A 144,179-nucleotide genomic window follows, 5' to 3' on the forward strand; every position below is an offset into this window, starting at 1 on the left:
GAGTAATGCAAGACTGCATCATCTGTAGAACAGCCTCTCTATTACCTCTTTGTTCCTTTCAGTTCTACGAAGGTTATTTTAATGGCTGCTGAAATCCAAGATGTGCATCTATTGTGGCTGTAGGGCAAATATTTGAAGCTATTTTTCTTTCTGTAAAATGCAGGAAAGTCGTGGAGAATATTCTGAGCTGGACTATATCCACTGGTAAGAAATAGTTCTGCAGCACGTAAACCTTCCAAGGCACACAAGTTCTTAGGAATAATGACATTAAAATCTGAAAGCTTTTCAAACTACAAAAAGCCTTTACTCTGGCTAAAAGACATTAGGCTTGTAAACCATAATTTGTAAGATGATCCTTTCTTGATCAGAGATTACTATTCACAATACCTTTTATTTTTGTTTTGCTAAAATCAAATCTGAATCCTGAATTAGACAGCATTTTGCCTCTAAAGGTGGATATTTCTAATTGAGTAAGAAGAATTTGCAAGAAATCTCCTGGAGGATATTTTCACGATAAAATTGCAGGAAGGTTTTATCTGTCCTTGCAAAGAAATGAAGTGACTTTTACTAGTTTATCTGTGGACAGCCAACTTATTCTACCCAGCAATGTTTGCTGCAAAATCTCTAAAGGTACAATGGTAACATACGACAAAAATAACTGCCCTGGCCGACTTACCACTTTCTGAGCTTTACTAAGAAACCAGTCTTACACTGGAATACTGGACAGTTAACCAGCCACACTATTAGACATGTAAGATTCAAAAACATGTTGTGATTTACTTTGAGTAAATTTTGTTCTTAAATGTACGTTTTGATAATTCTGAACTTTTTACACTTCAGCAAAGCTGTTTACAGTCCAGAAAGACTCCAGCTGCAGCTAGGGCAATACTCAACGACGGAGGCTGATAATTTAACTTTGAGACTTTTATAATGCCTTCGTATGTGGTCAGTGGCCTTGCAAACCAAGAGACCACACACATGCAAACAGAGGCTCTCATAATTGCCTAACATTTTCACCACCTGTTCTTGAGCTATGTTATCAGATGTGAAGGAACCAGTAAAAAACAGTTTATAAGCTATAAATGGAAGCAGCTATGTCAGAGAGCTGATAAACATTTCAGTGCAAATTATTTGTGTAGCAGACTCTGTAATTTACATGACACTAAACTGCTTTAAAGTATTGGTTTCCAGTTACAGGATATCACAGTTGCTCTTTTGGGGTGGCAGATGTGTGCGTTGGGGGGATAAAGGAGAAGCAGGCAGGTGATATTTCTTGTTTTACAGATCATGTCAAAGATAATACTATCTTTTCCTTGCTTTTTCTGCTTCATTTTTACCCCAGTCTGCTGCCTATGTGTAAAAGATTGGTTTAGTTTAGAAAAAAATCCCTAAGGGTGCCTACCACATACAGTGATTTCATAGTCCTCAGAGATGTTCACTTAGTGTGGACATGCTGATGTATCTCGATCTCCAGTGATGTCACTAAAATAAATCTTAAAAAAAACCAATAAACTAACCTTACCCACACTATTACTTTAAATTGACTAAAACTGACTGGAAAACATCTTTTGTGTGTGACTCAGCTGAATGTGAAAAAGAGGAAAGTGTCTCCAGAATCAATTACATTTATACATTTCATACATTATTTCTTAAAGGCATTAACTTTAGAACCTATTTTAGTAGTAACTCCTCTGTCACTGCTGATCTGAATGAAAATTATTTGTGATCAGCCTCTTGTGGTACTGAATACTTGGTATGATATGTGATGTAAATAAAGAGTTAATTAGGAATATGTTGAATACGTTGTGGATATCAGCCTTATTTCCCCCTGACTTAAATCCCTTTCTATTTGTTACTTAAGCCCAAAGATCAGAACCGATTGATTTCTGAGAGAAGAAAAAGTGAAGTAGTTGCATACATGCAGTTAGCTCTGTTAGCTTTGCATATCTCATTCAAGAAAAATTCAACAGAATTTTAGGTTTTGTTTTCAGTGAACTTATCCTTGAAATTTTGTATTTGTATGTACTGGCCTCTCCTTGGTTTTGGTGTAAATTGTCAGAAGTATGAATTCTTGCCTGTAAGAGTCTTTTATTAGCAAGATTATATTTTTTAAAATATAGAAAGGCTGATATTATAAATATACTAGTCAAAAGCCTGTTTCTGATATAGAGGCATCTACTATAAACCCTTGACAATTACAACTGGTAAAAATTATGTTGAAGAATTTTCCATAAATTGCTTACTGCATCAGTTTTGGAATTTCAGCCCCTCCAAAATCATCTTTCTATATGTGATAAAATTATTCTTACCTGGAAATCTTGCGAAAGCAATAGTTGCAGTTACACAACTCTGGAGATATCCAGTGACAAACTGTCAAGGTTAGTACAAGCTAGCACTCAAAATATTCTTTACTGTTCCATGTTATCAGCTATGATAATTTGTTTTTCATTCCTTAGGCAGGGCATCAGCACAGGTATTACTATGTAACAAACAGCCCCTCACTGGTGGAGCACTGCACAGGGATTGAACACTGCATTCGTGATGACTGCTTGAGAATTTAATTAGAGATTAAATTCTAAAGGTTTACTCTCTGTTCATCATCCAAATGACATAAGAAGTGTTTCACTATAGAAATCCTTTATGTATCCAGATTTGACAATTTTGGGTAGTTTTGGTATTGTTATCTCAAAACGAGTATTGCAGAAAAGAAAACACCAGCGTAAGGTAACAAGAATGAAGAGTGGTGTGAGATAGTGGTCATACAGGAAAAGATGAGTAAAAATGATTCTTCGGTTTGGGAAGTGAGGATTGAGGCAGGGTAAAGAATGGGGAAAGAGATCACAGGAAAATATTGTAGTAAAGAGGCATAAAGAAGGATCTGAAGAAATTAACAACAGGGACGTGCAGTGAAATTATCATACACAGACTTAATACTAACAGAATAAGCACTGGCTTTCTCCACACCTCCAAATTGCAGAACTTGGAGGCTTGAGATACAAATGTCTCAAAACAGTGGCTACTGAAGGATGGGTAAGGTGTGGTAGCAACAGTCACACCATCCTCATCACAGATACAAGACACTTTTCAAGACTGTGGGGGCTAGATTTGGGTCCAATCTATTCCAGCAATTCTGTAAGTTAAATTGTTTTTCAGTGGTGGTAATATTGCCTTTCAGTGTGGAAAATGTCTGTTTTGCACTAATTAGCTGAGGCATGAAAGTTTGAAACTTTGTGCCTGCAGAGATCACGGGAGGCTCTTACTAATTCTCCTGTCTAAAGCTCTTGTGCTATGCTAGCCTTTCTAATTCCAGCAGTACTTTCTATTAAGATTAACTTCAGTTTTCCTGGAAAGGAGATATTTTTCCATTAGCAAAGTCCCTTTGTAAAACATCCACAAAATAAAACAATGTTTTGGCAAGATAGCTCACCTACAGGCTAGAAATGAAGTGTGAAAATTGCTGAAAAATGTTACTTTTATTGCAAATATTTCATTTCTAACAGAACACATTCAGTTGTACCAAGTAATATATCTTGAGGAAACAACCTGAACATTTCAAACCTTTAAAAAGAGAACTTTAAAAACAATTGTTTGGCAAGCTTTTTTGTTGGGTTTTTTTTTTAAAGATGGTTCTTACCTGAAGTTTGAGCAATGTTCTGCTTCTTCCTTCTTGCTGCTTCTTCCACTAGCTTCAGCACCATGACTTTCACTAAGAAGGGTATCTTCTACTTTCTCTGGTGACTGACTGTGTTAATCTAATTGGGTATGAATCTCATATCCTTCAGAAGGCATTGCATCATTATGTCACTTGTAAAGAAGCAACAAATTTGACATTTTTTCTTCTTTTACTAAACAAAGGGCTTTTTCCCTCAGGCTACCCTAGCTATCTGTTTGCCTGCTAATCTCCAGCAAAGGAGCTTCTACTTGTTCCTGTCCTTGATTTATTGCAATAACTTCAAATATCCACTATCAAACATTTACGGTGAGTATATCCTCTGTGACTTTGGTGAAGCTCTGGAATTTACTTCAAAAGCATTCAGGCAGCAAGTGTTGGATCCACACAGATTTCATTATGACCTGGTAAGAGTCAGGTGGTAGGGAGCATGGAAACGGATTAAAGTTTCTGGAACCCAAGCAAAGTTTTGCACTTTGTTAAATGATCAGGCAGATTCTTGCTTCTCAAGCAATTTCTCTTAGCATGTGCAACAACAGCTAAAGCAAGGTCAAAAAAAGCAAAGCCCCACTCCAAACCAGAATAAATATCCCTTGGATGTCCAGAATTTTTCATATGCAAACGTGGATGCAAGTCTGTGTCCTTGAGTATGCAGTTGCCAAAAAGAATTGGTAACAAAAATTTCATACCTGTGAACTGGGAATAGACAGATGCAGACCATCAGCTTGAATCCAGGCCGGGATAGCAGTTGCTGAAGCTCACTATGTCATGGAAACAACTCTGTAGTTTGTTAAAGATGGGTTAAGGGGCACAGAGAACTTTTCATTACCCAAAATTATGTGGACATTATTGTGGAGGAGGAATACTATGACTTAATTTCTTTTTAAGTCCTTCCTAGGATTCAGCTCAGCAAAGTGAGAGCTAGGTGGAAAGACTATCTTTGCTGTTACCTGTACTATATCACTTCTAAACAAAAAGGGGAACATCAACCCTTACTAGTTTAAAAGAAACATATCGTTATATTGGCAGTGTATCCAACCCCTACCTATATCCCACTCTAATCTTTAATTGTTATATGGTTTCCATTCAAGGAGAGACTCCACTCGATTTAGACAGAAAGGATATCAAATAATGGAGTAGTGCCTTATGTACTCTTGGGGCATGAATTACCTGCGGAAAGAATACAGACATCATGAACTTAAAGAAAAGTGAAGAAGGAAGTAAATCTAGCCTTTGATATCTTCAAGATAGCTGAGAAGTGATCATGAAGAGTTTTAGAGTTCCGTGTTGTTCAATTTTTTGTTTCTTTAGCTTGTACAGAAGTAGTTTCCTACCTGCTTATTGCAACCAGCTACCTAAACCACAGTCTTCCTTGTTTTTTTTTTAACAGATGACACTCAGACCTGCAGATTTTTCCAGAATTTGACCATTTTCCCAAACAGTTACAGTAGTATAATGACTTTTCTGCTTTACTAAGCTCTGTTTTATCTTTTGATCACCTTTCAGCTATCAGAGAGGTCTATAACCTCTGGGAGCAGGAAACAGCGCTAACCCCTAGCTGGCTGGGGGCATGGGAGCCAGGCAGTGAACCCTCACTTGCAGACCACCTTGCCACACAGTCTTTGAATCATTCTGCAGCAGCAGCAACAATAAATCATTGCAAGGCAAAGGTAACATCCTTAAATTGCTTACTTTGGCAAAATTTCCAGTCAAATTTTGTTTAAAGAGTGATATAGGTTTGATATAAATTAAATAATGACAAAGGGGAGAAGTATCACAAGACCTCATCCTCAGAAGCTGTGGCATTGAACGGAGGTATGGGAACAAGTAAAGTCCTTGTGTTACTAATACCCTGTCCTTATTAATTGCAACAGCCCCACCTTGACTAAACAATGGCTTTTCCCCTCACTTAGGAGATGGAAAAACTGGCTGATCCTCCTGTGCCAAGTGCTTTTCCACCTGGTCTTCAGCGAGGCTGTGGGCATCTCTGGGTCAGAAAGAGCTTTTTGCTTCAGCCACCAAATCCCATGTGGGCTCTCATGAAGAACATTCTGGAAAGGAAAAAGATGCATTTTATTGACAAATTCCTTACTGGTTTTCTCTAAGTGCTGACTACAGGGCATGCGGCCATAGGTTCAAAACTATGACAGAGCAGAGGGACAGTAGGTAGGGAGGTACATGCAGAAGACACACAAAACTTGTGCTCCACTTCACCCACAGTTACTGATTTCAAGATTGCATGAGAAGAGTAATACAGGCTAATACTTTCTTGTGTCTCCTATTTCAGGTAACTGGTAAAGCATTTGGTCACAAGAGCCAAAAAGAAAATACCAACAAATAACAGTGATTGAGGTCTCACATAAAACCTTGAAATGTGTGACTTTCCTTCTTGCAGTTGGTTTTACTTGCCTCACATGCAATTGACATAGCAGTGGGCTATTCAGCTTCAGCTTAACTTAATTTTTTATTTACAGCACACACAGAGGCATGCCTAGCTTAAGGCCTGCAGCATAGAGTTCATGATGACACACTTACATCTGCATGGAAAAACTGAAACAGGCAGAGGTATATCCCCCGTTGTCTTGAAGTACATGGAAGACCATTTTGCATACACAGCAAGCATATTCTGTGTTTATTTCTAATGTAAAATCTGTTCTTTACATTTTGTTTGATCTCTTTCTCTGTTTTACATACTGTGTTTCTTGACATCTGCAGTGCTGCCTGAACAACAATCATAAAGGTCCTAAAGCATCCTCTGGCACTGTGGGTGAAGTACAGATTTTTAAGATGTTTGCTGAGACAGCCTGATCAAAGGATTTGTTTTTGCAAGTGTTTGTTTGCATATGTGTGCATGATCCCTGTGTGTGGCCTGTGTGAATACCACCGCCATTACCCTGAAGGATCTCTAAACCACCCTCTCTGCCTGCAGAAAGCATCTCTCTACTGAAACTAAGCAGAATTAAAATAGTTACTTGCTCATTCATTCTTTTAAATACAACCCACTGTGGCCCCCAGTGAACCTCCTCTGCAGTTTTGCTGCATGTTCTTAGCAGCAGCTGGAGGTTCCCTCTTGTTCCTGCACAGGCACAGTGGAGCTGAGAAGCACAAGGCACTGGAAGCACGCTCTGCTCTTTGTCTCGTACAGCAGCTGCTTCAGACTCCTTCCCCACTACACCAAGGCTCGCTAAAGCTGCTCTTCCACCCATGTTCCTCCCTCCTACACTCTGCTGCTACTCTGTTTACTACTTCTCCCTCACTTGTGCTACTCTTTTCCAGCAGTTTTCACTGATTTAAGTCCCTCATTCCTTGGAGGCTGCATGGCTTCATGGCCCATAAAAACACTGTATTTCCCTATCCCTTCCCTAAACAATAAAACCCTCACAAATTAAGAGCTCACAGAACCACCCTCTTGACATGATTACTATAAATATTAGGAAGCAATTTGTTAAATTTCTTTCTTTCTGATGCATGCTTGCTGCTAGCAATCTACAGAGTTCATTTAACAATCAGTGCGAGTGGTTTTATATGTCACTGTAAAGCCTCAGGTCAATATTCTAATAGTCACATAGCTGCTTTTAGAATTTAGAATATTTTTTAAAATTTTAGTCAAAATGTTGCTGGCATATAAAATTCACTGGCAAAAATAGTGCTTTCACTTCACTGTTAGTATACTAAAAAATTTTCATCTTGGAAACTGAGATCATTGTTATCCACTTTACTGTGAGTAGTCCAAAAATCCAATTCCTGTTCCAGAGCACAATACATAGTATCTGAACAGTGCATTTCTTTTAATGTCATTATCACAAAAAGTGGAAAGTGTTTTAGCCCCATTTTTCTGTTAGAGAAACTGTGGTAGAGGGAAGATAAATATCTTTCACAAGGATTTGAGAGTCTTGCTGGTCTAATGACTTTCTGTTAGCCTATATTGCTTCCAGTTTGGGAAGGCAGAGTGCTCAGATTCTTTTAATGTATTTATGTTATCCACCTCAAAGCTGCTTTGAAATGTTAAACCACATGGCCAGGAACCACAAGTTCTTCCTCCTTCCAAAGCCGAGTGCTCATCATATTTTACTACTGTGTCAAACTCTGCACATAGCACTTACTTTTGTGAACGAGGAAAAAAGGAGGCAGAAAGCGTGAAGGATGCACAGTTGTCTAGGAAACTGGTACCAGTATTTCCACTTCCTGATATCATATAGATATGCAGTGAACTACAATACCTGCTGGGGAAATTGCATCAATGTTCTTGGTAGAAACATAGGTCCTTTCACCATTTACCTCAATGTATCCCAAACTTCCCCTTTTCTATCAATTTTTTGTAACACAGGATGTACTTATCCATCTACATTTAAAGTGGTCTGTGTCTGTGTACCTTCAGACTGACGACACTTAGCACCTTTATTTCAGACATTTCTTTTCTGCTTACAAAGATGAAGAAAATTTTGCTATAGAGAATCAAGGAAGCATGCCTGTGAGAAGTGAGCTGATGCATGAAGAAGCAGACTGGGACTGATTTTTTTTATCTTACCTTTGGCAAGTCAAATATCCCTTGTGGTTTGGGATATTGTGAAAGGCAGGCACTACTCTGGTAATTACTTCCCTGTCGCTGATGTAAACAATTTAATAACAAAACATAAAACTAACATAGTGGGGTCATCATCTGAAACTTGACTGCACTTAATTTCAGTTCTAAATCCTTTTATATTTGGAAGTACACCAAAGAACTAACTCAGCATTTCTAACAGTCAGAGGTAAATAAATCTCTCAGAACCCCATTTGTGTACTTCAATGGAAAAATGTAATCTCGTGGAAAGGAAATAAAAATACAGAGCAGTCTGTCAGAGTAACCTATAGCCTTTTCTGGACACTGTACCATCAAAGCTTTGTTCCTTTAGATTTTAAATTTTTTCATTATAATCTTATACAAGCTTAACTACCATGTTTCAAAATAACTCTTTTTATATTTAATGTAAGTAAATGTGATATGAACCTATTGATTCACAGTGACATCAGAACCTTAAAATGCCCATGTTAGATTTTTTTCACCCCATTTAAATTCTTAAAAATATTTTTGTTACATTTACAGTACTAGTCCTGCAAAATAGTTTTGCTTCCTGACCAACAAAGGTAAAATAAGACATAAATGATGGCATAGTTTATGGTTACAGAAAACAGCACAAGGAGCCATGGACAAAATCTTGGTGTTACATGCACCACAGTTTAGTTTACACACACAAAGCTTGCCTGCAGCTGTATTTCATGACAAAATACAATCCCTCTGGAGAATAAGGCTACATGTTTTATATTGTCCCTCGATGTCAAAAATATCGGACCAAAGTGATGTTGATGATTGAGCAGTTAGCACCCACTTCTGTTTATGCTACAGGTTTGTAATCTGTTGTACTACACCACTACTGCTGATGAGTAGTAGCTGCAGCTGTCAATAAAGGGTCATTTTTGCTATTTAATTGAAGTGATATGCTGCACCTGCCAATGTAGCTTGGGCAGCAGATTTCTCCCTACAGTACAGCTTCCATTTGTACTGTCACCAGTCTGGAACTGAAATGGCAGGCAATTCATTGCTCCTCCATTTGCAAACACCGAGTAAGTACTGAGCTACTGCCTCAATGTTATACTGCTCAGCTTTTCACTCTCAGGACAAAAACAAATAATAAAATGCTTTAGTTAAGGATCCTTACTGCTTTGTGCAAGAGGTGGGGCACTAGCCCCATTTTACTGCTTACAGTGAGTAGTTATAGTCTGTAATTTCCTCTGTGCTTTCAAATTGTTACTGCATTCTTCCCACCCTGACCAAAAGGTTGTGAAGCATTTCATGCACTGTTAAATAGCAGCTTCTCTCCACCCTATGAACACCTGTATTTCATTGTTGGAGAGTGAACTGACCTGCCCATTTCCCCTCACTGCGGAATGTGCTTTAAGAATTTTTTGAACAGCATTAAGTGTGTACAAAGGGTCACACCTTGTAGGCAAGAGCTGACATCAGAAGCATATCTATAGTAATTCTTGTCTTTAAGCTTTTTCACTTCTCTCATCTTGTCATGCTCCTTCAATACATCCACATTGCTTCAGCTGAGAGGTAAGTGCCACTTTCTTACTGCACCACCACCGTAGCACCAGGAGCCAGGTACCCAGCAGGCACACCAGTAGCTCTAAATTCCTTAGCTAGTGCTAAGCGGTAGACCTCTGGCTGTTCTTGGGCTTATTTTTATTAAAATGAATTGAAACAAATTCTCACATTCTTTTGCTTTTTTCCCCTTCATAGATGCACAAAACCCACAGAGGTGGGCAAAAATAGAGGATGGTTATATGAACTATGAAACTACTCTCAGTCTACTTTGTTTTCAGTATGGATATAAGGAGACATTTCTTGGGCTAGCAGTCTTGATTGATTGTTTATCCAATGGTAGTTATATGGCACAAGCAAGGACGAAGAAATCAGTATGTGTTCTTCACTGAAAACAACAATTCACAAGGAAGCGGGGCATAAATGTCATCCAATACTGTTTTCTGACAGGCAGCACTCTGTTATGTGGAGGTTGCAACTGCAGTGGCTTTTGCTGTAAGAAGTGGCAAGCAAGTTATTTGCTTCTATGACTGTTATGCTTGTGATGGGATCATTGTGTGTGATGTTACCTGCACTGTACTGCTTTTTCAGCTTGAGCTGGCAATTTCAAGAGCTTGCTTCTACAAAGCTCCCTGTGTGGTGCTGAGCTGCATTATGTTGATCCACCAGATAGCTCCAAGGTAGCTCAGGAATCCACACTGAATTATGCACTATTTCACACTGCAGGAAGCCTAGGAGAGTTTATTTTTTAAAATGGAGCCAAGGAACTTCAACACAATTCTTGAAAAGTAGTTGCATGAAATGTTCAGCAATGCCTATAGCTAGGGATTTAGTGAAATGACTGAGTTCCCACTAAGGGAATGTGGACCTGGTTCAGGCAAGCACATAACAAAATTAAATACAAGTTAGAGCCTCACTCTTCTTTGTGTGCTGTCACTTTCCCTACCTATCATTATCTTTACTGCACTTATTCAGCACAGGTAAGCTTCTGTGGCTAGGAGTGTGTACTGGGTCTGGCCAGGATGGACTTCACTTTCTTCATAGCTGCCATGTTTGGATTTGTGGTTAAAACTGTTGATAAGACACCAGTGTTTTAGTTGTTGCTGAGCAGTGCTTGCACAGCACCAAGGCCTTCTCTATTCCCTCTCTGCTCTCCCAGCAAATAGTCCAGGTGTGGGCAAGAAGCTGGGAGAGGACAGAGTCTGGATAGCTGACCCAAACTAACCAAAGCTTGGCTTAGCTGTTGGCCGGGGTCAACCCACCCCAGAATCCAATTATTTAAATGAACAATTTAACTCTTCAAGCTAGCACAGGTTTAGAATAGAAGGTTCTCATTTTCATGAATCTGGAATTGGTCACTGCTGAAAGCACAGCTGTGCCTACTTCATAGAAGAAATTCATGTGCCATTTAATCTAGCAGATACCAGAAATTAGAGTACACTGAATAAAAAAAATCCATGCTAATTTGTCTTGAATCAGTCCATTATACATGTATTTTGTGGTTTTCTCCATGCTTTTTGGGGAATGATTCCAAGGGATCTTTACTCCAGGTGTTAATACCAGATCTGATTTGTGACTGAGAGTTGCCCTCCCTCTTGGACTCTATCAGCTCATTTAATTATTATTGCTACTAATACTCCATACTTCTCTAGCTTTTTCTCTATTTTCAACTGAACAGCTCAGAAGTGCTTTTTTGTTCTCCCTATATACTTACCCACAGGCATGGGCACAAACATAGGTCATCTGATGTGCGTTCTTCAAAGTGGCCACATAAAAGCATGGAAAAAGGCGTAAGATCTGTAGTTTTTATAGATAATTAAAGTACTCGCCAATACTTTAAAGTAATTTTTAGTAAGTGTTTTGAGTTTTATTCCTTATTTCTAATGTTTTATAAATTTTAGCCTGTGTCAACAACTATTACACATTATTTAGAAAACAAAAATGGTGACAAGTTTTAATACCAGAAAACTGGCATTCAGCAAAGTATTTCAAACAGATGTTGTAACTTCAAAAATATCAAGTCATTTTTAACAGAAACACTAAACCAAGTAACTGGTAGTGTGGTAATTTAGAAGCCAAGTATTACTTGTAGCTCAATTATTAATGAATGGTACAAAGCTTAAAAAATTGTGTTGCCTCTGGTATTCCAGTTGGGAGTCTGAAGAGGGAGAGGTGTGGAATGAGACAGATATGTAAAGATAACTTGATTCCTCTGATTGCTTATCAAAATCTTAATATTTTTACTTCCCAGGGTAAAAAGGCAGTGCCAATACCAGGGGCAGCACGTTCAGAAAGGAAAACCTGTATTCATTTGTAGCCTTCTTTGCCTTCCCTGAGAACAGACAGACATTCGTGGTTTATAATTATGCTCTCCTTTCTTCATAAATCTTATGCCTATAAAACAGTTTATTAAAGCCCACAATATGTTCTGTTGAAGTATGCTTCTAATGGCACTAGTGGCAAAAATGATGAAGTAATTGTCTCATTTAGTAAGATCCAACTTCTACTGCAGTTAATTTCTAACAAGTCAGGAGCAAATTCAGCAAAAGGTTATATTTCTTGCTATAATTTCTGCATAAATGACAGAGGAAATGGGCTTATTTTATTTAAATGGATGTCAGATGTTGCTAAAAGACAAGAAAACTCAGTCACGGGAAATGACTCCTTAGTACAGCAGGGTGCTCAGGAGGCTTATCATAACTGCTGGCTAAATGTGTAGGTAGTGAATTCTCCAGCCAGGGAACAGAAAAAAGTTCCAGCTTCCAGCCTTTCAAAAGACCCTTTCTGGAAGCACATCTTACACCTCTAGGTGATTTGTGTAATTTCTGCATAGTGAAGGTCAGTGCTCCAGTACTAATGACCTGGTTTGACGCCCCTTAGCAGTTAGATAGATGGTGTCAGTAAAAAAACCGAAAATAAAATCAGCATTTATCAATAGTTCTATATGCACATTATACTTCAGATAACTTATGGCAGGCAAAAATGTTTTCTATTGCAAAGAACTCTACAAAAAAATTTTAAAACTTGATTAATACTGGAAATTACTCATGTATCCTTCTGGAACACATTTCTTTAGGGAAAAGCTGGAAATATTGCTATGTCAGAAATGCCTGTTTTTCAGTAGGAAAGAGCATTATTTTCTTTTACAGATAGCAAGTTTAGCTCTATACAGACTTCAGTTATGTTAATTTATGGAAGCAGAACCTAGTGGGGGCTTAGGATGTGTACAGGTGAGCTAAGTTAATCAAACAGGTAGGAATTCTAATTGAAAGCAAACATTCTGGTTCAGCTTTTAGGGGCAGGTGATGGGAGAGGGGCTAAGCATCCTGTTCACCTTACTATGCACCAAAATCAGGATTTTAAATGCCTAGAGAGTTTGAGCCAAACTCAGTTCTAATGCCTTAGAATTATTTTATAAGCCTCTTCTTTTCTCATTTGTACTTTACAGTGATCCATTTCTAGGTGTTTTTTGTTTGTGTTTTTTTTTTTTTTTTTTTTTTTTGTCAGGATCAATGGCTACATCTTGAAGTTTCAACCACACAGTGTTGGTCCTGACACTGGCAAGGATTTACACACTTACCTAACTTTCACCAAGAGTATTCCCACATAAGCAATCCTGTCATCTGTGAGACCACTTTTGCAGTTAAATCTATATGTAACCACTTGCAGAATGAGGGACTTTGAAAACTTGCCGTTTTAAATGAATGAGGGACTTTGAAAACAGAGCCAGTTGTTTGCATTTAGAACTGCTAGCTTAACTAGCATATACTAGCTTAACTAGTTTACACTTAAGGAGGCTTTAGGCCATGCCACATTAACTCAGTATTTATCTTTTAATGAGAAAACCATTTTTTCTGAAGTAAGAAAGGTGGTAAATATGATTCATCCATATTCAGTACGATGACGTGATAGTATATCAGATTTCAAGTGGTGAAAAACACTAACTAAATAGCAGAACATAATGAGTTACACTGAGAGGGAAAGTACTTGGCTAAAATAAAACCATTCAGTGGAAAAGAATTCTTTCTGGAAATGTGTTTCAAGGATAAATTCAGTATTTTTAAAAATGTATTACAAGATGGCTAGGTGTAAAGGTAAAAGCATTTGCTGTTGCCCAGTTGGGGAATGCCAACCATCCAGAGGAGAACATGAAGTAAGAACTGGGCAAGTTTGAGGATGGGAGCCATGGGAAGATCAACAGTACAAAAATGTAAAGTCATGCATTTAGCATCAGTTAATAAGAATTTCCTTTCTCCCAGAAGGTCACCTTTTGGAAGGTGAACATAAGGAAGATCTGCTATCTATCCTGTAGTAAGACATGGAAAATAACCGATCTTTAAAGAAGTGTTCCTGTGTTTGTGAATGGAACCCAGTTACCATACTCACTGCAGTTTCTCTCCCTTGTGCTTCCCACTAGCCAATGCCAAAAAATCAGGATGGGGGAGGAGAAAAGAAGAGAAAGGACAAGATGGAAGAGGCATTTTGAAATAAGCATTTCACGAGCAGTTTTATGTGAGCATGACCTCAGGAATAAACTGAGCATAGCATGTCTGAGTCTAGCAGACTCTTGTGTGGGATTTCAGATGTGACTGTATCTCAGCTGTAGCCAAAGGAGACTCAATAGCCTTTCATGCACAGCCAGAAGAAGCAGGCAGTTATACTCCCTGGCTGGCATGCTCACTTTGTCTCTGCTGCTAAACAAAAGGTCTCTGCACAAGGTCACTGTATAATGAGCCACAGTTCAGTTGTAAATACATTTTCAATGTTTCCGTCCCAGTGCAGAACAAAGAGGAGTGCCCCAATTCAGGTCAACACTTTGCAACATCATCATTTGAAGAGAAAAATAATTTTTGTCATCAGTTGTCTTGGCATTGCTGTTTCATGGAAAGCAGGCTTCCTGATACATTTGACACTGGCTGTGATGTCAAATGCCTGTCATTGCCCTCTTTAATCTTAATTGGTGATTTCTGCTTTGAGCTTTGTTGCATTTCTGCACATTCAATATCATGTGAATGAATCCTCTTTTCTTTGCCCTTCAAAATTGCACTCTTTTGGTTTTCAAAGATTTTCTTTGCTGGAGTGCTTGCAAGTGCATCAGATCTGAGGTGCAAAATTCCAACAAAAGACATGCTGTGCTAGGAACAGGAAGGGTTTTTTTTGCTTTTCCATAAAAAGGCAAATTGTGAAATTGTTCTACATAGTTCAGTTCTTCTCCAGGATGCCAGCTCAACTTCCAGGTCTGCAGGCTTATAACCTAGAGTGTTTTCACCAAAAATTTCTGCACGGACTTATATTATGATTTTGAAAATGGCTCTTTAAAATACTATATTTCTTTCAGTTTATGGGTTGAAGTTTAGAATTTGAACTACTGCATGCTACCTGTTAGGATGTTAATGCAATATGTTCAGACAGTACGCTTAAGCATAAGAGTACAGAATATTTTAGGATTCCAAATTATGATTTGCTTGCACAGACACCCCCAAAGCATTTTTTTCTGAACTGAAGATTATAGGATACTTCCTACTAATCATCTAATTAAAGCTGTGAATTTGCATAAACAAAGTTTTCAGCTCGAGATGTCTACGTCCATCTGACTGCAACTTACAGGCAAAGCAAAATTAAAAGCTAATTTTAAATTATTCAGTCTTATTTCAATATTTCTTCAGCACAATGGGATTTAAAGAAGACTTGCATTAAAAAAATCTTAACTCAAAATCTTTGGCAGTCTTTTCTTAAATAATCTCAGATATATGGCACATCTCGGTACTGCTTTTGCTCTCCTGTGTTCTTGTCAAGGTATATACATTGCTCCTCAAGTTTACAGGTAGATGCACAGAAAGAAGTGATTATAGATTGCAGTAAGTATACTAAAGACCTTAGTAGTATCTTTTTTTTTCTCCTGGAAGTGCTTATTGAATGTTTTATATGAGCTTGCAGTAAAAATGAAAAATATTTTCAGGTGCCACATTTCCAGTATCAGATAAGTCTTTACAACTACATTGCTAAAATAAAACACTTGGAAAATGTACCCTATTGGGTTCCTAAGTAAGGAAGCATACAGACAGATTTTCTTGGCAAATTCTAACACTAACATAACAGCACATTAACAAGGTACTTTATAGCAGTATGTGGCCAGGTTACTGTGCAAAATACTTCATTTTGGAAACACCAGTACCTTTCAGCATAACCGTCATGCTTCCTCTGTTGTGAGTGTTTTGCATGCTTTCACTTATTCTCTTCCTGGCCTTCTAAAACACGTCTGCATCTTTGCATGGCTTTGATAATCCAACCCCCTTTTTCACCTCTGGTGGGAAATTCTTAGTGCCTGAGGACTACAGTTTCTTTGGGATTAGTTAGATTTTTCTTCCTTTATACACAGGCATGCACTTGTATTGCACTGTCTAGACCCATGTATAACGGGAGGGTTTCAAAACTCTCACAAAGGGCTGCCTCAAGATTATGTCCCCAAATAAGGCAGAACATGAAATATTCCTTCAGTAAATAACTCACAAACTTCCAGCCCTGCTCGCTCCTCACAAATCAATCAAGTCTAGGTGTTCCCCATCTCTGCTTCTTCCAAAGTGGTGGTTTCTGACCCACCAAATCTTCTTCTAATTATGCCATAGCTGATCAAGCGGCATCATGCCAAAGAAAAAGAAGCTGCATGCAAAAGCTGCAGCCTGGCGCTTCTATAGCTGTGCTTGTATTAGAAAACAGACGTGTGGAGCTTGGGAGAATGGGTGTCTTTTCGTCCCTTCCCTCCTCTGGATGGTCAAAGCAGGGAAGGTTCTGACTTCTGTTTTCAATTGAGTTTTTATTTTCTTTGACTATTGTTAAAAACAAAAAGATTCTGTGAGAGGAAAAAAAGCTTTTAAAAGAAATGCGTGTGGCTTTTGCTTCTCCTTTGTAGCTGGTGACACAGCCTACACGATTGTACTTTGAAAATGTTTTTCCTGGGGGTGGGGGGGTGGTGCAGAAGGTGGGGGTGGGGTGCCTGGATGTCTCCTGCAGTATGACTCTCTCTATATAATCATAGCAATGATGACAAGGTCAAATTTAAGAATTTCAGAGATTTGTCAGGATGATTCATCATGATTCATCATGATCATCATGCAGAATTTGAAAGGCGTGTTAGATGTATAGCTGATCCCACACTACTGCAAAGAAAACTCCAGCAAGCATCTCTTTTCTATTTATGAATCTACAACCCTTCATTATCCCTGCCAAAGAAAGCAGAAGAGCTTTAACATTTAACCATAACTGAAAAAAAGTTAAAGGAAAACTTCAGTTTATCCAGTCAAAAGGGCCTATTTACAAGGGGGTCAGGAACTTCAGCCTTTTCATTTGGTGAATGAAAAAAAATCTTTATGGAACAAGATGTAGAAATCGACCTCTCTCTTCAGGACACAGTAATACCACAGTTGTAAAAGCCTACACCTTTTCTATTTCTTTTGAGTATTGTTTCTTTCATAACAGAGAGCTTCAGAATCTTTAAATGGGGCTGGAATAGAGAAAAGAGAGTAACTGGAGTAAAAAAAAGCCCTTTACTTCTATATTTCAGTATTTCAAGCATGATGCTGGACTGCAAGCCGATCAGATCAATGTCTGTCTGATACCTGGTTTTCACAGACCGTTATATTTACTATTCTACTTTACCCAAAGCCTGTTTTCAAGACACTTCTTATTTTACAAACAAGAAATATAGATGGGCAAAACTAATTATTTGAAGCACAATCAAAAAATTATACTGGTGCCAAAGCAAATAAACAAACACAATACCAAAAGCTTTGGTTTTGTTCTGCTAAATCATAACCTTATTTTGAAAGTTGGTATGTGTTTTGTAATTTTTTTTTGTTTTCTTGTTATGACAAAGAACAGTATTTATTGGATATTTAATGCACTTTAACATGCTCTTTGGGGATTTTTTTTGAAAGCTGATAGTAAAAAAATAGTCTCTGCCTTTTATCAGAATTTAGATTTTTCTTTTAATTCTATGCATTTTTATAACATTTTATTTATTAAGCTTCCATTTGGAAGAAAAAGAAAGGGATGATACACAAACTTATATGGCCTCCAATACAGATGACAGTATTTTAATTTTTTTCCTTGAAAAATACATTGAGCCAAATCCTACTTCCGTTCTAAGATACATTAGCAAGAAAGTCTAGTGAAGTCAGTGGACCTCCTCTGGTTTTGCAGGTATAACAGGCTAGGCTTTACCCATGCGTGTTTGTTTTGTAACAAGTAGTATACACTTGAAGTATTAATGTATATAAACCCTATAAACAGCTTTATCTAGATATAACCAGTACAGTACATCTTAATTTATGAGTAACAAAGAATTACAATAGAAACATTTCACTCTTCAAAGGAATGCTGGTTTTCCCTCAAACTTTAGTACTGATTTTATACTAAGTCCTTATTTTATATTTAGTGTTTTGACGGGATTATGATTCTGCCAAAATTATTTAAAAGACTTTTCATATATTTACAAAATTTTCTAGGCAGTCCTTCATTCCTCAAGGTACTGTTTTCCTCCTCAACAAAAATCTCACTTCTAAAAGCCATCATATATCAAATACTACTCCGATTTTTGGATTACTAATTGATTCCTGCCTAATATTGTGTAAAGTTAGTAGCAGGCATTAATTTCTTAACCGAAGGCTTAACACATAAAATTGCTTACTATATTATGCTATGCTTTTATTTAGAATCATAAAATCACAGAATAGTTTGGGCTGGAAGGGACCTTCAAAGATCGCCCAGTCCAACAATCCTGCCACAGGCAGGGGCATCTTCCACTAGACCAGGTTGCTCAAAGCCCCATCCAGCCCGGCCTTGAACACTTCCAGGGATGGGGCAGCCACAGCTTCTCTGAGCAACCAATTCCAGTGTCTCACCACCTCATTGTAAAAAATGTTTTCCTCATATTCAGTCTAAACCAGGGGTCCTCAAACTTTTTAACCAGGGGGCCGGCGCGCAGATGCAGTGGCAGGCAGCCATCTGCGGCTGCTTGGTTTCCCCCCCAGCCCCCAGCGGGGCGGGGGCAGGGGGGTCTGTAAATACCGGGGGCCGGATTGAGGAGCCTGGGGGGGCGTATCCAGTCTGCAGGCTGTAGTTTGAGGGCCCCTGATCTAAACCTACCCTGTTTGGGTGTAAAACCATTTCCCTTTGTCCTGTACTACAGACCCTGGCAAAAAGTCTTTCTCAGTCTTTCTTTTAAGCCCCTATTATGCATCACAAGGCCACAATACAGTCTCCCTGGAGCCTTCTCTTCTCCAGGTTGAATGCCAACTCTCTCAGCCCTTCTTTACAGGAGAGATATTCCAGTCCTCTGACTGTTTTCCTCTGGACCCACCCTAACAGGTCCATGTCTTTCTTGTGCTGGAGACCCCATGGCTGAAGACCCCAGTACTGGCTGAAATACTTCATGTGTGGTCTCTCCACAGTGGAGCAGAGAGGGAGAATCTCCTCCCTCGACCTGCTGGCCATGTTCCTTTTGATGTGGCCCAAGATATGGTTGGCTTTCTGGGCTGCAAGAGTGCATCCCCAGCTCGTACGTAATCTTTCATCTACCAACATTCCTAAGTCCTACTGCACAGGGCTGCTCTCAATCCACTTGTCTCCCAGTCTGTATCAACACTAGGGATCGCCCTGACCCAGGTACAGGACCTTGTACTTGGCCTTGTTGAACTTCATGATGTTTACTTTAGCCCACCCCTCAAGACTGTCAAGGTCTCTTGGGAGAGCATCTGTTCCCACAAGCATACCAACTGCAGCGCTCAGCTTGGTGTCATCCACAGACTTGCTGAGGTGCACTCAGTCTCACTGTCTATGTCATTAACAAAGACATTGAGACCAAAGCAGACCCCTGGGGGACACCACTTGCTACTGCTCTCCATTTGGACATTGAGCCATTGGCTGCAGGTCTTCGGATGTGGCTAGCCAATTCCTTAGCCATCAAATAGTCCACCCATCAAACCCATATCTCTCCAATTTATTGCTAAGGATGTTGTATGGGACTGTGTCAAAGGCCCAAGACAGATTACATCAGTTGCTCTTCACTTATCCACCAATGCAGCCACTCTATCTTAGAAGGCCACCAGGCCAGTCAGGCATGATTTTCCCTTTGTGAAGCCATGTTGCCCGTCTCTAGTCACTTCCCTGTTATCCAGAGGGATCTGCTCAATTATCTTACAGATACAGGGTATAGAGGTAAGAAAGACTGGTTGATAGTTCCCAGGGTCCTCCTTTCTATCCTTTTTAAAAATAGGTATGATGTTTCACTTCTCCAGTCATTGGGGACTTTGCCTGACTGCCGTGACTTTTTGCTTTGCACAAGCTATAAATGTGGTATGGTTGGTAAGACAGTATTCTAAAGTCTCTATGCTATCCACACCTTACACAGAATTCTAAAGAAATCTTGCAGTCCTCTTCTATTTATAAGAAAAACATAAATCAAAAGTTATCAATTTCAGAGAAGAACAACATTTATCCTCTATCTCCATTTAGAGTACAAATGCCTTTATTTTTGCATAAAATATTGCATCTTCTTATTTAAATAATTTTCTCTCTCTTACTACAATAGTTTTTTTGGCTTTGACTTTAACCAAAAAATACTATTTTTACAATTAGATGGAGAATCGGTTCATATTGTAGCTTTAACATTTTTTATTATCTCCCTTATTTTCTTTCCCCATAGTTTTTCTTATTTAAAAAATAAAATGTAGTAGGCAAGATTATCCTTTCCCAAAGATGGGGACTCCCATTGCAAACTCATTTATCACACCTTTCAGGAGAAATTCAGGGAATGTATGATTTGTATGTCATATACCTAAAATCAGTGGGCTTGGGATAACTTTGTGAACAAAAGGATGAAGAATAAGCACGTCATCAAGTTATGGGTTAGAAAAAAGAACAATTTTAGAAACTTAGAAATGCTCAGACATTACAGAATTTCTAACCTCCATACAGTACCTTAACATGGACATGAACAGTTTCATCTACAGTAACTTTACTTTTCAAAGCAGACTGCACATCATAGAAAAGTTTTTGTATTTTGAGCTATCCATATCTTTAAAGCGAATGTCATCATTTAGTCCTAGTTAAGATGACAGTACTAATCCAAACAGGAGACATTAGGACCAGGAGTTCCTATCACAGCAAAATAATAATGAACTACCAAAAACATTAAGGAGATCTTGATCACTGAGCCCATGCCAGGGAACTTTGGGCCACAGATGTTTTAATTTAGTTAATGAAAGTAGTATGTCATACTTCCTCCTGTGTAATGGGATTATGTATTAATTTAGGAACACTAAATATTCTAAATTATCAGAAGATGTTCACTTTATAAACAGGAAAGCTGTGTGCAGGACAGACCTGCGGCAGGGTGAGAAGTTATGGAAAACCCAGTATTAGCAAGAATTTTTTCGGGAGCTAGAGAGACACCTGCAAATGCCAACTACTTGCACCAGATATTTATGACATGATTACTGTTGAAGACTGATCAACAGCTCATGGCAATAGTGACAAGAGCTTGGAATTATTTTTTTTCTGAAAAGAACTTTTTCGGCTATCACAAAACCCTAATTTCAGTGAAAAGTACAAATTCCCAGATTTGAAACAAGTAAGACTGCCACACTTGTTTTAAACAAGGTTGGAAAGAGGGAAGAAACTAGTTCAGAGTAATTGTTTGGACTCACTTATGTTAATCTAGCAGATATAGCAACCTAAACAGGAAGGCTGAGGACACAAAGGTATTCTGAATCAAAGATGCAGAGTGATAAATCACTGATGTGTCAATAGAATTATGCAAGAACAGAGTGGGATATTTATTAGTAAAGGGATTTCTGACGGTTAGTGCTAGCCTGATGGGCTAATTCTCAATAAAAGATATCACTAAAGTAATACTTTTGTTGCATAGAAGTGAGAAAGGAAAGAGTTCATAGCAGTGGCTGCACAAAGTTTGGCAGTTAAGACTGACATTGTAGACAAATGTAAGGTAAGGCAAAAACAGGGGCTCAGTTCTCTGCACTCTTTTGATACAAGACTTGGGGTGGCAGATGATGCAAGCTAGTTTTGTTGGAGAGTATTTTGTCAAAGTCAAGTGTGATAGGGCCTTTGGTCTTGCCTCTAGATAACCCATCTCTATCCTTGTGTCCGTCATTGCTTCCACAGTGCATCATGGTCCAAAACCCACAACCATATAATAACATATTTAATAATAGAATATAAATCTAATGGCTCATCTAGATGAAATAATTCTGTGATACTCTTCTAGCTGCATTTTAATAATTATATTTGCTATAGAAATGGAAAAAAAATCATTTCAGAAACTGTAAGCATACAATAAGTAGACTACCAATTTTATTAAGTACTATATATAACTGCTTGTGGAAATCAGGTTGATTATTATTGAAATTTCAGCTTTCTTGATGCATTGTTTACATCCTTTTTTGAAGTTAAAATCAGACTGCAGGCCTTAGCTAGACATGTAATATTTTTGTTTTGCAGGCATAATGGGAAAAAAATAGTTCTTCAGCCTTTATTATCAAAATTTACATTGCTTTTCTTGGTGTATTCTTTAGCTTAATACTTAAAAGAACTCTGTATTTCGTTCTGAATTCCAATTAAGAAAATCAAGATCGAAACATCTCTTTAGCCGATCCTCATGACAGTCCTATGAAATTTAGTGAAACTCCTTGCAAATACTATATACAAGGATAAATTAAATTTTATTTTTAAACAGCTCTTATCTTAGAATAAGAATTAAAATTTCATACCTGGAGAAATATAAAATGTGAGTTCAAACAGAATGAACAGTTTTGCTAACCACAATTGAATAAAACTGAAAAACAAGGTCTCTGAAAATGGTTCCTGGGCAAGCTCAACATAGGTAGGTGAATTATTGAGCAAAAAAATTCAGACAATTGAGCTTTACTTCTTCATTGAAATTATACTTCAGATCCTTACCCTAACCTCCCCCTACCTTCATCCTCATATTCAACCCCTTTCCCGCAAAGTCAGTGTACTGTAAATTGTTACAGGTTTTAAACTGACATGTCATATTTGGCATTAGTTTAATTAGTTTTGGCAAATGCTTTTTGGTGACTCATGGGAGAGTTCTTTTAGTCTCTTTATTAACAGATGTACCATTTCCTGTTCTAAAAGCAATGACAACAATGTCACATGGCTATAAAATCGTAGGAATTTGCTACTTATAGTCCAATAAAAACAACTTGCTTAAAAAACCAGAAATGGAGTAGATAAGATGGAAAATACATATTAGCAGAAATATTCGGTCATAAAAGATCTGATGCTTTGTCACTTATCTAAAGTGCATATGTTGAACAAGAATTCTGTATTATACAAAGCATATACAATGCACAGCCCCACTGCATCGCACAAAGCTGCCTCTTCATGTTACATGCATGGAATAAAATGGACACATAAAAACAACTATCACATTATTTATCAGCTCTAGTACAATGTGCTAGATGTTCCCTTGTTTATCCTAATAGGTTGCTTCTGGTTAGAGTGTTCCAATATGAAAAGCAACCCCTGTGGACTAATACTAGAAGACCAAAAGACACTCCACCACGATTTCTAAATCATGATTTGTCTGATTATACATCCTTACTCTCCTTCTCTGCTTAGTTTGTGCAACAGAGAAGCCCCCAAAAGACACAATAATAAGTTAAAGTCTAGTGATTAGGATATGGCAGCTTCTTTTAATAATCCTCAATCTCCCCTCCCCATTCAGAAGAAGAGGGGGATGACATGTGGTAGATGTGGAAAAGGAAGCAGCACCCTGCCTGCATGCTATCTTCTCATTCCAGAGAGGGCCCTGAAGGAGGCTACTAGATCTTTTCTAGACTCTCCTCAAGCTTTCAGGGAAAAGCAGCTACCAGTGACTGGAGAGAGGAGATTTCTGCCACACACCACTCACAAGTATTGGTTCAAGTAAAGCCCCACAAACATGGGTATGTATTTGCTAGTCATTTAAATGTATTTTTTTAAACATTCTGAGATTTTTATTTCTTTTTTTAAAGAACAGGAAAATCCTGTGAATCATCAGGAGGAGAGATTTCCATGTGAATGTGTGTCTGGCCGTTCTGAAATACGCTTGTCTTATAGAGCACAGACGAAAACATGTGGCTTGTAGCATTTCAAGGTGTGGTACAGATATCTGGATGCAGGTAGAAAGGAAAGACTCTCCTGCTGTTACTAAGCTGTGATTTTTAGACCTAGATGAAACATTTTTTAAGATAATTCAAGAAAAAATGTTGATGAAATATTTTTTGAACGATTTCTCAACCAGCTTCAATGACTTCATTCCTCAGCGCAATTAATCTGTCACCTTTATCAGAGCTGAATTCACCAAAACAAAACAAAAACTGAAGTGAATGTATTCATCACTTAATTACAATTAAAGGTTCACATTTAGACAAGCTGCCACAGGGACATGTAATTTGCACTTCCTAACATAGCCAATGCTCCTGTGCCAGAAGGGGCAATTCATCACAGTGGAGGGGTATTTGCTATTTCATGATAGCTCTGCTGGCAGCAGCCTCCAAGTTAACACCTTTGTTAGACATCCTAGCCATGCCCCCTTCTGGACAATGCCACCCACTCCTTCAGCTGCTCCTTCAGCAGCCTGGAGTGCCTACGACACCATACTGATACTATTTATTTTGGACCAGCAGCCCGCAGCTGCAGCTTTGTCACATGTCACAAGGTGGGGAGAATAAAATTCCTCAGCCTTAGAAACAAGACTTCATGCCATAAATATAAGATCACATGCACTTATTATTTTAATACTATGTATCTGCATACATGAGGATGGGAAAGAAAAGTTCTTAATGAAAAGGTGGACTAAAGGCAAGACTGCAATTAAACCTGTAATTGGAATGTTCTCAAACATATTTCTTGAGTCACCTTCTATCTTTTCCTAGTCCATACCACAGACCCATCTTTCCAATTCCCTTTTGTATCACTCAGAAATTAAGGTATTAAAAAAAACCCCACATTATAGATAGGACCCCATCCTGTAATATTTATTCAGGTCTCAGTTAATCAAAGTTTTGCATTTCTCACCCACTGCTTGAATATTTTAATGATGTCTTCAGTATTTGATGAAATAGGTCTATCCCCATCAAACTCTGTAATGCAGAAAATGTTTTCAAAATAGAATCATAGAAATTAGATGTTCAATCTTAGAGATTTTTAAACATGTCTAAGAGTTTCTTTTGTATGGAACTAAGGCTAACCTTGACTTCCTCTTTTTGGAGACTCTGGACAATGTTTAACACAAAAGGAGCTATTTCGCTCATAAAGCAAGCCTACTGTGACCTTTACATTGTCTGTGATACAAAAAGCTCTCAGCGTAGCAGAAAGCAATGTCAGATTTAATTTAAATCCTTGCAATTTGAACTGTCATCAATGATAAGTTCTCCCTCATCAGCAACAGGGGAAAACATGTCCAGTAGTTTGGAAAAGTGTGAAAACCTTTCATGTTAATGAAAGCAAGCAGAGCATTGATTTCCAGGTTAAAATTTTGGTTGTATGAACTGAAGATGACTAAGCACGGTTTTAATAGAGTAGTAATATCTCATGTCAAAAGACTTCAGACCACTTTAGGAGAACAAAAAACTGCAACTGGTAATGATTTAATTTCACATTGCTAATGTATATCAGTATAATTGCCTCCCTTTGAAAACAGATAAACTGAATGAAGTTAAGATGCTCTTTTCTGAGAGACGTTCACTGATCATTTTGTTATGGGCATTTAATTTGGTATTAAGAATGCTTCGCTGATATGAAAAAGAATGCCTGCATGCCTCATGTGAGTGTTAATGGATATTTAGATCAGTATCTAGTGGAATGACTTGATTCTTGGACAATAATTTAGTCTCCATTCATGTTATTCCTGTTACCTTCTCAGGAATTTGTAGCCAGGGAGTTGAGAAGATCATTAGTAACAACGTTCCTGGCAGTACTACATAGTTCATATTGTCTCCAATGGGCTTACAGGAATATTCATTTCTCTACCATCTTAATACCACTGAGCAGAAAAACAAAATATAAAGCAGTTTACCCTCTAGCTGTTAAAAATCTAGAAGACCACACTTCTTAAATTTAAAGGTTCAACTTTTAAAATGCACATACTTCATGAATGCATGGTCATTATAACTAAATCCTATAGCATTCCTTTCTTCTGTCTTTCAAATCCACTCAGTAAACAAAGTAAATACCAGTCACAGAAAAAGGATGTGTAGTCTTAACTCTAGTTAAAGAAAGAATAAGACTTATATTTCCATTAGTGTTTAGATAATACACTTGATTTTATATAGAGTAGATAATAAGCCTTGTTTTTTACCACTTTTTAGTATTCTTATAGTGCATAATTTTTTGTTTTTCCTTAGGAATTGCTTGTTTCCAACAACATTGAAACTTGTTTGGGATGGCCAAATAATTTTTATGTAAACACTAAAAATAATCATCAGGCATCATGGTGGAAGTCTGAATAACCACCCAACGTGTATCTTATTTTTAGATGTCATTACTCATGCATTTAAATTTATTAGATATGCTTTCGGCTTTACTTTCAACTTTAACCTTACAACTAAGCTTAAGTTGCCTACTATTTTTATACACAAACTGAGCCAAATTGCAGTTCTCGACTCTGACAGAACAACATCTTAAATTTTTTGAAAGTACAGCCTTGATTCAAATGGTCTTTGCTCCTGAAACCTTAGTTCTACAGTGGAGAGGTAAGGGGTTTTTAGGCAATATGTCCTGCCTGGAGCATTGGGCAATTGCTAGCAATTAGAGTCAGTTGTCCACTCCCCCATCCCGGGGAAACTGCACGACTGCTAATCTAACCTTTCTAATGAATTTTGGATGTTGTGTGACAACACAGTTTGAGAAAGACAGAACAAGGGTAATAGTGGTAAATTCAATCCAGCAACGTTTCTCACCAGTATACGTGAAAACAGAATTCACAGCAGTTTCCTGCTAAAAGTGGCAGGACATCTGACATGAGTATGAGGACTGTGTTGACAATCTATTACAGCATTAGGCACTAGGAATAATACTGAAACACTAGGCTTAATGATGTTTAAACACTTAAAAAAATTAAACTTGAAACCACAAGACAAGTCACCATTCTTGGTCAATATAAAGCATAAATCTTTCCACTGTATATTCAGTTAACAACGAGAATTATACTTCTGTAAAATTTTGAGACACAATCTTTTTATTTCCCAGTATGGTTCTTCATAGATGGGAAAGATGTTAGTATGAATAGTCACAGAAGAGTATTTTTCCCATCTTGTTGGATGATCAATAAGTATATAATCAATAGTTTTTAAAGAATAATTAATTTGGGAATGTGCATTTGAGCATATAGATGCATACACAACATATACAACAGACAAATTCCTCATGGCTTATTTCTGTACTTAAGGATTTAGATGTCTTCTGTGTTTATCAGGACTGTGTAGTGAAAAAAAAAGAAGTCATAGTCCTGATGATCCTTCTCATTAAATGTCACTCACACACAGCTGAGATAGGTATGCACAGCACTCTAAAATGACACTGAAAAAAGAGTACAAATATTTTTACTGTACTCTTATTCTTGGCAGGTCACTGTGAGAACTTTTTTCTTGACCTTTCAGCTTATACATCTGGCTTCCAGAACAGCTCTCTTACAGAGTCATATAAAACTGTCCCTTCTTGGATACCCTGAGTCCAAAATAAGCACAAAACCCAAAACTCTGTCATCACTTTTGAGCCCAGACTTTCATTAGACTCTTCACTGGTGATAGTCTGTACAAATGCTTCTATCCTGCCCAGGTTCAGGCAAGCCCAAGCTGGTTTTTGACATTTAAATAAGTAATCAACTCCTATCGAGTTCTACCTTTCCGCAGGCAGCAAACTTCCTTAGGTCCTGGCACTCAACCAGTGCTTTTACTCCCAAGGCAACAGATTAAAAAAACAGCTCTTTTTCCCATTCTTGAAGCAAGAAACCCCATAGTGCTAGGCTTCTCCCTTTGAATCCCCCAAGTAGCTTAATATTGGTCTAAGCTGCTCCAAAGCTAATTAAGACTTCTTTGGTCTCACCATATATCTCTTATGTAAGAGTGACAAGAGTTATCTGAACCTTGGAATGCCTAATTCAAGAAAAATAAAGATGAGATGCCTTTTTTTCTAAAAGGAAAATATGTTTCTACCAAAGGTGAAAATGAAGGCCACATCGTCATGCATGGTTTACACCACAGATTTTGATGCAAATCATTCCAAGAAGTGTCTTAAAGTGTATAGATTGCATCTACACCATATATTCAAACATACTGGGGAAATGTGCAAGAAGGGATGGAGGAATCATCATTCCAAATACTTCATTGTATCAAGGAAATTAGAAAGATAGACACATGGCAGTAATTCATCCTGCTGTTAGCTGAGATATAGACAGGAAAGCTCTAACAGGTAAGAATATGGGCTCATGTGGTAGGTGTAAAAAAGCAACAATCTGGTAAGGTTTTCTAATATGGTGATTGTTTCTTGATGTTCCAATCCTACCATAAATCAGAACTAGCACAGAAAGGTGGTCTGGGAAGCTCCAACTGTATGTCAAAACTCTGGCAGCATGAAACTCTGTTCTACTGCACAGTAAGATCTACCTATACTGGGATATATACCACCACTGTGCTGATTTGCCCTAACAGCTCAAGTGTTACTATCAGTGTTTATTACTCAGGCTGTCAATACGTTCCACATCCAACTTAATATGTATGTTTACAAAAAAAAGTAAATTGTGTAGTTCTTCTTGTTTGTTTATTTTTCTGCTTACTGAAAGACTTACTATATATTGGCTGTGGCAGCTCCATTGCAGATCACAGAATTATGTCACTGTTGATTCATAAATGCAACTGAAGCCTCATATGCTGTTCCCATTGGTGGGCAACTCTGTAATGACAGGTACAGTAGCAGGAAGTATTGCAATTGTGCGAACAAGTTCTGAGAAGCCAGAAACACTACTATTAAATGTTTTTGCCAAGCTATCCTACTTCCACACATGACACACACATCTTTCAAATAACAGAACACAGCCAGAGGTTTAAGTAATGGCCCTCTAGTGTTGGTTGGCTGCTTCCTATATGTGATGTAATTGTGAATCATAATATATCATAAAGTCACCCAGTAACAGAACAGCTTCTTTTCAAGCATTCTGTGAATCTATATGGAAAAAAACCCCAAACTTTTACAGTGAATGAAGTGTTTGGGGTATTCTTAGCCAAAGAATGATGTTGCACAGATTAAAGCAGCTGCTCACCAGTACTTGCAGTGCAATGCCCAATTACAATTCATATTTAAAACACCCTGTGCATATTGCAAATATTGTGCCATTGCAGATGCTGCTTTCCAAACGAGACTGAAAAAGTACATTATGACCAGTTACAATAATTAAAGGACCTATCACCTTTTTTTTTTTCCAAGAGTTGGCATGGCTGCTATAGCTTTCTGACCAAAAACCAGTCAAGAGCATCTAATTATCTGATACTTACTGAATATTTTATTTAATTTAATCAGCTGATTGCAATATGGACTTCCTGACCTATATACTTAGTTACAGCAAGGACACTCTAAGCACATATGTGTATCAAGAAAAGATATACATATGAAGGCTTTGTTTTCTGTGATCTGGTGTTCATGCAGTGCAATGAATGGGTTTCTTGCCAGAAGATTTTGTCTTTCTAGTCTGTGTTCTGAAGAGAGGTCCTGGAAAATGGCACATGAAAATAAGCCATGTTTATGCTTTCCTTTCCTCAGTTATACATCCCTCCTACAAGCAGATTTTACCTTCAGCCTTCCATGCTTTCTGTGGCTAACAATACTATCTTTGCAGCTCATATGTGATAGGACTATCCTGCAATTGGATATAATGTACCTAATGAATCAAATTCTGTTCTTCCCTAGAATTAATGGTCCCATATCCAAACAAAAAGAGACTAAATTTCAGAGACAGACAGTATGTTCAGTTCTTATTCTGAAAGACACTGAAGTTTGTGGAAACAGTATGACATTTTAAAAGTACAAGTTGCCCCTGAAGAAGCAGGCAGGAACAAGAATTATCAGAATAATACACTGACATGAACATTATGACGCTGCCAAAGGCAGGAGTTTTATCTAGAGAAAGGAAAAAGGGAAAACAGACTTGAATTATGCAATTATTAATATATTTTTTTCTACTTGGTTGTTGGTTTTAAATATGGTTACTATAAAAAAAAACACACATCCTTTTATTTCTATATCACACTGGAAGGAAAGATTGAAGGAATATTCATGTCTGAGCAATCTCTACATTGTCCATTGCACATACCTTCTGTGCAGATAAAGTTTTTGGTTTTAGCTCCCACTTTTCCTTTCCACCTATTTTCATGGTTTGTTTATCATCTAATATCTTTCACAAGATTAATGTGGCATGGGTCCATTGGAGGATTGCTTTCAAGCCTTTTCTCCTTATTTTCCTGTAGTTGGATGCTCTCCGTGTTCACTCACTGAGGACAGGAAGGCTTTCTTCTTGATCATAGGCTTGTGCTTCAGTACTCCACCTTCCAAGTGGTAGTTGTTTATTAAGGAAAAGGACCAGACATTTCAAACCAAAATTGAGAACTTGCTTGACAAGAAGCAGAAAAGAGACATAAGATCGGATAGTGCACTCTAGCTAAATGAGGTGTTGCCGTTTCCTCTCACTCGACACCTAGGTTGCCCTCCCAGATGTTGGTGTTAAGTATCAAGCAAGTGCAGACTGATTTCTTTTGGCTGCAGAGTTGGATTCTTCTGGAGGCTATGTGGCACACAATATGAAAGACGAGTGATTTGACGCAGAAATATTCTGTATGGTTTAAGTTTCTAATCTGAAAGCAAATCTTTATCTGTAATATTTGAACATACCTCTTTATAAACTTGTATAACTAGGGGATTGTAACTGCGTGTAAAGTTTGGGTCCAGGGCCTGATAAGGTTTCTAATTAAATGCACCTAACTGAAATCAGTATGAGTTGGCCCTATGACTTCCAATAAACTTCAGTTAAGAATCCTCCTTAGCTACTAAGGAAGCCATGAAGAACCGGAACAATGCTGACACCAAATGTTATCAATTGTCGGATCTTCTCAGGCTGCTTTTAATTTTATATTTTAATAGCACAGAGCAGCTCCAGGCTTGCTATATGATGGCCTGTATGCATAGAGATAAGGTGTTAGAGAAAAATAGTTTAGGGAATAAAATACAAGCTGAGATACAAAAGACTACAGCAGTTAGAAATGCAAAAGGTAACAGTCTGTGGTTAAGTTGGATAAATGGCAATAGCATACTAGTTCTATCTAGTTAAAGAGCAAACAAACTCTTCAGTAGATTGCAGGTGCCAAGGATGTGCTAAGTTTTAGAGAGGCCAGCAAGGGAGGAAATAATTAATCCTTGGGGCTAAATCTGGCACAGCAGGTCCTTCTCCCTCTTCTGACAGCTACTTTAGTTTTGAGGCAGTCCACTATTTCACTGCACTCCACCTTCCAGCTAGTTTATACACAGTATATAAAAAGTAGTACCCATAAAATACTTACACAGCAGTTTCAGGATCCTGATGAAGGCTACAACCCTGTAGCAGTTTCAGGATCCTGATGAAGTCTACAGCCCTCTTCCCCCACCAAGACAAGAAAAAGACTACAAAGTATACAGCAGCAGCCTGCAACCTGCTTCTCCTGTCTCAGCTCTTCTATTACCCAGTTTAGTATAGCCTTTTGTATAGCCTGCCTTTACTGTTGTAGGAGCTTACGACCTTCAATGTGTTTCCTACAGGTATTCAGAAATAAACTGTCCACTACATAGTCCAGTGTCAACACAGGGCTTACAGTCTTACCACAAAGTCTGATTCACTAGCCCTCACCAGGTTAAGGTTTGTGGCCTTCCTATGAATATGAAAGGTACAACTCTGAAATTATAAGTAACAGTGCCTTGGGCAGCAAGGAGGAAAGGCAGAGTATGTCCTTCATCATATTCAGGCATTACTGTAACACAGAAGAAAGTATTCCTTAAACAAAATCCAAGGAATTCTAAAGCCAACATCACAATGGCATCATAAATGTTTTTCTCTAGGCAGCTCCCAGTTTAGCTAGGAGATAGCATCAATTTTTATTTTTTAAGAGTGCCCTCAGTTCTACATTAGGACCATGTCCCTGGAGGATAAAAATTTGGTGTCATTTACATAGAAAAGGGCCTGTTGTCAACACAAGCTGTTTTTCAACAAGAAAGATACATAAATTTTTTACCATCAAATTATCTTTGGTTTATACTCTTGACAATATCTGTCAGAGAAGGCTCACTGATGCTGACAAGTGCAAACTTTAGTGTATGGTCAAAAGGAAGAACTGTCTTAACTCATAATATATGGGATGGAATACATGAAACAGCTTTGGTCTTCTCAAGACTTGAAATTTTACGAAGTTATCATTACACAAAGTTATAATTATATACTGAATCTCTAATCAAGGACCACTTGGGACTCAGCCATTCAGATCTTTTGTGATTCACATCTTGAAGAGTTTGTTTTCCACAGAAAATAATTCCTGATCTTCAATATTTCTGAGCATTATTCTGTTTAGCTCCATGAGCACAAGACCCATACACCCAACTGGTTCATATGTGGTCCACTGAGATGTATTTTTGTTACTTTTAGTCACATGAGGCACTTTGGAGGCCTACTTCACCACACAAGGAGCATTTCCATTGTTTGGAGAGTGCCAGATAAATAGATGTTGGCCACAGATAGATCATCTTCTGCAGTAAGACAGAAGCACTTACAATAAAACACAATGCAGGGACTGTGGCCTAACATTGCTACCACTATGGATCACAAATTCCACTAGAAGTTATTCTCTCTGTGTAGAGGGCTTGTGTGGCAAGGTTTTGGTAACAGGGGGCCTACAGGGGTGGCTTCTGTGAGAAGCTGCTAAAACGTTTCCCCGTGTCCAATGGAACCAATACAAACTGGCTCCAAGATGGACCCACTGCTGGCCAAGGCAATCAGTGACAGTGGTAGTGCCTCTGGGCAGGAAAAAAGAAACCCCGCATAACGAAATTGCAGCAAAAGAAAGGAGTGAGAATATGAGAGGAATAACTCTGCAGACACAGACACAGTGAAGAAGGAGGGGAGAAGGTGCTCCAGGCATTGGAGCACAGACTCCCCTACAGACCATGGTGAGGCAGGCTGTCCTCCTGTAGCCCATGGAAGTCCACAGTGAAGCAGACACCCACCTGCATCCTATGGAGAATCCCACTCCGGTGCAGGTAGATGCCCAAAGCAGGCTGTGACACTGTGGGAAGCCCATGCTGAAGCAGGAGTCCATGCTGAAACAGGTTTGCTGGCAGGACTTGTAACCCTGTCAGAGACCCACACTGGAGCAGTCTGTTCCTTAAGGACTCCACCCCATGGAAGGACCCATGCTGGAGCAGTTTGTGAGGAACAGTAGCCTGTGGGAAGGACTCACACTGGAGAAGTTCACAGAGAACTGCCTCCTATGGGAGGGACCCCACTGGAGCAGGGGAAGAGGGTGAGGAGAAAGGAGTGGCAGAGACAATGTGTGATGAACTAATCACAACCTCCATTCTCCTGCGCCGCTCAGCAGGAGGAGGATTCAGGAGTGAAGCTGGGCCCAGGAAGAAGGGAGGGGTGGGGGAAAGGTGTTTTTAAGTTTTGGGTTTAGTTCTCATTATCTTACTCTGATTTAAATGATAATAATTTGATAATAAATCAGCTTAATTACCCCAAGCTGAGCCTGTTTGTCTGTGATGGTAATTGCTGAGTGATCTCCCTGTCCGTAACTCAACCCATGAGCTTTTTGTTATATTTTCTCTCTCTGTCCAGCTGAGAAGGAGAATGATAGAGCAGCTTTGGTGGGCACCTGACATTCACAAGGTGAAACCATCACACCCTGCTACTCTGGAGGCCCCATGCTATATTCTTGACCAGAAAGAATCTCTCCTCCATTCCTGAATCTCTCCTCAACCCTTATATTTTAGGCAAAATCAGTAGTCCCCCAAAATGGATTCCTAGGGCCTCTCACAGAGGATTTTTTGCTTGTGTTTTGCATGTAATGAACAAAACATAATCTAATGAAAGCCAACACTAAGTAAGAGGAACACACCTTCATATGCAAACAGCTTTGACAAGTGGCACTGTGTTTGGATGCACTGCTTTGTTTCAGGGCTCCTGAGGAGCACCTCATCCCTGCCTAATCTTGAGAACCCACTTGCGCAAGTCTTGTAGGTCTGGCTGATGTAGGGCTGTATGTGACTAAGAAGTCCCTGTGCATCAGCAAGGGGTCTGCAGCTATAGCACTGTGACAAACAAACATGAGATGGATGGTAACAATAATTTTAGAACACATCCCCACCCCCTTATTCTCTTTTTTTCAGGTCAGTGAGAATGGCTAATTACAATGCAGTGCTAAAATTCCAGAAGCTGTGTTCCACGTCATATGTGATTCGTAGTGCCCTTTGGGGACAGAAAATGTCTTCCAGCTCCAATCCATTTCTTGCAAGGAAAATAAAAGGAAGCCCCGACAGGCTACAGGGAGTATGTCCAGACCGCATCCTCTTAGGGCTACAGCTGCATGTATAATGGATAACAATGCAGGGAGCCAAAAATGTATTTTGAAGGGTAGAAGACCACTACGAAAAAAGCAAAGTCTGTCAGTGTCATGCTTCAAGATTAGAATCTCAACTCATAATGGTGTTCAGTATTACTCTCAGGTTAGATGTTTGGGAATATGACTGCAGAATTTTTCAGCTACCAGTTGTCAATTCAAAAATCCCTGAACTACAGATATTTCATAGAAGAAGAATTACTGGGTTTTTCCAGTTTTGAGGGAAGAATTATCCACCCACACAATATATAAATGCAGCTCATTCAGTTAACCTAATTAAATAACTTAAATCTTCCAGCCACACACACACACACGAGTAAGATTTGTCAGGAACGTACTGTCTACAACTCCAGCCACTTCATAGGGGGCCTCTGTCCATGGTGCCACACCAGGCACTTGCTGTCTGCTAGGTAAGTGGCACAACAGAAGATCAGAAAGTATGAATACTTAGGGATAAATAACTGAGGACTCTGAAAGACACAATTTAAGATGTCTCTTTAACCTTCTGGAGGACCCTAAGAAAAATCAGACTGCAGCCATTTGTCCTTTTACTAAAACAAAGGTATTGGAATACTATTCTTGTAATTCCGCATGTGGAGAAAAGGCTTTGGTCCCCAAAGCCTGCCATATAGACAGACAACAGAAAAGACAAAATAGCAGAAGACATGCAACAAGAGCAGAATAATACAGCAATGACACTGAGTATCTGCCTTTGTCTGTTTTCTTCAAATATATTCTTCATTTTGTCTTCTCCTTCTGTATTAACTGCCATATTGAAGAAATGATTGGAGGAAGCAATCAACTAAACACACTAGCATTAAATGGGAAGAAAACAAAGCTCAGCAACCACAGAAGCCATTTTTTTGCATAAAACTCAACCTAGCAGAAGCTGTACCTTTTGTACTAAATTTTTCTGAAAAATACTTACTCCAGTAAAAGACAAGTAAATTAGAAATGCAACATAAGGCATCTAAACAAGAAGCTCACTTGTGGACATGCCATCCTTTTATCTGCTGTGAAAGAAAACAGGCCCCTGCAAACTGCACTGTAGCTCCATCTGTAGGAAGATTGGACATAAAATAATTTTGTGAGTCAGCAAATATGCATATAGATTTTGTATCTCAGCTTTGGGATTTATTGTACCTGTTTTTGAAAGCCTGCAGTCTACAAATTAGGTCTCTAATTCTAGCTCCACTCTTGTCCTAGGAATCCTTCCTGAAGTGAGAAGGGAAAAAGGTGAAAGAGAAGGTGAGGAAAAAAAACCATAGAAAAGTGAGATCATAATGCACATCTTCACCCCAGTTACCTGAGCTGTTTTATATTACTCAAAAGTTAGAAAAAGCTTTTCTATAAAATACCAGATTGAAATGTGAGTGGAACACTTCACAAAGTTTAGTTCCTGTGTCTTTAGCATTTTTCTTTGAAGGTAGTAAATACAATGCCCACTTACAAGGGCAGGAAGGAGGATCCAGGGAACTACAGACCTGTCAGTCTGACCTCAGTGCCTGGGAAAGGTTATGCAGCAGACCATCTTGAGTGCCATCACACAGTACATACAGGAGAACCAAGTGATCAGCCCCAGCCAGCATGTGTTTATGAAAGGCAAGTCCTGCTTCACTAACCTGATCTCCTTCTATGACAAGGTGACCCACATAGTGGATGAGGGAAAGGCTATGGTCTACCTAGACTTTAGTAAATCCTTTGACACTGTTTCCTACAGCATTCTCCTGGAGAAACTGAATGCTCATGGCTTGGATGGGTCTGCTCTATGCTGGGTAAAAAACTGGCTGTACAGCTGGGCCCAAAGGGTGGTAGTGAATGGAGCTACATCCAGCTGTCCTCTTGTCACAGGTGATGTTCTCCAGGGCTCAGTATTGGGGCCAGTTCCATTTAGTATGTTTATTGATGATCTGGATGTGGGAATTGAGTGCACACCCAGCAAGTCTGCAGATGACACCAAGCTGGGCAGCAATATTGATCTGCCTGAGGGCAGGAGGCTCTGCAGAGGGATGTGGACAGGCTGGATCAATGGGCCAAGGCCAGTTGTATGAGGTTCAACAGGGCTCAGTGCCGGGTCCTGCCCTTGTGTCACAGCAGCCCCACACAGCGCTACAGGCTGGGGCAGAGCGGCTGGAAAGGGCCTGGTGGGAAAGGGCCTGGGGGTGCTGGTCCACAGCCGGCTGGGCGTGAGCCAGCAGTGTGCCCAGGTGGCCGAGGCGGCCAGCAGCACCCTGGCTGGTACCAGACACGGTGTGGCCAGCAGGACCAGGGCAGCAATGGTCCCCCTGTACTGGGCACTGGTGAGGCCGCACCTCGAACGCTGTGTTCAGGTTTGGGCCCCTCGCTGCAAGAGGGACGCTGAGGTGCTGCAGCGTGGCCAGAGCGGGCAGCGAGGCTGGTGCAGGGTCTGGGGCACAAGGCTGGTGGGGAGCGGCTGAGGGAACTGGGGTGGTTTAGCCTGGAGAAAAGAAGGCTCAGGGGGGATATTATCACTCCGTACAACTACCTGAAAGGAGGCTGTAGCGAGGTGGGGGTCGGTCTCTTCTCCTAGATAACAACTGATATGATGAGAGGAAATGGCCTCAAGTTGCACCAGGGGAGGTTAGGATTGGATATTAGGAGAAAATTCTTCATGGAAAGGGTTGTCAAACACTGGGACAGGCTGCCCAGGGAAGTGGCTGAGTGACCATCCCTGGAGGTATTTTTGGAGATGTGGCACTTAGGGGCACGGTTGAGTGGTGGACTCAGCAGTGATAGATTAATGGTTGGACCTGATGATCTTAAAGCTCTTTTCCAACCTAAATGATTCTATGATTCTATGATTATTTGTCAACTCCAACGTTAAGGCAATGTTTTAAAGCGGCAGCCAGTTATGATTGTTCAATTCAAATAAACGTTTGGTTTTTTTCTCAGAGAAAAATAGGAGTTCTATAGGAACCAGCCACATTAACAAGTCTTTTCTCCTTGTCTAAATGCATGGGCCTTCACTCACTCTATGAGGCCACAGCTATGATGCAACTGAAAGTAAATACACAGCAGTATCAATAAACTAGGTAGGTATTGGCATACTCATCTGAGAATTTCACCTATGACTGAATACTGAATAATCTAAGCTACCATTAAACTGGCTTGCTTGGGTGAAGTTATTATTATCATTTCTACAAAACAGAGCACAACACAGGCCGCAAAGTCTACTGGAAAAAAATATAAAGCCCACCCTTGCCGACCTCTTTTCTGATGTGTCTGAACTGCTACTTGATATCCAGACTAGCTAATTTAAAGCTAGGTCATCGCAGGCAAGCTGAAGAACACATTTCCTGGTACAATTACTAGACTACAGATACACCTGGGGACTTTTCTAATTTAAATAACACCCATACTGGCAAAAGAGCTTTTTATTTTTGGGAATAGCTTATCCTATTTACCTAAACAAAGTAATTCGGTAATTTCTTAGTCACAATATATTGTTAGAGTTCATACTATTCATATTGCAATACTGGGAGAGGTTTTCAATATACGTGGAGATTATATGGTTTTGCCAAATGAAACTGCCTTTTTCAAATGACACTTGCAAAGTTTGGTTGTGTATTTTCATCTAAAATAGTATGTAAATCAAGTAAAACAATAATCCATTTTCTTATCTTAGAGGCACAATCATTCCACAAGAGAATGCAAAGTCAAGCACTGAGCAATATAATCTTAAGGTCATCTTAAGGAAATGGTCACACCCTCTACAGTTGATATAGAAAATTACTTCTGTGTCTATATAAGATTATTTTCTTGGCAGGAACAATGCTGTTTCACTGCAGATTTGTGTATTTTGTATTCCTGCAGCTAAGCTTGCAGCTGAGTTTAGGGTACTTTGATTTCTGCATGAAACTCAATTTTTTAGTAGAAAACACCATACAATCAGTAAAAGTTGATCTTAGAATGTGAATTTATTAGTGCAAACCTGGAGTTTAGAAATGAGAAGCTAGAGATTCAAGCAACACTTTATTCCTGGCTACTGTAAGAATTCTTTGTTTTCTGGGGCAACTCTGTCACTCAGCCTCCTCATATTTGATTGCTTAGCTGTGAAACACTTTGTTGCTGTCAGTATTTGCTGCTATATGTTACTGATTAGGTATCAGAGATGCTGTGATGGAAGGTACTGTTACTATTAAGTAAAATATTTGAAGAAAATTTACTGGCAGCTTAATGCAGTTTGTGGTATATTTGCTTTCCAGATACAGATTTATCCTGTCACTTATTTTGCACTAGTATGTTCCAGACTTGGTTAATACAGCAAAGTGGAGAACTAGGTAATCACATAGTTGTTTCTATAATATACTGCAGTTTGGCATTTGTAAGCTACAAAGTCTGACAACAATTTGAAAATTCCTCTAGCATTTTCCCCAGTGGCTAGGTTTGTTTCTGGTGAGCAACTCAAAGGTACGAGATCTGTTTGCTTTCTTACTGCAATATGATAGCACATTAGCATCAGTCCTGATCCCTGAGAATATTGTAATTAAGATTTACCCTGCAGGAAATCCTGTCTAGTGAGTAAGATGAAAGTACCTCATTTCTCAGGAATAATAATTCCTCAACATTTATGAAGTGGGAACAGAGTGCCAAATATGATGTATGAAACAAATTGTACACTAGAAGATTTTGACTGACTTTTCCAGATCATAACCTTTAAAGGACTTCTAATAGCAATGAATTCTGGTTGTTCCAGTGTGAGCTGCATGGAGTTTCACAGGATGAACTAATATACAGCTATGTGCACTCTGCATTACAGACCTGTTCTTGGATATTGCTCCGTATGTATTGTAATCTTCCCCATGACTTCACAAAGCACAGATGATTATATAATCTACTAGTCTTCTCTAGTAATCCCCAGATCTTTGGACCAATTTCAACTAAAGGGAGACACAATCACCATATCTCTGACAAAGCTAGTCAGAAGAGGTTTTGGGTGATCATATAACCAATCTCTTGCTGAAAGCAGGACTAATTTCAAGTTAGAAGCTTGAAGAATTTCAAGATAAAACCTGATTTCAAGCTAGAAGACTAATTTCAAGTTAGAAGCTCAGCATTTTGTCCATACAGATTTTATAAATCTCTAAAAACGGTTTATCCATCTCCTAAAAAATCTGTTATAATTACATTTCTAAAATTTAATAGAAATTGTCATGTGGGTAGAAAGGTCAATTCTAGTGGCATTGCCAAAGGCAAGGCAGATGGGAGGCAACAAATACACATTTTACTTGGCTTCTTCTAGTTAGCTACTCAGCTGATAGCTGAGATTATTACAGACTACTGAGGAACTGGCAAAAAAGAACCTGGTGAAAATACAAAGGATAACAAATAAGCTTTGTTAAGTCTCCTGTTTCCAGAATAGCTTGGAAGATGAATAAAGAAAAGAAGGTAGACAGAATTTTCATTTTTCAACTATTTTTTCACTTGTGAAATGCAGTTCCGTTTCATGGATGTTCATAACAAACATTAGAGATATAAAAAACATACATACATAACTGGCCCAGATTAAGAAATCTTACCTGAATTCAAATAAATGCAATCCACCTAGATGGATTTTAACTAGAATTCAGTTTATTTTTGAAGGCTGAATTCAGATGGGCAGATCTGGTTTTGTTATGTACTGTCTAATCCTGTAATACTTTCACAAGTTGATCGTTCTACTTGATGTAGCAGAGTTCACTTACAAACGTATTAGAGCAAAAAAGCATCAGGCACTATAGAATGGATGCCAGTGTCTCAAATTAGGCTGTAAAACTCACAATTCTGTGGATTCATATAGATGGGAGCTAGTAAAATATAGTCAGCACTGATGTACTTAGACCTCTACATCTAGCTAAACCTAGATTTATAAGCAAATGTCATGGAAAAAATGGCTGTTTGCTTTGTTTATGGTTTTCATCAGAAACAAAAACATTATAAATGTAATATATTTTTATCATATCTTAGAGACTGTAGACTTCTGGATGTCCCATTATAGTAAGAAAATATCTGAAATTTTTTTGAGTGGGTGGCTGGCATATCAGTTGTCTAGCAATTGAGGACAGAAGTCTTTCTAATGCAGTTTTACCTGGGTATTTTGCTGCACTCTATCATACACATCTCTCAATAAAAAGACCCTTAAATTATTTGGTATTATTTAGTACTTTACATCAGAGGCAATAACAAAGTTGAAGACTTCTCCAAAGCATAGAGCTTAGACAAAATTTGTTTTTCAGACTGATTTCATTGCTGTTTAAATTGGTATCTAGCCTCTAAGTATTAAAGAAAAATAGCTTAAAACGACAGAAATAAGTCTCAATATAGAGGTAAAGGTTTACATTCAAAGGACCCAAAGAAACTGGTTATACATAAGCATTGTAACTGTGGTTTCTGCATGGCAGCAGTGCATCCAGCAATATTTAGCAGTCCAGCACCATATATTCCTTAAAGGGAGAGTGACATCAAAACCACTAAGCATTTCAGGGATCCAGGAATACAGACTGATTTCTTCTTATTTGAGATGTGGAGGTTTGTTTAACTGACAAAATGGATTTTATTTCCCAGTCAGCTATATCTTTCTATGACCGATCATCATCCAGCCCTGAAATAAATGTTACCTGATTAAAGTAGTAAAGGTTAAAACATTTAAAACACATGCTGTAGATCTCAGAAATCAAGTCAAGATGTGTAAAGGTAAGAATTATTAGAGGATTTATGAAATCTGCCCTGAACAAATTAATTTATCAGTTTAGCCAAAGGCCTGTCAATGAATTCAAGAGCTTTTAAAAAAATGGAACATCTGTTGCATATTTAAAGGTTCTGTTTATATGTGAATGTAGTGTATTACTCTTTTCAAGGTGGGATACAGTTTACATAAATGTCTTTGGAAGTTAATTTGGAATTGCTCCTATGTCCTTGAGGATCAGGAATAATCCATGGAGGATTCCAGCAATCACTAGTCCTTGAACCTCTGGAGATTGAGAAGAATTAGATCTTGACTGAAGCTGAAAGATACATCCATGAATCTGGATTATGGCATTGTCAAAACAACCTATTACCTCACAAGATTTAATAGTAGCCTTCACTGATTGGAGTTTTTTTTAAGAAATCTAGATTATGCGGCTTTTTAGAAACAAGCTGGAATTCTCTCTGCATTCTGTGGTCTGTCTGAGATGACATAATAACCCAGGCTCTCATTTGTCCTAGCATTAAGTACTGACTAATCTCACTATGTTTTAGAAAATCATTTAAGCTAAACCTTAAGTCCACTAAAGCTAAAAGAATCTGTTTTACCCTCTCTGTTGTGAAAGGATGGTACTGGTAAGAAAATGTGCATTAAGCAAAAGTTTAAGCTCTTTTTTTTTCTTCTGATATCTGTACAAATATTTTGTTGTAAATGAACACCCCAGATTCTGTAGAAAACTGACTTGCTTGTGCTACTTTCTACTAGCTATATTAACTTCATATACGCACACAAGTATAAATGAATACAGCTACCTACTAATTTAGATTTTTCAATCTTCCTATATTTTGCCTAAAGTATTCCAAGAAAACATTACATGAATGCGGATGAATTCAAGCATTATGCATACCACACAGAAGACAGAACCTCAACAACTGGTCTTAGAAGATCTCTCATCTGCCTCATTTTCTATCATGGTTGCTGCCACTCCATTTACTTTTATGGCTCCAGTAGTTGTAGTAGTTAAATGATAAACATCAGTGAAGTCATAATAACAGCATATCTGTCTTAACACAGAATTATTCCCTCCTACCTACACATACAGAGCTGGGTTAATCTCTTCAAGATAAAAAAAAAAAAAGACATGCAATATGAGCAACTGGCTGTGATAAGAATACTCTTGTAAACATTTTTTTTTCTGCTATTTTTAACCTTTTAATTATCCCTATGACTGTATGTTTGGATTTTCAGTATGTCTGGTTTGGTGGTTTGGTTTGGTTTTGTTTTTGTGAAAGTCAGTGGACTACGCTTGACAATTGGCCTAGGGAGTCAGTCACTTGTGTCTTATACTTGCAACCAAAGACCCACACGGAGAGAATCAGCCCCTAGGACTGACCAGAAGAGACAGCTGAATTTGGAAAGGGGCTGGTAAATTCTGGACTGGGACTGCCAGTAATCTTGAATGTTGTCAGAAGACTGTGGTAGGCCTGTACAGAAAGCACAAGCAATTGAATGCTGTATATTTTTGTCTTTCTCTCTGGCTTTTTTTTTTTTTTTTCTTTTGACTTTATTCACTTACTGTACTTCAAGCATGAATCTTCTTAGGTTTCAGTGGGGAAAGTGAAGCAGTCAGCATGAAAGAACACCGTGCTGAAGAAAATTGGTCCATTCTCAGTGCTGCCCTGTGGCAGTGCAACTAATTTGATTACAAGTCTACTTAAAGTCAGCAAGCAATCATCCTCAGAAACAAAAGTATTTTTATTCTTCCAGACTCCAATAAATGCTCTTCTTTGGCCCTGGTCTCTTCCTTAAAAAGCACTAGCAAAAATAGAATTTTAAAACTATTTTAACAATAAGTATTACCAAAAAAAAAAAAAAAAAAAAAGAAACCTGTTCTGTTTAAATTAAGAAAAAACCATTAAGGTTGGGATCCTATACCAGAGTAAGACTGATTATTTGGGGGTTTTTTTGCTTTCAAGGATTTTTTAATAAGGAAGCCTACTACTTGTCTTTGAGCTGAATTAAAATAGTAAAAACAGGTTATGTTTTTAACAGTGATACCTTCTGTAAGTTATAGTCTTTATTTCTGTGGTTTATAAGTACCTTATTCTATATCCTACATCTTGAAAAAAACGTGGTCTCAACTTAGAATTTACTGGATAAGGTGAATCAGAAAAAAAAGAGAACAGTGCAGTTCAATGTAACTGAGAATTTGCTTACAGACGAAGAAGCTATGTATGTTTGATTTGGACAGTAAGACTTAGCTATTATGACGTATGAATCAGATTTGCTATTTTGAGGTTTTATTAGGTTCTAATTGTTGATACGTGCATTTGGACAGCCCTAATTACAAACTAGGACTGAGTTTCAATTTGTTTGCAGGCCAATGTCACAGCATATGCAGGTACATGTATGTGTACAAACCAATAGATCCTTTTGAATAAACCCAACAGAGATCTTACCCATTACAGTGATCAGATACTGGACAACAATTTTAAGTTACATTAATCCAATAAAAGGCATGCACAGCAATTTTCTTCTTAATATATAATGCACTTCTGATGATTCCTCTAAATTAAATTAACTGTTAATATAACCGGCTTAATAATTCCTTTGATGCTTTAGAAATCATATTGTGGTATTTCTCCTATTTTAATTTTATCTTGAATATTATTTAAAAGCAAAGACTTGAATAAGTCTGACAGTAGTTCTGGTATTATAATCTGTTGCCAGTGTCACAAAAAGTTTCAGATTTTTTTTTTTTTATGTTAACAGTGAACATTGGACAGGGGCTCAGAATTTGTCTAAATCAAAGATATACTTTGCAGTGTGGTTCCCATTGTGTTATGAAATGTCTCTGTGCTTGGGTTACTGGTTTAATACATTTGTCACATTGAGAGCTGATTCAGCAGAAATAATCTCTGACATACTGGTTCCAGACATTTGTGGTTTCTGGCATCAACAGCAGTCTGATCATCCTGGTAAAAGAGGTTAACTGACTTCAGAGTTAGGGAAACAACCCCCAGGAGCAAAAATACCCCTGCCTTCCATATAAACACACAGCATTCTTACATGCTTTAGGGAAACTGACTGGTGAATTGTTTGACAAGCCCCCAGTTCAGCTTGTGTAGCTTCAGTTCACATCTTTAACATATTTGTACACAGCTATAATATTCTCCTAAAAACTGCCACTTCATCAAACTACCCTGTTTTGCTAGATGTGTTGTATATACAGCACAAAGAAGAAATACAGGAAATTACTTGTATAATGTGCTGCATTCTACTCACAGCATTGGAATAGGATTTTTTTGCTTAAACAGGAGTCATATATTTTAATGGAGCTTCAGAGTTCCTTCTTAATGTGCTTTTTTTTGCGTATATGTGTGTATGCCTCTGCATGTTTCCTCAAAAGTATCGGCTCACACAATTAATGAGTTAAATTGCTTAAAATAGGTCAGAAAGGCAAAAAAAGTTTTATCTTTAAAAGGATAACTACATAGCATTTTTCTTTCTTTTTGGATCATCATAGCAGCCTAGCAGTTCACAGCTGGCATCAGACTTCCAAGATGACCCTACAGTTTCCTTTGATTAGAGATGCTTTGGCTAAGTTTGACTTGATGACTAAGTCAGATGGCTGTTTTCATGGGTTGTGTATTCCAGGTTTTGTGGGTTTAGTTGTGAAAGCTGCATGTTCCAGCCTCCCACACAAGACCACAGTTGCATCTCATCTGCTTAGGTTTTAAATGATGGCCTTTTTATCTCTTGAGGACTGCTTGCCATCTTTCCCCCCCCCCCAAAAAAAAAAAACAAACTAAAAACCTCCTTTCAATTTTAGTCTTTTTCATTCTCTGTGTGTGCACTACTTTTAAGTCTTTCCCTTCATGCTTTGCTGTCAATCAAAACTGAAATAAGTGAAATCAAAACTGAGGAAGCAAATACTTTTTATTTTTTTCCTCAAGGAAAAAAGGGATTACGAGAACTAAACTCAGCTGTAATCTCCATAAACCATTTCTATGACTACTGCTCCTAAGGGAAAGCTAGCTCTGTTCCATTTCTGAAATAATTTTTATTCATAAAGTGAAATGTGCAACACAAAATAAGGGATCCTCTGAAGAACAATTATGCTGATTTGGTCCACAAGCCTTTTGAATGTTCACATTCTTTCCTGAAACATTCAATACTGCTCTACACAACTACCTGCTACAAATCCAGTGGAGCTGACAAGTCTCATTATACAGTTCCCACTCCAAGCAATCATGAAATCTGAGTGTTGCTGACATGATCTATTTATATACAATATTTATTTAAGGACAAAACTTTGCATTTTTCTCAAGCCACCCTTTAAACAGACACTCGAAGGAAATGAATCAATACTTCATAACACTTGTGGAATCAGTCTCAGGTTTATTCAGGCTGAGTAACACATCATCTAGCAGACAACGTTTAAAGGACAATTTAGCAGCAGCTTATAAGAATTATTGCTACCCTGGCTTCTAAGAGTTACTAAGATTTAGGACTGGCCAGGATCTTTTTGAGAGAGAAGGGGTTAACAATACAAGGGGTACCTGATTTATTGAATTAAACTCTCAAGGTGTTATCTATTTTTTGTGTTGTGCACATGTTAATTGTTTTGCAGCATTTCCAGACTTCCTCAACTAGCATTTTCAGGCTTTTATTTTACAATTGAGGATACAAAAGAGAAGAATGACTTGAAGATCTTATGAGTCATTAAGAATAACTGGAGATGAAACTCGAAGTATGCATATAGCTAGGTAAGAATGGGTACCACGTCTCTTGGCACTGGGCTACAGTACAAATTGGATTCTGCCTAAGCATTCTGCCTGGTGTCTACAGCTCTTAAACTAATAGACAGCATAAGCAATTAGCCAGAACTCAGTTTATCCTACAGACTTCAAAGAGTCACAGAATGCTTGAGACTGGAAGGCTAAAGAACACCTAGTCCAACCTCCCATACTCAAAGTAGGGTCACCTAGAGCAGGTTGCTCAGGCCTACGTCCAGCTGAGTTTTGAGATAAGGATAGGGATTCCATAACCTCTCTGAGCAAACTGTGGCAGCGTTCAGCCACCCTCACAGCTGAAGAGCTTTTCCTTATCCCTAAATTGAATTTCCTGTTTCAATTTGCATGCAATGCCTCTTGCCTTGGGCACCATTGAGAAAAGTATTTCTCCATCCTCTTCATACCCTCCCATTAAGTATTTGTGCACACTGACAAGATACCCCCTGAGATTTCTCTTCTTGAGGCGACACAATCCCAGCTCTTAGCCTTGTCTGGTATGGTCAGATGCTCCAATCTCTTAATCTTCATGGCCTTGGACTTCCTCCAGTACGTTCATGTCTTTCTTGTTGTGGGGAGCCAAGAACTGGACACAGCACTTCAGATGTGGTCTCACCTGGGCTGAGCAGAGGGGAAGGATTTCCTCCCCTAATCTGCTGGTCAGTGCTCTTCTTAGCATAGCCCAAGATGCTGTTGGCCTTCTGTGCTGCAGGGGTGCACCGCTGGCTCATGGTCAACTTGCTGTCCACCAGGACCCACAAGTCTTTTTGTGCAAAGTTGCTTTCCAACTAGTTGATCTCCAGCCTATACTGCTGCCCAGTATTATTCCACTCCCAGTGCATTTCTAACGGCCTGTCGTAGTCCCTCTTGGATGGCAGCACATGCATCTGTTCTGTCAACCAGTCCTCCCAATTGTGTATCATCTGAAAACTTGTTGAGTATGCACTCTGTCCCATCACCCAAGTCATTAATGAAATGGCCAGTACAGACCACAGAGTATAACAGTAGTAATGGGAATGCAGCTGGACTTTGTGCTGCTAACAATCCTTTAAGCCCACCAGTTCACCCAGTTTTCAGTCCACCTCACTGCCCATTTATTTAGTCCATACTTCATAAGCCTGTATATAGAGGATGTTATCGCATAAAGTGGTAAAAGCCTTGCTAAAGTCAAGATAAACAACATACACTGCTTTCCCCTAGTCCACAAGCCAGTCATTTCATTGTAGAAGGCTAATGGATTGGTCAGGCATGAGTCTGAACTCTTGAAGGCCTGGGTTACAATTCTGCTTTTTGCCTTGTTCCCTTCTCTCAAGATCCTGCACTTCACCATCTCACAGTCACTACAAACCAGGCAGAGCTCCCTGTATCCCTGCTGCTCTCTCACATAAGGGCCAATTCTGCTCCCCACTGTCCCGGCCTGTCCTTAAACAGCCCGTACCTGCCCACAGCAGCACTCAGTCGTTTGAGCTATCCCTCCAAATCTCTTTGATCCCAAAGAGACTGTAAGCCCTGCAGCTGCACACAAGCGTTCTAATGCCTCTTCTTTGTTCCCTGTGGGTGTGCATCAGTGTACAGACACTTCAGGGACAGAGTCAGGCTCATTTCCATGAAGAACTGATACCTTGTTGAATACCATTAATGGGTAATGTGTAAAATACCACGGCAAATGAACTGCTGGAGAGACGAAAGGCCTTCCAAAACATTAATTCAGTGTGTATCACATTACAAAGTTCCTCTTTGTAGCACTTTTAATGCTGCCCTGGTTAATGAATACCAGTGAACTGAACCACCTCTTACTCATTCTAGTATGGAATTAACCGACTGACATATTTTCAAAAATTCTAGAAACCTGTGCCTTCTGTGGGTTTCAGTTAGACTTGCAAATGCTGAGCGCATGTGAGAATCACTAGCTTGCTTTGTTTCCAGACATACTGACGTGGAAGATGCTGTAAATGTAACTAAGCTGCTCTTTTTAGATGCACATCAGTTAACCTATCTCCTCTCTCTGTCAAAGAAGAGTGAACAGGAAGGCCACAATGTTACATGTGAAACACCTTCAGCAATACAGCACCTATTTAAAAAATGCTTATCCCCATTAGCCTGTTCATTTTGCTTGTTACCAGAGCCTAACACTTCTCTTACGAAATCTAAACCAAGTCAAATACGAGCAGAGTTCAAATTTTCATATAGAATTTTGATATATTACACTTTCCAGTAATGGCAAGAGCTTTTCAGAATTAAATCCTTTTCAAAATATTTCCCTGAAGAAATACAGCGTGAGACATTTTTGATATTCTAGCAAATAACTTGTGCTAGAAAAATTTCTGAAAGGACTTTTATGTTCCAATAACTTTTATAGATACACAACAGAGCTAAACAATTCTCTGGCCTCTGAAAATATTTTAATTACAGGCTTGGTCCTTTAAGGGTACTGCATTTAAGAAGTCCTAATCTAACTGGGCCAGATTGTTTTCTAGTTTGTTGTTGGTTTTTTTTCCCCTCCAAAGTGGAGTAAAGATACAGAAATTGCTTGTAATTTGTGAAAGGAATTTTAATGGCAAGAGGAAAACTACCCATTGAAATAAAGCTAACCAACTGTTCCTGGTAAGAGTGTGTTCCTTCCTCCCTTTGTTCTCCCTCTTGAAGGGAAGGGTTTCAAGACTGTACCTAACTGTAACGGAGACTCATCCTAGAGATTTCACTGAGATTTTCAGATGCAGTTCTGTTTCCAGCTAAGCCACTGAGGTCTTATAACTGACGTAAAAGAACAATGGGATCCTTGGAGTGTAGGCAGAATTTTACTACCTGTTTATTAGAAAAATTAAAGTGTTTAAGCAAGAGTTTAATCTGTTTCTTATTTTCTTCTATTGTGAAGTCATAACATTGTATTTGTGACTGTAAAACAACAGCTGCACTCTGCACAAGAGTCCTTATTAAGCACAAATATCTTGGTAGGAATGAAATGCAACACAGCATATGTTTTATTTTTTAACAACTTCCTCCAACATATATGGTGCCTGACATTCATGTAGTTTGTTGTTGCAGCAACCGTACTGGTGCTTTCATGCCTGCTATTTTCCCATTAGTCTAATGTAATTGGCTGATCAAACATCATCCATCTTTCATTAACTTCTGTTGGAACAAAATTCTGGCTAATAACAGGCAACTTAAAGAAGCAACTTAATGCTGCTCCAGGTTGCACAGCTCTTCATTACTCCTAGATCTGGCAGGTAGCTGCATGCAGAAAGAGCATGGAGACCCACATATTGCCTTGCCTTGCTCCTGAAAATACTGTAGGATTTTTCATTAGCTGGTCTGACTACTCATCTTCATTGTATGCAATTTTACTGCATATGACAAAAGGATGCTGGTTTTCTTTTCTCAAATGCTTAATCCCTCCCTAACATGTCGTTAAAATGATTCACGTTTCAAGATAATTAGAAACAATGACAGATTCATCCCAGACTGATGCCATCCACATTAAAAAAATTAATCAAAGTAGCTTTAAAAATAATTTTGCACAATATGTACACACATACACTTAACTTTTTTAAGTGAAGCTACTTATTATTGTGCTACTAAATTCATGTGAAAGCATTCTGTCAAAGTAATTGGATGGATCTGGGAAGTCATGCCCTTTGTGTAACACTCTGTTAAATTGCCACTGAGCTATGAGGCCAACTGGATAGATTCCTTGGTAAGGCTGAATTTTTTCAGCAAGACCAAGATGGTCATTACTGAGCATTTTCAAAGTGTTACTGCATCCCGGCAGGCTCTTCTGAAAACGGAAGGAGGTGGAACCGTTGTGGACACTAGGCTTCTCTCACTGCAGCCTTTCCAAGGGCTGGGTCTTGCTGCACGCTCCCACCACCCCACCATGGCCCACGGCCCCCCACCACGCTCTGCCAGCACACCCACGCCGCCTTCCCCCGCACCGGCTGCTCCTCCGCACCCGGCTGCCGCACCTCTGCCATTTCTTCGTAGAGAAGAACTACAGATTCCGACCCCCTCCCCTTTCCAGATTTTTCTACAAACAGGGGCTGCACTAGGAGGAAACTCAGTTATAGTGCAGGTAGTATGGGTCGAGACGCCCAGCCACTCCAGCCGCGGTTGTTACGAGCCGCTCAGGGGCCACACTCGGGGCAAGGCCGCATTCCCACCGCCGCGGGCCTGCACCACGCACCCCCACGCACCGCGCCCCACCGCCGCATGCGGCCCCGCAGCCGACGGCCGACCAGCTCAGGGCCCGGCGCTGGGCTCTCCCGGGGACTCGCCCCACCAGCGTCCACGGCCTCCAAGCCGCAACCCCGCCGCCGCCGGCCGCCTGAGAAGCTGTCACGGCTGCCGGGGCGCCAGACGAAGAACACCCGCCCCGCCCCCCCCATCCCTGGCACATACCCGCCGCGGGGCCCCGCTCCCGGCAAGCCCCGCGGTACGGCCCGCTCGCCTTCGTGTTGCCGCCGGCTCCTTTAAGAAGGAAGTCCCGCCGCGCCGCTCTGCTCGCGATACCTGCCCTCCCCCCCCCACGCCCGACCAGCTGTGGCCCAACCTGCCGCGGCGGGGCTGGGGTGACGAGCGGAGGGGCCGCTCGCCTCGTCCCCAGGCGCGGCTTCTGCGCGCACCCGCGGAAGGGTTGGAGCGGGAGCGGGAGTGGGAGTGGGCCGGGCCGGTGAGGTTGCCCGTCCGTTGCGGGGGCCGGTGGTGGGGCGCGGCGCTTTCTCTCCCTGCCGCGCTGCGAGGTGCCCGCCGGGTGACTGCTTGGCCCCCCCGGGTTACTTCAGCCCCTGCCCTCCAGTGACTCGCCCGGGGGCAGCGTGCGGCGTCCAGCGATGGGGCCTGCTGGCTAGTCCGGCCCGTGGCCCCCTCCCGTGGCGGCAGGCCCCTGGAGCGGCCGCCCAGCTGGCGGCTGGCCCCCACCTGTCCCCGGTGCCGCCGCCCCACGGGCTCTGCTGGTCTTTGCACAGAGTTAAAATGTGTGATGATGTCCCAGGTAAGGCTCTTCCGTGTGTCTTTCCAGAGCAATGTTCAGGCGCATATTCACGTTTGCTCAGGCGGAATGTGAGAGCAGGTGTGGAAGCTACAGGTGCTCGGTGACCCACGGCGGGCGCTCCCGCACCTTCGCCACGCGAAGCGCGCCCGTGGGGGTGGGTCTGGCCGGCCCAGGGGGGGTGTGGGGTGGGGTGGCGGGGCCGGGGAGCGGCTGGCCGGCCCCTTGCGGGCAGGCCCGTAGGGGCGGCTGGCCGGCGCACTGCGAGGCTTGGCCTGGCCTCGTAGCACAACTGAGGCGTTTGAACGCGAGGAGTGCAGTGGGGCGTGCTTTAGAAATAGGAAGAGCGAAAACTCCTTTTAAATCGCTTCATGTTTGTCAGAAGCGTACATTTGGAATTTATTAACTTGTGGCAAGTGGAAATGTGTGGTTGAGTGAACTCAAAACATTCTGCTTTGACGTCTTTTGGAAGAGAACGTTTTGGGTCTTCTTAGCCCTTTTTTGCTTACCGACTTTGTACTTAAGCTTTACAATTTAAGAAGGGCAATGCTTCAACTTTATAGTACCCTTGAATTTTGCTTTTACAGTCATTTATTGGAGTGTAAAAATTCTTTGCGCTCAACATTAAGTAGTCAAACCCCAGTAGTTAACAAACCATTCATGATAGTTTGTTGCTTTGGTTGTGTTTTTTATACAGCAGTAGTTGTCAAAAGGGGCTACAGTGTGACATTAGGTCATTAACAGCATGATTAAATACAGTTAACATGTATATAATGGCATGCTTTCTTCAACTGTGGTAAAAGGGGTAAGTACAGGCAGGCATCTTAAATACCAGCTTGCTTCACTGGCGGCAAATATACATGCTAGGAAGCCATATTGGATAATTTTCTAATTTTTAAAGATAGTATCCTACATAATTTATAGTTCTGGTTCAACAACCAAGAAGTTAGTGAATCGGGCTCCTTAAAGTAGCAATTCTTGCTTTGACTTGTGCAGTGTTATTTTCTAGGGATTTGTAGTAATGGTGTCCTTAATACCACTGCATTTCTCTTTGTTCCCTTTCTGTCATTCTGTTCCCCGTTTCTCACCAGGTTTGGAGTTTGGTAATGCTGAAACTGTTACTCCATGTGATTTTTTCCACTTTGCACGTGGAACTCTAATTCTGACAGGTCATATGCAACTTACTAAACTCAAGTAAATGCTTAGTTTAAAACAAAGGCATCGTCCTCTTAAAGCATTGTTTTAACTTGAGAGTCTTTAACCTAGTGTTGCGTGTCACTTCAGTTATTACTGTAAGAGGAAGTAATTACGGAAATGCTGTCTTATTTTAAGCTTTGTTTTGCATATTTAACTGTGCTGTATATAGCTGGTTTCATTTTTTCAGTCTTATTTGTGAGAAATCACTCAAAGACTTATGTGCTGCTGGGAGAAGTTCATGTGCACAATTTTTGGCATCGATTTGAGCATGTGTGAGAGATGGTACAAATACCTTAAAGATAGTTATGTATGGTTTGTTGAATATACCATCTGTATTTCACCCTTTGCCTCAGAAAGATACTTTTGAGCCTCAATTCTCTCAGAAGATGAGCAGGAATGGCCAAAGGTATGGAGCAGCTTATGTAAAGGTCACAGGGTGTGGGGCTGAACTTACCAAGTAAGGATGATGGGGGGTATTGTGAAAGATATCTGCAAAATTGTGAGTCTAGCAGAGAGGTGGTGGCTTATGATCTTGTTAGTAAAAGAATTAATCCACCATCATCTTTGGTTGTGGGAACCAAGTTCATAGCAGGCAAAACGTTGGTAGGTATTAGAGAGCAGACCTGCAAAATTGATAGGAGACACCAAATGGGAAGAAATCTGCATCTGTTGATGAAGGGAATGAAGATACTTGAAAGAGAGGAGTCCACTAGGGTTTGCTAAACGGACAAACCACACTTGGGCCAGAAATCTCTGTAGCTGAAAAATACTTTAAGGCTGAAAAATCTTAAAAGAGCAGTATTCTGTGTGCTTGTGCTATTTTTATTGTTCCTTCGTTATCATCTTATGGCCACTGTTGCTGTAGAATAGTGGGCTGCATGGATGTCTTTGTTTTCTTCTAGTGTATATAATTATTTTTTTAAAAAAATTATGTATAATTATCACTGATCTAACTAATATATTGTGAGAATAATCCTGTGAGCATATGCTTCCGGGAGCTCAGGAGTTGGCCAGCAGAACTGATATTTTCTGTGAGTTCTTTGCACTGAGATATAAAAATGGAGGAAGGTGGAGTTCCTTGCCTTTGGGGCTTCCTCTTTTTTTTTTTTTCTTTTCTTTCTTTTTTTCCTTACTTCTGAAAAGTAACTGGATTGATATGCCCTGAAAGGTGTACTACCACTGATTATAGGTATGAAGTATGAATACTTGCTCTGATGCAAGATTCTCTTTGATTTGCTCCTTACCATAAAAACCTTAGGTGACTCTCACTGCTACCGATAATGACTTTCTCAGAAGTAGCAGAACTTACTCCAACAAATAGACAAGAAACAATGAAAGTTCCAAAATTAATCTTGTGTCCCTTTCTTTGTTTTGGGACAGCTTAGCAGGGGAAAGTTGGGAATTATTTCCACAAACTCAAAAAGACAACACTTCCTCAGTTCAGATTTGGAAAACTTTGGTGCAGCAGTTACCTATGAGGTCTTTCTCTTTTTACTATGAAGGTGAAGGCCTTGCTTTTTTTGATAGAGGTATTTTGTTGGGTTTTTCGTTGTCAATACAATGTGGATTCTTTGGACTTTGATACACTGCTGTTCTTGAGTTTCTCTTTCTCTGTAGCAGCATTCATACCATTTAAAAATAATCTTTATGCATGAAATGTAAAAATGAGCTGACAATGAAGCAGTCAGTCATCTCTGTTAATATTCAATATACTGTATTAAGGCCATAGTGAGACCACACAGAGGGACGGATTTTAAGTTCCAGACTTGACAGCTTGTGCAAGCAGTTTACTGAGTAGTAAGCCGCTTTTATGAACAATACATGCAAATGATAGCGCTACTATGTGTTCCTAAAGTACACACACTTCTGTTGTTTCTAAACAAGGTGTAGGTTTTTTGGTTTTGGGTTTTTTGTTGTGTTTTTTTTAACCTGCTCCAGACTTTGTTAGGAGAAAGGTGATGTTTTCATGTGTGATTATAGTTTAACAATTTACAAACACTGCAGTGCTAAATTCGGGTAGATCAGAAGTGTGTCTAATAGAGAAGGCCTTTTTGATGAGGTCACATGGTCTGTTAATTGGACACTGAACCTGCAGGCATCAACATATTAGTGTTTACCTGTGTGAAGCCACTGTGTAACAATGCATCAGAATCTGGCTTTTACATCACATTTTTTCATACAGACTTTTAGATACTTATAGAATAGCAGTGTTTCAGCAAACTATAATTTCATGTCTAGCTCAGGATTTGGTTCTAAACAGTAACTGGCATCCTGATTCTAGTGCTAACTTAAATAACATCTTTAATCTTGGATCGTATGCATTTTGTCAAATAAATTTATACTCAACTTTTGTTAGTGTGACAAAATAAAATACTTTGTACATCTGGCCAGTTTATCATTGTGTGTTTGTGCTTTTGTGTTGTTTTTTTAATAGGTAATTGGCAGATTGGGGAAAAATGCCTTGCTCCTTATCTTGAAAATGGGAAACTTCATGAAGGAACAATATCCTCTATTGAAAAGGACAAGAATGGAAAATCGTTTGCTGTCGTGTCATTCTTGGAGTCTGAAGAAAGGAAAATACTAATAAGTAAACTTTGTAGAGTCGAAGCCAGTAGAGGACCCTCAAAAAGCTTAATATGTGATGATGGAGATCTGGAAAAGCCTTATTTTCCTGACCGAAATCTTCTGTCTCCTGCAGTTCCTTTTAAATTATCTGACAATGGTGATTTTATCCCGTATACAATTAACAGATACCTGCGTGATTATCAAAGGGAAGGAGTCCAATTTCTGTATGGACACTATGCTAATAAAAGGGGGTGTATTCTTGGAGATGATATGGGTCTTGGAAAGACAATACAGGTATCTTTTTGATTGTTACAGTGAGACAATAGATAATTTTTTTGACTTTGTTTTCTGTAAGTTGTAAATCTTTTTTAAAAGTAACTTTTTTAAGAAAAGCCACCTTGTGGAGCTTAACCTCCCTTTGCTATTGTGGAGCTGGAGGAGGCAGGATGCAGCCATCCAGGACAGCACTTACAGCCAGGAGTCCTTGCTGATTTAAGATTCACTCCTGACAGGCCACAAAACTGAGGTGTGGCTCCTTTTAGTGTAAGCATAGGTGATTACAGTAGTTAAAATGTTAGTATTCATTTTATGTTTAATTTGCTTTGAGAAATGCTACCTGTGCGTCATGAAAGTAATTTGCATTGGAGTATGCTAAAAGTACTTGCAACCCTTATACGACTGTAGCTCTTTCAGTGTCTTTCTTCTTTACTGAAAACAAATAATTGACTGTACTGGGAAGAAGGAGCAGACACATTTACTCCCTTCTCTGGAAAAAGTGCTTAGATATTCCACGTTATTTGTATCACTCTTTTGGAAATACAGCTTGAGTTGATGAAAGGACAAAGTATAGCTGGATTTTTCCATTATGCTTTGAATCAGTGTGGCCCAAATGATGTATTTATTTTACTAAAATTAGAGTGGTTTTATGTTTGAAAATGCTCTTCCATCTGTCTCACTTCAAGTTAGCAGCTTGAATCCTATAGTGGCTGGTGTTTGTCCCCCTCTCCTTTCTCCCTTCACATGTCAAATGCAAGCTCATTCCTTCACTGCAAAATACTGGCTGTAGCATCTATTGCCCTTCCATTTAGGAGAATGTTGACAGACACCCTTCAGTGCAAAGTATTGTTCTGTAGCAAACTTGGCAAGTGGAATGAGTAAACTAAATTGCCAAAACCTCTCTGGATAGAGGGTTTAAAGGATATCATGGATTGTATAGCCACTGCTGATCTGTAAACAGATGTTTATTAGAACTGAAGTGTTTTGCCTATGCTTGGCTGTGTTTCTTGGCCCTGGAAGTTTAAGAACACTGTAGTTATGGAAGTTTCTACTCAGAACTGCAAACAACCTGACTTTGTATTGTAAAAATAATCTGTATGAGATAGTAGTAAACTTGGTAAACTTGGGGGGTGGTGGTGGAATTGAGCTGTCTTGCTTGCATTTCTTGTAGCTTTTGAATCTCAAGAGTTGATTCTGTAGTGACCTAGCCATGTTTGTCATACAGTTACAGTGTGTTCCTGTGTGGAATTCACATCTGATGGTTATTTCTTTTCATCACAGCATCAAGTTCACAGAAGGGTAGAGGTTTTGAGGAATATCTTGTGGGGTTTTTATAAAACACAGTATTTATGCTCAAGTTCAGTATGGCTAAGGCAGTTCAATGGATATGAAGTGAAAGAGGATTTCACTTCTTTAGAAAATATTAGTATGTATGAAAGAATATTTAAACTACATCAAGTAACTGATTTAGTCCTATAAAAGACTTGTCTTATGCTTGTGAGTTGCCTGAACCTTACTGTTTCTGAATTATAGGATGGTTTATGAGGTGAACACTTTTCTAGAAAATGTTTGCGTTTAATGTTCTTTGTAGTCCTGATTTTTGCTTAAATTGGCCTGACTCTATGGCGCTCTTATTTCAAGCTGAAGTTGACGTGAAGGCAAGTAAGTACTGTTGCTTAACATGACTGCAGTAAGTTCATTTCCTATCAAGGCCTCTTGGTTGCTTCCAGCTTTATCTGGAGGAGCCAAAGGTTTCTCAGCAGAGTTGCTCTTTTGCAGCCTTTGCTATTGCTACTAATTTGTGATGTGTAATCCTCCTAAAAAAGGAGAATCTGGAAGACACATGAAGATTTTATGTTCAGTTGAATTTTATTTTTATTATCAAAAGGATTAAAGTCAAACAGCATGTGCGAACTTGCAGTTTCTCTTAGCCTTAGTATATATAAAATACTATGTATAAAAATGTTTTGGTTTCTTTACTTCTGTACATCTCTTTCCCACCTTGCAGCCCCATATGTGGTGGCTTTCCTCTCTCTTCTGCTCATCTACCTACCTTTGGGCTTCTCAGGTTTCTGCACTCTTGGCTGGCTGTTTTCTCCCCATCATTAGAGGGAGAAAGCTATGGAAATGTCCTGGTTTTTTTGGAAATTTTTAGCTGACAGCTTTATCTCTGTGCTGCTATGAGCAGCTGTGTAGCAGCCACAAAAGGAAGCAGCTGGAGCTAGTTGCTCTGAGTAAAGGAGGCCTGTTGAGTTTTCAAAAGAAGGGCACCTCTCTGATGCATCTGGTCCTTGCTGCTGCTTAGCCCCATGGATACTATTTATCCCAAGTGGATTTTATGGTTTTGCATATTCTGGCCAGCTATCTCTGTGCCTTCTTTCTGTTTTGGATTACTATGGGAGCAGCTTGGAATAGCTGATGCTGGGATGTATGTCCTTTCTGTTGTGTATTAAGTGTGTCCTCATAATCAGAGGGAAATCACCTTGATCACTTTGAGGCAGATGTGAGAATATAGCCCAAACACAACAGAAAGAACTAGTTTTGATGTTAACAGGAATTAGAAGGAAAGGAATGTACAGAAAATGTATACCTAGAGGTTAGATTTTTACCAACACACCTCTTTCTTCTGGTTTTTCATGTAAACTTCAGGTGTCCTGAAAATAGAGGAGAATTGCAAGGCATCCATCATCTCTAGTGTTTCTTGGCTTATAATCTCTTCTGTATTTTGGGCACTCTTCCATTTAGAGGATGAAAGAGAAAAATAGAACAATTAATTGCTGTTATCGTGAATTCAGGATTCTCCAAGGGAAGGGGTTCCCATTTTAAAAACAGGTCAATTTAAAACAAACAAAAACCCCAAACAAAAAAACTCAATTGCTCCCCAAAACCACCTTACTAAATTCCATCTTGGGCTTTGTTTTAAATGTTTCTTTTTATTGGAACTCAGTCTTTTGTTTGTGTTCTGGTGGTTTTTTTTTTTACGTAATCATTGTTTTCTTTCTTCAGGTAATTTCATTTTTGGCTGCAGTGTTGCACAAAAAAGGAACACGTGAAGATATTGAAAATAATATGCCAGAATTTTTACTGAGAACAATGAAAAAAGAATCAAGGTGTAATCCCAAGAAGGTACAGCTTTTAGTGATACAAGTTCATGGATTTTGGTGGTAAAAGGCAATACTTGGATTAGTTCCTTGTTTGCTTTAAAGGTTTATATATATTCATTTTTAAAATTCAGCTAGTTGGGTAGGTTGGGGTTTCATGGCCTTCCTAGTACTGTTAGGGAAGCCTTCAGTTTTCCAGACTGTCATAGTGCATTATCTAGCTGTTATTGTCTAATCTGCTAATACTGTTGGACTGCACTAACACAAAACATTTGGAAATACCTGGATGAGATTTATGGCTAGAGTACTTTGCAAAACCTGTATCAGTGAGTAGAAAAATTAGTTTCATGTGATTGTGTTTCTAAAGTACAAAAACCACGTGTGTCTATATTAACAGGATATTTATATAATTAAGGCAAATGCATATATTTAGAAAATTAATTGCTAATTTTCTTGTGACCTCCCATATTTTTGTGAAGGATTGTCATAATGTCAGCAGTAAGTCTGACTCATAATCCAGGTAATCAAATGCAGTTACAACAAATAAAGATACATGTAAAAGTTTGTGTGAATGAAAGAAATCTAAACATCCTTTTAATTTTACCCATCATAGGACCCATGCAATTTCTGTTTTCCATTGCTGTTTTTATTTTATTGGAATAATTGTAATGTTTGGCAGAATGGGTCATACTGCTATAGCTCTGTGAATAATGGGTACAGGTTTCTGAGGAAATACAGAGAGTAAGAGGTAAAGGGCAAGTACTTGATGTGGAAAAGCCAGAATGCTTCTGACCTGAGTTGGGAAAGGCCTAAGCGACCTGGTCTGAATTCAGTGTTTCCTCTGCTTTGACCAGAAAGTTGGACTAGAATCTGCCTGAGGTCCCTTTCCACCTCTATCGATTTTATTATTCTATGATATTAAATGAGTTGCATGAGCTGCCTTAAAGTTTTAAAGCTTTTTCAGGTCTTTCTGTTTTGAAGTCATGTGATGACTAGACTGGTGGGTTGGGGGAAGCTGCTTATCTTCTTCATCCTTTTGTTTTCTCCATTTGTAAAATGCTTTATAGTATACAGATACTGTAACAAAGCAAAATGATAGTATCTCATGTCTTGTTGCAGTTGTTAGTGCTACTTACTCAAGTTATAATCTGGGTTTTTTGTAGTATTAAATTATTTTTTTCCTGTAATATTTGCATACTGTGAGTAAACTGATTATTTTTTTATTTATGTTGACTCTTCAGATTATTTCCATGCTATACTTTGAAGTGACAAATTGAACAGTTCAAATTGTTCAGTAAAAACAGTAAAATAAATCTCAAGACTTTGACTTTCCTTATTGCAAAAGTATTATGTTGTAGTTTTTCTAGTAATACTATAACATCTGTTGGTTTTCAGACTTTCCTCATAGTAGCCCCTCTTTCAGTGCTCTATAACTGGAAGGATGAGTTAGACACGTGGGGATACTTCAAGGTCTCTGTCTTACATGGCAGTAAAAAGGATGATGACTTGAGTCGCATCAAGCAAGGGAAATGTGAAGTTGCCCTTACAACATATGAGATACTTCGCCTGTATTTGGATGAATTTAACAGGTAATGATATTAATGCATTTTTCTACACACATTTTAACTGTCTAATTTTGCATTGTTCTTTGCAAGTACTTATTCTTTCTGTGTAATGCATTTACTTTTATTGTGCTGAAGAGGAAAATCCCATTTAACTACCTTTGAGTTTACCCTATACTATCTTTGTAGTGGGATGCTTGGGAGAAGTAAGTGTTTGCGTAGTTTCATAAAGCTAGTCTTTGCTGTTAACGCATTCAAGTGTTCTCTAAAAGATGCAGAAATTGCCTGTCTGAAAACTGGTGGTAGCTGAAAGACATGCAGAAGATATTTCTATCTTTCAGTACAGTGTAAGGAGAAAAAAAACCCTGTTCAGAAGGTATTTTCCTTCTTATTTACACTTTTCACCAGCATGATGAAATACTGGATGCCTAAAAACTTTGATATAAAGGGTGTGTGTGCCTCTATAGTTATAAATACCTCATGGACTTAGCAGAATCAAGGTTTTCTGACAGCAGATTGTATTAGAAATCCTACTTTGCTCCATAGCTGTCAGCATTTTTTAACTAGGAGTTTTGCCTGCCTTTTGGCTGTGTTCATCATACTCTCATCTGATCCTAGCTGCCCTCTTCCCTTACATCATCTTGGAACTAGGGTACAAGTTGCGTGAATAGCTAGTAGCGGCAGCCTGCCTTTAGCAGCTGATGTTGTCAGTGGATGTGCAGATCTTGTCATTTTAGGTGTCAAGAAAGGTCCAGGTCCCAGAGAGCATCCTAGTGGTCTGGGCAGCCATCACCAAAGCAATCAGTTCTCCATCTCTATTATGTGCTCAGTTCTGAAAAAGAAGTGCAGATAGGAGAAGACTAAAGGACTTGTGTTAGCAGTACTGTAATTCTTGTTTTTCTGAGGAACTCTACAGGCTTGGTCATGGAATAGGCAATGATCAGGAAGTAGGTGCATGTGCAGAGTAGATCTTGTGTGACTGCTTGCAAATATATTGCTTCAGCTTACATATTTACTAAACTCTTTCTGCAGAGCATGTGACTGGATGGGCCTATGGTCTTGACACTGGAAGAGGCTTGCTTGGCTAGAATGATGGATTGGCCTTAAAAACTGGTCTTAAAAAATTAATTATCACTAGTAAGAATACACAGGCTCAGTTATGCATGTAAGTCAGCATAATGAGAGAATGAGAGATTAAGTTGAAGGAGCTAGCGTATGCTCAACTGTTAGGATCCATTCAGAAGCTCCCATCATTAGCAGATTTTAGGAGTGTAAGGAACTTGGATATAAGTGAATGTATTTAGCAGGCATCAAAAATGCCACAACAATGCAGCCTTCTCAGGAGAGAGGTTTCTTTCTAAACATGCCCGTTTCAACTTTTTGCAGCTTGAAGTATCATCAAAGTGGATATGATTTTGTTTTGAACTGTTCATTCATATATATATAAAGCAATCTCCTAAAGTTAATAAACCTCTTCCTAGGGACATGATGACTTAAATTAGTATTACAGTGTACGGGTCATTCTACCTCCCAAGTTATATGCTTGAACTGGCTGCAAAGTATCTTTAGATCCCTGCTTCTAAATGCATTCCTCCTAGCCACAAAATATTGAAACTCCTCTGCCATATTGGTAGATAGGTATCAAAGAAGCTGAGTGATGCTTTCGTGTAGGAAACCAGAGATTGAAATGCTTCAGTCTGCTTCTAGTTACACTGGATAGGTTTTGTTGGGAAAATGAAGTATACCTGTCTTAAGCACGTTTCAGTAGTTTATCTTCAAAGATTTATTTGACTTTTCTAAGTCCTACTTATGAGTTAGTGCTGGTGAGATGTGCTGGATTGATTGCTCCAGAGGTTGAAAGCTGCTTTCTTCACAGAAAGCATTTGATACAGTTAGCAGTAGTTCATTTATTTGGCTATGTAGTTTAGCCTTTATATTCAGCTATGGCAATTCAATTTACTAAAAAAACAGAATATGAAGAAACGGAGTGATGTAGTACAATGTAAAACAGGAAAATCAAAAAGTAATTATGTCTCATAATAACCACAGCTACTTGTGTGGCTGACATCTTTGTATGTGTTTGTGAGATGACGGGATAAGTAGTTTTAGTTAATACAGTATTTCTTGTTGATCTGCAGTGTGGAATGGTCTGCTGTGATAGTGGATGAAGCACATAAAATCAAGAATCCAAAGGCTCAGATAACTCAAACCCTGAAATCACTAAAATGCAGCGTTCGCATAGGTCTTACTGGAACCATTCTTCAAAACAATATGAAGGAACTTTGGTGTGTTATGGACTGGTAAATGAAATATTTTTTTAATGGTTAAACACCTCTATATATTAACTGTGCAGAGCTGGATGATATGGACCTATCTGTGTAAAAAAACAACAAACCACAACTCTTCCCCCCCAAAAACCCCCGATGTTTTATGAGAATGTAAGTATGCTTTTCCAATGTAACTATGGAGGTACGCTCCTGGTATGAATTGTGCAGTTACTTAATACATTTGGAGCTCCTCCTGACTAGCTTCTTCGGGGAATTTGGGAAGCGATTAAGATTACTTTCTCTCCCTCCCCCCTGCTCCATGTTTACCATTCTTCTCCAAGGGCTTTCTTTTTTCTTCTTCTGTTCTCTGCACAGTAGATAAGGAATAATTACACAACTTCTGCCAGTCAAAGTTGTGCCTATGCTATGTCCAGTATGTGCAGGTCATTCTGACTTATTTGGAAGATTGAAGTAATAATATTTTGCTGCTTTTCAAAATGCACAAGTGCAAGTATTTGCAAAGCAACAGTCTTGTCCAGGAAAACTTATAATGAGGAGGTAGAACTAAGGCTAGTTATAATTCTAAGCATAGGAGACTTACTGGGGGTGCTTTACAGAAGAGGAGCTAAGCAAACATACCTTGAATTGAGGATATACAGACTGAATTGAAATACCGGGAAAGAAATACTTTGGCGGTAAGCTTAGTGTTGCATCTGGTTCATTAAAACTATGCTGATATTATTAATAGATTGTTGTAAATTGTAGTGCTGCCGGTGATTACTAAATTCTTTTTGCTGTTGGGTTTCTTAAGATTTTATTTAGTAAACTGTAATATCTGCATAAATTGATTTTAATAAAAAGAGTAAAAATTGAAAACATGACTGTTTAGCTTTCAATTTAGGCTCCTGAACGGTAGCAGCCTTGCCGTTTAGAGGTTCTGTGTTTGAGACATCTACTGGTCTTCTGGGCTTTAATTTTTCTGGAGATGGGATGGCAAACCTTTTCCTAAGGGGAGTCTCTTAACATCTGAGGGTCACAGAAAGTAAATGAAAAAATGGTGTGTCTGGAAGTAGTATATGTTTCTATTTATGTACACAGTTTTTATTCATTTCTTTAGTGATTGTTAATTTAAGATCTCTTGCTGTTAGCCAGAAACAATGTATGGTATGCTTTTAATCAATGGAAAAGGATAGACTGCCTTGGAGTAAAGAAAATGCTGTTATTCATTCACAGACCCCCCACCCCTTTTGTTTTTTAATAGGGCTGTACCAGGGCTTTTGGGTAGCAGAGTACATTTCAAGAAGAAATTTTCTGATCCAGTGGAGCATGGCCAGAGGCACACCGCAACTAAAAGAGAGCTAGCAACAGGTCGTAAGGCCATGGTGGAGCTAGCAAGAAAAATGTCTGGCTGGTTTCTGAGGCGTACCAAAGTGCTTATCAGTGATCAGTTGCCAAAAAAGGAAGACAGAGTAAGAGTGCCTACACATTTCAAATACGATGCTAATGAATATATTTCTTCTTTCTTTCATCATGCCTGTAGTGGTTCATGGTTTTTCCATAGACTTACGAACTGAAGAAGAATCCAGAGCCTTGGAAAAAATGCACATGCAGTAGTAGCGCACATTGTTCACATAATTGCTATGATTGCATATTGAAATGGAGTTAATCAAGCATGAAAATGCTCAGCTAGACTTCTGACTAGTGATTTACACATCTATTTTATGTGCACTTTTGTACTGATCTGTGTAAACCCAATGCAATATACGTAAATCTCTTGAAATTCTATGTAGCACTTCTGAATTTGCAGCTTGACATTTCGTGCGTGGAACAGTATGCTTTTAGTTTAACTGCCTCATTTTCGTTCTCTAAATAAAAGAAACCCCTAAACCTAAAGCAGATTGATAGGTCTGTAATCCTGTTTATCTCTTGCTATTGTAAACATTATATAAAGTGATAATACTTTATAGCTGAGTTATCATAAATTCTTATTACATATATTTGTACTTTTCTTTTAAGTAGACAAATATGTTAGTTTGCAGCTAGTTTTGTTTTCAAAATTTGGTATTTATTCTTCATTCTTGACATATAATAATGTCATCTAAACTGTCCTCTGAAGGAAAGATTAACACAAACGTCAGTCAGTCGCTGTTCTAAATCTAGCAGGTTTTATTCTTTTCATTCTCTTGTTAATGTGAGTATATGTTCAAGTTACTGCTGTATTATTATAGCTCAGCATGGTGCTGCTGCTGTGTGGGCAGCCTAAGTTAAGGAAGGATCTTGGGATTTCTGTCTCCTGCTGCCTAAGACTAAAGATGTCAGGGAGATGCCACCCATGGTCTCTAAGAAGACGGCTAAGAGTTTTGGCCATAGTACTCTGTAGATCCTTGCCTTCTCATAGCTTATTCTGTTTGTCCTGCCTGTGGTAGCGCCCTACAACAGCTAGTGCCTAAAAAGAGGAAAGAAAGGGCAAATTAAGCCATTGGCAGAGGGGAATCCATAATTACAATTAACTGTTTATTTCTCTCATTTTTCCTCTTCCTCCTGTACCTCTATAAAAGCCATAGTGAGATTTATAGAAACTTAACAGGTTCTTTTAGCTTATCATTGATACTCCTTTGTAGGATTTTGGGAGGGGATAAAATCAGTATATGTACATTTTTGGCTACAATTTCATGCTATTTTGGTATCAAGATCCACATTTTTTCATTTGGTGTTGGAATTACTTCCTGTAACTATTTGAGCAAATATATTCCTATTTTCTACTTTATTGCCAATGTTCCATGTTTTATGTGGGTTTTTTTGTAGTCGCAGTGCTCTTTTGTATGCTGTACTTAATTGTGATTTTGGGGTTCTGTCTTTGGCAGATGGTGTACTGTTCTCTGACGGAATTCCAGAAAGCAGTCTACCAGGCTGTGCTAGAGACAGAGGATGTAAACTTAATATTACAAGCAGGAGAGCCCTGTAGCTGCAACAGTGGTCGTAAAAGGAAGAACTGTTGTTACAAAGTAAGAACTTGCACTGTTTGAATCTTAGAATATAGTCTTTCTAGCTTTCTGGAGAGAATTTCTGCAGTTGAAGAGCTGATTGAAATGGCTGTGTAGTCGTAGGCCATCTGTTCAGGAAATTCCTATTGGAAAACATGGATGGCTGCATCACAACCATGATGGTGTTAGGTACTTTAGGATTACAGCAAAGCTGCTTTGCATGCCCTGAGCAGGTGGTTGTTATTTATGCAGTAAATTCTGGATCTGTTGTATTAGTAAGTAAAGGGCACCTGTGATATAGTTGATGTTGGCAAAGGTACTATGCTGGGATGCTCAGTATGTGTCAGGCATGCTACTTCCATGTGCTTGAAGTGGTCTGTGCAGAAGCTGCAAATCAGAGGCATCCTGGACCCAGGCCAAACCAAAGCACTGCACAAACTACAAAGAAGAAAATTAACTCTATCCCAGCTGAAACCAGTACACTGGGCTTTGCTTGTGTTACAACTGCAGTTGGGTTGTGTCTTTCAGTGCCACTAAACATGCACTTTGCTTTGCTGCATTGAAGGCAGAACTGTGACAGTAGCCATAGAGCAGAAGCAGAAGTATTGCACTAGTAACAGCTTTGCAGATTTCCTTTGTCTTCTCTGGATGACTTTAACATTAGATTAGTCTAGCTTCATATTTGTTTTGCCTGTATCACTCACTAGGCTCAGATTAAGCATGTCTTTTAAACCTTTAGAAGCATATGTCTCATACTTACTTCTCCCTGTTTTCTTTCTGGCCTGTTTCAATTCTTGCATAGTGGATTATTTTTTTATTTATTTATTTTTTACCAAATGATACAGCTTATTCAGTATTCTGCATATTTCTTCTAAACAATCCCATTGGCCTGTTTAATATTCTGTGGATAGTAGCATTTGTTCTTTGCAGGTTTTTGTTTCCTGTAATTTTATAGAAAAAATAAAATGTTGTTGAACACGATTCACGAAGGGCAGTTGACAGGCCTGCAGATATTTAAGTGATGCTATGGGCTGTCCTATTCCAAAGTTACCCATAAAATTTAGTAACTTGAAAAGGGAAAGGAAAACTAAATTGGCCAACCATAACCAGAAAAAATAGCTGATGCTGTTGCTGCTGCTACATTGTAGAATGCTTGAAGTTGTTTGAATTATGTTACATGAGATGTTTATAAAACTATACATTTTTGCTTTAGAGCAGTTAGCAATTGTAGCATAAGAAGTCATTCAAAAAGCTCTGTTTTGATTTACATTTTAAATTAGTTGTAAAGTTATTGGGTTTTTGTCTACTGAGGAAATCTTGGTTATTGTAGTTTCTGTAGATATGCTGTATGAAATGTTGAGTGAACGATGAGCATAGCTGTTGTTTTTCAGAAGATGTTTTTAATAGGCTCATAAAGCTGAGGAAAAACCAAAACTTTCTGCATTTTTGTTAGAAATACAATATAGATTTCCTTGGGATCAATTATAGTACTATTTAGAATCACTAATACATTAACCTTGTACGAGTAGCATTTTATTTTAGATAACTTCTTATTTTCAGGATTATTTGTTTGCATAAACATTCTTTTTTCTTTGCAGGTAAATGCTCATGGTGAAACAATTAAGTCGCTGCGCTTCAGTTACTTGACAATCCTACAAAAGGTTGCAAATCATGCTGCACTGCTGCAGACAGACAACACTAGCAAGCAGCAGGTTAGTTTTAGAAGTATCTAAAAAACGGACTTCTGGAAAATAGGATTAAAACGCTTGAATGAATTAATTAGCTTTCTTTTTAAGTCTTAACTAACTGAAATTAAGATATTTTGCAAAATTCCTTTTCCATTCAGTAGTTCAGAATGTAGCCCTTATAGATAGAGATGCTAAACAACAGTATGGTCATCTACTTAGTGCATGTCCCAAAATAAGGGTTATAGAAACAATGGAGAGGTTTAGGGTGAGAGTAATTTTTAGTGATTTCTAATAGTGCCATTTCTGCTCTGTTTATGACAAGTAAGAGGGATGTCATTGTGCAAAAAAATAAATAGGCAGTAAGAATGTAGGGGTTTTTTACTCTAGTCCTCTGTATTCAGAGCTGAGTCTCTTTAAATAGTGAGCATTTTCTACTAAAGCACATTTCTCAATGAGAGATCAGTATCAGTTGATCTTGTTACTGTGGCAAGTAACCTAGAAGACCCACTAACAGCAGTTTTTAAAAATACTTACATGTAATCTTTAATATCCAAGAATGAGCAAAAGGATTTAGGGATGTTGCCACTTCTCAAAAGCCACAACAGAATAGAAATGAGAAAATCCTTGCTAGTTTTGGCAAGTTTGTTCCATTAAAGCAGTTTTGGTTTTTAGGAAATGTTGTTGTTAGTGTCCAGGGCCTTATTCACAGTATATACCCAAATGTTTCCTGGTGTATGTGTGTGTTTCTGGTTTTTTTTGTTTGGTGGTGTTTTTTTCTTTTTTCTTTTTTTTTTCTGTATGTAGTTTTTGTTGGAATAACATTTAAGAGTTTAAATAGCCACTGAAATAACAATGTATGAGTATTTTGAGACTTACTGGTTTTTGCAGCATACATAATTATTAATTGCTCCAAATTCTAATGAAGAAACTGATGTTTTATAGTAGTTCTTGCCTTTAGTACTAAAATCCATGACGTGTTACTCTTAGATGAGAGGACATCTTTTCTGCTCCTTTGGCAAGGTAGACTTAAAGTGTGTGGTCATGTTAAAGTTCAGTGCTATCCAGATTCTAGCAACGGAGCTTTATGTGGCTTTTGAACAGTTTTAAGTGCATTTGAACAGTTTAAATGCATTCCGCCTGCACTCCCCCCCGCCCCAATGTTTTGTGGTTTTGTTTTTTTTTTTTGTCATAGTGGTGGGGCAGTATGTAATTCCTCTATTGGCTTATCATGCCAGATGGTCCAGAGAAATGCTGGTACGCAGCTGTTGCATAATGCAGACCTCAAGCCAACAGGGTTCTTGAGAGTGACAGTTCCGGTCAGTCCTGTTGCAGTCTCTGCCTGGGAGAAGGAATTCTGGGCACCTCTTACTCGAGTAGCTAGAATCCATGGTTTCAGATCAAGATCCTCTCTCCTTTATAATGAAGCAAACCAAAATGCACAACAGATGTTTTATCCAGCACTTTTATAGTGAACTGAATAGAACCACCTAACTCTGCTTGAGTTGCTTGTTTCAACCTGTCTGACTTCTTGTATGGCTTACTGGTAACCAACATAACTCTAATTTTGAACACCTGTTCAAACTTTCTGCTTTTCTTCCAGGAAGCACATATCAAAAGAGTGTGCAGCCAGGTATTTTCCAGTTTTCCAGATTTTGTGCAGTTAAGCAAAGATGCAGCCTTTGAAACGATTTCAGATCCAAAATACAGTGGAAAAATGAAGGTAAACCATTCTTTAGATGAAAAATAAGATTTGTAATAGATCTGCTGCTGTAGTACATGTACGTAAGAAAATTTACAGCTGATAGTTGTGGGGTTTTAATCATTCTGTTTACAACGGTGGTACCACAGCAGGTATCTCTTGTCATGGATCAGGATGCCTCTGGGCAAAGACTGGATAAGAGTGATGTGTGATCATAAGATATCCTAAGATGTTAGCTTCAAGTATTTAGTGATGACTAAATGACCTTAATACTATGACAGATAGTTCCATGAAACCATCACACAATGGCAGTCAGAAATATTTGGGAAAGTAAAACAGAGCAAACAAAAAATATTAGGGACTTAATGGTTTGTGCACACCTTCAGTATTGTGGGTAGTTCCAGTCTCTCCTCTCAAAAGGTTTGTGTTGAACCTTGAAAAGGTTTAGAAAAAGTGTCGGAGAAGGGCCACAAAGGTGATGTACTGTGGGACAAAAGCAGCCAAGTAGGCTGGAACTTTCCAGCTTGGAAAAGAATGTCAGGATGAATGTGAGAAGGACCTTTATAATCATGAGTAGCGTGGAACTAGTGAAGATGTGCTGAGTTCTTAACTGTCTTTTCTATCCCTGTGGACCCTTCAAATGAAGCTAAATAGGAGCCATGCTAAGGTGAGCAAAAAAACCAAGTGTAAACCCATGAAACCTCTTACCTCAAAAACTGACTTTCTGTAGTTTCAGAGGCGAGCAGGATGAATAACTGAAAAATGTTTAATGTAGCTAATTAAAAAGAAAACGGTACTAGGCTTAGGAGTGTTTCTGAGCTGAGAGTAACTGGAGGGTGAAAAACTATGCAGACCAACCAGAGTGTACTTTTTTGAGGGGTTTTTTGTATTTTTGTATTGTATTTATGAAATAATAATTATATTGCAAAACATGTATTCAGTATGTTTGCTAGCTGAGAGATAAGTGCAATATAGATTGCTATATAAAAGTAAAAATGGAGATAAAAATTCTGTCACAGGACACTATTACTCTGACCTTTTAAAAAAGATTAGACTATACACTACACTAGTAGTGTACTTCTGTACACAAAGCAATATGGAACTTCTTTCCTGCCAACATAAGAATTGATTATCTTGTATTATTATGAGGAGTTCTACTTTATTTTATGAATTATAGAATAGAAGCACTTTCAAATGCTGCATTTATGACAGCCCAGTAGACTTAACAGAATATTTTTCCACTGTTGATGACCTCTGGTTGTATATATATGATGCTTTGTTTTAGAAATCTGTAGTGTCTATTTCAGTCCATTACAAACTGGACAGAATTTATCGAAAAATTACTGAAAGAATTGCTAACTTTGAGAGGAAGTCTGTTTTCTCTGTTAGGGGAACTTGAATTTTGTGTTCGTGAAATACATCTTAGTATAAACAGAATATTCTGAATTGTGTGGTGATATCTCTGTGTCTGGAAGGAGTTTTACGTAGTGTACCAAGTAGCTATCACTGAAAAATAAGGTGGTTAAGTCCATTGATTTTGGCTTCAGAATAATAATGATGCCAGAAATTGGTTCATATATGTATGGTGGTGTGGTGGCTTTCCCCCGCTGCCCTGCTGATTTGTGTTGGAGGTTTGTCTTGTGAGGAAAATTTCTCTTCTGAATTTTAAAAGAGAAGCTATTTGGGTTGACTTTGGGTTTTATGCTCTGTAAACAAAGTCATGCAGAAGGTATTTCATATAGAAGGTCCCCTTACCATCAGAAAGTTATCAGAGGTTACTACTGTCAGCAGATACTAGATCTTGAAAACTGTTTCATATATTTTAACATGTGTATCTGGAAATAAATGAGGCAAATGATAGTAAAATGTTTTTAATGGCCTTGTCCCACTGTAATGCTTTACATCTTCTGTTCTATAAATAAATTCTAGAAAGTATTTGAAATACTTTTGTAACTTTCATCTGGTAGTATAGAGTGAATAGGTACAATTTAGTTGTTTAAATTGAAATTTAGTATAGGCTACCCAGAAATTTTGACACAGGTGATTATTCTTCTGTAGATGAGCATATTTTAAAAGGAAGAGTTTGTGGCATTTATTTAAATTTGTTCAGGGCAGGGGAGAAGGGCTGTGATTTGCCTATGAAGTTGATTAGCCAGGCAGTTGTAACACTTTTGCAGAGTTGAAAAGGTTAACATACCTGCATAAAGTACCTTCTGTTCTCTTGCCAAGAGGAGAGAAAACATGGGAAAACATAGCTTTTTGTACTATGGAATATGCTTACTGCTGTCAGTAAAACTAGAATTGCTTGAATGTAAATGTGAGAGAGTGGCAATTTAATGTTTCTGTCCTTCCTTGTGCTGTGGTGGCTGTCATCTCTGTCTTGCACGCTGTAAATGCTACAGCGTGCCACCCCAGTTTTTCTGTTCTGAATTTAGGTTTATAACAACAGCATGGAAAAAAGTCCTTATAATCCAAATGTACATGTACAAGCATTGATGGTATACCTATGACTCCAATACAGTGGGTGGTGGGTAATACACAGTGATGTGATCTAAGCCTCAGCTTTTTTGTGGTGTTAACCCTTCTCTGTCAGTCATACTGCATAACACACAGCTTACAGAATATTATGCTTATACTTTCTATTTCAAGGTGAATTTCATCCTTAGAATTTTAACTTGAAATAGTTGAATTTGTGAAAATTGAAATAGGAGTGTGCTGCCTTGTTTGGAAACCACCGTTTTTCTATCATTAAGGAAGACAGAGGACCTGCAAAGTGTAAGGACAAGTGATTCCATTACTTTTGAAACACAAAGATTGCACATTGTCCGTACAGAAGTATCAGGGACTGCTTGGAAAAGCAGTATGATGAATGAGAGTAGTTTTAACAGGCTGCAGTAATTCTCATTACTACTGTGTCTGATTATTTCTACAGTTCTGTTAAAATTCTGGCTCAGAGAGACTTCATAAGTGAAAAGGCAGTGTCTGGGTACTTGAAATAACTTTTTTTTTTTTAAACTACACATGTTAGGTTTCCACAGACATCCTCTGGTGGAGTTTTGGAATTCTGTTCTTAATATAAATCTCTTAGGAATAACTATGTTGAATTGAATTATTTATTTTTGCCTGGCATATTATCGGTATTTCAGTAGGGAAATGGAAGTCTGTTGGAGCACCTTGCAAATAATAGTAACATCTGCCATTAAACATAACCCTAACCCAGACAGGCATGGTTTTGAAGGCTTAAAAACACTGTAGGGTAGCTTAGACATCTGTATACAAACAAGGTATTCTCAAAAGTGAGAGGTAAAGTTTCATCAGTCAGGCAACTCACAATATGTAGTAATGGTGAGATATGCATTTAAATCCATGTGAACTCTTACAAAGAGTGTGTTACTTTTGCTTGAGTATGATCAAGTATTTCTTTTTCAGATTAACAGCACTTAGGATAATATTCTAGTATGCAAATGTAGAGTTTGGTTTTTTTTTTTGGTGCAAAACCATTCTACTTTTCCCTGTTCATCAGAGCTGTGCTTTATTCCAGAACACCTAAAATCAATGGGCATGACAGTGATCCATGTTATTTAAACAAACTGGGTGGATTTGTTTGTGTATTCTCCTATAGGAAATTCATTATTTGACCTGTACTTCAACAATACAATAAATATAATAAAACAATAATACAGTAGCAAAATCCCTTCTATTTTAAAAGCATGTCACTGTTTTTTCTTCTATTTATTTTTCTTAATTTGGCTAAATAAAATGCAAATGTAAGTAATCTAGCGCTTGTTGAATTACCTGATGTGTTTTTATACAACAAAACCAGGCAAAAACTTAGAAACCAGCACTTATCTCACTGGGGAAAAAAAAACCAATCTTGTTTGTACTTTGTTTTCACTTGTAACTGCCTGGCAAACATATAAAAAGGGCTTGTAAGGGATGTACAATTACTATTTTTATTCTAGATAATATCCAGAAATGTAAAATTAATATAAATATACATCACTATTTGGTTGTCAAAAATTTATTAGGTTTTTAGTGAAATGAGTGTTGATTAACGCTTCATGTATTTATCACTGAATAAATACAATTTTTCAAATATTTATTGCCCAGTAGGAGAAAGGTACAAGCATGTAACAAACTTCCTCTTTCCCTTTTGTGTATCACTTCTGTGATACTCTGGAGCTGCCATTGCCAGATGTGGACATGCTTCTTTTGAAAATAACAGTATCACTGTTATGCACAAGACTGTGGATTATTTGCTTCCCCACCAGAACAACATTGTGTGTGGGTGAATTATTGGCATTTCAAGGTCTGTGCAGAGTCTGGGAAGCTGGATCCTACTGTAAACAGAGCAACAGACAAGAGTGGGAGCAAGGAGGGGCATACATCTCACTGATTATTTTAAGAAGACAAGTTCCAAGAAGTTCTAAACTCAGATGTGGCACAGAAAACTTAAACAGTTTTCAGGGGAACTGTGTGCATTTCTCAAATGCAAAAACTGACAAGCTGAGCTAGCGCATAAGTAACATTTTGTTGCAGTCTACACACTGACAGAAATAGCTTCTGAGTTTAACTATTAGTGGTATAATTACATTCTTACAGCAGGATTTCAATGTAGATCATTGAAAAATGCATTCCAGCATCTTCATTCATTATCTTTGGTACACTTATGTTAGTAATGGTTTTTGTTATGACTCTGTTTGGCCTTGCAAACAATTACAGTATAGCCTGTTTAAAGGTTGAAAACACAAGTAAGTGTGTGTGAGATGACCTGTAGATAAAATTTCTTCATTTTTGTTCTGTGGTTGGTTCACAGGTCCTTCAGCAGCTTTTAAATCACTTCCAAAAACACAGGGATAAAGTTCTTCTTTTTTCCTTTTCTACAAAGGTGAGCTCCATATGATTTTTATCACTTAGCTGCAGCAGTAAGTTCTGAAGTGTAAAGCATTGAGGTGACAGCTGTCAACCACACTTCCTTTTTCTCCGTACTATGGGAAATAATGATGCCATACTCCAGAAGCATATTGAAACCTTATGTTATCTCATGATAAAAATGGTGTTAGCAAAACAAATGTAACACTCTGTTGCCTTCCTTTGAGCATTTTTTAAATTGTTGTATTACCTCAGATGTAGATAGCTCATACAGAGTTCAGCTTGTTAGAGCAGTGTCACAGCAAAGTACAGCTGAAGTGTCATGCAACCTTTGTGTTGAAACTGAAAGTAGTTAAATTTCCTCTGTTCTAATGGCTTTTGACTATCAGCAGTGATAAAAATTCATCCAGTTTGAACTTAACCAGTCTTTAATTGGAGCAAGAGGTGAATGAATGTGCATTTCACTTTCAGGAGAATTGCACCTTGATATTATTGTTAGGGAGTAATGTGTTACCTGATATGGTGCAACCTATAGTATGGTTTTCTTTACTTAAATATGATGGCACTAAAAGCTATTAAAAAATTACAGCGAAAATGACAGTTTGGAGTCTTAAATATTTAATGATTTTGTGGCTTTAAGGAGGACTGCAAGTTTAATATTTAGATGCAGCAGTAAAATGCTATGTGTCCTTAAGCTGTGCTTCACAGTGTTCAAGGCCACATTGCTGGTTACTGCAGTCCCTTTCACTCCATCCCTCCGAGCTCTGTGCATACCAGTATGTTTCTTTGTGCTGGCTCTGGTACTCATTTACTGTATTTCCAGTAACTTGCTAAGATGGTAGGAAACTGCCTGCTTGTTGGGTTGAACTGATTCCGCATCACGTAAAGTGGGACAGATAGCCAGGGCTGGCAGATTGAGTGAAACCACAGCAGACCATTATTATCACCTTGAGTGCTGTAGAATCACAGTTAAAGAGAATCAAGGATGTTTGATACCAAAATGGTGACTATTTACTCTCATTTCCAGTGCTTGGTCTATTGAAAATATATTTGAGAAACATGATCTCTGTGGTGGTTTTTTTAAATAAAAAGATCATAGCAAGCACTTAATCTTTATTATTACTGTTTTTCTACCCAGTTGCTAGATGTGCTAGAACAATACTGTATGGCTTCTGGGCTAGATTACCGACGACTTGATGGAAATACAAAATCAGAAGATAGGATCAGAGTTGTAAGAGAGTTCAACAGCGTTCGAGAAATTAACATATGTCTTGTATCTACAATGTAAGTAAATTTAACTTGTAGTGTGATTCATTCTGCCTTTCATAGTGTTTAATAAATAGGTTACTCTGATTTTTTGCTTGATGACCTTGTGAGGGACTACTTTTTTTGAGAATGTGACTTGTTCTCTTGTCTGTTAGTAAACATAGACTCACTGCTGTGGTCTGAAGCTTTTTAAAACACCTGGAGATGTTTACCCTCTCCTCTGCTTTATGAGGATTTCTAAGATCTGAAACAAGTGGGTCTTCTAAATCCTGGTTTTAAATTTCCAGTTGCTGTAGAAATGAGGAAACAGTTTTAAAACATCATTATTATTATTATGTTATTATCTACAGAAAGCTTTCATTTTATTGTGGACAGGCTCAATTTCTCATACTGTGCTAGCAGAACAGCAAGTGAATGTAAACATGAAATGCTATACTGAGCTGAAAAATTATCTCTTGGTGTTACTGTAATTTATCTACCATATTAATTAGCATACATCTATTTTAAAGATTGCTTGAAGTATTTCACTGTCTTTTAAATGTATGTACCTATCAGAGCTGTTTTCCAGTTTATGATGGATAGTGAATTCATTTTCAAAAGAACAATATGGTCAACTGAAATTAATGAAACTATGATGACCATTCTTTATATTATTTTTTTTTCTTTAGTTGTGGTTATTTCCATGTGTCATCTTGGATGAAGTTTTTTACTAGGCAAGGGCAGAAAGGGAACAAAGAGAAACTTTAATTTTCCCGCCCAGAGGAAAAGTCAGTGAAACTTGATGAAACATGCAAACATTCCGTTCTTGCCTATGTAGCCACTCCAGTCCTCCTTTACTGGAAGTGTGCATGTTGTAGTTAGATGGGAGGACCCTTACTATGTTTTAATTAGAAGTCAGGCATAATCTTAAAGACTATGGCAAATGCATGTCAGAACTGTCTTCAGATACTGTCTGGTGCATGTGGGCAGGGTTGTGAAGAGGTTTGTGGTGTTGGTCTTGCATATTTGTTTGTAATCTCTGCTAACTGTGGAATCTGGCCATCAGCTTCCCTAAGATCTTCTTGGGTCCCTATTCCTTGTTTCTGAAGACAGTAGGGAATTACTGTACCTGTAGCATTAGGAAAGACTAGTTGTTTATGCTTCTATTGGTCTGGCTGTGTAATCACAACCTTTTCAATTCTCTTCTATTAATTTATGTAGAAGTAAAAATGAAGGTAAACGGAGATGGGCTTTGTCCTCTATGTTATGACAGCTTGTGAATACAGAGACAGACCAGCTTTCCATGCCTGCTGCTGGTGCTTGAGAAAGTCTTGATTATGTTGTTTTTAGTGTTTCTCATCTTACTGAGGATGGAAGGAACAATGATGGAATTGCAGTCAACATAACCAGTGTTTGTGAAGCAGAACAGGAGGTGCAATTCTTTGTGTAGTTTATCACAGACAACAAGAAGTGATCTTTTTGGTTGCTTGATATACAGTAATGAAAGCAGCTTTAGTTTTGTAATTCTTTGGAAATTGGCAAGTGATTTGTCCCAGTTCTACTCTACAAAAGATTCATCTTCTTACTCAGATTTCAGGTATTGGGACTTTACAGTCTATTCTTTATTTCTCAGCACATAGTAAGTTGACAGAATTGGGTCATACTCTTCTGTTTGTGCGTTCTTGCAAAGTCTTTGGCAAACTGTTCTGTGTAGTCAAATTGTATGAGTTCTGAAGGTCCCATTGCTTGGAGAGCCAAATGCTGATTTTCATTGACAATACTTGCACAGTCTTTTGGCCACAGAAATGCATTCTGCAAAGTATGAATTCCCTGCATAATGATCTTGAGTCTGCCATTATATTCCACTAGTAAAGTTAACATACAACTTTAAATGAGAAGCACCAATCTATAAATTAGAAAACTACACTGCAGACAGCGGTGATGACTTCACTGTTGAATGTACAATGTTCTTGGTTTAGATTCCTTTTTTTCTTTTTTTCTTTAATATCAGCAAAATGCTGTTTCTGCCTGGAATTGCCTATGTATATAGCGCATAGACATTTGGGAATGCTGAATTGGTGAGTTTTTTGAAAAAAAGGGACTTAAACAATAAAGTAAAAAAAAAAAAAATCTGTCTATATAGCTTGACCTCAAGTCTTGCAGTTAATGCTAGTATCAAACATACTCATATAGCTGTCCATAATGCTTTTATCAATAGCTATGGCTAATATAGCTATATGGATAAATATATTTTATGGGTGTTCAGAGAAAATACAATTGATTTCATCAGAGCTTGTAAATGCCATCAAACCATTAGACATAGATTAAGGGTTTCAGCCTTCAGCTCTATGGAGAAGCCGATATACCTCTGCTGGAACTTCTAAGGCTCACAAAGTAAAATCTGCTTCAGAATGCTTCAATGCTGTGCTGGTATTGCTGGGAAATGTATGATTATTTGGAAGAAAAGGGGATTTTTGGGCATGCTTAGAAACAAAATAATTGCTGGAGTTGCTATAACTTGAGAGGAGAATGGCAGAGCTTGTAACTTCATTGATGTTACTTAGCCTGAAGAAGGGGACCTGTATATGTACAGTAATGAAGTCTATGCAGTCCTGTCCCGTTGTGGTATTCTGGAAGAAATAAGAGCAGCAAGTATTCCCACCTTAAAACTAAATCACTGTTTCTGTTTTTTCCATGCTAGTCTTTCTCTAGATTAATTGCTTCAGAATAATTACGAATTAAAATCTGTTTGTGCTTGTCAGTATTCTTTATTATGTGGAGAGAAGTGCTTAGATGATGAAGAGTTGATTGTTACAGAAACGTATAGACAGTTTTTATTATGAAAGTTTGCAGTATGCACTTCCATTCTACCTGCAAGATTCTCAGTTACTGTCCATTGCTGGGCTGCTGTCGATTACTTTTCACTCCTACAGGGCTTCATTTGACATGAATTTTTTGCACCTATATTGCAAATAATTTTTAATGTGCATGTAATCACATTCAAAGAACTCTCAGCCACAAGATCTCACTGAAACAGAGAACTTACAAACTGTAAAAAACTTAACTTGGTAAATAGAATTATGTAGTCAAAGCTTTTATGGAAACTTTCCTGATGTGATACTGTTTCGTAAGTTCTGAACATTGATGTATTAAGTTGTCAGTGACAGGATATAAACCAAGCCATTTATTTAACATAGTGTGCAGTTTTAAATAAGATGCTCTTTTGAAAACGGTTATGAGACCTTTCATACACGGCTCTTCATTTGAGCCATATTATGGTAATCTGCATGGACCATCTTGCAGTAATGACTAACAGCTAGTTAAAAAACCATTTAAAATTGAAGATGTTTTTTTACAATACACTAACTACTGCATTCATTCTGTCCATGAAGGACATAGAAGCCATTCTTTTTCTGTTTTGGAGTCTCTGAATTTTTGTGGCATACCTAAAAAGTATTGAAAGCTAAAATCTTTATAAAGCGAAGTATCCTGTTTAGTTAATTTTTATAGTCAGTCTGTTTTACTTGCAGTAAGGCTTTGCACTGAGGTTTAATTCATATTTCAGTTCCAAATATTGCAGTTTTTTATGAGAAAGCATTTGGAAAAAAAGATGTTGACTTGTGTTTCAGTCTGACTGCAGGGTTGGTTTGGTAAGATGAGAGGCTGCATTCTGTCCTCACTAAAAAGAAATAACCAGAATTCCAAAATACAGTAAGGTACTCTGAAAAATACAAAGATTTTTATTCAGCATTTCAAACTTTGAGAACACTCATCCTCCGGAAACCTCTGTTAATATTGGCAGGATCCCACATCCTCTGCCTTTCCAGATTTAACTAACCCAACACCACACCACACCTGGAAGGAAGAGGCCACAACTGTATTTATATTGACAGGGATTCCGTGAAGACTGAGAAGTGGTGGGGCTCTGTAAGATTTTGGGTTCTGTCTGTTCATTTTTATACCTGGAAATTCTTACCTTTCCCACTGCTTTAAACAAGTGTAATATAAAGTAATCTGTTAAAACCAGGTGCTTGGTGAATTACTTGAAATTGACTTTTTCGATTTTGTGGTACTTCATTCAGGAAAAAAACAGATTTGAAATTAGTGCTGCCTATGTCAACGTGAAGAATTGTTTTAATAGTTAAATTAATATAAGTATTTAGCATGGGCTTGTATAGGAACTTTTGTCTTTTTCATGGAATATTGGTTGAGCCAGTTAAAGAATTTTCAGTATTTGCTTGTGTTGCAGATGGATGAGAAGTGGAATTTTGTTCACTTTTGTTCCTATCAAATCATTTAGCTGTGCACATACCAGACTCCAGTAACTGAGCAGTTTTGTTGGATTCAGCAGGACATTAGTTAGCTACCTCAGGTTAGGCATATGCTCCAAATTCATTACTGGCGTGCAGGCTTTACCTGAAAGCACACTACAGCTGTTGAATGTATTAAGATGATGTAACTGGTACCACTGTGAGTACTAACCCCCTCAGCAGACAGTTTTCTGACAGTGACTTTTTTCCATGTAATGACCAGTACGAGTATTGCTTATATGCAGCTGTGTGGCCAACTATATTTGTAACAGTTGACATATACTCTACAAATACACTTGTGACAGTTGTTAATTCTCATAGATGTGACTTACCCTAGACTGTGACCGTTTTATTGGAAGCTGTATAGCATCATTGTCAAAACTATGTACTGGAATTAAAGGAAGTAAAATGTTACACAGACTCTTTAAGCTGTAGTTTTCCTGCTTCTGTAATGTTAATTGGCATAGAAGTGGTTATGAATTTCAGTATAATCATTGAGGGACTTGGCCTGTGGAGGGCTTAGTGGATATGAAGTAGCGATCAGGGACTCTTACTGTAGCAAGGTGATAGCAGCTCGTTATGACTCAGCTAGTCATAGTTTGTAACCTTCTTGCTACTGAAGGGAGAAGACTGCATTTTATAACAGTGCTTATTTAAGTACTTGGTGGTTATTAATACCACAGTTACTGTACCTCATTTTCAGTATTTCTGTTGTGCTTTTTTATGTTGCCAATATGGATCCAATACACTGAAAAAAAAAGTTTGTTCTGTCTTTCTTAGTGTCAAATAGTTCTGGGTTTTTTTTATTTTATGTTTTAGGGCTGGTGGACTGGGTCTTAATTTTGTTGGTGCCAATGTTGTTATAGTTTTTGATCCTACGTGGAACCCAGCAAATGATCTTCAAGCTATTGACAGGTACACTCTCAAAATACAGAATTTGATCCATGTTGTACTCTTCTTTTGCTTGGATTCTGTCATCTGGTTGTCCAACTAAAATTTCCCTCGGCTTAAGAAATTTTTTACATAATCTGACTTGTCCACATGACAGTAAGAAATGTCCAGCCAAATGGTTTTTAGCTTCAGTGTTCTTATTTTTTAGTCCTGATTTTTACTACTTATTTTCCAATTTTTGTGGCACTGTTATGGTGGGGTCATTTAAAAAAAAAAAGCCATAGTTACTGTAACTTCTGTTCTCTGAAACATCAGTGTGTCTAGCTGCATGGCATTTTTCCTTTGTCTGTCAGGACAGAATAGGTTGTAGTTGACCCTAGTTCAAGTGATGTTTTGAATTCCAGAATCCTTAAAGGAAAAATTCTAAGCATTTACCGTTTGGATAAAAAACTGCAAGTTCATTAGCTGTTTTTATGACGTTGTGACTTGTGAAGTGCTTTAGAAAGTCAATAAAGAACAGACTGCCCCAAGTAATCCATGATCTAACTCGTACATAATGCAAATAGGATAATGTCTTGTGCAAGAGCAGATGGAGACAGGGAAAAAAAAAAACAACAAAAAAAACGACTGAGAAAACGTAGTGGAAGATATGTTTTCAAGAGAGATGGGAGACAGACCTTGTGATTCAAATTGAGGAGAAAGTTGTTTTTTTTAACTGGATAGGCCTGGGAAGAAACATGGAAAACTAAGGGTAAAGGAAAAGGGAATGAAATACTGAGGAAAATTTGGAAAAGTAAAAAACAAGAAAAACCAAACCAACCAAAAAAGCCCTCGCCACAAAAAACCCCTACAACCAACTCATAAATCATTTAGAGTACTCTTGTTTTATCAAAATGCTTTTATTTATTTTACTACCTCTAAGAGAGACTCTTATCTTTTTTTACTGGTAAAAACCATTTTTTAATGTATTGCTGTCCTTGCAGAGCTTATAGGATTGGCCAGTTTAAACCTGTTAAAGTGTTTAGACTGATATCCTTGGGAACGGTGGAGGAGATGATGTACTTGCGACAAGTTTATAAACAGGTAAAGCTCACAAACTATTTAAATGGGGAGTTCTTTTTAGTGGTTTCAATGACTGAAAGCTATTGTAGCCTATAGCAAAATCAAAGTTCACCTTGATTGTATGATATATGCTATTACCTTAACTTTATAAGCAGAGATACACCATTTAGCAATTGTCAAAGAACAAACAGAATTACATTTGTATTCTAAGGGTTTTTTTGTAACTTTTGATAGTTTAATTATGCAATATACATTAATAAGGTTATACAGAGAAGAGAACTCTTTTATTTAAAAACTTGTATTTTTACATATTTTACACAGATAAAATATATCTGTGAGAGTTGTAGTTAGTACCTGCAACAGTTTGATTCAGGCAGCTTTTTCTTATGGAAGGTGGGAGAAGGTAGAGCGAAAGTCTTGCTAGTGCTATAGAAGAAAAGCAAGAAGGCATTGCAATTCTCTGGCCTGTGAAAACTTCCTTATAAAAGGAGGGGGAAACAGTTTGTAGTTTCTGCTGTTAAAAAAATATGAAGTAATGTTGCTTGCCAGAATACTCAACCTGAAACGCTTGCCCTCTCTAAATTTTTCTGCTTGCATTGTTTGTTTTTCCCAATCTTAAGTGAGTAAACCTAAGTGTGTGACTTGAGGAACACATAATATGGCAACTGTTTCCTGATGAGATCAGAATTAAAACAAAAAATATGCAGATTTGAACATGAACAACAGAGAGCAGGCTGCAGAATAATAAGAAACTAGATTAAATATGGACATGTTTTTCTCAGCAAGAGTTGCAAGTTAAGAAATAAGATGATTGATTTTAAATTAAGATACTACAGGCATATAAACTTGGAGAAAGGAAGAAAATCGGTGAGACATAGTTGTTTTGAAGAATGCATTGCATAGAAAAGACTAAGTAGGTGGCCTCAGTGGGCAAGTGATACTTTATATTAAAGAAAGCTTTATGAAACTTGAGGAATGCAAATTTTTGGCTATAAATAGGAAAAATTTGGTAATGAGTTTTCTGTGACAAGCATCTTTTTGTAGCTGGGGTATATACAAGGAGGAGGTTAGAGACTGGGTGGGAAGTGCAGTAGTATACAGACTGTCATTATCCTCTTAATATGTAAGTAGGTGACAAATAAGAATGAAGTTCTAAGATAATCTGCTTTCACAGAGCAGATAGTCAGAAAACCCACAGCTGGAAGATCAAATCTTGAGCTGCTCTTAGTGATATGTGTGGCTTGCTTTAAAATACTACTTTCAAAAGTGTAACAGTGACTTTATCTCACTTAAATTCCGTGTTTTGTAGAAGTAAAAAAGCAATTAGAGTTCTGTTTAATTTTGACAAGATGATCTAAACAAAAAAAGAGGAAACTTTCTAGGAAGAAATTAAAAAAGTAGGTGATGGACTGAACTGCTCACAGATAATTGGGCAATTTTCAGAGGCTCTGCATTAAAAGTTCAGAACAAAGAAGTTATTGTATTAATAGTTGAAATCCTATACTAATGAGAGAAGTTAAATATAAAACACTGTAAGTCCAAAACTGATTTTTGAGGTATAACGTCTAAAAAAATAAAAGGTAACTTAGTTTTTGAACACATTGGGAGCATGAATTATACTGCTATGTGAGCATTACTTTAGCAAAGTTTAAAGGAACGGTCATTGAAAAAAAACCTGCTTGATTTATTCTTTATTTCTACATTCATGGAAAAGCTTAGAGAACATCCTGTTCCAAAATTTCTCTTGTGCAAAGTACTTCTGAGGATTTGTTTCAACAGCAAGTATCAGTAGGGGACGTCTCAGAAAGGTTAACAAAATGAGCAATAACAGATTACAACAGTGTTCACTAAAATCCTGAAGAAGGGGATTCATGCTTCACAGTGGTCTTTGGAGTTAGTGATCATATAGATAAAGAAGACCTGGTTATTGTCTGTTTGGATTTTCAAAAGGCATGTATAACACTGTGAAAGGCATGAGTACGTGTGGATGTGTGTCTTTTGATGAACTATACAAAGGTGTTGTCAGAGAGCTAAATGTTTTCATCCATCCTTTAAATGAAGTGAATTTATGTGAAAAAGCTTTGTTTGCAGTGTATTCTTGCTGAGGGATGTATTTGATCTTAAAATTGCTAGTTGGTTTTTTTTTTCGTAGTGGTGTTTGGTTGTCTGACCTAGTCATATGCAACTGAAGAATCTGATGTAAATAAAATTGAAATCTAACATAATAGAAACCTGAATAAGTTATATATGTATCCTGAAGTATACTTCTGTAAATACCATGCATAATTTCAAGAAAGACCAATTATATAAATACTGAAAATTTACAGTCATTGGAATGCAGCTAATTCTGCCTGACTTCAAAAATGTTTTAATTCTGCCTGACAAACTATTTGTTCGTCTTTCCTTTTCACCTGGAGGATTAAGTCACTTCTGTTCAGTCTACTTAGCAAGAGTGCATGATAATTAAAATATTCAGAGATTGGTAAGAGTAGTCTTGTGGCTGTGTTAAGTCCTTATCAAGTAAGCATACAGTGAAATGGGCTATGAGAAAATAGTAAGAATTTAGTATTGAGGGAAGATGAGCTGTCAAGATACAGAGGAGTGTCAGTATTGTGTATAGTAGCTGTCTGATATTAGAAAACAATGAAATGAAAGACTTGAAACATTTTTATTTTTTTATTCAGTAAATCCAAACATTTTTATACTTGTTATATCATGTTATACCACAATCTATTACACCAGTATCTGCCAGGGAAATCAAAACAAAATATCCTCCCTTAGGAACTTCTGCCAGCTCCAGCTAGAGCTGTGTATATAATGTGGGTGCCAGGAAATTCTGACATGCTGTTGGAGCAAAACTTCTGAAATCTTTTTTGTTGTTCTGTTTTAGCAACTTCATTGTGCAGTCGTTGGAAGTGAAAATGCCAAGCGGTATTTCGAGGCAGTGCAAGGATCAAAGGAACATCAAGGAGAGCTTTTTGGGATCCATAACCTTTTCAAACTTAGGACTCATGGGTCCTGTCTTACCAAAGACATACTGGAGGTGTGAAGTCCTACCCTTTTACTTCTGCATATTAGTTTTACATTTTTCCTTTCCTTGTGAGATAATTTTGTCGTAATTTTGAATAGAAACACTTTATAAAACAGAATGGTGAAACTTAACAGTACCTGTCTATTCAGTGTGTTAAATGAAATAGCCATGCTAATTTCTCACTCTGGTTTAGACCAGATACATTTCCTTAACTCAAACAGAAAAATGGAAAATTTTAGATTATAATTTTCAAAAGCTTCCTAATATATTTATTTTCCTAATAAAAAATGCTGTAACTTATTTTTGTGATGTTTTATCAACTTTGTGCACAGACACCTTTTATTCAACAGCTCAGAGTGACCTTTTAAGCTAGAATTCTGATCATAAAAATATTTTTATCATCATAGTAACCTTTTTGTAGTACCTTTTGAGATGTCAAAACCTGTTTAATAAAATGTGTTTTATAATGCTGTATTTAAAAATGTTACAGGATGGAAATAAAATGAGGCTTCGTATTTTGATTCATTTCATAGTAAGTCTAGGAAGACTGTTGATCCAATTCCATAACATATAGTGCAAACTGATTTTAAGTATATGCAGTATCATATCTTTTTCTATCCAGCATGTTTACTGCAGCTAACCTGCATCTTGGAATTTACTGCAGCTTTATTCTAGTGCTTTTTTTCCATCCTTCCCTTTATTTTGTTATTTTACCTGTGCTGGAAAGAGGCTGGGTAATGGGATACAGCGGTATAAAGGTATCATAGCCAAAAGAGTAGTGTGGTATAAGAACACGTACTTTGACGATATTAAGCTCAAAACTTCTCCAAATACAATTAAAACATAGCATGTAATATGAACATTGTAGCAGGTATTCTGCTTTGGAAAAAAGTTTTAGATTTTTGAAACAGTGTAGACATATGATGCTCCCAATTTATGCAGTATGTTACTTCTCCTGCAGGTTATGTATTAGATCAAAGAGCAGTAAGTGTATTGTCAAAGTGTAAGTCTTAGTCTGGACTTTGCTGGTTGTAATTCTGAAGCTTTACAACTCTAGAAAGAAAGCAAGACTATTTTTTCTTTTTTCTGGGCTTGTCTTTGTTAACTTGAACAGATACAGTTTTTATTACGTACGTTCTTGATTGTTTTAGAGGGAAGGGCGAGTAGAAGCAGGAGTCATGACAGCAACTACATGGCTAAAGGAAGAGACTCTTCCATGCAGCTCAGAAAAGGTGAGGTGTCTTTGTAGACTATGACCAGAGCGTGACAGTCCCTCTAGTTCCTGATACTACTGTGACAAATGTGAACAGTCTTGTTAGGCTGCTAATGCTTTTACACTACACTGCACTTACTATGTTTTATTGTCTGCTTACCCCTAGTTTTACATATTGTAAAACATTAGATAATGTCATGCTGTCTGTATTTCTGTATTTAAAATTGAATACTCTGGATATTGGTAATATTGTATTCTATAACCTTTACAACTCCTGGATATGCTCGGTCTGAATTAAGGTATTACTAACATGCTGTTATTACAGAGCAATATTGTTTACTGAAGCTTTGCTCTGTAGTGTCTTAAGAGTGACAGCCCTATGACATGACATGATATAATATGACAGCTTTCTGATCAAGAAGTCAATTGAGAGTCTGACACCTAATGTTGTTTAGAAGATTTTGGTTAGGGCATTGTGGAAGATGTATAGGATTAAAAGCTTGCTTCATGTGTTGTGACCCTCTGTGGAAGACATGGGCTATTTAGTTGATCTAATCCATGTTTTCCACCAAATCAGCGATCTGTTCAATGCTGGCTTTTTTTTTCCCCCTTTTCTCTTTAAGTAATGTATATAACTGTTTTCTTCTGGAAAAAGGATTTTTTTTTTTCTGAAAAGGTTGGGTTTAACAGGATCATTTTTATGCATGTTTTTCACTGAACACTGTGTTCAGGTGATTTGGGAAACAAACAGTTAGGTCTATAATATGGCTTCTAAATGTGAAAATATTGTTAGGTTAGATCACACGGAATGGTACTAAAACTTAGCCACTGTCCCTTATGCTTTTTGGACATTTCTGTGGGTAAATGTCAGTATTAACTTAAATCAGGTTGACTTCACATTAGTCATAACCTCAAATTGCTAATACATCACTGTATGGTCTTGATCTCTCATTAGACTTAGTGACAAACAGTAACATTTTTAGCTTACATTAAATGCTTTTTGATAAGCAGGTTGATATCAGGATTAATATATTAATTTTAAAACTTCTTGTACAAAATTTTAGTATTTATTCTTCTGGCTTTCCATTTACATACTGTCATAGTTTTTGTCTCAGTAGTACAGCTTTGCAGCTGTATACTGGAATTCTGTAACTTCGGAACATTTTAAGGTTGCCTGGGCATAATTTTCGTTTGATTACGGTAGGCCTCAACTAATTCTAAAGCAAAATGTTATTGTACTCATAGGTGTTAGCCTCCATATACAAGGAGATTGGCCACTGCTGGGAGATTACTTTTTTTTTTAATGAATGTCATTACACAGTATTAAGGTTTGAATCATGAAGTCACTTTTCTAACTGCCTCTGGAAGACTAACTTCCAGATTTTCTGAACTAGAAAAATATGGGTGTGGATGATGAAGTCATAGGTTGTTTTAGCAGTGTGAAGCATATGTTGTCTCAAATACATAGTATTTTTCATTATTGTTGTTGTTCTGCCAAAGACTTTGATATAATTTCTCTTTATAATTTGTTTTGTATTTGCTTTCGATTTGTGTATTGCAAAACTGTTTGGTATATTTTTTGATTGAGTAACATAGTGAAAATCTGCTTTTTTTACACTGCTTTTGAATTGTGTTCCATGTACTATTTATGTTTTAAATACCTTCACTGTAACTTATTTTTCTTTTAGTATGAACAACCAGACTGTAAAGAAGATAGAGATCCCCACAGCATTCGGGCACAAGTAACAAGAGAAGAAACAAATTTATGTGATGACTTTAGTGGTGATGATATTCAGGAAACTTCCGTGAAAAAACGTGACAGAAGGAAGCCTTGCAATGCAAGTAACTTAATGGTAACAAAGGGACATCTTTCCTTAATGCAATGTGGATTCTCTGAGTTGTTACAGGGAAAAATTGAAACTACCAAAGAAAGGGATAATAATTATGACTCTCCTGATCCAAGTTCTGATGATACTCTAAGAACAAATGTAAATAACAAGCAGAGTGATTTTCACAAATGTCAAAGCCATGTGCCTGTTTTGGAGCATGGGGAAGCTGCTTGGTCACCAGATGGAACTGGTAAGCAAGATATGCATAGTACAGACTGGCTTGTTATATCAGACTCTGAGGAGGAAGGAGATGAAGAAAGTGAGGATCAAAGCATTTCAAAGCAAAGTGACATAGTCATGGAAACTGAAAGCAGTTCTGAAGAGCATGATGATTTCATCTTTCCTACCCAAGTTCCAGCATACCAGCAACCAATGCTTACTAAAAACATTGAAAAATACAAGTCAACATCTGAAAACTGTGAAGAGTTAGCACAAGAAAAAGATGAATTTATATTTAAGGAAGACAGCAGGAAATTTGGATCCCATGGTACCGAGTCAAATTTCAGCAGAGGCGTGTCTTTGGAAGACGTCAAGAACAGCACAAGAAAATTGAAAGGAGCAAGTGACATAAGTGATGAATCTGATGATATTGAAATTTCCCATAATTCTGAATCAAGAAAGTTAAGAACTTTCAGTTTTCTGAAATGGAAAGAAAGACATGCCCTTAACAATGGACTAGGTAACATTTCCAAATCTCTGCTACAAGCGAAGAAGCCCAATAGGAAAGAAAAGGAAAGTGCTCCTCAGAATGCAGATGAATTTACATCCTCTGAAGATAACTTACCAGTTAAAAAAATTGATGCCAGAAAGCAAAAGTATAAAAGCCAGAGACGCAGAGTTCAGTTTGACTCTAAAATGCTTTCTTCTATTCAGGATACCTCTGCACAAGTGAAGTCTAGCAGTTATGCTGTGTGTAGAACTTCTGCAAGTAAAACTGGATTTGAACATCAGGACCAAAATGTGGAATCAATGGACAGATACTTAGGTAACTCGTCATTTCAATTTTTTTTATTTTAGCTGATATAGTAACATATGTTTAATTTATCAGTTAGGTTATTCAGTAATGTCTTTCTGTATCTCTCTTTAACTATTAGCTATACTTTCCTGTCTTCTGGTGTGATGGGCTGCTTTGTAATATTTTGCTAAATGCTTACTGTCTACTGAAAGGTGCTAAGACTGAACATTTAGTAAGAATTCACAAATCTAAATATTTGAACTGTGAAACAAAAGTCTTGACAGGGCTGTTAAATAAAAACTTACATACATGAAAAAAATTGCATGATATGGGAGTTTGAAATACCATGTAGTTTTGATTCTATTAAAGGCTTAACTTTAAACATTAATACAGCAGCCATTAAATCACAGATGCTTTGAAACTTTGTCCATCTGAAAAAAAACACACTGAAATGGAAGCAGTATTAAACTGTCTGAATAAATTTTGAATAAATCTAATAATTGTTGTTAACTTCATAGAGCTGAGAAAATTCGTGCTGAGCAAAATCATCAAAATCAAATGTAAAACTTTTTTTTGTAATTTCTATATCCTTCTTCCTTGCAACTGTGTACCTTCAGAGTTTTGGAATAACCAACACCACTGGTTATATCTTTCTCCTAATGTATCAGATGGTGTTCAAGAAGTGGCATATATTCATTCAAATCAGAATGTGGTTGGATCCAGCAAAGCTGAGAATCGCTTGAGCCGGTGGGCAGTGCGAGATGTATTTGAGTTGAAGCAGTTTTCCCAGCTCCCTGCTAATGTAGCAGTTTGTACTGCCAAGGTAAAGAGAAATTTTTGGGAAATGTTTTTGCTCTCCCTTTTTTAATCCTCATTTTTCATCTTAAACTCTAACAAACTTGTTTTTCTGTTAATGGCCACCATGAATGATCAAAGCCACTGAGGATGGGAGGAGGAGGCGGCTCAAGTGGAGGTCTAATAAATTACTTTTGTGTTTTGTTTTTTGGGGTGGTTTTTATATTGGCCAGCTCCAAAAGAGTTGGGAATTAAGCAGCACAGCACCCTCTGTGGTGTTTTTCTGTGAGAGAAATAGTAAGATTAAAGATTGGGTGTTTGAAATCAAATCTTGTGCCATGTTTTTCTGATTTGAGACTTGAAAAAACTTCAGTTTATCCTGGATCCAGTTTAAAAAAATGCAGTTGCCATGGTACATGCTAGAGTCTCTGCAGCATAGAAAGTCAAACAGAAATAACTTTGCAAATTGATTTTTTTTTTGGGGGGGGGACATGGTGGTGGTGGTGGATGGGTGGACACATGAAGTTGCTATGAGTTCAATTATCTGTGCTTAATGTCTGAAAAGTAAAAGTAGAGTTTACTGGGAGTGCTTATTTGCAGCAACAGATACCTTTAATGCTTTCTGTTGGTCATGCATCTTGTTAAATTACATTTGGAATACATACAAATCTGGAAGAAATTCAGGTACAGCTTCCAGATTTTTGTTCTTACTACATAGTGGTTTTTATCTACCCTGATTATCCAGACACTTTGTTGTTTGCCTTGTAATAAATGTTTGCAGTTTCCTAGACTGATTCTTAAGATGAACCACATAGATCTATTAAGTAATTGGTGAATGTGCAGTTTAGTTCTCACAAACATGTTAGCAATCACTATAGAAATTGTAGACATAAGACTGTGTTGTTCTGGGGTGTTGAACATCCACAGTGGCTAGAAGAGTTTCTTCCAGTGTTGTTAATTAAGCCATTAGCAGGGATGCCAAAGAATTTTTACACTGGGAAGATCAAATCGGGTGACCCAATAAAAGTGAGGCCTTTTCAATTCTATCACATTTGCATTAGAATGTCCCTTATTAACAGAGAAGTTGGTCAAAAATACTCAAGAATATTGTAGAAAGGTACTTATTTAATGGCAATGGCTGACAACATTATCAAAAGTAAAGATAAACAAAGGAAAACTTTGAAGAGTACTTTGAGTAAATGTTGGTTGATCCACCTATGTTCAAAACTAGTTTGTGGAGTTCATGTTACCTCTCATTGTTTAGAGTCTGTGTGACTGCAAGTATTACAAATGAACTTTTCTTGATTAACTTGTCAGTCAGGTTTTTTTAAGGTATTGATTTTTCACTCAGAAGCAACAGTAGTATCAGTTCTCTTAGAGACCTAAGTAGGAACAAAACATTAATAATTATGGAGGAGGCTGCCTCTTCCTTTGCTTCCTGTCCTTTTACATAGAGACACTAATCTAGAAATAATCCCTAGATGACTGCCTATTCTTAAATGCAGAGCTTTGAAATTTTTGAGCTCTGCTTTGAAATACGATCTCCTTAGAATGTTACTGCTACTTTTTTCCTTTCTTCATGGTTTTATTTTTATTTTAGAAGGTGTTCTGTGAAACACGTCATTGTTGCTCTTTGGCCATCAGTCTTTGCTGGTCATCTTTCACTTGTTTGCCATCAGTTTAAGTTGCAACATTTACTGTCAGAGCAACTAGCTGTCTTATTAAGAGAATGCTTATTTCAAGTGGAGTTTAATAAAAAAGTTTATCAACAGATTGAAGTAGCATTATGTGTAACAGTAAAAATACAGCTCAACAGTTTAAATTTCCATCGTTGTTTGAGGTAAATAGAATTATACTATTAAATATTGGAATGTTAATTGTAAACTGGTAGTTACTGAAAGAAAACCAAAATTTTTGTCAGCTGAAATTTCTCACTGATGCCACTTTCTAGCTTAATTGGCCTGTTTCTCAGAAATTGTTGTGCAGCTGTTTCTGTTCACTCTGGGTATTGATGATCACATTCTTAATTAGAAACTTTTTTACAATGTATTTATATTGAGGCTTTATTTGATAGCATCATGAAGGCTCCTGAATAATGCCATGATAATATTTGTGTCCCTTTATAAGAACACTTAATCAAATTGTCTTATTTCTAAGGAGGAGTGATCAAAAAAGGATCTCTTCCTTTCATTTCATAGATAGGTCTCTTTAGGACAAAAGTAAAATATCCTTTGTGCTGTTCAGTTTTACCTATGCCAAATCTGTCTTCCTCCTTTGCAATTTCGTTCTGCAATCTGTCTATAATAATACATTTCTGACTTGAAAAATGTATTTAAACTTTATTAAGAAAGTACTATTGTCTCTGGGAAAAGGATGCAAAAATACTTAAAAACTAACCAAGTATTCCATTGAAGTGGATGAGTTGTAAGTTGGGAAATACAGCAAACACCACAAATCTTGGTTGAAGACAGTGTGAAACATTTTTGCTTCCTGCTTACATATGAATCTAGAATGACAGGCACAATAAACAATGTTATAATAAATAATCAAAATGTAATAAATAATAAGCAAAACTAATCAATTAATACAACATCTTGGAAGAACATTGACATTTTATTGATTTTTTTTTTTTCTTTTTTTTTTCTTATTGACTAGTGATCTAATCACATTTCAGCTTCACTAAATTCCCATGAACTTCCACATCCTAGGTTAAGCTCTGTAGTTTCAGTAGCTAATTTATGGAAATACAGTGAATATGAGTAACAGCAAAAATAAGTTGATGGAAAGGAATATTAAAAAAAGCCGTCTTCCTAGGTTTCTAGCTGCAGTAGCTGAAAGCAGTATGAATTATTTAGTCCTTTTATTGTTGAAGCAAGGACACTAATGTAGTCACTTGAGTTGTAGAAACTGCTTAAAACTGGAGCAGATTGCAAAACCCAGACTCTTCCTTCTAAGTGAGAGAGGTTGCATGGGAAGAAGATCCTTGAGAGCCAAGGTAGAAGGGATGGGGGGCAAGGAGTTTTCTTCCTCAGAAGAGAACTTTTGAAGGTATGTAGAACATCTTGTTTAAGAACCTGAGTAATGAATAAATAAGCTTAGATTTAAATCAGTTAGAAGTGTAAGATTTGAACTCTAGGATAAGAAAAGATGTTAATCTTGGTGATAGTTTCCTTAATTTGACTTCAGAAGGTCTGTGTTAAATCTGGATGGTTGGTACCAATGTAATTCAGTCAAATCTCTCAACCTTTTAAACTGTAGCTTTCATTCAAGCATATTTTTTATCCAGTAATAAGTAGTCAGTCTGTCCTTAATGTTACCTATGCCAGTATTCATATACCCCATCTACCTTCTCTCTGAAGTAATAGAACATATTATTTTAACCTGCTATTGTTCTGTGCTTTTAATGGCTTAAGGGAACAAAATCTTGAGTCTTTTTGTGAGAAATAGACCTTGCTACTGTTTCTTCTGTTCTCGCTTTGTGCTCCAGATTCCCTAGAAGTTCTGGTACTTGGTTTCAAGCCTGCTGCAGAGCCTTTGACTCTTCTTTCTCCAGAGGTGGTAGGGAGCGCAGCCATACTCTCCATTTTTGTTTGTTTTGGAAGGAATTGCACAGACATTGACTGGTGCAGCTAGCATGTTCAAGTTTATAGTACTAAATGCTTTAGTGTGTACTTGCATAAATGCTGTATGACTATTTGAAAATACAGTTAGATAACAGCAACCAGAATATGAAGCCTGCTGTGAAGAAATAAAAATATGACATCGTGAGAGTGCTCTCACAACTTATCAGCTATGAAAGGTGAGGTAAAGCCTAAATGTAGTGAAAGTAACACTATAAATTATGCACTAATTGTACAAGCAAGAGAATAAACCATATTTTGGTTGAATATTATTAGTCAAAATAAATCCTGTCCAGCATCTGAATTAAAGAAAGATAACTATTTGAAGATAGTTTGTATGTGACTGTCATGGTTTAAGCCCAGCTGGTAATTAAGTGCCACGCAGTCAGTCACTCACTCCCCCCTCACCCGGAGGGATGGAGAGGAGAATCAGAAAGGAATGTAAAACTTCAGGGTCGATGTAAGAACAATTTAATAATTTAATAAAGAGCAGTAGTAATAATAACAATAAGGGTTATAATGAAAAAGAGGGAAAGGGGGAGAGGAATGAAATCCAAAGGCAAGGGAGGAAAGAAAACAAGTGATGCACAACATGATGGCTCACCACACACTGACTGATGCCTGACCAGTCCCTGAGCAGTAATTGGCCTCTCCCAGCCAACCCCCCCGTTTATATACTGAGTGTGATGTCCCATAGATGGAATACCTCTTTGGCTAGTTCAGGTCAACTGTCCTGGCTGTGTCCCCTCCCAATTTCTTGTGCCCCTCCAGCCTTCTTGCTGGCAGGGCACGAAAACCTAAAAAGCCCTTGACTTAATATAAACATTACCTAGCAACAACTAAAAACATAAGTGTGTTATCAACATTGTTCTCACACCAATGCCAAAACACAGCACTGGACTAGTTACTAAGGAACGTAATTCTGTCCTAGCCAAACCCAGGACAGTATCCACTCATTATTCCATACCACTTATATCGTGATATGTTTTCCAATACATAATCACCTCTTCTGTCCTTTAACATAAATGTCATTCCTTTCATCTATGGACCATTCCTCTAAAGTCTGTTAGGTTTCATGTAGTCCATTATGTTGGACTTTATCTGTTGTAACAGTCTTTCTGGGCAGGGAAGGTGGTACAAGGTCTTGGATTGTTGCATGTTGATCAGGTTTCACCAAAGTAATTTTTTATTGGTGTGGCAGTTGAAAAGGAGTCAGGCTCAGATCTTCAAATCCAGAGTGGTAGAGATTGGCACCACAAGGTGCCTGGTACTAATAGGCATGCAGAAGTGACAATATAAATATTATGTAACAATTAACATCACACAACTAAATTCACTGGCTATTTTTACCCAAAATCAAACCCCCTTGAGGGCACATATCAAACTTCGTCATCCTCCCTTATTACCTGCTCCCAAGTCCTTGAGCAAAAGCAACCGCACAAACGGGTTTGCTTTTGTCCATGGCAGCAACAACCCAGACTCTTTTCCTAAGCACGTTTTTAAGGTTCACTACAGGAACTTTATCCCCTTTCTGTGGTATGTAAAAGCTTTGATTGGGCTGGGCCAGCTCAGCCTGCAGATCCTCTGGTATTGACTAACCAGGTGGCCTTTGCTAAATGTGTATCCCATTGTTTTAAAGTTCCACCACCCATTGCTTTCAGTGTAGTCTTTAACAGTCTGTTACATCATTCAGTTTTCCTGGAGGTTGGTGCATGTTAAAGGAATTAATATATCCACTCAGTGCCATGCTCTATGGCCCAAGTGTATATGAGATTGTTTTGGAAATGAGTTTGTTGTCTGATTCAGTTCTTGCTGGAGTGCCATGTCACCACAAGACCTGTCTTTCAAGGCCCAGGATAGTGTTTTGGGCTGTGGCATGGGGCACAGGGTATGTTTCCAGCCATCCAGTGGTTGCTTCCACCATTGTAAGCACATGGTGCTTGTCTTGGCGGGTCTGTAGGAGTGTGATATAGTCAATCTGCTAAGCCTCACCATATTTATATTTCAGCCATCGTCCTCCATACCAAAAAGGCATGGAGACTAAACACTTGGCTTGCTTAATTACAGTGCATGTCTCACATTCAGGGATTACCTGTGCAATAGTGTCCGTGGTTAAGTCCACCCCTTGATCCCAGGCTCATCTATATGTTGAATCTCTTCCTTGATGGCCTGAAGTGTCAGGGGTCCGCCGAGCTATAAATAATTCACTTTTATGTTGCCAGTCCAAATCTACCAGAGCCATTTCGGTCTTGGCTTTGTTGTTTAGATGTTCTTCAGTGGCCAGACTTGTGGGAACATGAGCATCTACATGATGTACTTTTACAACCAGGTTCTCCATCTGGGCAGCAGTATCTTGCCATAATGCAGCAGCCCAGATGGATTTACCTCTGTGTTGACAATCACTCTGCCTCTGCTGCATCCACCCCCACAGGGCATATGGCAGCATCCATGAGTCAGGATAGAGGTAAAGTATCGGCCACCTTTCTCATTCAGTAACATCTAAAGCCAGCTGGATAGCTTTTACCTCTGCAAACTGACTTGATCCACTTTCTCCTTTAGCATTTTCTGTGACTTGTCACAGGGGACTCCGTACAGCCACCTTCCACCTCTGGTGCATTCCTACAATGTGACAGGACCCATCAGTAAACAAGGCATGTTGCTTCTAATGTTCTGGCAGTTCATTGTACAACAGGGCTTCTTCAGCACGTGTCACTTCTTCCTCTGGTCACATCCCAAATATGTTCTGGCCAGTCCATAATAATTTCCAGAATTCCTGGATGACTGGGATTTCCTCTCTGACCTTGTTGTGTAATCAGCGCAACCCACTTACTCCATGTAGCACCAGCTGTGTGATGTGTAGAGGAAACCCTCCCTTTAAACACCCAGCCCAGCACTGGTAACCGGGGCGCCAGGAGGAGCTGCTCTTCAGTACCAATCACTTCCGAAGCAGCTCAAACCCCTTCATAATCTGCCAGCATCTCTTTTTCAGTTGGAATATAGCGTGCCTCAGAGCTTCTGTATCCCTGACTCCCAAAGCCCAAAGGTCATTCTCGAGTTTCCCCTCGTGCTTTCTGCCAGAGGCTCCAGGTAGGGCCATACTCCCCAGCTGCAGTGTAGAGCATATTCTTTACATCTTGCCCTGTCTGAACTGGTCCAAGGGCTACTGCTTGAACTATCTCTAGTTTAATTTGTTCAAAGGTTTGTTGTTGTTCAGGGCCCCATTTAAAATCATTCTTTTGGGTCACATGGTAAAGAGGGCTTGCAGTCACACTGTAGTTTGAAATGTGCATTCTCCAAAAGTCCACAACACCTAAGAAAGCCTGAGTTTCTTTCTTACTGTTGGTGCAGACATAGCTGTTATTTTGATCACATCCTTTGGCATCTCAAAACATCCATCTCGCCATTTTATTCCCAAAAAATGGATTTCCTATGCAGGTTGCTCAACTTTCCTTTGTTTTATGGCAAAACCAGCTTTCAGAAAGGTTTGGATTATTTTCTCGCCTTTCTCAGAAACTTCTGCTGCTGTACTGCCACATACAACTATGTCATCAATGTATTGCAGGTGCTCTGGAGCTTCATCCTTTTCCAGTGCAGATCAGTCCACAGCAGATGGTAGGGCTGTGTTTCCACCCCTGGGGCAGTCGATTCCAGGTGTATTGCATGCTCCCCCAGGTAAAGGCAAACTGTGGCCTGCACTCTGCAGCCATGTGTACTTGCCCCTTGGCTGCCTTTGATTGCAGTTCATACTGAAGTTCTAGTATGTCTGGTATGGCAGCACTCAACGGTGGCGTGGCTTCATTCAGGCCATGATAGTCCACTGTTAGTCTCTTCAGTGGGGGGAGAAAAGTCTTGAGTCATTCCTGTGATATTTTGTTTCAAAATTATCCCGACATTAATAATGTTTTGGGAATAAATGAAAGTGCTGACAACTTCTCTTAAGACCTTAATAATCTACCAAGTATTTTTAGAGGTTTTGATTTTTTTAATTCTTTTTTTCTGGTGGGTTCCAGGTTCCATGTTCCAAAGCAACCTGGCTGATTTTCAGTGCAGGAGCTTTTTGCTTACTTTGGGTTTTGGATAACTTGCACTGTTATTTGTGAAGCTTCTTCTTAGTACTGTAAGAAATAGAAGCTTTACAGAGGCAAGATTAAATATCTTCTTCTAATGTTTCTAGTCTATTCTGAATTAAATAACTGCATTCCTTTAATAATTTCCTAATTAATTTCTGTGTTAATTGGCAAAAACAGTATGTGAAACATTTAACATAGGTACATAATCTGGAATAGGTTTTCTCTAGTTCCTATAAAGCTGAATTTGTGTAGTATTTCTTCAACAGGAATCTTGGTGGGGGAGCTGGAGCATGGGGAAGGCTTTGGAGGAGGGTTGAAGGCTTCACAAAAAGACAAAAAATGGGAACAGGACATACTAAATAATTTGAAAAAATGGTAATGCCCCACATTAGAGCAAATTTGCACTTTTTAATGTGTGGAAAGTATTAGTCACAAGGACATCTACTGTACCTGTTGAATATGTGGAGTCTTTTTTTTTTTTTTTTTTTTTTTCAGTCAACTGCATGTTTTCAACTTAAGTTTACTTTAAATTTTACTGAAAAGAAATGTACAAAGACAGCCATTCAAATGAGGATTAATCACTATGGCAACAGAAATGTGGTGACTGAAAAGGGGGAGGATGTATTCTCCCCTCAGCTTCCTGCCAGCTGTCATATTCGACCTCTGTGGCATGAGTTCAGGCCAAAATATAGACTGTGACCAGCTTTAAGAAACTATATCTGTATTTTTATAAATTCATACAAGTATTGCACTATAAAAGAAGGCCTAATCCTCTGAATTGGATGATAGACATTTGGCACTCTTGCCAGTGTTTGACAGAGAAATAACGGGATGCTTTGCAGTAAAACCTGGATTAATGGTAAACCCCTCTTTATGTTATTGCAATGTGGTGTAAAAGAGAGAACTAAGCATGCTGTCAGCCTTGGAAAAAACATGTCCTTTGTATCTCCAATGAAGATTTAAGTGATGTCGAGAATACTGTAAATACAAAAGTTGTGTCATTAAGAACTCTTTGTTTATTTGTATTACATTGACATTTTGTAGATTATTTAAACAAAGACTTCCTATCAGTTACAGTAACTCTGATTGCATTGTGTTTGCACAGCTTTCAGATTCAACAAGTTTACAAAGAGTAGGTTTTTGCGAGGTAACATTCTGTTACCCTTGCTCTTCCAGACTAGGGAAGCTATTCAGTTTTAAAATAGTTATTCCTAAATGATTGGCCAGTAATGCTGCTTTGAGCTTACTCTTTAAGTTTACAATGGAATTAACCATTTCAGTGTGGGTTTTGGTTGTTTTTTTGTAAATGCAGTGAGTTCATATGTGGCATTCTGTGAAGCATATAGTTGCATTTTCATTATGGTGTATGTGTATGTTTTTTGGTTTTGCTACTGTTTGATGGAGGGTTGAGAGGGTGGAAGAAGATAGGTGCAAGTCCACACACTTCTGCTGGAAAAGCAATTACCTTAGCTTTGAATTCTGAGACAGGCTGATTATCTTGTCTCATTCTCAACGGTAGTAATACCAGTGTTGATTTACTATCGGGTTTTTGGTGCAAGAAAGTGACTGCTCCCATTAAGAAATTCTTGCTCTGTTACCTGATTGGAGAAGAAACAGACTCAGAAATAAATGTGAAATAGAGAAACACAGTCTGTCCTCAGTCAACTTAGTAGTCAATTCTCCACTACCAAGCAAAACATTAGAGTTTATGGAATGTCCTTGGTCACAGTTTATACAAGCAGAAAAGCTAGATGTGACCACGAGGGGAAAATAACTTCACATTACTCTGAAAAAATGTATTTACTTTTATTAGCAGGTGTAGCTAAACGCTGGTCTCTTGTTGTTGGCAGAATATTTTGAAGGAGAAATTCAGATCCAGAATAAGTCTTAACAGTTTTCATAGCTTGAGGAATATTTCAGCTATTGGTCTGCTGTGATACTATCAAATCTTAGATACATTTGTAGTCATAGCCAACATCTTGAGTAGCTTTGTTTAGTTCAGAAAATTTGAGTATGAATGTGATTGTCCTAGAGTATTCTAAAATTTTAAGGTTAACTTCATTTTCTAAGACAATTGAGGTAATGACTATTAGAATTCAGAGGGAAAATTAATGTCCACATCAGAAATCATTCTGACATATGGTAAGATTCAGGCTTATTTCAAACTATGGAATGTGTAACTTACTATAGCCCTCTGAAGTACATAGTTTGTTCAGTGGCATGTCCTCTGTGGATAGAAAAGCAGTTCTGCTTTACTTAAGAATCTGGTAAAATTAGGAGACAGTCTCATTATTTGGTAAATTATTTTATTATCTTAACCATATGGACCTAATTTTTAGAGAAACTACATGGAATTTTATGTGGACACTTACACTTTGTCTTCCTTGACGTGCAGAACAATTTAGGAAGAAAGTCTTTTTTGACATGTGTAGAAGAGAGAAGCAAACAAGACCAAGAAAGAACATTCAGGTAGCAAACATTTCAAGGTATTTCTGTATGTCCTGGAAAGTAGGTAAAACATAGATAAAATAAAAGCACTGTTTAAGAGGAGCATACGTTCAAGAAAAGCATATAGAAAAGTCATAGTAATTCATACATATTATAGGAAGAGCTCCCAGGGAACAAACCAAGGAAAACTATAAAGGGGAAAAAAAGGTCAACTGAAATAATTTAGAATTGTAATTAGGGTAGATAAATTCATTGAAATGCAGTATCACCTGAACAATTGTCCAAAACCCACTGCAACTCACAGTGTATCTGGAAAGTTTTGAGTTTCCTGAGGTTTTGAGTGGGGTGGGAAAACATGAAGTAGAATGTGGTGTAAAGTTTTGTTACTTGCTTGTAAGCTGTGTTTTAAGAGGACAGTCATACTGGATTCATTGTGTTTCATGCTTTTGTATGATTTCGGTGACTGCAAGGCAGCTAGAGATTTGAGAAGAACTTTCTTGTTTGTTTTAGAAACGAAAACAAACAATGAAACTGCAATGGAAAGTATCCTGGATATATGACAGCAGTGGTTTCATGCATAACTGAAGAGAAAAGCCTGCTAACACTGTTTCAGCTGTGAGCAGGGAAGTCAGGGAGGGTTATTGTGGACTGGGAGGCAGTATCTAGCAATACACTTGCCATAGTGACACTTTCAGTAGTCAGGCAGTAAAAGAGGAAGATAATTGGATGCAGTACAACTATGGCTAAAGAATAACTATGCAAACATGTTTTCAACTTTAAATTCAGGCTTTTGAAGGAAGCTCATTATCCTCCAAGTCCGGTGACTTGAGGAATTGCCGCAAGGGTGAGAGAGCTTAAAAAACAAGTATTCCTGAATATTTTTTCTCATCTTACTCCTAGCCTCTGCTCACTTGCTCTTCCATGCATTTTGATCTTGCTGGACTTAAAAAAGATGAATACTGTTCTCTTCTGTCTTGCTTGAAGGGTCTAAATCAGGGATCCTCAAACTACGGCCCGCGGGCTGGATATGGCCCCCCAGGCTCCTCAATCCAGCCCCCGGTATTTACAGACCCCCCTGCCCCCCGCCCCCCACGGGGGGCTGCCTGCCACTGCATCCGCGCGCCGGCCCCCTGGTTAAAAAGTTTGAGGACCCCTGGTCTAAAGAGAGGAAGTCACAGGCCTAAGGTTGCCAGTTGTCTCAGTCATGTTTGAGGATGCTTATATGTGGATGAGGATGCTTATATGTGGATTAGCATTCATTTCTGCAGAGTGCCGAGCCAAGTCTTTATGCTTGTTCTAGGAAAAATGGATACTGAAGTTTTGTACTGTCAAAGACAAAAATTGGTTTTGGTAGGTGTATACTATTTTTAGAACTTCCATTTTAAACACAGCAAGAGATAGTTAGATTGTCACACGGAGCTAACATATCCAGGAGTTGTTTTAGATTCAAGATGGCATATCTAAGTGGAAGTGACTGCTGCATTGTGGCACTTAAAATTTTTGCTTGATGCTCAGCTGCACTTTTTCATTCTTCTTAAAGAATCACCCTTAAACGTGAACTGCTGTGGGACTCTAAATGTACAGATGCTATCGTTTTTGCTGGACTTTTGATTACAGCCGTTATATAATATGCAACTCAAAGGAATGGGAAACATTGGTATCCAAAACTTGATACGTACTTTTAAGAAGAAGAGACATAGATTACAAAAGAAGGAATGGAGGAAAAGATATGTGGTTAAAAAAAGAAACAATATGTTTATGTTGAAAAATCCATAGACTAAATGGAACATGAAACGTGAAAATAAATGCCGCCTTTGAAGTATTTTTTCATGCATGGTAAGAGTTCCTGGGTTTTTAAAATACTTCAAACACTATTTTCTGCAGAGCTGCACAATAATCCCATCTTGTTTCTTGTTACATTATGTGGAAAGCCTCTTCAGAGAAGGTGCAGTAAATGAAGGGGGAGGAGGAGGATAAAACAGGAAGAAATAGCTGCACTTCTGCATATTATTTTCACTAGTTTCACAATAGCACTTCACAATTTCATTCTACTGTATTTTCATTAACTTTGTCTTTCCATTTACTTGGCTATTTCTGTAGTGTAACTTTTTCTTATGTAATTCTTGAATCAAAAAAAATGTTGGTGTGTACAAAACAACTTGCATCTGTGGCCTTTGTCTAATTGGGATGCCTTTGAAAATTTATTTCTTTTGAAATTTCTGATAAGATTTTCTGACAAAGTGGAAGTGCACAAAGTTGAATAAAGTAGTAAAAATGTTACATTCAGTAATTCAATCAAAATCTTTCATTTTTGATGTCGAAGGCATTATTCTGCTGCACCTTTTTTCTCCCCCTGCTAAGGTCCTGATTTGAGGAAGGATAAAATGTAAAGAATACAGAAATGTGTGATGGTAGTACAGGTAATTTAGTATAGGCACATTTAATTTGTTAGACTACCAATAAGTATGTGGTCAAGTTCAGGTGAGACTTTTCTACTTTGAACAGTGGAGATTTCATTACATGCACTGCAAATACTTACAGTCTTCAATGTAGCTAAACATTTAGTAGAGACTAACTGCTTTCATGATTGCTGTCCTTTTTTTTGTAAAAAATCTTTTAAAATACGTACAGCAGATATTGTATGCTATACTAAGTATTTCTTTAGCTTTGTGTCATGTATTTCAGAAGGCTATGTATTTCAGATGATGTGCTATGCAGTACATGAAGAATATGTTTTAACATACAGTATGTGTATATGTTTGATGGTACAATGTTTTTCAAGAATGCTTTTGGATTTCTGTACTCTGATTTTAGTGTTGTCATTCAGAATAAGTTGCCCATAATCATGTAGCTGAAACTTTTAAGCATATTTACATTTTAGTGTGAGAGAAAAACATGCTATTGTTTGTTTAGGTACTGAATGGAATCTTAATTCCATGAGAAAGAACTTTAGTCACTATTTATGTCATTTTAGCTTTTTGACTATTTTTCTACTCCCTATGTTAAATTGATTAACATTTTCCAGTAGTTACATGGCTGAACCATAAAGCAATGCCAGACTTGCTATTTGGCAAAAGAGTTGGATTTTTTTAGACAAAAAAAAAAATGGCTTGTTCTTAATTCTTCTTTATTTCTGTTGAATCACAGTTACCTTATAGTACTGAGATGCTTATGGACTGATCACTGTTGTCTTTCCAGTTTTCCAGTAATGATTTGAAAATGCTGTAGTCAGATCTTACATCATTAAAACGTTCTTTCAACAAGTTCAGCAACCCTTGTACTTACGTAGTTACATTAATTAATATGGAGTACTTTAAGTTAAACAAAGATAATTTGAACTTCCAAATGTACAGAATACTTGTGTTGAAGGATTTTTGTTTCCTTTACTATTCCATGCATAACACTTATTAATTCATAAAGGATCTGACATTCAATAATTGATTAAATGCCCTAGTTCCCATAGTTTAAGAATAAGAGTCAGAGGTTCCCAGCTGAATCATACTGTATTCATTTCAGTTTTGCTTTGTGAGATTGCCTTATGCATATGAGGTGTATGATAGTTCAGGTGAACAAGGCCAGTGCTGTAAAGTCAACATGGGATTTAATGTAGAGGCAAATAATGGGGGGGCACACACAATAGTTTCGTAGAGGAAGTGCTTGAGGAACAGAAAATAGAAAGCTCTTGAAAGGGAATTTTTCATTGTGAAGTAGATTTCAATCAGTGAGTTAAAGGCAAACATTGAAAGAATCAGAAAGAAGTCTGCCATGGAAGAGAAGAATTAAGGGGAGTAACACATGAAGTCAGATTCAGAAGAAAGCAGTGGGAAGTTGACAGTGCTGGAACATTGACTGAAATTGTCATATTTTTTTTTGGTAATGCTAATAAAAAGATCCGTGGAGTACTTTTCACCTGTGTGTGTAAAGCTTACCTCTACCTAGACCCCCATCCATGTATTGCTCAGAGTAACAAACTGCAGATTTGACCTTTAGTGAACATGGTGACATCTTAAAAAAACCTGAAGTGTTATCATTTTGCTGACAAAATATTTATTATTTTTTAAAAAGAAATTACTGGATTTGGGAGTTGGGAGCTGGATTTAAGTTGGCAAACTTGCTAAAATGTTTACAATTTCAACAGAGCCAGTTGTGTTTCAGCCTAACTGGGTGCCATTTCACCAATTGGCTTTGCTCCAGAGAGCCAAGATAAGTTTTTCAAGACTAACTCACAGTAGCCATGAGGTTTCACTGGCATTAGTTCCTGCAGCTCTTGGGGCAACTTGTTTATAGTAATTTTTTCTACCTTAAGGAAAAAACTTCAAGCAGTTAATTTAGGTAGAAGAGGAGCTCTTTGTGTGTATATGGTGGTATTTTGATGTTGTTCTTTCAGGTGTGGCAGTGTGGGTCACTGTGCTTGAAAATGTTGTACTTCCAGAACTAAATATGCCATTTGTGAGTTTATTTGCAATTAGCAGTCCTTTCTGCATTCAGTGTGTTTACAACATTTGGCTTTTTTCCGAAAGAGTTTTTCAGTCTTCTATGTTTGAACAGATGTGTAGACCAAAGTATTGCTGCCTCATATACTTTGGTCTTGTTTAATAAGAGGTAGATGGATGCACGTTTATGGGGGTTTCAAATACTTTTAAAACAGGCATTGACATGGTCAGGCTTGTATTCTATGCAGATTATGCTGGCTTGAATTAAATTGCACAATCCTGATTTCCTGACAGAGTGACAAATATGCTAGGTCTTACAGTAAGATCTAAATACTATGAATATTTTTCATGTAAATACCATCCCAATAAATATATATTTAACAATAAATGTTAAAACTAGCATGGCTTGCTTTTTAAAAACAGATTTTCCAAGTAAAGTTCTATATTATCCATGCATATCTTAAATAAAAAAATACATGTAAACATCTTAAATGTATACAGAATTAGCAAGATAACTGAGAATTCTTATGCTGTAGATAACATCTGCTAATTCAGTCTTTATTTGGTTACTATCATCATAACATTATTGGGAGGATAGGGTTTTTATCTTAATTGTGGTCTTGGCTTCAGCTTGTGTAATATAACTTCTAATAGTACAGTGAAATTCTAATCTTTGGAGTTGTGCATTTAGCTTAGAGTGAAAATGTATGCCTGTAGGTCCCTTAATATTAACATCTCTCTCTGTATACTAGTTTGAGGTTACTTGCCTAAGTAATGGATTGAGACCAGATGTGAGATCTTAAAGCTCAAGAACATTGTGAACAGCCCATGGAAATAAATGGACATGGATCAAATAGAAACACATTGGGAAGAAACACTGTAGATCCAAAACCAAATTCTGAACTGCAGATGACAAGGTGTGAACACAGTTTGTGTTTTCATCTTTAAAGTAACATTAGTAGGGGGACTGACTGGGCATTTATTCTTTCTGCTGATCTCATCTGGGGGAAAAAAGAAGGTAATATGATTTTGGGAGGGGGTGTTCTGTTTTTTCCCTGCTCTTCAAACACAATTTTTGCATTTTCCTTGGCTTGCATTTTGGCCAAGGGGAAATTTTTATGAGAATTTCTGAGAAATAACTGAAGTGTAGATAGGATTATATTTTTGTGCAAGACTTTGACTGTCAATGCATGATGAGTTGATCTGTAGCACAATCTTACTGGAACTGATCAAAACATTAGCTTCTTATAGCTATTACATTTAAAATTGGCATTCTCACTTTAAGAAACGTCACAGGATTGTTAATGTTTTAATCTTACCATTATTACAATGAAACTGTCGTGCAATTTTTTTTCTTGTTCCTTTACACGAGTATAGTGATACCTCTTTCAAAAGTACTTTACAATTCTGAACAACTGTGTTAGAAATTGTGATACTGACAAAAATGTTTTTACCTTAACTTTGTTATCTCTCAATATGTGATTATTTATATTTTTCTTCAAGTGTTAAATAGCTGAATTAACTAAGAGTTCTGAACATATACTGTGCAAAAATTGTGTAACATATGTTGACAGGCAGGAAGTAGTGATTCCAAATAATCCACTAATCTTGATAAAATGAATCCAGGAAGCGTTTATGTATCTGTTAAGATAAGACTTGGACATATTCTGTTTTATAGTAATATTTGAAGTGTGTAACTGATATTTGGGTCCTGTGGCAGGATTAAGTATTTGTACGACCCCTGTTTTTGCATTAGAGAAATTAGAGATTTTTTGTTTAGCTCACAATTAACCTGTTTGGAAAAATAGCCCACCTTACTCTTGGAGAACCCAAGACTTGCTTTCAGTGTCCCTGGAAGTTTGTGACTGAGCAGGGAGGCTACACTGCAGCTCTGAATCTGTCTTAACATTCAAACCATTGAGTGCTAGCTAAGAGTGGCAGAATTCGGCACAATAGAACTTATCATTAAGTCAGAAACATGGTTGTTTTGATGATTTCTATGTCTCATTTTACTAGAAAAAAGAGGAAGACTCAGAAGGTGACACAGCAGAGAACAACATTGTTAAGGGAGGGCAAGAAATGCTGACAAACAGTAATCCACATCACCTGTATGTTATGCATCCTATTACCCAGAAAAACAAAAAAGTACACAGAGTAGGTTCAACCATCTTCTTGCTTGGGAAGACACCGAAAGGAATCCGCAGGTAAGACTGTTTTGGTGAGATGAAGTTAAAATTCTAAGGTTGAAATGAACTTCCCTCTGGAAAGTTGCTTTTGTCTTTGTTCCAGCCATACTTGGGGAATTCTGATTATTTTCTATGGGAAGAGCAGAACTAATGGGAATCTTCCACTCACACTATACAAAGTGTGCCATAATTGATGAATAAAACAAATTGAACACACAGATCACTTTAATGTGTTGATTTAATGTCTATGTATATTACATAGCTGTGTAGATGTCATCACCACAAGTGTTCATGTTGTGTGCATCATGCAGTACTACAAACCAGTGTTTAAACTTTGTACAATTTCTTGTTTCTATAATGTGAGCTTCTGACTGCATACTCGTTTTGCCCTGATCTCATCACTTTCATTGAAAGACTATTGAAAAAAAAAATCGGACTTCATGTTTATTTCTTAACATGGGGCTCAACATTTTTTTAATATTTTTTAATGTTTTTGTCTCCCCACTCATTTTTTGAAAGATAATACTTTTTCTATCTCCCGTTTTTCCTTTTTCCCCAGACTATCGCTATTATTAATATAAATACTTAAATTCCATTCATACAGAGATAGAAGTTCAATAATATTAGCCAGACGGTATGTGGAAATAGGAAGCAGAAAGCTGTAGCTAACTAGGCAAACCCGTAGAACTGGGATTTGGTATATATTTGCAATCTGGCCTTGAAACAGTTAAGTTACTGCATGAGGGTTGGTATCTAGGTAATACCTGTAAATGTTCAGAATCTGTCATATTAGCTTGCTGGCCTCAGCTATCCAAACTGTTATTGTTGAAATGCCAGATGTGCTTACTATTATAGATACTGAAAATTCTAAATATTTGAGAGGCAGATATAGGAGAACCCTTCATGCTAAAAATACTCAGAATTGTAATCATAGTTATCAATAGTTTTTTGGGGTAAATTTTTCAAAGGCAATGAAGAGACTGAGATTGTTATTCCAAGATCCTAAAGCCATGTCTAGCAAAAAGCTTAAAGCATGTTGACTCTTAAATGTGAAGCGAGTCATCTGTTAGCACCTGGCTCAGTTAGACTTTGTAGTACATCTGGCTGTGCTGTAAATGAATGTGAAGATGATTAGGTGCCTCCGTTTGTGTTGGAGTAGCAAGGTGGAGTGGGAAGCTGTCTGCAGTCACCCTATATAAAGGGTATAGCTGGAGCTAGCCTGTCAAGCGGTATTTGAGGCCAAACAGGGTTAAATCTCACTGCCTATTGGAGCCCTCACACTGGACAGGCAAGATGTTTCATATCCTTTCTCTGACAAGGGAGCATAAACTTACCTCTCCAGCCTTCCAGTTAGGCTACCTGACCCCAGACTATGGCTAACTCAATTAGGATTTGCTCCTTCAGTTAGAACTTGGCCACTTAGCAGAAATAAATATTACGTAGCTCACTAGATAGGATGGAGGGGACAGTCCCAATCTCCTGTGAATGAATGTATTTATCCAGCTCTTGTTTAGCAAGCTTTTTAAAAGGAGTTTGAGCAACTACTATTGTTTTTCCCAGCCCCCCAGCTATCTCTCCATCTGCATCTTTTTGGTGGCTAAATACCTTCTGAAATCTGGTCCTCTGATACAGTATCTTACCTACACTGGAAGTTAAGTCTTCGAATTGTAAACTGAGGAAACCACACTGGAGTGTGGCATTCAGAAGTCACTTCAATTCTTCTAAAGTCATTATTCTTTCTTCTCTTTGCTAATAAAAACAAACAGTGCTCCTAATAAGGAAGTTACTTTCAGTGATTACTTTCCAGGATATATAAAGCAGGTAAATTGAATTACTTGCTTGAAAGCTGCTTTTGTTTCTAGTTAAAGGTGTTTAATGTGGTTTTCTTTATTGATAATTACAGGAGACAATTTGAAGAAATGGTATCCCACTTTAATATGGGATCAATGGAAGAACTTGCAGAACATATTGCAAAAGCTACATCAGAAACAAGGCAGAAGATGTTGAAGGAATTCTACCTTTCCAGGCATCCAGAGATAGAGCTTTTCTTCCCAGCTGAAATACCAGCACAAGCTTTACATAACTGTGAGGAAAGAGAATTGAGTGTAACACATTCTAGAAAAAGAAAATCTATTGTTAATTTTGGAAGATCTAAGTCTAGATCTTCATCAGCTAAAGGACTACTTCTGAATGGAACTACAGAAACTCGGAGCCAGCAGAGCTGTAAAGGAGAAGTAGAGCAGCTTCACAATGACTCCTGCTTGCAAGATGTGTGTGTTGATGCAAAATATAAACAATCACCCACTGTTGCTACTCAACATATCGAAAGGAGAAACAGTCAGGCATTCAAGGATTTTATGGCATCTGGCTCATTAAGCAGTAAATCAGAAATAATTGAGGTGCTGCCTGTAAAAAGTTGTGAAGGACAGCAGGACGCAGAAGGAACACAGCTGCCAAGAAAAAGATCCCTGTCTCAGTCAGAAAATGGGGAGAGAAAAGCTCAGACTTGTAAGAAAAAGTCTTTTGTGGACTTACTTGGAGATACCTCTGTTCTCAATGACCTCTTCAGAAATGATGGAAATGGGCCTACAGAATCACCAAGGAGATTCCCTTCAGGGCAAGTAGAAAAATCAAAGGAGAGACCAAAAGATTTCTGGGACATGCTGAATGAGCAGAATGAGGAGAGCCTCAAAAAGCTCACAGACATAGCAGTCATAGAGAAGCTATGTGAAAGAGCACCTCATGCCCCGGTGACAGAAGAGAGAGAAGTGTGTGAAAGTTCTCTTTGGAAAAAAAATGAAAATTTTCTGTGGAAAAAATACAGTCCAGGTGATTCAGATGAACAGTCTACTGCTACATCTTGTAATGTAGTAAAATGAAAGTTTTTCTATGTGAGTTGCACTGTAATTATTTTAGTTGAACATTTAAATATCCACAACTTTAGCAGTATGCAGCAAAACATGATACCTCCATGAAATTAAAGGCAAAGTCATGAATTTGTATTTATCATGATACGGATTTCCATTTTACAGATGTGAATACGTTACATATGCTCTTACATATGTAATTGCATATGCAATGTATAGTACCTGTATGCATAGTAGTGCGTATGTACTATATATTGTGAGCTATGGTATATTAATTTTAAAGTAAACTTTTTTAAAATGTTCTGAGTACACTTTGCTTTCTTGCATTCTGATTATATTCCTTGACTCATTAGCAGTACTGAGTAATTTTTCCCCTTTACTTACACTTGGAAGCCCTCAGTCATGTTAGCTGAATCTAGTGATATTACCGGGATTTGACAATGATATTCCACATTTTCTGAGCTACAGGGACTTCATGAGATGGGGATGGTGCCTTTGTGTCTAATAGCTTTTGATGGATTCTCCCCTTCTCCCACCCTGTGATTTTGCTGAGTCTGTCTTTGATGCTGTGGAGCTTCTAATTATATTCACTATCCTATGGCAGTGAGTTTCTCAGCTTGATTGATGTGAAGAATCACCAATTTTTGTTTGTTCATTTTTTCTCAGTGCAGGACCTACAGCACATTAAATCATGCTAGATGTCAAATTTCCTCTCTCCCCACCCCCACTTTTTTTTTTTGTACAGACTTCTGTTATGTCTTTGAGATTATGTGGTCTGAACATTATGTTGGTGGTGTTCATCTTTCTGTGCAAGGAAAGAAGAGAGGGAATAGACTTTTAAAATAATTTTTAAAAACCCACACTGCTTCCTAGTGAATTTCAGGAAGAATCTAATGCCATTCAGTAATTAAGACTCACTGTTGTCTCCATTGATTTCATGTATTTTATACGTACATACTTATGTGAGTATTTGGTAGAAAAAAAACCACCACCAAATATGGTTTATACTGGGAAAACTGTTATTTCTTACTCTGCTTAAGAAGAGAAACAAGTTCCATTTTATGAGCATTGTATTCTGAAAAAATTTAAACACATTGTGTTGCATGTGTACTTAAATATGCAATTGCATGTGCAGATTGTGGATTGATATTTTTTTTTAGTTATTTAAAACAAGAATATTTAGTATAAGCAATTTTGTGGGCATTTGTGTGGCCACATTTCTTTAAATTCAGATGTGCATACTCAAGTTACAATGAAGTGGCTTTTTGAGGAAATTAATCTTCTGTTAGTCTGCTGCTGACACTGAATATTACTGTTAAGTGTATTACGGCTTGAATTCAGCTTCTGCTGATAGTCAAAAGGTTTGTCAGTCATATTATGTTTAATAACAATAACTGTAATTCTTGCTGTACTATACCAGTTTGCTCCAATATTATACTTTAATTGCTTCTGCTATTGTTTCTGCTGCAGGAATAACCTATGAGTGTCTTGGGAACATCTCAACAAGGATTTTGCTTACTGCATTTGAAGTGCACAAGTTAGACTGGACGCAGCAGTTAGTGGCCAAGGGAATTTCAAGAACCATAGGATAATAGAATCACGGAATGATTTGTGTTGAAAGGGACCTTAAAGAACTACTCCAACCCCCATGATGTGGGTAGGGATATCTTCCGCGATCAGGTTGCCCAAAGCCCATCCAGCCTGGCCTTGAACATTTCCAGGGATGGGGCACCCACAGCTTCTCAGGGTAACCTGTTGCAGTGTCTCATCACCCTCACAGTAAAGAATTTCTTCCTTGTATCTAACCTAAATCTATGCTCTTTGAGTGTAAAACTACTGCCCCTTGTCCTGTGTCTGTCTTTCAATATTTAAAGAAGGTTTGTAAGGCCACAATGAGGTCTCCCTGGAGACCTCCCTTCTTGAGGTGAACACCCCCCACTCTCTCAGTCCAGCCCTCTGAGCAGTTTCGTGGCCTTTGTCTTGACGCACTGTAAAAGGTCCATGTCTGTGTTGTACTAGGAACCCCAGATCTGGCTGCAGTACTCCACGTGGGGGTCTCGTCAGAGAAGAGTATTTATTACTCATTGAGCCTCTTTATACAGCAGCATATTCCTGAGGAAAGCACTGGTGCCAGTCCCTGCTTTATGCCACCTCTGCTACATAGGCAAATTTCTGTCTGCAGTACTGGGTATTGTGTGTTCCTTTGGCTTTGGCATAACAGCTGCTGGGTGCCTGTCCCCGCTGCTGTGTATCAGCCAGAGCAAATGTATTTACATGTGCTTTCCATATTTGACTTTATCCTCAACACCAGAGCTGGAATGGGCCTAGTTATGATCATAGCACTTCTCACAACATCAGATTTGTGTACTATTACTTTGCACTCATAGCTTTCAGGGCAAATAATTTTTATGTTGAGCTTTTTAAACATTAGTTTTTCCCAACAGTTCGCTAGTGCTATGTAGGGTTGCAGTCCCAAGCTTTCAGGATAAAGATGTTTAAAATGGGGATCAGGTTCAACCATATCTCCTCTCTGTGATGCAAGTATCAAATGCACATATTATCAAATAGAATGATAGATAATAATGTTTTTTACCCCGTTGTGGATATACACAGGCTGCACCCCATTCAACTAGTTCTCTAACAGAACATACTAATTCCTCCTCCTAGGATGGTGAGAAACGTGATCTCGGGGTTCTATTTCGCATTTTGGATGGAAAACCTAGATAAATCTATACATCTCTGTAGAACATAATAAATACTTTCCAAGGTGTACTGAGGGAGAAAAAACAAAAAAGCTGCTGGATCTCATTTTCATTCCAGTACTTAATAAACTACCAGTATTTCAGAAAGGAGGTTGTTGTAAATATGCATTATAGTATGTACGGAGTAAGGAATTTCTACATACTGACAAGTTACCATCTTACTCATGAAATGCTGGCTGTAATAAAATTTCCAAATGAAAACTGTGCTTCATAGATTGAAGGGGTGGTTGTAAGATAAGCAATGTCCTATCTCATTTGCTGCGTAGTCTGTCACATTTCTAAGTGCTGTGGGATCACACGAAAGGAGTACCTTGTCATAACACGTAAACTAAAGAGGCCAGGGCTCCATGTTGCTGTGGAAGCCTTAACATAATCTTTGGGTTTTGTAAGCTTTGAAATCTCAGATGTAATGGTGTATTAGTACAGGGTTTTACATTGAATGTACTGTATAAATTGTTTTATGTGAAGGGTAAATGTTATGAAATTTTAAAACCTTGGACACTGAAGCTGCACAGCAGCAGTCTATGAATGGTGGTAGTTTTTGTGGTCTGGATGACTGCCCATTGGAAAATAAGCTTAAATTTGATCTGGACCAGCTTCTACTTTAGGTCATGGGAAGCTGTTGTAGGCTTTCCTCTGTCTCTGTGTTAACCATTATGTGCTTATTGTAAGTGGAATCCATCTAAGAACCTGATTGGGAAATCTGACTTAACTACCTGGAACCAGGAGCTCAGTATTTAACATACATGATAAAGTATTTTTTTAGGCCAGAAGGAGGGACTGGTAACTTCTCAGTCCGAGGGCTGGATGGGGCTAAATAACCTTGTTGGTTTCAGTTGATATTGGGGCACTAGAGAGAGGCTTCACCTGAGCACCACTGGTTTGTCAGTCATGGTCTGAGTCAGTAGATCCTAGGGAGGGCAAAATCGGGTTGAGTTAGGTAAGACTTCTCATTTTACTTCTTTCGGAAGAACCTCAGAGCAGTGGAACTGTACAAGTAGAAGGCTGAACTGCAGAGCTGATTCCCAAGTACGAAGCTGTCACCATTTTTGTGAAGTAATCAGGAAATTACATTTCTCATCTATAAGGTGATGATGCACATAAATCAAAAGCTCCATAGAATTGCATGTTTTATTCACATGTATGCCAAGTACTGATGATAGATTTGTGGAAATACATTTGTTATCTGCAATTGAACCGAACTACAGGAAGATTTCCTGAAGGAAGATTTATGGCACTCTGTAGCTTCCTGTGCAAATTTAATATATTTTACTAGGGGATATCACTGAAGCCATAAATACTGCAATTTAGTGCCCTAGGGATCTGAGCATAAAGTATTTTTGTCATGAAGATGATGTCTGTATGATTTACAAAAAAAGAATCTGAATAATTCCTTTTTGAGTTTTTGACCTGTATTTGAAGGTATATTCTTCACATAATAAAAACAGATATTTTTTTTGTCATCTTTGAAATCTGCAATTATCATTTCGTTTGGCTTTTAAAATGAAGGAGGCTTTGGGGGGATGCTGTGTTTAGGGTTATGGTGGAGTGGAGTTCATACAGCTTCTGCGTGCAGGTTCCCCTACAGTTACAGGGAGATAGGCTACAGGGAAACTGTAACAGCCTCCTAACCTAAGGAAATAGCCTTGTGGTAGTCACCACCTGCTCTCAATATAAATCAGCCAGGAGGAAAAGGTTGTCTTTTTCATCATAGCTGTCAGCTGGAAATGGCTCACTAGGTTTTTACTGTTCCTTGTTGCAGTTTCCTTGTTCTTTCACTTAATGGGGTTTCTTTGGGTCTGGCTCTGGGTCCCTGACCTAACGGGGTACTGGTAGTTACCATTGCCTTCAATGGAAATTCTTAGACTGGAAGGAAGGACCAGGTTGCCAGTGAACTAGTAAGAAATCTGACCCTGCCTATGCGAACAAATGCAGCTCTGTCAGCAACCTGTTTACAAAACTGTCACCAGACCTAGTTAAAACACCGTGTGTGTCCTGGGTCTGATTTGCAGTGTAGTCTGGATCTCAAGCATGTTTTGCAAACTGGACCTGTGCTTATAACTACATTTGGGAGTAGCCATATGGTACATAGATACCATATTTGATCTGGGGGAGGGAGAATGAATGATTTCAGGTAACGTGTATGTTTGAGAAAGTTAGGATGTTCACATACATTTTGTGAGCGCATTAAGGCAGTTTGAAAGGATGTATGTGCTCAGATTTAGCAGGTTATGACTTCAAGCACTGAAAGGCAGACTAATCCCAGTGCATGGCTTCAGCACAGTGAGTAAAAGCAGCATTAATAGGAGGGAAGGAAACTTGGTAATAGCATAATCAAAATGTCACTGGATGCTTCAAAGATAGCAATACAGTTACTATGTATGAAAAAGATGGTTTAAAGTACTTGAGTAGGAATTTTAACACCAGGAGAGGGTTCTGTTCTTCCAAGGAAGCATTTAATTGCCTTTGCTGCTATGTATTTTTTTGTTCTTGCAGTGCCCTGCATATTTTATTCACTGCATACTTTCCAGTATATGCAACAAAAGAATATTCTTATGAAAACTCTCTCCTTGTGTTTGCATATTCCACTGTGCAGTACATCTTGATTCAGTGCATCCTATAAAAGAAGAGTAATGACCATCTAAGTAGACTCTGTGCTAGAATCTACCTTCCTGATTAAGGCACCTGAAGAGTAGATAACTGGCCTAAGGTAAGTTGGAAAATTCACTTCCTGCTATTGAAAATGGTTGTCTAGATGGGCAATCTACAAGAGAGATATAGGCAGTGGTTCAGAGCATTTATAGGTATGCCTTTTTCTGTAGATCATGTGTGGATCATAGGAGGGTACTTGCTAAATGAGTCTGTATCTTGTGTGTGATTCTGCCAGCTGATTCTGAAAGAGGAGAAAAGTACATCTAAACAAGATAATTGGAGGGCTTCAGAGTTGTTTGCGTGACATCCTAACATTTGTTTAATTGGCATCCAAAAAGTTGAATTCCCTTTTTCAAAGACCAAGTGAGGATTGTGCTCTAAAATTAAGGAAGTAATAGAATGTAGTCATGTTGTATATGCATGATAACTGAGGACAGATTATCTCAATTGTTCCTTGAGTTCGCTTGAGCTGAGAGGATGGAATGGAGCAGTCGGGACCTGACCTTGTGTCTACATGTCTACACGCAGTATAACTGAATTGAGATTGCACACATAACTTATGCAGTCTGGATCATGAGCAGGCCTGCTGCGCCAAAGCATTGTTTTCTGAAAATGCACGTGTGCAGCATAATTACATTACAATTTGCACTGGTCTGTTGTAGCATGTTCCAGCGGCTAAACATTTGTTATCAACTTTCACAATCCCTAATGCTGCATCTATTAAAGACAATGGCAAAACAGTGGGGATACTTCAAATGCTAAATGAACCCAGATCAACTCAGAATGAATCTGTATTTTACTTCAACAGAACTGTTTATACTAAAGGGATTTTCTTCCCCTATGGTTTGATATTGTTTCCATCAAGTGAACGCTCATGTAAACATGATCTCCTGTATCACCCTGAAAGTCATTCTATGCCAGTTACTTTAAAAACAAATACCAGATGTCTGTTTATATTTTTTGAGGTAAACGCTCACAACTGTCGGCAGCAGTGGCCTCTGTGTGATTCAGGCTATGATGGAAGTTCCAGCACAGTTTCTAGTTGTTCTGGTTTATAATTCATGGCAAAGAAAACAAATTCATACTATGGTCTAATTGGGAATGTAATTTAAGTACCTTTGAGAAAGCTGTTTTCTTAAAACTTCTCTTTTTTGCTTTGGTCTCATCACCTCTGCAGTAGATTCAGATGTGAACTTGGCTTGGTCCTTCTACATGCAGATACTGTAATAGCATAGCTAGAGTAATTCAGGCTCCTCTCGCCTCCCGGTCTGCCCCCCACTGTTTTGTACTTGTGGTTATATATAATGCTGTATTACAATATGCTACTTCTAGTTTAAGAGTCTTATACTTGGAGGGAGTATCAAGAAATATCTTCTCTTTAATTAAATGTTAAGGTTCTGTTCTGTTTCTGAAGTGTCAGTCTATGCAGTGTTTGACAAACCAGAATCTAAGTTCCTTGAAATGGACATCGTTACTTTATAACACTACATGCCTGAATCATTAGCTAGATAATACATTACATATATACACTAAGATATATGTACTTATGTATAATCAAAGAATTGCAGAATGGTAAGGGTTAGAAGGGATCTCTGGAGACCATCTACTCCAACCCCCTGCTAAAGCAGGTTCACTCAGAGCAGGTTGCACAGAATCATGTCCAGGTGGGTTTTGCATGTCTCCAGGGAAGGAGACTCCACAGCCTCTCTGGGCAGCCTGTCCCAGTGCTCTGTCACCCTCATAGTAAGCCAGTTGTTCCTCACATTCAGGTGGAACTGCCTGTGTTGCAGTTTGTGCCTGTTGCCCCTTGTCCTGTTGCTGGGCATCATTGAAAAGAGACTGGCCCCAGCCTCTTGACACCTGCCCATAAGATATTTGTGTACATTGATAAGATCCCCTCTCGAGTCTTCTTTTGTCCAGGATAAACGGGCCTATAGATATATATAAAATATATATACATGCTCTGTATGTTATATACTCTACCTATATATGATATATCTATAGTAAAATTACAGTTATATTGTAGATTATACAATATAATCAGCTTCTAACATACATGGAGAGAAATGATTGTGTGACATGCATATTTCAGCCCAAACCTTGGGTACGTTGAATAGTTTTCTGGTTTAGAATTCTATGTTCTATCAAATTGTTATAACTGGGTAATTCACCATGTGATGGCACTTGTTTCAAACTCAGAAACCTTGGGCTGCTAAGAGAACACTGAAAAATCATAACTTGCATCCATAGCAAAACCCGAATTCAGTGACATTCACCTCTGATTCTTTGTGAGTTGCCCACACAAACAAGGAAGAAGAAATTAAGTAGGAAAATGTGCTTGGCCAAGACTATAATATTTCTCTTGAAAAATTTCTGGATACATATGAAAGGATTCTCTTCATAAATTCCACTTCTTTGAAAAAGATAGAAGCAGTAGGAAGGCACTTAAAGGGGAAAGTTTGACTTGCTATTTTTCATGTAATGGAAAGGTTAAAATCCTCAGTAATAATGAGGAAAGCTGTTTAAAGTTGTTAATCTTTAATCTTTTCCTTTATGCTTTGATTCAGGCACTCTACATGTTAATATTTGTGGACACCAGTAAAAGTAAAATTCTATCTAGTGACTGAAAAAGCCAAAGATGTGGAATCTGTTTGCACCTGGAGACCCTGATGTCCAGAACATCAAACTATTCTGCCACCCTTAGCTCAAGAAAGGTAAAAGTTTAGGCCTTTTTTGCAGTGCTGCAGTGTTTTCTCTGCATGGTTAGGTGTTTAGACCATGGTGGTAGGTTCAGTGTGGTGACAGTTTTTCATCTTGTACGTGAAGTCTTAGCCTCTAACATGAGAACAGACAGCTGTTTCCTGGTAGTCTTGAGGGTAATGTGTTGGGGGTGGGGGGTGGAGGTGGGGAATCATGGTAAAAAAATAATTTTAGAAAGTTTAAGGGAGTGTAAAAAAAATAGAATGAGATATTTTTATTTTACTCGCCTTACCATAGAAATCCCAAGACTCACCTTAGTAGAAACCATCATGTTTAAGACTCAGAGCAAGCAATAAAACCTTCCGTAATTGAGTTACTATAGTTTAATCATGTCACCAGTTTAGCTTTTGTTGTTTCATTCCTTCAGAGGCAAAAAGTGGGTATTCAGAACCACTGGGAAGCTGCAGTGAGTCTGTTCCTCTCAGTAGCAGAGAACTTCCATTTTTAGCCTTGCAGGATTACAGGGTAACAGACATGAAGTCTGTGATGCGTGTCTGGCTCTACCTTTTGTTTTTGTTCAGGCAGGGAACTGGGAATTAACTAGAAAAGATTACAGCTACCCAGTAGCTTGGTTTGGGTGAGCTGCGATGGTAGCCACTGTGCAGCTGTGGCCTCTTCACAGCTGCAGAGGCTGCAGCTGATCTAGGGTGCAACCTGGAATTTCTTCATTCTTGGCTTTATGCTAGCACAGTCATAGGGAAAAACTGCAAATCTGAAAGGGAAAGATGTAAAGGGGTCTTTCCAAAAACAGTGTGTCCTCTGCAGAGAAGAAGGGTGATGTCCTTGGTTAAAAGTTGGTATTGGTGAGCGTACAGTTGAAGACTATACCATAATGCATTTACACCAGTGGAGCATTGGTAATGCTGTAATTTTGTAACTTTTGAGTGGTTTTATAACTAATATTTCTAGTGCAGCTTTTGACAATGTGCTTTTTGAAAACTTTTAAATAAAACCAAAATCCAAAAGGAATTCTGTTACTCCAAAGTGATTGATTCCCACATGGATCATCATGGACTTTTAGAACCACAATTTCTATTACTTGACTGATTGGGGTGGCTAATAGCAGGAGGCAGTACAATCACTTCTGTGGACCAGGCAGTTAGGGGAAGAAAGGATGTACTTGCTAGTAGGTGTCACAGAATCTGATTGAAAACAAGAGTGCTGGCATTTGTGAATTCTTGGTTCTATTCTACATTCTGGGGACAGTGTTAGTATAATTAACACAATGGATCATTATGCCCTGGCTATGTTGCATCTGTCTCTTGGAGTCTGCTCTGCTTTTTCATTTCTTCTTGTTACCCCAAGCTCTTTGGCTTGTTTCCAAGCTAACGAGCTTCCTCAAGTGTAGTGCATGGGCACCATGAACGACTGTTGATGGTACAAGGGGCAGAATTCTCAGCTCTCAGTTCTGGTGCCACAGCAGCTCCTGGGGGTCAGGACCAGAAATTGCATGAGAAGTCCCGAACTGCCCTGCAGCTCCTTTTGTAATTGGATGCTCAGTTCATTTGTGGGAAGGATGCACACACAGTCTGGTGGTGGACATGGAGAAAGTGTGTGAGGTCAAGGTCATCTTCTGTTTCAGTGAAGTGTTCAGAAAATCATGGTGCTACTTTCTAGGAGATGTATATGGAGCATGGATAAAACACAGTTTGTAAAACTTTGTAACTTGGCCAAAATTTGGCAGGTTTTCTGAAGGCTAGTACTGGGCATGACTCTGACAGTCTGATCCTTTGCAGTAAGGTAACTTCTTTTCCCATCCTCAGTATCTCTCCCAAAGCATGCAGACAAAATAAGTTCTCAGTGAAATGGCTGTAAGAACAAGGAGGAAGGCAGATTGCACCCCTTTAACCCAACATTCAGAACAGCTGTACTATTTTAGCTGAAACTTACCAGAAAAAATTCAGCCTGACGCAGACACTCAGCATGGAAAATTTCAGCTTGAGCATTTAGAGTTTGGCGAAGTTATAAACAACTGAAAGCAGGGCCCTATAATGGAAAGTGTTAAGCAAGCTCAGCTATTGCTGGAAGTAAGAGCAGTGTGTATAATACAAGTACAGACGTGCTTGCATTTGTATACATGTACAGATGTATATGTATTTGTATGCATAAGCAGATACAGAGTACCCAGGATGATAGAGTAAGTATCAATGGCTTACTTGTATGATAGCATTACTGATCAGGCACAAAGCAATGAATGAAGTACAGAAGCCAGTCTGTAAGCACATTTGGGTTTGAATTTTAAGCTCTACAGGGGCAGTTCAGCAGAGGTGCTGCAACTGTAACACAGGAGAACTCCTTACCTGCTGGAGGCAATGAAGCTGCTTCTTTTAGACCAGATCAAAGGAAATATTTAAAGAGACCTGAGCAGGGGTTTGGCCAGTGTCTCAGTATTTAAGTGCACTCACTTGTTGTAAGGCTGTGGAGAATTAAGCTCTGGAGGTGATACTGAAGCAATGGAGTAGCAACTGTGGAAAAGTTTGCCCTTTGCCTGTTCTTTCTGTAGTTCATTCTCACCAGCCATGCAACATAGTTCCTGTGCTTGGGGGAGGAAAGGATGTGAGTTTTTTGTATGCAGTAAACTTGTCTGGTTTACTTCTCTGGATTATAATGGAAAATCATATTTGAAACACTCAATGATTTTGGCTTAACTAAACAAGGAGTGACAGAACCGACAATATTCTTTAGGAAAATTGTGGGAAGGACTTTTTGTCATCTCTCTATGCAGTAAAAATAGCTGTAATATGTTTGCATCAGCAGTTTCTCCTCTTGAAAGCTGTGTTTAGATGGCATAGACTTTTTGCTATTTCTCTTTGGCGTGGTATGCACATACTGTAGTAATCCGTTTTTTCATCAGGTTGTTGCTAATAATGAGCCATCTAAGCTCTGAAAACCTCCCTCTGCTCTTAGCTGCAGAAGAATGCTTAAAGGATTTAGGGATGTCAGTCATCATCTTGTTTTTTAGCAGGAGTGTGTGTATGTGTGCACAGGGACGAGGGGAAGAGAGCCTGAGCCAGAGTTCAGAAATTACACTCTGTGTGTGGTCTGAGGTTATTTCTCATTTCATGAAATGCACGTTTCATTCCTGGCTCAGGCAAAACTTGCACGTCACTGAATAAGTCCCTTATCCAGTTTCCAAAACACTGAAAAGATTTGAAAGGGCTCTGTGGGTGGACTGCTACTATCAGCAAAAGCAAATAAGCTAACCTATTTAGCTAAGCATTTTTTAATACTTAAACAGAATAACCTTCAGCAACACTTGAACAGTTGTGGCCAACCAAGGGAAGAGCAGGGAAAAAAGCCACAGAAGTTTAAGCAGTCACACCTTAATTAACATTAATGTTCTTGTCTGTGAATTATAGCTCTTGGTCTGTAAAGGTGCTGTCTGATCAGTCCAGGGAGAGCACTGGGGAATGATTAAATGAACTGGTTGTGCTGCTAGGAGTCCCCTGTGGTGTGTTGGTCGTAGTTTATTCAGCATTTCACCTTCCTTTAATCAAATGTGGTGCTAAATCATTATAGTCACCCCCAAAAAGATTAATCCAAAGACTCCTTGTGTCAAGCTATTTTGGTGTCCAACATAAGTAAATGGTTCGACCTGTGGATGTCCAGCAGCAAAGCATTATTGTAGCAAATGCTAACTCTGTGCTAAATCTCAGCATCTGAAATAAATTAGTTTAGTTTATGGCAGGAAAACAAACAACAAACAAAAAGCCAAAACTCGGAAAAAAATTCCCAGAATGCAGTCAGGATGCTAATGAACCAAACCAGCAACTATGGGTGAAACTCAAATGACAGGACAGCACCAGGGAGCCTTACAAAATGTTACTATACATCTAATTGGAAATTACTCAGCCAGAACAGGGCTGAGTACTCAAAATCCTATTTTCAGTCCAGTATTCAGTGATCAGAATATCACTTGATATTCTTGATCTATATCTTGATATATCTTGATATATCTTGATCTATATGATCTTGATAGATTTACTCCAAATTAGCAGTGGAGCCAAGACCCCAACTGTCTGACCCATGTATTTACAGGATTAACTTTGTTACTGCTCTGAGATAAATCAAGATGTAAGAAACTCTTTTAAAGTGAATCTCAGGCAGAAATCTTGGAGCCTGAAAGATCGGGATCTGTGGAAGCCTAGGCAGGGTAAAGCACAGTAATGTAATTTGGTTGAGGCATCCTGTGACAGGTACAAAGCAACAATCTCCTTGCCCTGGGTAGCCCAGTGTGGACCTACACCTCTCAGAGGTCTAGCAAAGTGCAGAGCTAAAGGCCTTTTCCCAAGGAGAGAGGTTCAGGCTTCATTGTGGCATGAGAGAGGAAATCATCAGGCTCTACATGGAGGATTTTGCTGAGACCTTTGCAACCCAGAATGCAGCTTTGAATGCTTCTCACTTGCCAGTGCCAGTGTTTAATTAAGTCCCAAGGGTCTCACATTCTGAGTAAAGAGTGGAGAAATGAATGTTGCCGAGAAGCTGTTGAATCACAAGCAAGAGGGAGGAGGCATTTGACGTTTTTGCTTCCTTCATGATGTTAGCAATTCTTACTTGCTTAGTGCAGGCCAAAGACTGATGAATTGCCAAAGTCGTGTTGTATGTTGTCCTTGCAGGGTGCGCGGAGCTGGAAGCAACAGGTGACACTGTGCGGTTCTTGTCTGTGTTCACAGCCCAGTGCCACAGACCTCCCTCATCACATCTTCCACATGGGAAGGAGGAGGCAGGCTCAGCCTTCCCTTTGACGTTGGATCTGCATCTGTCCCTAGTTACTTTTTCCCCATGGGGAAACTGAGACACAAGGGAGGTAAATGTCTGTGGTGGACCCAGGTTGCTGTGGACCTAATCTGAGAAACTGTGCTTCCTTTCTTAGGTGGTGTATCACCCTGCAGCAGATCTTCTGCTGGGCTGGTTGACAGATCTGCCCAAACAGTGAGCACTGGATGGGGGTGTGACATGAAGCACTTTGTGCAGTCAGGGATGGATGGTATGGAATTCTCCAAAGCATGTGCAGTTACAATCTAGACAGGTTCGTGAACATAGACCCAGAAAAGATAAATGTGTTGAACCGTGCAAATTAAAAGTTAAGAGTAAACAAATCTGGACAGTGGAACAACTGAGCTGATGGGGAAGTGTGAGATGTGAAGAAATTTTTTCAATTAACTACAGTCCTGTCACAAATGGTCCAGGGAGAGTTCTGAGCAACAGCATACCAATGCACTACAGAAGTCATTATATGTTTCCCTTGCCCTTGGGTAACAGCAGTTGATGTCCACATTTTCAGCAGCTCCAAAGCTGAAATTTGTCTTGTGTTATTGTTTATTTAGCCTGACTATTTCTGGACAAGGTGTTAGCCCCTCATTCGTTTGTGCTTAATGCACAGCAGCAAGGCCAGCTGCTGAATATGGGGCTTTTCTCAGCAGTTGTCTGCATTAACGTCTGGCTACTGAGACGAAGTTGTGCTGCCAGACCTCCACGACACTGTCCAGACAAGGCTTTCCCAGAGCTGGATGAGCCTAGGAAAAAAAAACACCAAAGCCAAAACCCTCTTTGAGAAATCAATGCCAGTTTCAAATACCACACTGTAAAGTGCTTCTGCTTGTGAAGCTAGCAATCGGAGAACGTCTGCCTGGACAAGGGCTCTGAACCAACTCCTGTTACAGGACCTGACCCTGTGTTCTTGGTGGTAAGTGACCACATTACTCTTTGGGGCCTGTGGGTGTCAAAGACAAGACACATGTGAGAAAAGTCACCAGCTGAAAGCAGGCACATGTTTTGCACACTAGAGGTAGTTTAGTAGCCCAAGCCTGTTTCTGATTAAAATAAGAGTCCTTCAGATGAATGGAATGTAAACCACATACCAATTATTGGAATCCCATAAAGGAAACTCCCTTTTCCATCTGTCTATCCATCCATCCGCCCACCCACACAAGTACAGTGTCTCAGAAATATCCCTCTGTAGAAATGAGGGAGAAATTCAGTGCTTGCTTCCTTTTTCCTTACCTCCCAGGTGCTGGATGACAACTGAAGAGATGAAATTGCAGTGAAGCCACTTAAACACTTATCAAAGAAATGGACCTACTAATTAAAAGGATAGTATTTCCTGGCACCAAGACAAAATACACAAAGCTGAATCTCGAGGCCTTCCTCAAACAAACTGTGTGGGAATGTGGCTGTGTGAGGGCTGCAGGAACAAGCCATAGAGTAAGACCCACTCAAAGGAAAAGCGTTAGATCAGCACACTCATTAGAAAAAAATACTAAGGCATGCATATAGCTGTTTCAATTGCCAAATCTCTTATTGCTTTGCATTCCCATTGGACTTTTTATTGAGGCTTTTCCATGTAACTGATTACAGTAATTAATGTTCCCATCAATCCTGTGAGGCAGGAGGTGTTTCTCCCAGGTCAGCTGTGCATTGTAAGTATTACAGTATCTATTTTACAGATTGTAAAACCAAGACACAAAGTTCAGAGACAGCAAATCAGTGCTGAACTATGGTAGAGTCCCATTCCTGACTCTGACCACAATACACACAGTAATCTCAAACACACTGCTTAAATGAGCAGACCTTCCCCATATAAATGAAGGCAATATATCTGCTTTGGTGAGCAGTCTCTACTGCTAACATCTGTTACCCCACATAAAGAATTTAGATCCAGGATAAACGTAGTACTACAACATGCTCTTTACGTTCCTACTATAATTGCAGGACAGTTCAGTCTCAATGCAAAAGGCAGACTTTGTATAGATGGAAGAAGTTTTAAATGTTAATAATTTAGTTAAGAGTTGGGTCTACAGTGGTATTATGGTCTAGTTCATGGTAACTTTTTTGATACTCTGCTGGCCTCTAGAGGGGTAATTTATACACGAGCTGAAGCAGTAACCTAGGGGTTTTAAGCAATACTGTCTGCTCTTCAGTCCTCTTGCCAGGTAGTTCTTTTTTACTTTGCAAGGCATTTAAGTAGTGAAGCTTTGTAGGTCTTTGGAAACACTTTTTTTCACTTCCATGGTTTTCCCTCTCCCTGGGCAATGGATGTAAGATACGTTTCTTCTGCTCAAATAAGGGTAGAATATCCTGGCAATAAATGCCTCAGCCCTGAGGAAAATGTGCAAGAGGTGTGAGTAAGAGAGAGAAATGCAGAAAAGAGAATACAGCATTTTATGTATAACATTTATCCGTAATTAAAAAGCTCCTAAACACTGACAATTCTTCTCATGAATCCCATCATGCTCACTGAAAGCCATTAACTGCATTATGAAACAAAGCAAAGCAAAACAAAACAAAAACCCAAACAAAACCAAAAAAACCCCAACATGCCTTTGAAATCCCCGAGAGACAGCACATCTTGCTTGGCTTTTTCTGCTGTCTGCTTCTGTACTCGCTGCAAGGGCTTGTTATATTCCATACTTCATTCCCTGGTCCTACCTTTTTTTCCGGGATATATGTATTAAATCTGAGGAAAACGCTGAACAGAAAGGTTGACCCTTTTCTGCAAAGGGGAGATAATGGTCTGTAAGCAGTAACTGCTTTCAGAGGGTGTTGTGGCTTTGTTCGCTATTAAGTACATACATTCTTAGTGCTTAAAGTGTGCTTTTCTGTAACTTCAGAGCGTAGCAGGCATCTTGGTACATCTATGTGAAGGCCTGAGTTACTATTCCAAAGTCCTGTATACCCTTTTTGCAGCAGCAACAGCATACATCCTCCAGATCCTCAGTTCCATCCTGGCCATTTGCCTCCATTCTTGGTGGCTGGTTCTCTCCCTGTTGAAATGTCTCTTTTGTCTCCTCAGGAAATTTCCATTACCGCCCTACTGGCAGTTTTCCACTTGGAGTGAGGTCAGCTTTCTGGACCCCAACCCAAACTGAGTTTTAATTCCTCTGTGCTTAATGATGTGATAATTGAAGACTATGCTTGCATTAGCTTCTCCTTTCCTCTTTGAGGTGACTATCAGGAGCTTTCAGTGTAGGGAGGAGCCTCATCTGGAGACCATCCTGATGTCAATGCTATTTTAACATTTTAGTTGACATATTTGTTGACCAGTTTCTCCCACAAAGTCCTTTGCACCATTGAAACACGTATGGCAAATATTATTGGATGCATCAAAATGTCAAATAAGGCCTCTGCGGCACGATACACATCTGTCATAGGATTTCCTTCTGTTCAGCCTTGTTTTAGTAAAACACTGAAGGAAGGAAAAGCTGTAATAATCAAGATTTGCAGCTGTAATCTACAGTAAAACTCATTTTGACTTCAGGAGGGCTAGGCTTCTAGTCTCCTGTGGAAAACCAAAAGATCGCACACCACTCCAGCATACCTCTCTCCTGTGGAAAGATTTCATCTCCTTCCTTCTCTGTGCTGTTGTTCTGCAGATGTGTCATCAAAGTGCCACAAATTGAGTTATTTATCAGAATTTGCATATACTTTTCAGCACATACCAGAAGCTATCAGGTAAAAAGACTGAAATATAGTGTAGTGACATACAAACATTTGGTGATAACTTTTAAAATTAAAATCTGAGTGACTGCTGATGCTTGATGTGTCCTGCCTGAGAAGCCAGACAAAATGGCCTGTATAAAGCTAATCTTCATGAGAGTGTGTATTTACTAAGTACAATTATCAAAGACCATAATGAATCCATGCAGTTTGTATGTGTTATTAGTAAAGAAGTCTCCAAATGGAAAATAAATGAAACAAAGGACATTCTGACTGTTTGATTCAATTAAGAAAATTAATGGAGCTGTGCCTTGCTGCAGAGTTCCAATGTTGTTTTGCAGGCTTGGTTAGTGAGTGGTGTGCAAAAGAAAGCAATCAAAAAGCAGTGATTGGCTGACGTGGCCTTAAAATGTGCACTAGAAATTACTGGATTAGTGGCGACGGTAACTACAGATGCCAGGGAACTGCAACAGCAACATGTCATCTGTGCAGCAAGTAACTGGGGTCACAGAGAAAGCACAAAGACCACATTCAGAGACTGTGTCCTTTTGTTGTGTGAAACAGCCTCAAATGCAAATGCTTATTTGGTTCAAACAAACCTTGAAGAAACTGCTGAAAATTGAAACAAATTCAAAAAATATGCAGTTCAGTGGGAGCCTTTCAGGAAGGCAATGCCAGGTTATTTTGGATTCATCAGGTTGCAGGTGACAGACAGCACAGAGCTGGCTGAAAATGTAGCAGTTCTGCAGTTCCTACATGGCACAGCAAGAATCACTGTGTTATTGAATGAGAGATAAAATGGAGCTTCATATAATCTCTGTGCTTCCTCTAATTCAGCTGCTAGACTGTCACAGACAACTGAGAGGGAAGAATATGCAAAAAATATTGGTGCTATGAGCAACTTAAATGGGAAATCCATCTCTTTCTCTTGGGTGTTATTACAGTAAAGTTCACATGTAGCTGTAAAAAGCTAAGGCTAAAACACAGTCTTGTGAAGTGCCGGGAGTGCTGCGTTCTTTGGCAGAGAGCAGCAAAAGGATATTTATCTGATCTGCTGAAGCACAGACTATCCAGATGGCTTACTGTGAAGCCTAAATTAGGTGCTGAATCTCACTGCTTTCCCCCACTAAAGCTTTCGTCTGAATCACTCATTATGCTCTTGAATTTGGAGGCTGCAATAGGCATGCGGTGTCAGTGAATATGGCCTAGAGTGCTTGAGAGCTTAGAAAGAAAGAGGTAAAAAAAAAAAAAAATCCTGCCTAAACAAAAATGGAGCTTCAGTTTTAGGTGTGTCAGTGTTGAATGAAAACTTCTGGGAAGTCCAAGAAGCCTATGTTATATTTTCCCACATGGAGTAGAGGCATACCGTCCCATGTGCTGTAAGGTCTTTCCTGTCCTTGCATTTCAGTCTTGCACATCTGCACAAGGTCTCTGTGCTTGTGTTGACAGAGGAACTTAGCCACTACTAAAGGCAGATAGGTAATTATTTTCTTCTATTGCAAATAACCAAATTTTAAATCTTGCTCTAGGAGTATATATAAAGGTGTTAGGAGAAAGACAGAGACATGTGGTCATTTCTGGCACCAGCTGTTACAATATTCGTTTCAAGCTATCAATCAAGTTGCAAGTGTTGGTTGCTTGCCAGTGGAAGCAGGAGGTAGCAATAGTGACAAGGACCTGGAGACAGTAGTTTTATGGCATCATCTGATAGAGTGGGGTAGGATCTAATATGACCCCACAATGGCTAAACCATAGTATATTATAGCAAAAGGATTGACTCCTATACACAAACAACATGTTGTAGCCTTCTTTAGCTGAAAACAAGTTAAGAGTACCTAATTTGTTTTTTTTTCAGATGATCGTTTCTGTGAATTATGGGTCCTCCGTGCTCCAAGTAACATGAGGGTCTTGGGAAGATGCTGTATCAAAAGTATTTGAAAGAGATAATCAGGTATTCATATACAACTAAGGGGAAAATTTTATTTTATTAATAGTAATGCCTCTGTAACTTTTAATATCTTCACAGAGTTTAATGCCAGGAGGGACTATTAGCTTCTTTCACAACCACTGAAATTCATTTGCTTTATGTTAGGGCATTAAGCATACTTACAGTACAGGAACTTTAAACAGCTTTGACTTTAAAGGATGGCCAGAGCAATATATGCATAAATAGCCTTCAGATGTTCATTATAATTACCAAATCATAGTATCCAAGAGCCAACCAATTTATCTGCGTGATTTCTTTGTATCAAGACCAGAAGATATGAGGGGAGTTGTTCCATCATCCGTTTTTATTCATCTGCACACAATGTCAAAACCAAGAAAACTGATTTTCGGTAAACCAGATAATTTTTTTTCCTGGAAACAGAAATACAGGGATCAATGATGCTAGATTTATATTTTCCAGACTCCATCCCACTACCTGGCTTGGGTTTGAAATTACTCAGTAGGAATTCCAATGGGAATTCCAATATGGAGTTCATCTTTCATGACTGGACTCTTTTTCCTGAGTAAGATTTTAGAAATTGTCCAAGAAAAGGAAGAAACTCATTGTATAATAAGAGAAAACCACTATGTTCAGTTTGCATGAGAGACTTTTTCTGGCAACAATCTGAGCGGGCCTATTCAACACACTGAATGCAGTAGGACAGGACTCTGTGAAAGACTTTGTTACCTTTTTTTAACCTTCTTTGTTGAGGAAACTGGCAGGTATTTATTGAATCAAGCAGAGTGCGGGTGGTGAAATGCTGCCACTGACTACTGAATTCTCCCTCCAACACATTTAACATGCAACATGTCGCCAAGAATTTAGCAGGTAATTGCTCGCTGTGTGCAGGGGTCTCACTTGCAGAACTGCAGAGCGCTTGCAAGAGCCATGGAAGTCAATAGAAGTGGTGTCTGGAAAATGTAAAGTGCCTGCTAGTGCCAAGAAGTCCGGGAAAAAAAAGAGATCCTGGGAGCCTCAATTTAGGCACCCAAAAGAGGTGGGCCCCTGGGACATTAATCTGTTTGTGCTTCAATTCCCATCTTTTATAGTAGTCCCTCATTTCACAGGCTTGTTATAAATGCAGTCTGTGAAGCACTTGAGTGTTATAATAAGAAAGAAAACAGAGAGACCTGCAAGGAATTTAGCACTTCTGCCTTCAAAGTTGTGTCTGAATTATGCAGAAGGCACATGCAAAACACTGGGGAGGGGACATGCTGATGACTAGCAGCCCACTCTGTGAGCCCTCACCATACCTACCTTCAGGCACACACACAAGTGAACCTAGGGAAGATTTTATGGGCAAGGGAAGTTCTGGTGTTCTTAATTTTGAAGAATTGAATCTGCAACTTCATTGTGTATTTTTAGTTCTACATGTGTGCACCACACTTGCAAAAGATTGCTGTCCCTAATAGCTTTGCTTTTCAGGATCTTTATAGTCCTAACTCTAGTTGGAGGTTCCTAAAATATTCCTTATATTTCTAGGCTTCTCTTTCATTACAAAACAGCTTGTGAGTTTTCTACATCATGTCATCTTCTATGACTAAATCAGAGAAGTAAGTATTTATTTGCCCACAAACACAGGCATGCTCCCTCCCTCTGGAATTGCAGGGAAAATTAAGAGCTTTGCGTTGTGTAGGATTGTCCTGTGCTTACCTGCTTTCGTTCTCAGTTCTGTAAGTGGTCATTTACTGATCCAGATGGCAATTATCTAGCATCTGCTTTGTTTGTACCTCCATACTCCCTGCCCTGTCCTTCTTTCTGAGGATGTCCTGCCTGGTATTTCAATGAAAAGATTTCTCTGATAATAGTAACATTCACAAAAATGGCCTCATACTATGCACAAGGTAGCGTATTCTTTTTCTAACACCGTATGAGTTGCCTTCTCATCTTTTCTTGTAAGTGGTAGTTAAATTTGCAGTATGTCTCACTTCAAGTCTATCAAATACCACAGAGCTTTCTTTTCTACCAGTAAAGGAAACCTCATAAATTTTTAATGGCTATCATTCAGTATGTTACTTACTTCAAAGGCACTTCTACGATCTTACTGGTATTTCCCTTCTTGAAGACATATCCATCAAAATTGTCATTGTATGTAGTCATCACTGGAAAAGCAACATGTTGACTAGATACAGTATACATTTACGATAACTAGGGACATGGCTGAAAGATCACACTTATCGATATAAGCCTCAGGATGTAAGATACCCATCCAACACCTATCCATATAAAAAAGGAATTTTGTAGTGTACTGTTCTCACAGCCCAGGTCTGCAGGACATTTCTTATTCATCACACAGAAAATGGATTATTTTGTAATGAAGCCAACAAACCTCTGGCTTGTGCTTGCACCTTATTTGATGTGCTATGCTTCTTTTTGATCCTGTTCTCTAGTTCGTAGAGACCAAATGTGGCGTCCTTGGGTGAAACAGGAGACCAGGGGACTGCTGGGTTCTTCAGGATTTGCAACTTCCAGATGTTTTTACACAGCTGTTCAAAATTGAGATGTTGGATGTATGGCTTTCATTTTGTTTTCCTACAGTACGCTCTTTTGTTCCTTTGTCCCCCCTACCTTTGCACGGTATTTGAGATGGTTTAAGGTAAGGGCATATATTGTCTATCCATTTTTATTGTGGCTCTGGATCCAATCAGTGCTGCTAGTGGTTGAGTGAACTTCTCTGTCTAGTAGCTTTTACAAGCCTCTTTACGCGGTCTGAGTAGTTGTGTCTTTCTTTGGCAAAAATGTTTGATGCTGCTGGATTGAATGAAACAGAAATTTTCAAATTTCTGAACTCTGCTAATGACAAGGAGTAATGTGGAAAAGTAAATCACTACTTTGAAAATGTTATGTCTCATAAAAGAGCCTTCAGATGTTCTTTAGTATGAACTGTATTTATTTTTATTACTTTTCCTAATATCTAATAATGAAACTTTCTATTTATGTGCTTCATCTTCAAAGTGCCTTGAAAACATTTATCTGAACATCTGCAGGATTGGATGTCCTTCTACCATTCACAGTGTCTTCCGCTACTACACAAGATAATCTTAAATGATTCCAGCATGACTTTACCACATGCCAGACTTCTGGGAGGATGATTTTCCTTCAGCTTTAACCTCATTACCTGTTTGCCCAAATGTTTGCAGCATATTTTAGACGTTCTTGGCTGTAGATTCAAACATGCTATAGCAAATTAATACACTGCTGTATGGCACAAAAAATGAATTTGATTCTTTTGCAACTGGAGCTTTTTAGTACATGCTACTTGGTAGCCCTAATCTCAGAATCATGTGGAAATCTAGCATAACACAAATGTGTATTAAAGATCTTCCATTTCACTTGGGCTTATGTACCATGTTCTTCCTTCACTGGCAAGTTTGCATTTTTACTGTTGGTTTAACTGTTCCATCACAATCTAGTTACAAGAATGTAATGCCTTTCCTCTTGTGTGAGCTGATCACATTCCTGGTTTTCTACAAGAGTCAGACTTTGCCTGTGTGAGTACTGAAGGGGAGTTTCAAGCAAGGGAAGTGAGCACAACTGATTGACTCCGCTGTAAAATGTTCCCTCCCCAGACACAGGCTGCGGTGCCTAAGGCTGCAGGGCAAGTCTTTAGTGTCTAGCAGGACTACTCCCTGCCACCGTTTGTGATTGCCCTGTGTCAGAGAATTATCACCTCCAGCCCCAGAGACAGAACGATGACAGAGTGCTCCCTGATTCCCTGCCAATGGAGCTGCCTATATTAACCTGGCAGTCACTTAGGGTGATTCACTGTGGCTTGCAGCTAAGGGGAGGGTATTATCAGGCAGCAGAGCAGCTCAATAAGTCCATAGTCTCCTCCACTGCATCTCCTATAGATCCCTGTACAGCAGTGGAGCTCCGGAGTAACTTTCTGTATCACATTGCTGAAAAAAAGGTTTAATTGACCTGGTAATCAAGTGAACAACTTTGCTGTGAGACTTAGCATTCATTGGGATCTCATGTTCATCTTACGTAGGGTGTGAGTCTAGTTTGTCTGGTCAAACAAACAAACAAACAGAACAGCACCAAACCCCTAATTTGCACAGACTTTTGAAGGAAGAGCCTAGTAATTCAGCAAACTCAAATTCAGAGCTGAACTTTCATCTCCTGCTCCTGCCCAGTCATTCATGGCCTATTTAGCCTGTGTGGACCTATTTAATTTTTATTTTTCACTTGGATCCTTTGGTATTTCGGATTGGGAAATGTCAAATTAATGCATTCTACGGGAAAATTTAAAAGAGGGAGTCCATGCACAGCATGTGATCAATCATGTACCATAAATATCATTACAGCATTTACACTGCATCACATCAAAAGCCAAATGTTATGTGACATCTCCACTATCGTAAACTTTAAGGAAGGTTTTTTTAAAGTGTAGAGATCCATCTCTGAAACTGAATGCCTGCTGTCAGCATTAAAAGCAGCAACACTCTGACCCAAAAGAGCTGGTATCGGGCAGTGCAAGTACAAAGCTGTCAGTGGTGTGGCTTCTTAGGGAAGAACCAGAGATGTGCTATTACCTGCTCCAGTTGCAGTGAGGAAGTCTGACATGTCTCCAGCTGTGCCTGTGATGAAATCACTATGCGTGTCTTGCTACAGCATCTGGAGAGTTGTCTGGGTTTAACTACTGCCTCCCACTCTCCTAGTGGGTTAGTCTCATTGGGTGTTTTGTTTATATATCTGGGCTTTTTTTTAACTAGAATTTTACAATTACTGTGACTTTTTGGGTATTTCTATCAAGACAGAGCAGAAGTAAGTTTTTCACGTTGTGAGTGGGCACATGAATCTGAACAGAAAGACTCGGTCTGAATTTTTCACTTATTATTGACGTGAATCTAAGTGCAACCTATTTCTGACTTACAATTGTAACTGCTGTCGCATCATCCATTGTGTACCTCTGGCCAGTAGGTTTTATGCAAGAAAAATAGCATGGCTTTGTGGAACACAGTGACTGAGCATAATTCTTCACTCGTTAGCTACTCATCAACTCCCCTGTCAAGGATTCTGGGTAGTGTAGTACACAGGGCCTCTCCTTGGGGTAAGCAGCACCAGATGGCTAAATTGGTGCTGTGAGATTACGCTGCAAAGAGCCCTAGGCACAGGAACTTAACACAATACAACTGCTCTCCAAAGAGTGGGCTGTGTGCCTGTGCTGCCTGCAGAGGCTGTTTCTGAAAAAGAGCCTGTGAGACTCTACACAGCAGGACTTGTGGGCATGGGGAGGTGGAACAGGGACATGCACTGGAAAAGAAGTTTAGCCTCTGGGTGCTGGGATCTGGGATACAGGAACAATGGGAACAAAAATGGTTGGGCATTGGGCTTTCTGTTCTAAAGGAAATTCCAATGGTTTCAAACAAAGCTTATTCCAAAACAGAACAAAATGCTAACATGCTCCCATCAAAGAAAAAGTCTGACAAGGTTTGATTACTGTGGTAATAAAAAAAAAATCAAAAACAAAAAAAATTTGTTTCAGTATTAGTGGTTTAGTTCTACAGAACTTTAACAATTAAATTAAATTAGCCTATGTAACAGATAATGTCCATGATGTGTAACTATTTAATATTGTCTGTGTATAGATTGCAGTGTTACATAAACGCAGTATTTGTTACAGTCTGAGCAACTAAAGCTTAATCAAAATAGAGAAATGTAAGTTACATATTCCAACCACTTCCTGACAAATTTGTGGAAGCCAACCAATTCCCACAAAGCTTTTTTATACTGACGAATTGGATGTTTTTAACTCATCTAAGCGGGGACATCAGCACCTATCATCTTACAGCTGTGGCCTGATTGAAACATTTTCTTTGCTACCATCTGTAGGAGTCAGAAGCTGTTCTGATACCCCATCCAGCACTGTTGTGCTAAGCTCAGATATTCAAGTATATAGTCCAGGATTTTGCATATTAGCAGTTTTCATATGAATTTCCTTCTTCTCTTCAGTTTGGGAATCCAAGGTGCTGAGTTCTAGCCATTTTCCATGGCACTGCTGCCTGATCAGACATCTGCTTCATCGCTCCATCTCAGCAGAGAGCAGTGGCCTCTTCTGATCTGCTTGTTCCTGGGTACAACCAGTATTAGACTTGCGGGTAACACCAATGCTGTCACAGGCAAAGCTGATGTAATTTTTAATTTTTTAAATGTCTCTGGAATAGGAATTTAGTTATTCCCCAATACATTCTAAAATTTTGTGTACAATCCATGACAAGAATTTCCTGTAAGGTACAGTTCATCCTTGATTTGCTTAGGGGCACCTTGGTGCATCTCTTTGGAAACCAGTAGCTGGATCCAACAATTAGGAAAATGACAGCCATAGTTTTATGTAAAGATGTATTTGTGGCACCATGATGCTTTGGCCCCATGACTTCTAGCAAATCGGCTAGTTTGCACTCCCAGCAGGCAGTGATGAGAGATCAATGTGCCTGTCCTAATCTTTGGTTAGAACTAAACAGAAAGGATAGAGACCCAGATAAATCATTAAAACGGCTTTAAGCATAGTCTCTGGATCTAAACAAGATACTGACTCGGGACAACAGTGATTGCATTAACCAGGTGTAAGTACATTCTGTCCCATCAGGAAAGAGAAGGTAGCTGCAACTGGAGCTCATGTTTGTGGTCTCGATTGCGTAGTTAATGTCATTTTTTAAAGGGGCGTATGCTATAAGTGGCCATGGAAGTCACAAGGTATCACTGAAATCTGTACATCTCAAAAAATTGTCCAGCGCATCTGTCGTAGTAGAAGTAAACTGTTGGCATTCATATGTATCCAGCAATGAACAAGTGAACAGAGCCCTTTACATGCAGATTTCAGACTAGGACATTTAATCGAGTCAGCAGAAGTGATGGCTGTTTTGCCATCAGGAGGGTTAAGTGTCCTGTGTACTACAAGCACACCCAATCTACTCTGCCTACTGACAGCAGCATGCAGCTGGTCTGGGAAGAACAAGAAGTGTTGGGGGAGCTTTGACCTCATTGGCAGCCTATGAAATACAGTGAGACTGCAGAGGTGGGTGATTTCTCTGCTGCCAAACTGTATCAATTGCCAGAGCTCCTCACACGATGTCTTATCACGTGTGCTGCTCCAGGTCTGTCCCGCGCCTCCCTGAGACATGTCAGACCACCAAGGCTCAGGCTGGTCCGTACACCTCTGACAACTTGATATCCCTTTCATCTCTCAACTACTTCACTTACTGCCAAAGACCAAAAAAATGAGGCTGGTTTTGTCTAAAGCTGAGGTGGGTATGATGGTGCAAGAGACCTTTTCAAAAGTTACAGCAACTTCAGCTGCTGGTAGAAAAACAGGGTCTTTTGTAGCTTGAGAATTCACCTAAATTTGTCACTGTTTTATAGGAGTCAGAAAATAATGGCTGAGATAAAGTATCATTTCAGTTATATATTAAAGTATATTTTTTATTTTACTCCTCTTTTGCTTTTGTTTGACACCATGGGAGAAATTCAGTTGCTTTGTCTCCCTGTCCTCAGCACTGGTGAGGCCGCACCTCAAATCCTGTGTTCAGTTTTGGGCCCCTAGCCACAAGAAAGACATTGAGGTGCTGCAGCGTGGCCAGAGAAGGGCACCAAAGCTGGTGCAGGGTGTGGAGCACAAGTCTGATGAGGAGCCGCTGAGGGAACTGGGGTGGTTTAGCCTGGAGAAAAGGAGGCTCAGGGGGGACCTTATTGGTTTCTACAGCTACCTGAAAGGAGGCTGTAGCGAGGTGGGGGTCAGTCTCTTCTCCCACGTAACAACTGATATGATGAGAGGAAATGGCCTCAAGTTGCACCAGGGGAGGTTAGGATTGGATATTAGGAGAAATTTCTTCATGGAAAGGGTTGTCAAACACTGGGACAGGCTGCCCAGGGAAGTGGCTGAGTGACCATCCCTGAACATGTTTAAAAAACACTTAGATGTGGTGCTTAGGGACATGGTTTAGTGGTGGACTTGGAAGTCCTGGGTTAGTGGTTGGACTCAGTCTTAAAGGTCTTTTCCAATCTAAATAATTCTATGATTCTATGTCTAGTGTCATTTTAGGTGCTGGGGTATCACACCTTACCACCAGCTGTGGTCCCAGAGCACTACAGAGCTCCCAGAAGTCCTTTACAAGGGTTTCAGGTTTCTGAGGGTGTCTCAAATCACAATAGGCTCCCGTGTCAAAGCAACTGCAGCTGGTGCTACAGTTGGACTCTGTCTCCCATGAGGTACCTTAGCTATGACACCGCTGCTATGGTGTAGAGGAATAGCTCTGGCTTTTTACCAGTCACAAGCATTTATTAAGAAGAGGAAGTTAATATATTATTGCAAGGGATAAAAGGACCAACAAAGAGAAGGTGGATAATCCTCTGTGCTTTTAAGCTCATATCTTGGGAAGCGACTGCTTCAAAACACCATATGTAGAGTCTGCTCAGCCTTGAGCTCCAAGTGTTTATTGCCCAGCTTTCTGGAGCCCACATTACTTACCCAACTACAAACTTTGTCCACCACCTCACTAAAACACCTTCTTGCCTCTGTGGTAGAAAAGTGTCAGCCATCTGCAAATCCATTGAAGTCTACCAGCACCCCTTTGCTAGGTCCTACCCCACAGTACACCCCTACTGTTCAGGGGTATCAGCCTTGCTTCTGCCAGCCAGAAGTTGCAATGCGTTAGCTTTGCGTGGCTGCCACCACCTAGGTTCTCGTGCAGTCAGCTTTGTGCGGATGCTGCTGGCTGTCTGTACTTGCTGTGAAGTCAGGGCTGCACCGTGATCATGGCTCCTCTCTGTGCTTGGCACAGGCTCTCCCTGTTGGGAACACAGAGCAAAACAAAGCCCTCTTCCACCTCTGGCTGAGCATTTTAACTTTGTTACTAAGCCAAAAGCTCTCAATTGTAAATTCAGTGTCCTTCTGTAAGTATACTTAGAATAATAATCTATTAACAATCAAAACATAAACAAGTTCCAAGCAAACCTTCAAAACTCAGCAAGTGGACTTATCAGTAAGCATGTAAATGAAGACCTCCAGAGCTGTATTTTGTCCTTCTCTGGGGAACAGAGACATGTTAAAATCTTTCCTGCACCTACAAGGAGACCTTTACCTAATCTTCTCTCTTGCCCTCTCCTTTAAACCCATCACTTCAGACAATGTTTACTCTTTTCTCATCATTCCTGTCGTGAACTATTGTCCTCTGCCATGCTTTCTGTTTGCCATACATGATTTAGATTTAAATTCTCTGGGACAGGGGAAATATCTGTATTTGTAAAATGTCCAGTAAATTTATGGTTCTGTATAATTTGTGATTGTAAGTGCAGGACATATTTCAGTTTGACATTCCAACTTATATTTTCAAAGCCATAAATAACGTATTTATGAGCAAGATCTTGAACATTTTATTTTTAACATGTTATACTTGAATGTTTATTTCAAGGATGGATAAATATTGAAATTATGTGGGCAGAACATATTTCTCACTTTCTCCTTCTTCAGGCAATATTGAGGGGCCAATGCCCTCTTTACTGCCAGAAAAGGGATATTTTACTCTGCTTATGAGTATGCAGCATACTGTGCGTCACCAGGGAAGAGTGAGCAATGATGGCTCCAGCTAAAAATGGCTTTGGAAAGGACAAACAATGACTCCCTTTCAAAAGCACTTGTGAACTAAGCTGATATACAGAAATGTTATTTTGATATAGCAGAGAGTGAGTATGAATGTTCATCTCTTAAGAAAATATTTGAGCGCAGCTGTTGCTTTCTTGTCCCATATGGTTATGCTTTTAAGCATGGCTTGAACTTGAAGCATTTTCCATTTATAAAAAAAAAAGTTAACAAAATCTTTTTCCCAAAAATAATATTCACATGTGAGTCTCTGCTTCTGATATTTTCCTAATTAGTTAATCTCTTGTTCCCAGTTCCCTTGTCCCCTTCCTCTGTTCCATCTGCATTTTATACTCGCAGCTCTGAAATCTTCCTAACCCATTCAAAAGTGTGGAAAAGTTAGGCTGCCTTGGTTTTGCTCTAGAGGATCTTAACTTACAGGTTATGACAGTGTGTAAAGTCTCACAGACCAGGTGTGCTGCCTCTTTGTTACAGACTCAAGCCAATCCTCCTATGTGAATGTACTCACTGACAGAGTCCCCTGCTGTATTTGTCTCTGCGAGGCTACCCTAAACTCAGCCCTCAGCATGGGCAGATGCTGTGTTGATGTATTGCTTACATCGTTACGAAAAAGACACATCCCTTTAAACATGGGAATGCATTCATGCAAGGTACTGTGGGCCACCTGGCAACATAGCTGAGCTTGTACGTTAGGAGCTGGACTCCTATCTGTACCGACACTGAAGCGTAGCTGTAGACAAGTCATTTTCTTCTAAAGGTAATGTACTGCATGGGATACTAAACAGACACCCTTTCCAGTAGCCACGCAGACAGAAGCAAAAATTGCACTGAGCCTCCCAAAGAAGACTGGCAAGGCAGTAGCCTAGAATGCTTGCTGTTTATTAAATGGCCTTCAGGAATGCCTTTACTGAGCATCACATCATTTTAATGGAAGTCACGAAAATAAAAGCAGTTTGTCTTCCCATATGTAATCTATTACCAGCTGAGCAGAAAAGACACGGGCTGCTTCTGCATCTACTTCTGTGGTTAATTTTTGTAAGGGAGATGAGAACAGAGCCCTTTATGTTACTGGGAAATCCTGAAATGGCTATGATATAAAACTGATAAATAAAAATATTATCAATTTCTGCTGTGCAAGCGGTACATCCATTGTGACATTAGATACTAGATTTTGTTTTCCCCTGAGCATCCTGTATAAATAGTGTGTGACAGCTTAATAAACTCAATTTAGTACATCTGCAACCCTCCACTGTCTGCTGCTCTTAACCTTTGCATTCCATGTATGATGCTGGGAGATGGTGGCACTCAAAGTCCCATGGTAACATTTCTCCATTATAGACTTGCAATATAAAATGGCTTGTTGTCAGGCAGCTACCGTGGATTATTATATTTCCTCTTTTTTTTTCTTCTCCTTTTGCAAGTGGTCCCTGAATTGTTTAACTCTGTGCTCTGAGTAGCATGTACATTGATACGCCACCTTTTCACAAGTGTTTAATACCTATAGCTTCTACTACTCACATGACAGAGCTAGTCTGATAGACTAGCATTTAGTACCCAGTTTGAAAGCCACCTTCAGAAGATGCAAAGGAAGAGATGCAGATGCATAATTATTAGAGGAAAAGTCACCAAGCACGATGTTGTTTAGAGTGAGTAGTTAGGGAACACTTAATATTAGTATTGCTGAAGACTAGACAACAGAAATTTAGAGAAGTTATGGGTTTTGCCAGTTCCAAAAATTAAATGACAGTGGATCAAGCCTCCAAATTTTGTGAAACTACCTTAAATCAACAGTTAAAAATGTGATTATGAAAGTCACATTCTTTTCGTTTTTCTTTCTTTGAGGCTTATGACTCCACCACAGTTTTCAAACTTCAGTTAGGGAGTCCAGACATTGGTCACAGAAAAAATTGCTTCAGCAGTTTAGCTGCTTGGAGTTTTAAGAAAGATGTTCCAAATGAGGATCTGGATAAAATCATGTATCAGCAACTCTGAAAAGATAAAAGCAAGCTTTAAAATACCTGTAAATCCAGTGACCCAACCAATTTGATAACAATTATACAGTCTCTGCATAATTATTTTTTAAAAAAGGACAAACTCTCTGTTCTTTCCCAGTCTTTGTGTGTGATCCAGTGCCTGCTGAAATCATGGGCAGAGCAACAGAATGATTTCCATCAGCTTCAGAGCAGACTCTTGATAAAGTCTTCAATCAGGAAGATGGGAAGGCTGCAGCCACAGCCAGGTAGGCTGGAGAGCATGGGGAAATACAGGGCTTTTAGGGTCATTTTTGTGTACGTTTTTCCTATTCCTGTTCACCACACAACTGACGCACAGATGGTGTTCAGCTACAGAAGTGAGGTCTTGTTCCAAATTTGGGACCATTTAGAACCTGCACTTTCACTCTCTTATTTGGAGGGAAAGTATTTAAAGGGATTTAGTAATAGCTTGCTTTTGAATTCTAAGTACAAAATAAGGGCATGTAAAATACATCTGCAGCGGAAAAACTGCATCTTCTAACAACAAAAATTAATATGGCCAAGATTTAAAATGTAACACAAGAAACATTATATGTTCAAGAAAAAGAAAATGTGAACCTCCAGTATTCACTTCTATATGATGAAGGACAAGTGTCAGGGTTTCATCCTAGAAATTCTACTCTCACTGGTTAACAGGGGACTTTCACACATACTTTAAACTTGCAAGTGGTTCCTTTACCTTCCTTGAGACTAAGCAGGTGTTAAAGTTTCTTCATAGGCATAAAGACTTCCCTGAGTTCACACCCAGCCATGGTGCTCCCTTCCACTGCCACATAGACCAGGACCTTACTGATGTGTCTGAACACTGTTCATTGTGCAGATGACAAGTTTCTGCCTCTCACCTGTGCACAATTTTTTTGTTTGACCAGCTGACAGACGAAATAGTGACTGAAGTGCCCAGGCTGTTGCAGAGAGGGCTACCCGGGAGCATTGCAGTCTCAGCTCAGTGGGCAGTTTTCTTCCCACTGGCTGCATGGGGAGGTGGCTCACAAAAACGATGCTCAGCTACTGGTCTTGAGGATTCTAAATTTTTGATATCTAAATCACAGAAAGCCCGTGATAAAATCCTACAGACATTATCAATATTTCTGGAAGAGCTAGGACTACTTAATCATCGTTTACTGACCACCAGAAAGTTCTTCAGTGTCCCAGATACAGTGGTCCAATAGAGTTTATTTTTCAGTATAGTGTCCTGTTAAAAATCATTTTGGTCCATCTTGGGAACAGTGATTACATACACCTTCAAGTCCACTCAAAAGTAGTAACAATTACGCTGTTTTTTAAAAATCCTGGCTCTCATTGGTCCTCTCTCTTCTGTTTTCCTCTGCTTTCTTCTCTGGCCTCTGATTGTTCAGCTACAACAACTGTATGTAATGTGTCTTTAAGTGTCTATGAAGGCAGAAATTTGTACTCTCATGGGTGAGGAATGCATTTCTAAAGAAACATTATTTAATCTTACCATACATGTTGATGCACAGAGTTTTCTTAATTCTGAATTTGTGGTTTGGGGTCTTTATAATCTCTGTAAGAATTAGATCTGTGAAACTAACTGAGGTATTTTTCTCTGTGGCGGTTTGATCAGATTCCAACTGAATTTAATTCTGAATGTCTGTGAACCTGTAGTGTTTACTGTCTGCAGATACTGAATGTTTGAGCTTAAGAACAACTTGTTACCCCTCATGAGAGGGAGGGAAAGAATTTTAAATAAGCACTTGAATGCTTATGGATAAAAAGTCTTCTATGCATTTGACTGTGGTGGGTGCAACTCAGAACTCACTGTCATCAGCACTGGAAGAATTTAATCTTGGTTTTTATTATGGATGTTTGGGTAAGCCTCTGAGTGAAAGAAATATCATAGAAAGAGTTGCAGTCCCAGGCAACAGAGTACCTGTGGACCCAGGCAGTCTCTTTCCAAACTGCACAGACGTTTAACCAGGGTGGTGTGTATCACCTCAGATGAGGCAAGGAGCTTGTGCAATGAAAACCCTGCTGCGTCAGTCCACTGAGGGCATCTGAGCTTGCTTCAAAGTCAACAGAAGTAAAAGGTATTCAGTGCATTGATATTTAGCATAGAGAGGTCTGTGAATGAAGATATACCCTATGTTGCCATCACTTTGCTCTCCATAGGTGCCAGTACAGTAGCACCAGGACTGGGTCATCTCAGACAGTGAGTGCTCTCCACAAAGACTTTACACACAGCACTGGCAGAACTAAGAAACATAGGTAAAGCCATCAGTGATTTCTCCAACCCCAGTTCTCTGCGCCTCTCCATGATTCCTTACAGGTCTTCCAGGTATAACAGCCACCATAAAAAATTAGGCCTTTTAAGCAGCAGGAAAGATCACAGGCTTGGATTCTTTCTTGAGCTTGCCCTACAACAGCCATCATCTGGCTAACCATCACCATGTAATAAGTAACTCAGATCAAAAAGAGAGCTGTATTTACTGTCCTCTCACATAAAGGCAGACTAAGAAAGAGCTATTTATGTACCACTAAAGCTAAAGCAGTACAAAGATAATTTAATCTAACATCAGAAAAAAATCTGTCAGGAAAAAATTCCACTCTCAGGAAAGGCTATTATTGTTATTCCTAGTTCAAAGTCCAGGAACACTAATGTATTTCAGCAGCTAATAAAATTACTATTTGGGATTTTTTAAATTTGCAATCCACTGTGCTTATATGTTCCAGGGATAAAAAGGAAAAATATATCAATGCTTTGAAGAAATGCTGTCTAAAATTGAGTCATTCCTTCTGAAAACAAATAGACTGTAATATTATAAATACCTAGCTGTGATGCAGTAGGCATTGAGGTAGTTCACAAAGAAGTCATTGTACAGGTGGGGAAATTGCAGCACAGCTTGGGGAAGTGACTTGTGAGGGTTACCCAGAGCAGAGCTGGTTTCAGAAGTGAACACTGAGAAAGCGTGCCCAGCTATACACACACTTACCAGGCTGGTTTAAGTAAGCAAGTCTCCTTTCCGGCACAAACAGAGGAAGGAGGGCTGAACGCAGAGCAATGCCTGCGCGTCTAACCAGGCTTTCTAAGACTGACAGTGCTAGGCTCGTGAAAAATGCAAGATTAAAATCCAAGTCTCCTGACCCTGTCACATCCACCATCATGTAATCCCTGCTCCTATTCTCAATCCACCAATAATGTAGTAGAAATGAGGGGGGTTTTCACTTTACAAGGAAAATGTGACAAACTTTTGAGATACATCATAAGCTTTTAGTGTGAAACTCTTGCTGAAATGGTAGGATAATTTTGGCAGGCTAGGGAGAGAAGAGGAAGAGGTACACCAAAACAGAGGAAGGCAGAACACCAAAGTACCCTTCCCGAAATAAAGACCTGAAAACACCGGCAGGTCTGGGGCGTGCCTACCTACTCCCTCATGAGCAGCCCCAAGCAGGCAGATGACAGTTTGTATGATACTACTTGGATTGAAGGAAGGCAGGTAGACCTTCATGGTCCTTTATTTCTTGTTTCTTTTTGTGCGCCTTGTTTGAGGTTTCCAGCTGGTAGGCTCGGAGGCCTCAATAGCTCCTGTCCTGCTGGCACAGGATTGTGGGAGTGGTGGGAAATCTCACGTTTTCTTTTTAACTGCTGTCTTCTCAGTAACATGGCCTCCTTTCCATACTTAACCCCTGCTTCCCCTCTGCAATACACAGTTCTTTCACACCTACATTTGTCCATGTTGGGGCAACGTAGTATTGCCAGAGATAGGGACTCACCTCTCAGAAACTGTTTTACCTTCACACTTAGCTATTGCCTCTGCAGCTGTTATTGCCTCCCCCTTCTGCTGTACCAAATAACAAATAATATGCACCAGGGAGTGGAAAGGGCCTTCTTACAGCTACATATTTTGGTCACGCTGTAATGAGACGAACAGGAGAAATGTCTGACAACTGACCACCGCAGGTGCTATGCAGGAGGGTGGCTGCTGTTGTTTGTCTTGGTGTTGCTACAGCTGTTGTTCCCCAATGGGGATATGCTGCCAATATTTTAACTCCATCAGTTACACAAGTCTCACTCCCTCTGCAAAATGTACGTATGTGAATAAGTACACATAAATATATGTTTCCTATAGATCACCTTTCCTCCTGCCCATCCTCAAATCCAGTGACTCCCCCTCAGAGAAGCTGCCATGCTCATGGCAGAGATACTGGCCATATGGCCAGCTTGCCCAGGGGCTGGGAGCCAGCCTTCCTGCTGCGCCCGCTCTCCGGAGCTGGGTGCCAAGTCATCTGCAAAGGAGAGGTGAAAACAGCTAAGAGCTAAGGAGGAGGTGGATACTGAGCAGCACTGATAGCAGTTTTATGTTTAGTTAACTTAGGAAATATGGCTGTGTGCAATGAACACTGAGTAAGGAAACACTAAGATCCAAAAATTAGGGCAGAAAGGCAGAGTGAATATAGTGTAACCGAAGATGGAACCAAAGTGAAAGTATCTGCTGCATGCACACATGTGGCTTCAAGGGGAAAAGGCATCACCAGAGCTTCCTTCACACTCCAACTATTTCTTTTTGCTTAGTTAGGTTGTGTTTTAAGTTTTTTGCAGACAACTTTGGAGTGTCCACATGGATCATTGTTAGAGTGAGAATAACAGCACTTTGGTAATTATTAAAAGATTGGTTGCAGTAAAGCTTCTTTTGCTTTCTCTTTTTTTAAAGCTTTTAAAGCTTAGCTTCATAATATGCTTTTATTTGTTTTCATATGAGTGCTAACACATAGATATGCCACAGTCAGCCTGGCAAGAGTTGTCATTTGCTAAGAAACTGAATGTAAAATAATTTTTCAATTGATAGCAATCCCCCTCCCTTTAGGTTGCCTCTGCACGGTGGTTGGAACTTTGACTGCAAACCAGAGTTTGATGAAAAAGTCTTCACTTCTCTTGTTTGCATCCTGCAAATGTTATGTCTTAAATCTCTTTTTTCCACATGACTTCATGTGCTAGCAATCTGATTTAATGAGTAGCTACAATAAATGTGCAATATGGAAATATTGTTACAAGTCTGCTAGAACATTCCCATCCTTGAACAAAGTGTTGTGTTGAAAGAGATGTAAAATATATAATTACACTGAGGCCTTGAACAAAATCCTGCTTCTTAGTTCATTCTTACCCTTTTCTAGACGACGTGAGCAGGCCTTGTTTATGCCTTGTTTTTGAACAGTATTGCTGACCTTCTAAGTATCAGAGCTTTGCTTCCCCTACCATCATCCACGGATGCATTCAAGCTATTAAAATGAATAGATTTCCTTGTGTATTGTTTATTTTATTTGAAGCTCTGCCATATTCCTTTGTAATGATGTTATTTAAAAAATCTCACGTATGCCCATTGGTAATTTTACCTGGAAATTTAATTTACCAGAGGCAACAAACAAGCAGAGCCTAGAGTTAAATGCAATGAGATATCCTCTCTGGTGTATTTACAAATATTAGACCAGTTAAATCTGCCTTCCCCTCTGCTTCAGCGCGAGCCTGTTCCCAGTCTGGTTTTGCTTGCTTACAAGAGCGCAAGTCATGGATGCAAGTGTAGATTCCACAGATGAGGGCTGTGATTTATTTTTTTTATTGTTTTTTTGCTGTTGTTTTTCCTTTGCAACCCAGATCTTTCAAAGCTTAAGGAAATAATTCAGTGCTTACTTACAACCTAAAGAGTTTCAGTCTGTCACGTCCCCTGCCTCCAGGCTTTGGAGAAGTGCATGTGCTTGCTGCATTGCAGGGGGTACCTGGATGCCATTTGCAGGTCTCTCCCTGAGTAACTGGTGAGTTGCCTTTCTCACATGCTGCATTTTCCACT

General features: G+C 38.7%; 2 protein-coding genes and 1 long non-coding RNA gene across 17 annotated transcripts; 1 reads left to right on the top strand and 2 right to left on the bottom strand.

Annotated features, from left to right (window-relative positions):
- Positions 1-3,454: 3,454 nt before the first annotated feature.
- Positions 3,455-50,421, bottom strand: LOC308057081 (uncharacterized protein). 8 transcript variants are annotated; one of them, XR_013925106.1, is made up of 4 exons: positions 50,339-50,408; positions 35,606-35,677; positions 5,551-35,519; positions 3,455-4,840 (listed from the first exon to the last, which is right to left on the bottom strand). XR_013925106.1 is itself a non-coding variant. In XM_080373264.1 (4 exons), the coding sequence occupies exons 1-4, from the start codon at positions 28,646-28,648 to the stop codon at positions 4,757-4,759; spliced, it is 345 nt and encodes a 114-aa protein (XP_080229390.1). In that variant the 5' UTR covers positions 28,649-50,330; the 3' UTR covers positions 3,455-4,756. The 8 variants fall into 8 exon arrangements, 1 of the variants encoding a protein (XP_080229390.1); XM_080373264.1 differs by lacking the exon at positions 50,339-50,408 and having other exon boundaries at positions 5,551-5,721; positions 24,855-24,919; positions 28,624-50,330; XR_013925105.1 differs by lacking the exon at positions 35,606-35,677 and having other exon boundaries at positions 5,551-5,721; positions 50,339-50,421.
- Positions 50,422-50,489: 68 nt separating this feature from the next.
- ERCC6L2 (ERCC excision repair 6 like 2) lies at positions 50,490-108,462 on the top strand (the record flags this gene model as incomplete). Of its 8 annotated transcripts, none has more annotated exons than XR_013925103.1 (20): positions 50,493-50,930; positions 54,559-54,983; positions 57,972-58,091; positions 59,462-59,655; positions 61,767-61,928; positions 63,157-63,364; positions 64,760-64,900; positions 66,478-66,591; positions 68,168-68,287; positions 73,083-73,154; positions 74,277-74,422; positions 79,513-79,608; positions 80,568-80,667; positions 83,537-83,689; positions 84,829-84,909; positions 86,579-87,764; positions 88,403-88,557; positions 105,117-105,304; positions 106,443-106,574; positions 107,190-107,325. XR_013925103.1 is itself a non-coding variant. In XM_080373199.1 (20 exons), exons 2-20 carry the CDS (start codon positions 52,521-52,523, stop codon positions 108,163-108,165), a joined length of 4,647 nt encoding a protein of 1,548 aa, XP_080229325.1. In that variant the 5' UTR covers positions 50,497-50,930; positions 52,478-52,520. The 8 variants fall into 8 exon arrangements, 7 of the variants coding, with proteins under 7 accessions (XP_080229329.1, XP_080229328.1, XP_080229326.1 ...); XM_080373199.1 differs by lacking the exon at positions 106,443-106,574 and adding an exon at positions 52,478-52,530 and having other exon boundaries at positions 50,497-50,930; positions 107,190-108,462; XM_080373197.1 differs by lacking the exon at positions 106,443-106,574 and having other exon boundaries at positions 50,497-50,930; positions 107,190-108,462.
- LOC308057086 lies at positions 89,176-103,845 on the bottom strand. The gene is made up of 2 exons (XR_013925117.1): positions 95,044-103,845; positions 89,176-93,847 (listed from the first exon to the last, which is right to left on the bottom strand). It is a non-coding gene; the product is annotated as an uncharacterized lncRNA (long non-coding RNA).
- Positions 108,463-144,179: the final 35,717 nt, after the last annotated feature.

The sequence above is a fragment of the Falco punctatus genome (assembly GCF_963210335.1).
Source record: "Falco punctatus genome assembly, chromosome: Z".
NCBI lineage: Eukaryota > Metazoa > Chordata > Aves > Falconiformes > Falconidae > Falco > Falco punctatus.

Excerpts from the sequence above, each read along its gene's own strand:
- LOC308057081 (XM_080373264.1), bottom strand. The coding sequence starts at position 28,648 with ATGGAGCTGCCACAGCCAATATATA. Across the intron at positions 24,920-28,623 it reads GCTGCCACAGCCAATATATA|AGTTTGATGGGGATAGACCT; the intron begins GTAAGTCTTTCA and ends TCTGCATTACAG. Across the intron at positions 5,722-24,854 it reads TTAAAATATTCAAGCAGTGG|AATGTTCTTCATGAGAGCCC; the intron begins GTGAGAAATGCA and ends TTTCCTTTCCAG.